Source organism: Talpa europaea (genome assembly GCF_964194135.1).
Source record: "Talpa europaea genome assembly, chromosome: 9".
NCBI lineage: Eukaryota > Metazoa > Chordata > Mammalia > Eulipotyphla > Talpidae > Talpa > Talpa europaea.
In genome coordinates, this window is record NC_140076.1 from 49,339,142 (window position 1) to 49,455,582 (window position 116,441).

The 116,441-nt window shown below is 35.6% G+C and overlaps 3 protein-coding genes across 3 annotated transcripts; 1 reads left to right on the forward strand and 2 right to left on the reverse strand.

The window, feature by feature from the left end:
- Positions 1 to 11,066: 11,066 nt before the first annotated feature.
- Positions 11,067 to 21,469, forward strand: ASB17 (ankyrin repeat and SOCS box containing 17; the record flags this gene model as incomplete). Its single annotated transcript, XM_084242341.1, has 3 exons — positions 11,067 to 11,467; positions 19,125 to 19,404; positions 21,263 to 21,469. The coding sequence occupies 3 exons, from the start codon at positions 11,067 to 11,069 to the stop codon at positions 21,467 to 21,469; spliced, it is 888 nt and encodes a 295-aa protein (XP_084098467.1).
- Positions 21,470 to 29,751: 8,282 nt separating this feature from the next.
- Positions 29,752 to 100,877, reverse strand: MSH4 (mutS homolog 4; the record flags this gene model as incomplete). The annotated part of the gene is made up of 19 exons (XM_084244308.1): positions 100,703 to 100,877; positions 89,717 to 89,877; positions 86,516 to 86,626; positions 83,886 to 84,001; positions 82,510 to 82,683; positions 78,429 to 78,601; positions 76,662 to 76,729; positions 63,842 to 63,916; positions 60,974 to 61,038; positions 59,481 to 59,650; positions 57,178 to 57,314; positions 56,126 to 56,229; positions 54,877 to 55,001; positions 52,802 to 53,002; positions 48,902 to 49,020; positions 47,180 to 47,308; positions 41,979 to 42,153; positions 40,631 to 40,719; positions 29,752 to 29,943 (listed from the first exon to the last, which is right to left on the reverse strand). Exons 1-19 carry the CDS (start codon positions 100,713 to 100,715, stop codon positions 29,752 to 29,754), a joined length of 2,397 nt encoding a protein of 798 aa, XP_084100434.1. The 5' UTR covers positions 100,716 to 100,877.
- A 5,440-nt stretch (positions 100,878 to 106,317) lies between these two features.
- Positions 106,318 to 110,370, reverse strand: RABGGTB (Rab geranylgeranyltransferase subunit beta). Its single transcript, XM_084241910.1, has 7 exons — positions 110,173 to 110,370; positions 109,496 to 109,601; positions 108,671 to 108,723; positions 108,478 to 108,588; positions 107,663 to 107,788; positions 106,995 to 107,144; positions 106,318 to 106,619 (listed from the first exon to the last, which is right to left on the reverse strand). The coding sequence occupies exons 1-7, from the start codon at positions 110,359 to 110,361 to the stop codon at positions 106,479 to 106,481; spliced, it is 876 nt and encodes a 291-aa protein (XP_084098036.1). The 5' UTR covers positions 110,362 to 110,370; the 3' UTR covers positions 106,318 to 106,478.
- Positions 110,371 to 116,441: the final 6,071 nt, after the last annotated feature.

The following is a 116,441-nucleotide window of genomic DNA, read 5'->3' on the forward strand; positions in this document are numbered from 1 at the left end:
TGGTAATGTATTGGAGCAGTAATAGGATACTCATACAAGAGCAAGTGGATCACTTTAAAACTATGTCATTCCAGGGCCTCCCCTGGTGGCACAGGCAGTTGAGCATGGCACTGTGAAGCTGTCCTCAGCCTCTGCAGCACCAGTTCAATCCTGGCCTGCGAGAATCCCACATGGCGAACCAGACCTCTCCTGTCTCACCCACTGCTCCCCTCAGCAGTGTATTTTGTCAGTCTGCCTGTTCTGTTCCCCGCTTTGGCTCTGGTGAATCCTCACACCCTCCCACGCATCTGGCCTGTACCCCAGTTCTTGTATAAATAAATAAATCTTTAAAAGAAAAAATTATGTCATTTCATGACTAAGAACTGTATACTTCTAGTAACTGATTCTAACAAGTATGTTCACTCTAACATCGTGATGGTAGTTAACACTGGGAACTACCTAAGTGTCAAACAATAAAGGAATTATGAAATATTATATATTTGAAATAAAAATACAAAAGAGCAGTATCAAATCAGCTGCTGGAAAAAATATTTACAGAAGTGGGAAAATTGTTATGATAAGGTCTTTTATTTTAAGCTAGTTTATAAACTACATTACTTCCTGTCTGTCTCACCCTATCAATAGCGACGCCATTGGCTAGGAATGCCTGAGCCACTCACCAGGGTCAGTGCTACCTGTGCTAAATGCCCACAAACAATTCCACAACCAAAGCCGATGCTATAGAAGCCCTTGTGGTTATTATAAGGAGTGCAAGATGCGCCTCAGCAACAACCACCAAGGAACTCTGGAAAAAAAGAGGTTTGTTACTCGCAAATCTTTTTTTTTTTTTAAATAATAAATTTTATTTTTATATTCCCCCATACAACTGCACATGCCCCATTCTGACCCCAATCCCTCCCCTCCCGGCCCCCACCCCCCAAAAAGTGTCTCTGGTTCATAGTTTTTTGTTGATTTTGATTTTCACTTTCTTATAGTTATTCATTTTCCTGATCCCTTATTTAAGTTTTCTAGATTCCTGCTATGAGCAAATCTTAAAGGAAACACAGCACATCCAAGGGCCAGATCGGGAGGTTACAGATAGAATGGAAAATATTTCGGACCTATTTCAACCTTTACTGGGGTCAAGAGTGGGATGCCTGCTCCCCTGGTGGCACAGGGGTTGAGCGCTGGGTTGCAAAGCTGCCTGTAGCCTCTACAGCGCCAGTTCGATCCCCGGCCCCCGGCGAGGGTCCCACATGGGGTGCAGACCTGCTGCCCGCTGCTCCCCTCAGCAGTGTATTTCGTCAGTCTGCCTGTTTCTCTTCCCCATTTTGGCTCTGGTGAATTCTCTCACCCTCCTGCGCTTCTGACTGTACCCAGTGCTTGTATAAATGAATAAATAAATCTTAAAAAAAAAAAAAAGAGCGGGATGCCTGAGGTTTTGTGGACTTACTATTTATTGGTAGATAACATAAGAGCAGAAATTAGGGCCTGAATGGGAAAAGCAAGGTCACCCAAGTGGTCAGTTATCTAGGTCAACCAAGGCTTTCTCAAAGGGCACGATCATGGGAAGGTATGGCCTGGTTCCTTTTTCTGGTCACTTGACTAGTAGCTGTGTCATCCAGCTAGTAATACATTTATTTGAGGTGGGTATCTTTGAAATGGACGCCTTACTATCAAAAGCTTATTAACAGGCACTTACATGACAATCCAAAAAAGCTATTGTCAAGTACTTATACTATATACATATGGTATAATAGCAATTTTTAAAAAGATATGTTTCTGATTATAATCAAGATATTTACAGTTATCTGTAGATGGCAAAATTACAGGTGATTTTCCTTTACATTTTGTTAATTTTATAACCACAAGTTATAAATGTATAAAATAATCATACATACCTACTTTTCAAAATGAGCCTATGCAATATAATTATATTCATAAGTATCCATCATAGTTATTATACAGTGTTAGACAGTCTCAAGGTATATGTAATTGTGTTTTCCTTCTTGAAAAACAAACCCAGCCTCTCTAGTAGTTGGAGACTTGTTAACATCAACTCTGTCTGCATAAGCAGAACCTTTCAGTGGCACTTGACTAGTTCTTCCAAATACCCCTGATTTTAATTTCCAATTTGGGGAAACATGTAAGTCATAAAAGTTACCTGACGTTTGCTACGTCACTACTTTAACATTATTACATCCAGTAAGTTATCTGTACTTTAATTATTTTAAAGGATATCTGATGAGATGGGGTATAGGATAGGCACAGACTAACGTACAGCAGCTTTGTAAGTGACTTATTCTGTTCTTTCTTCCTTGATACTCAAAGACCTTTCTTTTCACTTCATGTTTGTGTTTTAACAGGTCAGACTATCATCAGTTAAAGGAATATGTAAACATATGTATAATAAAAACATTATCATGAACTTAAGAGCAAAAGGAGAATAATGGAATAAAGAAAAAAAAATTCTGCCACATGTTCTTTTTGACCTACTGGATACTAAAATCCCTCTACATATGATGCAATGCTCAGACTGAAGAGATATATTTTAAAATAGAAGAGAACAGTAACCAATAATTCATATAGTGGGGTAACGCTTTTAAAGGCATTTTAACACTAAAAATCAATTGTGTTACTGACACAGGAGCACAGAGACTAATAAAAAGATGTTCTGAATCCCAAAACAATTCTTTGCAGCTGCTAATATTTCCAAGTTATTCAGTTTCATTGCAAAAAAAAAGATGTACATGGGTAATGTTGTCCATGCTTGTTACAGAAATGTCTTTTATAAATTATTAATAAATGTCTAACATTTTTTCTTTTATTATAGGGGCTGGAAGGAAGCAGAATATTAGAATGCTAAAAAGGTTGGAGATTTTTATAAAACTCTAGCAAATAACATTCTCCATTATACTTTAAAAGACTGAATTTTAAGGCATATAAATTATATATCAGCAATGGAAAAACTGCTCATTATACTATTTAGTGTCTATTACCACAAGATCTGTAAACTCTCATTTTTGATAATGAAAGAATGCAAAAGTAATGTAGACAACCTAGACAAATATATCCCCTAGATTTTTCTTTTTTAAATAGCTTTTCCTTGGCTCTTGGCTAAGAGTTAGATCCCAGTAATTTCATGTTTGAATTCTCTAAGATGTTGATTTATTATCGTAAATACTTCATCTAGACACAGCAGTAAGGGTGATATTAGTAATATAGTGGAATAGGGAATAGTAAAATACTCCTTTCCACATTGAGACACTAAATTAACAATATACATAGACCAATTTTTTAACCCTTTGTGAAAATTCAGAAACCAGTTAACAGCTTCTTATACCACATTCATGCATGAAATCAGCTGCACTAAAGCCAGTAGGAAAATTTATACCATTCAATCTACAAAGTCCCTTCCCCTGTTAGCTAAAAGAAGTGAAAGACTTGTACAATCAAAACTATAAAACAATATTGAAAGAAATTAAAGATGACACAAATAAATGGACAGAGACTCAATGTTGATAGATTGGAAGACCTATTATTATTAAACGAACATTCTGCCCAAAGCAACCTACGGATTAAATGCAATCCCTAAAAATGCTGCCTTTTTATAGAAATACAAAAAAAAAATCCTAAAATTCAAATGGCATCATCACAAATGAGCTTGAACACCCAAAACAATCTTAAGAAAAATGAAACTGAAGGTCTCACATTCCTGACTTTAATAAAACACTACATTTCTACATTAATCAAAATAGCAGGGTACTGACATAAAGACAAATAGCTGACCAATAGAACACATGAGAGAACCCAGAAACAAACCCACATATAATCTTCAACAAGGGTGCTATAATTGTACAATGGAAAATGGACAGTCTTTTCAATAAATAGCGTTTGGAAAACTGGGCATTACCCTGCAAAAAGAAAAGAAGAAGGAAATTATAAGACCCTGATCTTGTATCAGACACAAAAACAAACTCGAATGTAAAACCTGAAACTATGAAACTCTTAAATAAATCTTCAAAACATTGGTCTTGACAATGATTTCTTGGATTTGACGTTAATATCATGGACAAAAAAAGCAAAAAATGACAATTGAGACTAGAGCAAAATTGAAAGTTTCTGCACAGCAAAGAAAAACAATCAATGGAATAAAAAAGACACCATACTAAATGGAGAAAATATTTGCAAATCATAAATATGATAAAGCTCTAACATACAAAATATGTAAGATAGTCCAATGAAACAGTAATGAAAAACAACCTGATCTAAAAGTGGGGCAAAAAATTTAGAAATTCTAAAGAAAGCACACAAATAACCAACAGTTATATGAAAAGATGTTCGACATCAGTAATTATCAGGGAAATGTAAGACAAAAGCACAATAAGATGTCATCTCATGTCAAGATGACGATTATCAAAAACACAGAAAACAACAAATGCTAGCAAAGATATGGGAAAACCAGAAATCTTGTACAATACTGGGAATGTAAAATGATGTAGTCATTATGGAAAACAGACTGAAGGTTTCTCAAAAATTAAAAATAGAATTATGATGTGATCTAGCAATCCCACTTTTGGGAATTACTCTAAAAAAATCGAAAACAGGATCACAAAAAAATACTTAGATTCCAACAGTCATTGCTGCATTATTCACAATACCCTAGAGGTGGGAATAACCTAAGTACTATCTGCTGATAATGGATAAAGGAAATTTTGGCACATCTATACAATGGAATATTATTCAGTCTTTAAAAAGAAGGAAATCCTTCCATTTGTGACTAAATGGGTGGAACTTGAGGACATTATGCTAAATGATATATCAGTCATGACAGGACAAATGCTGCATAATTCTGTTTATATGCGATAGCTAAAGTAGTCAAACACCTACAAACAGAAAGTCAAACTGCTTGCCTGGGCCTGTAGTTGACAGTTGGAAAGGCATAGTTTGTTATCCAAGAAGAAAACGCTCTAGATATTTGCTATACAATAATGTGTATATAATTGACAACATTCAACTTTACTTTTAATAGTTTGCAAAGAAGGCAGTTCATTTTGCCTTATCATAATTAAAAATAAATAAGACAAAAATGGCAGAGGTGACATTCCATTGTTGAAGGGGGATGTTAAGAACCTTACTTATATTCTTACTGAGTGCAGGGCCATGTGATTTCCACATGTAAAGTGAAGTCTAGATTTTAATGTACTTTTGATGATACCTTCTATTAGATATGTACCTCTGAAAGAGACCTGAAATAGCTCAAGAGAAGAATGACAGGTCAGAATCCATTAGCACCCCTCAATTCCTCATAATTCCATAACATCTGTCATGGTGACACATTTCATTATAGATTAGAGGGATTAGACATTAGGCTTTGGCATTAAAAGTACTAAAAAATTCATATATGCAGGGCCTCCCTGGTGGCACAGGCGGTTGAGCACAGTGCTGTGAAGCTGTCCGTAGCCTCTGCTGTGCCAGTTCAATCCCCACTGGCCGCAGAGCGACACTCATGGTGCCACAAACCTCTCCTTTCTCGCCCGCTGCGCCCCTCAGCGTGTATTTCAGTCAGTCTGCCTGTTCTGTTACCCACTGTCTCTGGTGAATCCTTTTACCCTCCCACACATCTGGCCTGTACCCCGGTTCTTGTATAAATAAATAAATTTTTTTTAAATTCATATATGCATCGATACTCTTCTGTAATCATATTTCTAATATACTTAATATATAACATCTGTAAGTCTATTTTTTAGTTTTTATTGTAGTACTATTGTAGACAGTGAGTCTGCTTCCCCTTGCCATAACTAGCTAGCTTAGTTTGTAAACAGTTCCAAGGACAATTGGCCAGAGAGTTACGACTTTAAATAGCCTAGCTTAAAATTTTGAATTAAGCTCTTTCCTTTGGGGCACCACAGAAGATCTTGGTGTCACCATGGGCAGCAGTCCCATGCAGTGCTACTTGTACTATAGGAACAAGCTGTACTTGTTTGTCATCCAAGAAGAAAAGGCTCCAGACCTCGCTTCTGCTGAGGTCTTCCTGATGCCAAGATTCACATCTTTGACCTGGGTTGGAAGAAGGCAGTGGATGAGTTCCCATTCTGTGGCCACATGGTGTCAGACGAAAATGAGTATCACTGCTCCAAAGCCCTAAAGGTTTTTGTGGCTACAAGTACACTGTGTAAAGCTTTGGCAAGGATGGCTTTTACACTGGGGTGCAGTCTCCACGCCTCCATGTCAGCTGCATCAACAAGATGTCCTGACAGGCCCCAGACATGTATAAGGGGTACTTTTGGAAAGCCCCAGGGTACAGTGGCCAGGGTCCACATTGGATAAGACATTATGTCCCTCTGCACCAAGCTGGAGATAAAGGATCACGAAATTGAGGCAGCACTCGGAGCCAAGTTCATGTTCCCTAGTCACCAGAAAATCCATATCTCTAAGAAGCGAGGTTTTGCCAAGTTTAGTGTGGACAAATTTAAATACATAGTAGCTCATTCCAGATGGCTGTGGGGATCAAATATATCTTGAATCGCAGCCCCCTGGACAAATTGTAGGCCCTGCACTCATGAAAGCAAAAGAGCTGCCCCCTCCTTAGTCATGCAAATAAAAATCCACATTCTTATAAAAAAATTTTATAGTTAAAAATTTGAATGGATGCCAGTGTTCCCAGGGAGCTAGAATTATGAGTCTAAATGCTTTTAGAGGGTTCTCTTAATTCATGAAGAGTAAAAATTCAGTTTGCCATGTATTTTAAGATAGTTTAAAACTGACACAGAACTACTACACATTTAAAGCATCATGTAATATATACATGTACTTTTCATTCTGCTTTGAGAAATATACTCAGTTCCTACCCGTACTTAAAAGTCAGGAAATCCCTCTTATCTCAATTTTGATTTTACTTTTTATCTTCTTTTAAATAGTAAATCAATATCAAACATGAATTAATTATTAAGCCGGGCAAAAGGGCTAAAATAACCTTATTATAAATAAAATTTTGACAAAATTAATATTTTATATAATAATGTGGAAACTGTACCAGTGAATCAATCAAAAAGTCATTATTACCTGCTGACATTTATTTTACGGTTGCTGAGATCATATAAACACATCCCTCACCTATGACTTATCTATAAAACTAACTCATCTCTGGTAAAATTGCTGACCAAGTCAGTTTTATCCTTGGCAACTCCCCTTAGTCACTTCTCAGGTGTCCAGTGCTATGGCGCTGTATCCTTTGCACTTTCTCTCATCCTTAAGCCATTACTTTGGGATTTTTCCTCATATGCTTAACCATAAGCAAATGTAGTACACTGGGCCAGCCAAATAACAGGATTGGGCATCTAATAAAATTGATTTACTTAAAGGACTGATGAGTGATGATGGTTTCAAATTTAAAATGTAGGCCTGAAATTCCATAAGCTAAAGGAACAATTGAGTAGGAATTACAGGCAGCACAGGGGACTTTATTTGGGCCTTCACATAAGACACAGAGGTCAATAAGTAACATATGCCTAGGTTATTCTATTTTAGTACAGAAAATAACAGTAAGATGTTTATTTGAAACTCAAAATATCTCAACCTTTAGTATATAAGAAACATGTTCTTTAAATGAGAATATTTTTAAAACTACTAAACATTTTCAATGCCTTTAGATTTCTAATGATTTTAACTAAAGCCTTTTCTATGAGCATGAGATGCCTAAGCCACATCAAAGTCTAGAGGCTCTAAAGCACCAAGACAAAGGACATGGACTGTGAACTCACCTTTGGTTCAAATCACTGCTACTCACTAGCTGTAGACATCTGACAAACAGTTTAACCAGGGCTTCCCTGTGGCACAAGGGGTTAAGCACCGCACTATGAAGCAATCCGCAGCCTCTGCAGCACGAGTTAGATCCCTGGCCGGCCAGGGAGCAACCCACATGGTGCAGCAGACCTCTCCTGACTTCCCCACTGCTCCCCTCAACAGTGTACTTCAGTCGATCTGCCTGTTCTGTTTCCCATTCTCTCTGGTGAGTCCTCTCACCCACCACATCTCTGGCCTGTATCCCAGCTCTTGTATGCATAAATGGATAAATCATTAAAAAAAAAAAAAAACATTCTAACCAACCTACACCTGAGGTCCCTCAGCCATAAAACAGAGATAATGATGATGCATATAAAACAATTGTCCAACACAGTCTAAGTGCATAAGACTCAATAGAAGTTAGCTGCTATAATTATTAATCAGATTATTTACTAAATGTATTTTTGATGTTTAATATTAGTGGCTATAATTTTGAAGCATTTTGAAAAATGATTATAGCACCAATCTTGACTTAATATGTTCTGATTTTTATATTTAAAGTGAAATTGACTTTTTAAAAAGATATATTGTATTTATTTATGCATACAAGATCTAGAGTGTAGGCCAGAGGTGCAGTGGGTGAGAGCATTCACCAAAGACAGAGAGGGGAGCAGAACAGGCAGATTGGCTGAAATACACTGCTGAGGGAAGCAGTGGGCAAAACAGGAGAGGTCTGCTGTGCCATGTGGGTTAGAGCCCTGGCCAGGGAGAGATAGAACTCATCCTTCTGTGGCTGGTGATAGCGCTGAGACTTCAATCCCTGCACCACCAGGGAGGCCCCCAAAATGACTTTTTTTATCTCAAGACTCTGACATTCAAATCATAAAAGAAAAAAAATTACTCAAATTTATCCATGTGAGATATATTTTTATTACTTTAATAACACTTTGTTACAAAAGCAAAATTAAACTACCATCTGTTTATTTCTGTTTTTGAGCTATAACTGTAGAGTTTGATTCATGGCCCTTATTCGTACACTATTGATAGTTATAAAAAATGGAAAGGTAGCTCTCACTTTTTAGAGAATATGAGAGAGAGGCAGTAAAGCCCCCTTCTGCCTGGGTTCAAATTCTAGTTTTACTACTTACTGGATGGTTACCACCTTAGGCCTAATCACTTAAGCTCTCAATCACTTAAGTGTTGCAGCTTCCTTATCTGTGAAAAAGAGTTGTTCTAAGTAGTAAAGGAGCTAACATATACTTAAAACAGAACCTGGTAAATAGTAAAATAATAAAGATTTTCACAATCTGAAGGTAAACTCTTGGTAGAGCATAGTACATAGTAACTAGTATGTAGGAATTCATTACTCTACATGGTCATACAACGGTGAAGCAGGAAGTTGCTAAATCTGCTGCTTGGATTCTACTGCTTTTTGGAGTGGAAAGTTCCTGTGGTATGCTGCTCGCCCACAGTAGTAACTACGGCTACCTTGATCCCCTTTCCAAACAATAAAGTCTATGATAGATGGTGTGACAAGCTTCCACATACAAACTGTATAAAACCTTACCATTCGGGGCTGTATAAAACCTGCAATTCGGGGCTCAGAGTTTTTGGGAGCTACCCCACTGAGCCCAGAGGTGTGACAAATAAATCTCTCTTTCCACCTCGCTGAGTGCTGCCTGATTTCTCTGGGAAATTGCCATAACAATGGAGTCTATAATATACTGTTATATAAGTTAAAAACTAGTTATGATATTATCCCATTTGGGTTAAAATAACAAAGTATACAATTTCATATCTATATACATAAACATAAACATAGTTGAAAGGTTATACATTAAGCTGCTAATGTGATTATCTCATGAGAGATTTTCACTGGTCCATGATATTTCAATTTTTTAGTACCTTTACTTACAGCTTTATTTTTTTTTAAAGATTTATTTATTTATCCATACATACAAGTACCGGGGTACAGGCCAGATGCGCGGGAGGGTGAGAGGATTCACCAGAGACAGAGTGGGGAACAGAACAGACAGACTGATGAAATACACTGCTTTGGGGAGCAGCAGGCGAGACAGGAGTGGTCTGCTGCGCCATGTGGTTTGCTCCACGACCGGTGGGGATTGAACCTGCACTGCAGAGGCTGTGCACAGCTTCACAGCACTGCGCTCAACAGCCTGTGCCACCAGGGGAGGCCCTTTATGTACAGTTTTATAAAGAAATCAATAAAAGCAGTTCAATTTAGAAATGTATTTTTTGGGGTGGGGAAAATAAAAAGGAGAACATGACAACAAAACTCTTGGTTTTCAGACAGATGACAAGAGTCATTAGGTTTTCATGCTCTCCAGGGAAAAGAGAGTTTAGAGTTTATAAAATTAACTGCAGCATTAGTGGGAAGTATATGATAGTAAGCCCAAAGTTATAGTTTTCCTTTCTATCATTCATCCTATTGATCTGAATTGCAAAGGGAAAAAAAAATTTAAGTACCTTTAAAATTGCCCATATTTCTTAAATTTAACAGAAAGGATACTGAAGCATCAATTACTAAACAATGATAAAAAAACAACACATTTTATTTCACTGGGGCAAAGATGACATATCAAGGTTGAAATGCTTTTAATTCCCATAAAGTATATCTTTTGCCTAGTTTATAAAGGAATAATCTCAATGAAATTTTAAATCTCTATGAAATTTCAAAATTTTGTTTTATATGAAATGGCATCTTTTCTGAGCATTAATATGATATCTCATAGCATGCTAACTTATCTAAGCCTGTTTTCTCAGCTATAAAAATAGGGGAAATATCCTCTAAGAATTAAGTGAGAACATGCACTAGTCATGTAGAACAAGAAAGCAACAGTACTTAAAATTTTTACTCTAGCTATCATCATCTCTTTTTACATAAAAATCTAAAAATAATCTGATTATTGTTCTTTTTGCCTAGTGTATAAACTGCAACTTTTGCACTTGATAAATATATATACTAGCTTGATCTGAACTCTTTGAACAAAGTTAAAAATATTTAGCTCTCACATATATCATTATTGTCCAGTATGTTTCTCTCAGTGCCACCAGTTACATTTAGCATCCCAAATTTCTGGTTCATGCTGATGACAGATGCCCAACTATTGTGATGTCATCCAGTATGTTATGGCAATATTTCATGATTTTTTTTCTGGCTACAGTTTAAAGGGCACTTCCTGTTTGTGGAGTCAAGCCTACCATATTATCAAAATATGTAACTAAAGGATGACAGTATGACTTCCTGCGATTTTATTTCTATATCTTTGCCTTAAGTAGCAATGAGTAAATCTTCTAAGTTATGTCGTAAGACTTCTTGTCCAAGAAGAAACATATTCTGCAATCTTATTGACAAAATTGTTAAAAGACCATCCTTGCAGTTTTTGGGTCAATGGGGATATCACTGTTATGAACCTAGGATTTACAGAACATTGGCAAAAATCCTGAGGTATGTCGACTTGGATGGGTTTGACATACTACTCACAGATTATATCGCATTTGTGGAAAAATCAGGATACCGTTTTGAACTAAATTTTAATCTTGAATTTACTGAAATATGTGTGAATACAATTCTGTACTGGGTTTTTGCCAGAAAAGGTAATCCAGACTTTGTGGAATTGCTTCTGAAGAAGACAAAGGACTATGCTCAAGACCGAAGTTGTAACCTGGCACTGATATGGAGGTAATAATCTCATGTTTTTATCATACAAGGAGAAAAAAAAAATTACTACATTTTTTCTAAAATGAATATATAAAGTGACTACATGTGAATAAGGAACACTCACTTGCTTACTAACTGATTCACTCATTATTCAATAAATTTTTACCTGTATATATCATGTACCAATAAACTGTTAATAGTTCCGCTCTAGAAGGTGTACATGTTAGTGCTCCAGGTAACAACATACACTTCTCTAGACAAAGACATTGCTTTGTGCAATACTGTGAACTCTTCCTTTTGCGAATACTGAGAATATGTATCTCCAGCATACACATGAATTAACTTTCAAAGTATAAGTCAGAATACATATGTTCACATAGTAATACTTATTATGTAATACATAATAGTATACACATAGTAATACTTATTATTACAAGTACTTTCCTACTTGTATGTTAACCAATGACAAAGTTGACTACAAATGCTCCATAAATGCATTCAATGAAAGTCAAATACCTAATTCAGACTGTTATAGAATAAAATTTTCACACAGTTTGAACATGTCAATCTAGCTAATGAATATTAATGAGGGTCTTATGAAAATAAAATCGCCAATGTGACCTCTTTGCAGAGTCTAAAATATAGATTGTAAAGTTGCTTAGTTAGCAGTAACTCCAATTTACTCTTTGGTCTTAGGTATTAGTTTGATTAGAACCACGGTGCATTTGCTCCTCTGGATTTATCACCTTATTATGTTTGAGGCACTGTACTAGTTACAGTGATAGAATCATGTATGCAATAAAAACAAAACAAATAAGATAAGTTAAAGACTGAAACAATTTAGATTCTGCTTGAAGCAAAGTTGTTTTCTTGATTAAATATCACTTATTGGAGAACTACAGGATTGCTTTTCTTTTTTTTTTAATATCTTTTTTTAAAAAAAGATTTATTTATTATTTATACAAGCACTGGGTACAGTCAGAAGTGCAGGAGGGTAAGAGAATTCACCAGAGCCAGAGCGGGGAGCAGAGCAGGCAAGAAGGACCGAAGTACACTGCTGAGGGGAGCAGCGGGCGGCAGGAGAGGTCTGCGCGCCATGCGGGACCCTCCTCCGGTGGCCGGGGAGCAGCCCGGGATCCAACCGGTGCTTCAAAGGCTGCGGGCAGCTTCGCAACCCAGCGCTCAACCGCTGCGCCACCGGGGAGGCCCAGGATTGCTTTTCTTAACGATTACCCAAGTATATAAATTGATAGCATTGGTCTGCAATATCAATAAATAAACTCCCAATAGCAATTTCCATTGTTTTAAGGACCATCATAATGATATATCAGAAATCAGTAGTTTCTAACACTGTCATTAGCTGAGACAAATAATGCCTCTGTATATCCCTGGCAGACCCACAGTAAAGAAAAATGAAAGTCAAAAGGAGAAAGATAAATACTAGATGGTGTCCTTATATGTGGAACATAAAGAAACCAAACTAGGGGTCGGATAAAGACAAGCTTAAAAACTAACCCTTGGCGGTAATGGGCACACTGTGGCAAAAATGCCTGAAGAAGGGATCCTACACTATTATAGAAACAATGATGTAAAATAATAAAAAAAAAATTAAAACAAAAAACTAACCCTTGCAAGCTGATTATAGAACTGAAGCATTCTGAGGGGGAGTGAATGGAAAGCAGAAAGAACTAAGAGGGAAGGGAGCAAGATGGATTATGGTGGTGGATTACAGGTGATTTGGTGGTGGAGGCACTACAGTGATGATCCCTGAGAGGCAAGGAGATCCTCCTATACATCCAAAATGCCAACAATAAGTCAATGTTGCTCCAATGCAAAAAAAAAGAAAAAAAGAAAAAAAGAAAAAAGAAAAAGAAAAAGAAAAAGAATGTAGTGAGACAAAAGAAGGATAATTTTTTAAATTTAAAAAAGTACAAGAGAAAAACTGAAAGGAAGGAAAATGAAAGAAACAGAAGGACATGATAGGATGCCATCAACAACTCTCTTAAGTAGCAGTTTATTTTTTTAATTAATTTATTTATATATATTTTACATCATTGTTCCTTTTTAAACAATGTTTGCTTCTCCCCCCCCCCAGGCGTAATCCCTATAGAATTGCCTCCACCAACTCACCCATGCACCATCACCACAGTCCTCTAAGTGACAGTTGTAAAAATTTAAAAAAATTGACATAGATGCATTCAAAAGGTGAATTGTTACAGGACAATTCTACAAACCACATAGAATTTGGACCTCTCACATACAGCAAAGGAGGAGGAAGGAAGGGGGGCAAAACAGTGAAGGGATAAATACAAGGGAATAAGGTAATGGTTCATGGGTGATACGGCTGTGGGAGAACTATGAGGACTACAATGATGTAAAAAAAATAATTAATAAAATAAATAGAAGCAAAAAATAAAAAAAAAAAGATTTTGCACCTCTCAGCATGTAGAATTTTAGATTTGGATGGGACCTAGGAACTCACTAGCTAACTTTCACCCGAGAGCAACCTGCTGCAGAGCCTCCCTGGTTAGTGCTCAGCTGTTCTCTACTTCAACCTCTCTAGCAGTGATGAACTGTTTTCTGAGATAAACCACTTCTTTGCCAAGAGTCTCTTCTATTTACTAGCTAGATTTTAAATATTACATATATGTCAATGACCTCCCAATTCTGAGTTCCAGATTCCTCACTATGTTAGCCTGTCTGCTTAAGACATCCCCCACAAACATCTCAAACTTAACAGAAACAAACAATATTGATCTAATTCATTTCTCTGTCAACCTGCTTCTTCCCCTAAATGAATGAGGGAATGAATGAGTGAATACCCGACTTAACAGTTCCTATTGCTCAAGCCAGAAATCTAGGATTTATTCTGATTCTCCTCTTTCTTTCACCAACACTTCACAAATCCTTTGACTCTATCTCTAAATTAGTCAAACTACAGTCATATCCCCAATAAGTCATACTTAATCTTGTCCATTCCTAACCTAGGTGAAGCCCTCCATCATCTCTTGCCTAGATAACTGGAATAGCTTCCATTCTTTCCTCTAAAGCCCTATAATTAGAAATATAACCTTAAAGAGCCCTTCCCTGGTCACAACATCTATAGAAATCACTCAATCGTTATCATAGTACTCTTCTTCTTCCCTATTCAAATGTCACCTTTCAGGAACGCCCTCTCTAATCACCCTACTTAAAACTGGAAAATGCTCTCACGTAACCCACCAGGATTTTCATAGTTCTTACCCTGCTCTACTTTTCCTTTTTTCCATAGTATTTGGTATGCTTGCTTGCAATATTCATTCTGTATTGTCTGTTAAATCTCACTACAAAATGAACAAGAAAGCAGTCATTTTTGTTTTATTCACTTGCAAATCCCAAGCATCTAAAATGCTGCCTGGCATAAAGTATGCACTCAATAAATATTTTTTTAATAAATTACTACACAGTAGTTGAAGTAATGGTCAGGAATAAAATTGCCTGAGAAAAATTAGTCAAATGAAAAATTAGTCATCTAAGTTGACCCATAGATGTTGACCCATCTATGTTCAACATAGATGTTGAAGGCAGAGGATGTAGAACCAATGAAAGTGGATTAAGAAGGAAAAGTTAGAGATTCATAACTTAAAGAATATGTGCTAAGAATGTCAAGGGAATATATGGTTTTAAGGAAGTTAATTGTGTTAAATATCAGAGAATTTTTTTTATTTTTTCTGAATATTAATTTATTTTATTTTTATATTCCCCATACAATTACAACCCCCTTATTTTTTAAAAATAAATTTTATTTTTATATTCCCCATACAATTGCAACCCCCTTATTTTGACCCCATCCCTCCTTTCCCTGCCCCCCACCCCCCACAGTGTGTCTCTGGTTCATAGTTGTTTGTTGATTTTAATTTTTTCTTTCTTATTCTTTTTCCTGGTCCCTTATTTAGGTTTTCTGGATTCCTGCTATAAGTGAGACCATCCGGTATTTTTCTTTTTCTTTCTGGCTTATTTCGCTGAGCATGATCTCTTCCAGCACCATCCATGTTGCTGCAAATTGCATGAGTTTATCTTTTTTGATTGCTGAGTAATATTCCATGGTGTACATGTACCACATCTTCTTGATCCAGTCATCCCTTTTAGGGCATTTGGGTTGTTTCCAAAGCTTAGTTATTGTAAATAGTGCTGCTATAAACATAGGCGTACAGGTGCTCTTTGGAATTGATGTTTCTGTGTCCTTTGGGTAAATACCTAGGAGTGGAATTGCTGGATCATATGGGAGCTCCATCTTTAGTAGGTTGAAGAATCTCCACACAGCTTTCCATAGTGGTTGGACCAGTTTGAACTCCCACCAGCAGTGCAGGAGAGTTCCTTTTCAGAGAGAAAATTATTATAGAGAAACATCTATTGAATTTGGCAGTTAGAAACCAAAGGAGAAAGAGTAGGAAAAATTTAGAAATAATTAATATAGCTACAAAACTGAGTCATTCTGTGCTTGTCTATATGGAAATATTATGCCCAATTTCATAAGCACATATGACAGGTTTTCAGATACAGAGGGTTCAGTTCATTAACCTCACATTTAAAAGTGATTCTTGCTTTGCTTGCCTCACTTCATCCATATAAGTGCTGCTATAATTAACTGTCAGTACAGATTAAGCAAATTTTGGTTTACAGTAACATGCTCTTTAAACATGAGGATTAATCATATGTCATTTGGGTACAGATCTGACTTTTAAATCTCATCTTAAACCTCTTTGAATTTCAGTTATGTTTTCACCACTTTGGGTCCAAAATAGTTTTTAAAGGTAATATCAATGTTAATATCTAAAAACCAACTAAAAGCTCTAAATCTTAACAATAACCATTTGTGGTATTTTCTGTCTCCTGAATCCCCTGAATTTCCATACTTATAAGACTTTAAATCAAATATCATGAGAGTGAGCAAGATAAATAAATTAGATGGTCTTTGAAAAAATGTGAATGATTGCAGTTCACTAAAAATCTTAATAGGCCTCAAGGCTATAGAATAAACTCAAGGAGTATATATACATAATTTTTTTTTCAGAATAATAATTTTTAAAATGCAATTTTAATTGGGATGTCTACTATGGACCAAACATTGTTTTTAGAAATTTAGGGATATAATAATGAGCTGAAGGACAAAAATGTATTACATTTTGGAAGCTAAATTCTATAGTTCCTCTTGCTCACCAATTTATTTTGAAAATGAAAGATTAGTAATGTTAAGCAATTTTCCAGTGTGATAAAGGTTTAATGGAGGTGTGTACAAAGTGAGGTCAGTTAGTAAAGACTTTACAAAAAAAGATTTTTAGACAGGGTCTTTTAGGATGAGCAAGAAGTGTCCCAGAATTGAAAAGAAAAAGTTCATATACATATCAAAGAAACGTGACCAAGTTGATGTGTTTGTGTTTTGGGAAAGTGATACCAACAAGCAGGATATGGAATGCAGAAGTATGATAGGAACTCAATTGTGAATGTGTTGAAAGTATTTGCGAGAAAGATATGAGATGTCCAGGACAATATTGATCTGGAGATGGGTGTGTGTGTGTGGGGGTACTAAAAATGATACATATATATATATAATATCACTGGCAAACTTATGATAAAATCCATGTCTTTATTTCTAAAACGCTATCCTGCACTGCACCAAACTTTTTTTAAAAGTTTGCACTGCACACAATCTTAGCATTTCAGAGCTTGGTGAAGTTTTGGAGATAAAATTAGGTGTCAGTCGTTTTCAAACTGTACTTTTTGGAGTTCCTGACAATGAAATCACCACAAGGAGGTCTCTAGGACTTCCAAATATACTTCAACCAGTAAACTGCTCTAATACAAAACATTGTAGATGGCTAGTTCAGTTATAACAATTATCCAATATTCTCATCAATGAAACATTCTTCCCAATCTTCTACTGGCAAACAGCAACAAATCCTTCAAGTCTTAGCTCTAAGACAACCTACAGGAAATCACATTCTGGGAAGTTAAGTGTCCTTCCTTAGAGCTTTTACACTACCCTGTGAACGCTTCTAACCTCGTAATTATTACCTTGTATTTATTAAATTACTCGTCTATTTCCCTTACTAGATTATACTAAAGCATCTTGGGATTAAGGACTATGTCTTTCATGTCTGCATATCTTTTACTCCATACACTGTAGACAATCAAGTACTAAATTAGTTAATAAATGAGCAAATGAATACAGGAATGCATGAATAAGCTGATTTATTCACTATCACAGGAGAAAAAAAAACCTAGAACCTAGAACCCACCAACCTGCATCATTTATAACATCATACCATGCTGTCTGCCATGTTCATTAAGTATATGCAATCTTCAAGTTCCTGCTTTGAATAAATCTTTCTTTGCTCTGCATAGTTGAACAAAATCAACATTTACAATTTTTACAGTGTTCTGCAGAATTTAGTAGTATTTTATTAGACCAATCAAGAGAATCCCAGAGACAGGATCATGAACAAAATTTCCTTTTCTCTAGTTCTAAAAGCCATGTTTACTTGACCCAATCGAAATTTGATAATATAAAATCCCCTATGGCTGGCTCTAACTTGTCCTATCACTACTATAGCAAACATAAACGTTAAATGAAACAACTGCAAGGACTATAAAAAAGTAGAAAAAATAAAGTCATCATTTCTGTCATGAAAGAGGAGAAAATTCAAGTCCAGCCAAAAAGTTGTACCCTAGGAAAAACAAGATTTCAGAAAACTCCCAAAACTTCACTGATGAAAACAAAATTCTGCCCTTTAGAAAACTACTATGACTCTTATGATAATCTACATTGCTTAAATATACAAATACCAATTCCAGTTTTATTAAAATGAAAAACTGAACTAAAGTAGTTGCAGTTATTCCTTTTTAATCTAATCTTCAAAGTCAATTAAAGCTTGTATCTGATACAGTTAAGGGAAAAAAAGAGAGCAAAATGGTCACATAATTCTTCTCTAGGAATAAAGTAAAATATAAAAATCTTTTCCCCTTTTCCATATTAGATTTTCCAGAATTCAATTTTAGAACACTAGTTCTATTTTTTTTTAATTTTTTTTTAATAGAGGCATGTTTTATTTATTTATTTGTGTGTTTTGTTTATACATGCACTGGGTACAGTCAGAAGCACGGAAGGGTGAGAAAATTCACCAGAGCCAGAGCAGGGAGCAGAGCAGGCAGAAGGACCGAAGTACACTGCTGAGGGAAGCAGCGGGTGGCAGGAGAGGTCTGCGCGCCATGTGGGACCCTCCTCTGGTGGCCGGGGAGCAGCCGGGGATCGAACTGGCGCCGCAGAGGCCGCAGGCAGCTTCACAACCCAGCGCTCAACTGCTGCGCCACCGGGGAGGCCCTAGAACACTAGTTCTAAACACTATGAATTCTCCAGTGAGAAACAGTATTGTTACTACTAGAAGTAAACATGTTTGTTACATTGTAAAACTATTTGTATTTGTTTTTATAAGTGTGAAAGAGGATTTAAATGTGTAGTTACTGTGTACCTTTAGTTTGTCCTATATTCATAGAGTGGAAAACTGTTTTAAAGGTAAAGTTATATCAAAAGTTAAGACATTTAATATTCAAGATAATACTATTATCACTATGAAGACAAAATATTTACTATATTTCTTAATTCTATAACCATGATGTTTTTCATTTGCTTATTTCACAGAACTTTCACACCAGTATACTGTCCAAGCCCACTAAGTGGCATCACACCTCTACTATATGTAGCTCAGACGAGACAATCCAGCATCTTAAAAATACTCCTACAATATGGAATCTTAGAAAGAGAAAAAAAACCTATCAACATTGTGCTAACAATATTACTCTACCCTTCAAGAGTGAGAATAATGGTTGATCACGAATTGGTAGACATCGAGGAAGATGCCAAAACATGTTTAGTGCTATGTTCCAGAGTACTTTCTGTAATTTCAATCAGAGAAATAGAGGTAAGAAAAAATTGTCTGGGTTTGGGCTTAAATACTGGTCAATTTTAAGAAAAAATTTTTGAGGTAAGAACAGAGTTAATTTTTAACCCATGGATTATATCCAACGATAAATCAATCTTTGAGTATAGGCCAAATAAAATTTTAATCTCAAACATTAGTCCTTTCATAATTTTATGTTTTCTAAGCATGAAGAATTTTAAGTTAACTATGCAGTTTATTTTAGTAGTTATTAAGTAAATGTGTAAGTCTAATCACATAACCTGTATTTATTGCACAATACATTAAAATTTTAACACTTCTTCATACTGAATTGTTTGCGTTACAATTCTCTCCACAAATGAAAGTCACATACCAAGTAATAGATTTTGTCTCTTCAAATTTCTAAACAATTTTAAGTTTAAAAATATACAGGCTTAAAATAATTGTCTATTGAAAATATCCCTTAGAAATATGGAGGATTTCTCCCTGATAAGGTTTTTGGAATAAACCAGATTAAACAAAAAGATCAACCATATGAAGGTCATATGCACCCATGCAAAACTGAACTGAACTGTCTCAGCATCAAATTATGTCTACTACTAGCAAGAAATAAATCAATTGAAGGGAAAGAAACTTCTCTATAAATATAAACCAGTCAAATTACCCAGGAATCTAGCAATTCCTCCCTATCTTTAAAGGTATGACTTCAGAAATAAACTCCTAGGAGATACAACAGCTAAAAATCAACCATGCCCAGAAAACTGTAAAGACAGTAAATTGATCAAATGATTTGATAACCATTAAAAAAAATTTGCATCTTCAGCACAATGATTATAGAACATATTAATACCATTTACATGAATTCTTGAGCTACAATCATAACAGAAGAGTACTAGGATTGAAGCACTCAAAATCATGTAAATGACAAGGAATTTATAGATAGGTTCCAATTAATTGCAGTTTAATAAGCTACAGTACCACTGAGTATGGTGAAAAGTGACAAAAATTTCAAATGCCTTTTCTTTGCATTCCACACTGCCCAGTAATTTCCACTCTCATAGCACATATATTATATTGTAAATATATATTTAAATTTCTTTACATATGGGAAATGGTTCTGTGAACACAAAAGACTATTTGATGCACCCTAGCAATTATCCCCAATGCCATACTCAGTGTTGAGTATATACTAGATACCCTTTAAATAGCTTGTTACTGAATAATGAAAAATGATTTAAGTAAAATTTGTAGGATATATGTTCTCTACAAAATGGAAAAATATTTCTGTAAAACAGCACAGTCTTTAACTCCTGTCAACCTAATAACATTTGTTTTCTAGATTTAAATCTTTAATAAAAGGATAACAACTAAAAAAGTTATCTTTTCATGTGGACTGGCCTCCTGTCATATCTTCTTGTGCTCAGCAGTATGATATTTTGCTCTACAATGATTAGTCTGTTGGGAAACTATTAGGATTTATATTGTCTATAACCAATCCCTGACCAACTGAATCAGAATTTCTGGGGTAGAACCTCAGCATTATATTTTCTTTAAAGTCCCCTTGATAATTCCAGTGTATAGTCAAGTCTACAGCACTACTCTAAAAGGAGAAGCTGATAAAACACAAAATATATAATTTGTCTGAAATTAAAAACATATAGGTTCATAGTTGTAAAAAATATTTTGTGCTCTTAGACATAATGTTTGAACTTTGTCATTTTAAAATTAAAACAAAAATACTTGCCTCAGTGAAAATGCTTTGGAAAAAAATATTACAAGGTTTATATAAATTAAAGATGTGTTTTTCTGACTTCAAAATAAATATTAACTTCATCTAATTATTAATATTACAAAATTTGACTGTTTTCCTTTTCTTCAGATGCAGCTAAGTTTAGGAAGACGTCCAATTATTTCGAATTGGTTGGATTATATTCCTACAACAAGATACAAAGATCCATGTGAACTCTTACATCTTTGCAGAATAACCATCAGGGCTCAACTGCTGACCAACAATATGCTCCCAAATGGAATATTTTCACTTCTTATTCCTGTTCGTCTACAGAACTACTTGAATTTAGAAAACTAATGCACATCTTTTTCCTGATTTCATTAAGAATACTTACCATTGTATGGCTTAGAAGTTAATAAACTATTAACTTCCTGAAAATTTTATTGCATTGAATGCTCCATTAGAAAAAATATTTCACATATATTTTAAGTGAATCATTTTAATCAACATCTGGCTCTGCCCATTACCATTCTATAAGGTGGAACAAATCATACTCATTTAAAATGTTTTTAGGTTCATCCTTTTATCTGTTCTTAAAAGTTTTGTTTTTTTTTTAACTTTTTTTTTTTTTAATTATATAAGCATTGGGTACAGTCAGAAGTGCGGGAGGGTGAGAGAATTCACAAGAGCCAGAGTGGGGAACAGAACAGGCAGAATGAGGAAGAACACTGCTGTGGGGAGCAGCGGGCATGGCAGGAGAGGTCTGCACACATGTGGGACCCTCTCTGGCAGCCAGGGATAGAATCGGCACTGCAGAGGCTGCGGGGGAGCTTTGTAGCCCAGCGCTCAAATGCTGCACCACCAGGGGAGGCCCTTAGAAGTTTTTTTGGCTATAGAACATTCCTGTTACTTATGGCAATTTTGGACACATTAGTGTTATAAACTTTGAAGTGCTAATTATTGGTATGTTCTAAGCCAGATAAATACTATTTTATATTGTGTATTCATATTAACAAATACTGAGTTCTGCAAATAAAACATTGTACTTGGTAAGAGGGAATAATCAAGGAAATTAAGGTGTGGTCCCTTCCTTCAGAACAATCTGTATAGTGTATAGTTCTCTGGTTACAAATAATACAAGTGAAGAATTAGTCTACTGATGGGTGGGAGAGAGGAGTAAGATGACAGAAATAGATTATATTTAGGAATAACTAGCTTTCTGTCATAATAAGAAATTTTGGTATGTGACACCTCTAAATACTAGCCAGGTAGTATTTTTTTATTCAGATATAATTGATATATAAAATCATATTAGTTTTGAGTATACAACATGATTCAATATATGTATATATTACAAGATTATCACAAAAAGTTAACATCCATTACCACACAATTACAAACTTTTAAGATCTACTCTCTTAGCAACTTTCAAGTATATATTATTTACCATGATGCATATTACATCCTAGGACTGACTTACTGTGTAAGTGGTAGATTATACCTTTGATCATCTTTACCTATTTTGTTTGACCACCCCCAAATTATATGAAATTTGATACAAAGAAACAATTCTGATTCAACATTGCATCAAAATGAAAATATTATCCATTAAATCTACATGCTCTTTGTTTACAAAGAAATGTTACAGTTAAAAAATAAAATTCATTCTGCAACAAATTTTTTGCTCTTTTCATTTTGTATATCTAGGGAATCTACCATATCTAGGGTATCTACTGTTATCTAGGGTATTTGGTATCTAGGGTCAAACTGTTGCAACATAAAGATTGAGAATTGGGAGGCAATTCTCCATGGGTCTCTCATGTTTCTGACTGTCTTTTTAACAGAGGCACTGTCTTATTCTTGCCTACTTTTTAAAGATCGTTGTATAGTGTGCAACCTTGAAAGGCAGAGATAGTGTCTCTCTTTAAGTAGAGAGGAGATTTTCTCAATGTCTAGAATCTAAGGGTAATACCTTCCTCCAGAAAAAGTCAGCAGCTTTGCTTAGCTCATCATAAAGATTGGAGTTTCCCAAGCTTAAGGTTCCTCAGTTGTAACACAAATCCATTGTGTACATATCTACCTGAACCACCACATGTCTTAGGGGTGGGGTACATGAAACCAACACTAAAATGAAGCTCATGCTGCAGGCTGTACCGTTAGAGATAAAGTCCCTTGTTTTTCAGATCCAGGAATCTTTTGTCTTCTGACAGCAAACAAAGATGAAATTGTGGTAAGCTAACCTGCTAGTTTGCAAGCATGGTAAAAACTCAGAATCTTCATAGTTCTTGACAAAGATGGACACTTTCATTCCTGAGGTACTAATGGATTATAGGATTGAATAACAGAAATGTTGAGTTACACATTTAAACTAGATTTAATTATACCTAAGCATATTTTAAGCTCATAAGTACATAGGAAGTTCAAACTATACAAGATTTGGATGTTTCTTTTACTAGTAATATATGATAGCTATATAGTTTAATTGAAAATGTGTTCAAGCAAAAAAAAATACCTTTATTTTTGTATATATTTTGTGGTTTCAGGTCTTACATCTAAGTCTTTAATCCTTTTGTGAATGGTGTGATAGTAGTCTATTTCCATTCTTTTGCATACGGCTGCCCAATTTTCCCAACACCATTTGTTAGAGACTTTTTCTATATCCATTTCATGCTCTTGACTCCTTTGTCATAAATCAACTGTCCATATACGTGTGGGTTTATTTCTGGGCTCTCAGTTCTACCCCACTGATCTGGGTGTCTGTTTTTACTCTAAGACCATACTGATTTGACTACTAGGACTATGTACTATAATTTAAAATTGAGTGCGATACCTCCATTTTTTCATTCTTCTCAAGATTGCTTTGGCTATTCAGGGTGATTCCAAATACACTTTAGTATGTTGTTCCATTTCTTTGAAGAATACTTTAGAGTCTTGATAGGGATTGCACTAACACTTCATAATGCTTTGGGTAAAATGGCCTTTTTAACAATGTTAATTCTTCTAACCCATGAACACAAAATATTTCTCCATTACTTTGTAACTTCCATTTCATTTAACAATGTCATAGATTTAACCTCCTTTGCTAAATTTATTCCTAGGTATTTCTTTTTATGCAATTATCAATAGAACTGTACTCTTTGGGCCTCCCCGGTGGCGCAGCGGTTGAGCGCTGGGTTGCGAAGCTGCCCGCAGCCTCTGCAGTGCCGGTTCGATCCCCGGCTGCTCCCCGGCCACCAGAGGAGGGTCCCACATGGCGCGCAGACCTCTCCTGCTGCCCGCTGCTCCCCTCAGCAGTGTACTTCGGTCCTTCTGCCTGTTCTGCATCCTGCTCTGACTCTGGTGAATTCTCTCAGCCTCCCGCGCTTCTGACTGTACCCAGTGCTTGTATGAATAAATAAATAAATAATCTTAAAAAAAAAAAAAAAGAACTGTACACTTGATTTTTCTTCTCGTTTCTTTTCATGAAGTAACATGAACAGATATTTACATACTGATTTTTTTAGCCTGCTTAGTAATTGTTTCTAACAGCTTTTCAGTTGAGTCTTTAGGGTTTCGATGTACATTATTATCATTTCATCTGCAAATAATGATTGTTTTACTTCTTCTTTCCCAATTTGGATTCCTTTTATTTCTTATTTTTGCCTAATTGCTCTGGCTAGGACTTTCAATACAATGTTGAAAGATGACATCCTTACCTTGTATCTGATCTTGAAGGAAAAGCTTTCAGTTTTTCATCATTGAGTATGATGTTAGCTAGGGGTTTGTCACAGACAGCCTTTATTTTGTTGAGGTATATTCCTTGTATCCCCATTTTATTGATTTTTTTTTTTTACATTTTGAAAGGACAGATTTATTACTAAAGGAGAAAGAAAAAAGAGACAACTGAATGGATGCAAGTGGGCAGAGAGCTGCTGCTGCTGCTATGCAAAGGGAAAAAGGTCATGAAAAGAAACAACTGCATAGTCACAGGCAGGGAAGAAATTGTTTAATGAGAGTTTTATCACAAATGGGTATTGAATCTTATCAAATTCTTTCTATGCATTTATTGGCATAATCATATAATTTTTATCCATCCTTTCATTGATCTGGTATATCACATTAATTGATTTGCATATGTTGAACCATCCTTGCACCCCTGGAATGTATCTCAATTGGTCATAATGTATAATTTTGGCTATGTATTGTTTAATTATTTTGCATGTGGCTGTCTGTAGGTTCAATTTGCTAAGATTTTCTGAGGTTTATATATACATTTGTTCATCTAAGATTTTGATCTATAATTTCCTTTTTTTGTGATTTGTCTGCTATTGGAATCAGAGTAGCACTGCCTCATAAAATTCTTGGAAGTACTCCTTCTTAATGAAATTTTTTGGACTACCTTAGAAGGATAGGTATTAGGCCTTCTTCAAAGGTTTGGTGAACTCACTAGTGAAGCCATCTGATCCTGTGCTTTTGGTTTTTGGGTGGCTTTGGTTATAGTTTTGATTTCCTTGCTTGTGATCTGTTCAGGTTTTTCTATTCCTTTCTGATTCAATCTTGGAAGCCTGTATAATCCTAGGATTTATCCTAACTCTTTTTTGGAGCGAAACAAAATCATAACACTTCTCACTAAAAAAGTGAATGTGCTTACTCAGTCACTATTTTTAATGCTTTAAATGAATGTCTCCTCTCCCTTCTCCTCTTCTCACCACACCTCATGAATACATCTGTTCCATTCTCATTGTTTCTATCTCTAAGGATAAACTCTCTACTCAACTACTGAAAGAGTCTCTTAAACTATCTGGTTCCCTTGACTCTAGTTTCAACCACCCATCCCCAAAACATTTATTCTACCACCCCAGTGATCTTACTAAAATGGAAACATAATCATGTTAAACCTCCCTATCACATCAACCACCACCCCTGTCTCCATTTCAACAACAAACAAGCCTTAAAACTCTTTCATGCTCTATAGAAGATACTGATATAAAACACCAAGTTTCATCTTTTTGTCACCCTCTCATATGCACTCTATCCCCCAGCTACACTGTGACTCACATCTCTTTGCTTTTACATATGCTCATCCTTCTATGCAAATTGCTCTTCTTTTCCTGCACATCTAACATAACTTTACTATCCTTTAAACTCCCTGGAAATGCATACCTTTTTTGTGCCTCTTCATATCATGTTCCTCTAATATTGTACTAATCACATCCAACCATGATACAATTGGGTTTTCCTTTTTACCATACCTTAAAGGTCTACTTTAAGGACACACATCTTTTGTACTCCTAGCACCTGCATATTGCCTGTTCTATAGCAGATATTATTGCATAAGGGTTGGGTTTGTGGTTTTTTTTTTCCTTTTGTAGTTTTTTTTTCAAATATTTATTTATTTATTTATATTTATACAAGCACTGGGTACAGTCAGAAGCGCAGGAGGGCGAGAGAATTCACCAGAGCCAGAGCAGGGAGCAGAGCAGGCAGAAGGACCGAAGTACACTGCTGAGGGGAGCAGCGGGCGGCAGGACAGGTCTCCGCGCCATGCGGGACCCTCCTCCGGTGGCCGGGGAGCAGCCGGGGATCGAACTAGTGCTGCAGAGGCTGCAGGCAGCTTCGCAACCCAGCGCTCAACTGCTGCGCCACCGGGGAGGCCCTCCTTTTGTAGTTTTTTAAGAGTAAAACATATCCTAAAACTTTGGCATAAAGGGAAGATTTTTAAAATGTGCTACTAAAGACTAAAATTAAGCTTAAAAATAATTTAGGGAAAAGGAAAAAATCACTGCTAGTTAAAGAATTATCAGAATAGTTTTTAAAATTTTAGGTGCATTATTCATTACATACCTATTAGGATGGCTAAAAAAAAATTCTTCTAAAGCTGAAAATACCTAGTGCTGAAGAACATATAAGATAACGAACTTTCCTACATGGCTGTTAGGAAAGCACAAAAGCATATGACTCTGGAAAATAGTCTGGTGACTTTTGATGAAGTTAAATAAATAGTTACATTATGACAGTCATTCCATTTTTTTTAACTCTAGATAAATTAAAACTTGTCACAAAAATATCTACATAAATGTTTATAACAGCTTTATTCACAATCAGCAAAAAACAGAAATTTAAATGACCTTCAATTTGTGAGGCAGATAAACCACTGTACATATACACATATATAAACAATGGAATATAGTCAGAAACAAAAAGGCGCACTAACATGGATTAACCTAAAATGTATTATCATGAGTAAAACGAGTCAGCCTCAAAAAGTTAAATGCCTTATGATAGCATATGTTGAACCTCCTGGAAAAAAAACAATAGGAAAGGAATGCTTAACCATTCTCAGTGATTGCTGAATTAAAGTTAGGGATCAAGAAAGGATTGAACTACAGAGAGACAATACTAAGAGAATCTTTAGGGGGTGATGAAATTGTTCAGTATCCTGTGATAGTTGTTACATAAATCACCAAATATGCTAAAATATAAAACTATATACCAAAGAAAGAGTTATTTTTTCTGTAGATAAACTCTAAACTAATGTAGCCATGAGGATAAACTGCTTTTTACTTCTATCCCCACATACCTTACCCCTAGACTTTAAAAAGATTACTTTATTCAAGAATTTACCTTGCAAGGAGAAAGGTGGAACAAACTGAAAAAATGGCTTTGAGGTGGAAATTAAAGATGTTTATGAAAACATTATGGAATTTTATCTTAAAAGGGTGGATTATGAGATAATGATCTATAATTTTAGAGAAAGGCAAAGGCGAAGAGGTACTGACATATAGAGCAAATAGACCTTAAAGTTAAAGAATGGTTTGTCTCCCCCTTCTATTCACCTCTATTCTATAATACCATTACATAATAATTACATCTTCATTTGATTTTCTTTTGGGTATGTTTCTGCTAGACACAAAATGATTTAAGAAAAAAGTAATTTAATTTTAAGATAACATAAACCTATTTTTATTTCAGTGTCCTAAATCTGAAGTGAAAGGGATTAATCAGTGAGCTGCAGGTTTTACATCAAAAGTGCTAAATGATGAAAAATTTAAAAGTCTGGTAAAATTTAACATTGGGTTAAATCTAAAAGGAAGTTAATACATTTGAGATGATATTCAGTGTATTTGATGCTTTGCATCTGTCACCGCTTGCCTGTTTTTCTTCCACTGCTTGATTCCCTTCTGTCTTTTGTTGTTTTGTCCCTTTTCTTCCCTGACCTCCCAATCTACAATGTTCCTTTCCTCCTCAGAGCCTTTTAGAAATTGACCACAAGCCTAAATTATCTAACTGCTTTTAAAAATGACCACATAAAATATGATTCAGTTGCTGTGAATTAAAATGTGTTTAGTGGTCAAATTTAAATACTGTGGTATCTCTAAAACATGAAATAGGGATTATAAGTAGTCTAACAGGACACTTACTATACATCAAATGTAAATATTAACACTAATTCACACAGAATTTACCAAAATGTTATGTATATAATTCAAATTATATTTCAATATATATGAGTACTAATGTGTACTTAGAATGCTGAGAGTTAAAGTAAAAAAAAAAGAATAACATTAAATTTGGTAAAATAAAATATGCACATGCTAATCAAAAGTAGAGGCCCATGCAATCAGTAAAAAATAAATTTGGCCAAATACTACAGCTTAGAGAATGTACGCCTTGACTAGGAGTTATTTAGTTGTCTAAGAAAAGACTAATTTCCTTAACTTATCCCAGTGGGCTGAGATTATGTGTATAAATCATCTGCTGAGATGGAACTGTAGAAATAGGGTTAAGTTTGAGAAGACTTACACTTCAGAACTAGTGGTATTCCATTTTATTTTGTCCATTTAGAAAACAAGAATGATCTATGCATAAATTTGAAATGGTATGTAAACTATGTGCCCATTAAAATGTAATTCTATAAAAATTCCTTGAGAATAACTGAGGCAAATAAACAAATCAATATTACTTTTCTGTCTTTGTTAATTGCCTAAAGAAGATGGCCAAAAATGAATACTTGGAATAGAGAAGGTATTCCTCAGTAAAAAATGGAATACCCAAGGATTTGGAAAATTGAAAGCGTAGATAATGGTGACTCCCTTTTCCAGAAGCGCACTCTGTATCATAAAATATTTTCACTTATTAGAACCATACTGAATGTCAAAAAAAAAAGCCCTTATAATTCCCAATATTGTTTTAAAGAACTTCAGAGGCCTTTGGATAACTTCAGAGGCATTGGAATTTGGTGATATTAATTTCAGAAATTATCAAGGATATTATTGCTTTAGAATACAATATAGTAGAAAAACTTACAAAAGTTTCCAGCCTTGAGAAAAAGTTGTTAAAGCTTAAGAATATACATTTTAAACTATAACTCGTAAGTATAACACTTAATAACATAAATTTTCATAAATGAGAAAAAAGTGTCATGTTGACTTTTTCTAACATAACCATGAGTTAAACAGTGTTCACTATTTAATAGGCAAAAAATAATTGTCATAATATTTTTCTTATATAAAATATGTAAATGACAATTCTCTATATAACTGGTTACTATAATTTTCAATTACAAAAATTAGCAAATATTTTCTTTTACTTTCAAGAAAAATAAATTCTAAGTTCCTCATATTAAGATATATTATTTCATTGGTAAGAGATATGAATTATTATTCTTCAGTGCTTCCTGAAACTTGTTCAACCCTGAGAAAATCTGCTTCATACTTCTTCTTGAGATTATTTAAATATGTTCGTAAACTATCTGGATCCAATTGAGAGTTTCGAGCAATTTGAACAAGTTTAGTAGCTAGATGGTACTCAGCTCTCTGTCTTTCCATCTCAGGGGTACTCTTTTGGTTTTGCTGTCATTGAAAAAATATAGATAAAAATTAAGATATGAATACTTTGAATTTTATTCTAAAATTCTGACAATATTCTATCTCCTTTCATAGAAATATTGCTCATTGCTATGCAATAGTCATAATTTTAAAGGTCACCTAGGAGTATTACTCTGCTGTCTACTACTTTAAATCCCTAACAGATAAACTGGTAGACAGAATGAGTATAAATAAACTTCTTGTCCCTCAGGATAGTTTATTTGCTGGAGACCAAATGAAAATACTGCCTAAGGGGTAAATTACTTAAAATAAGCAACATAAATAACTTGAAGTGTGCCTTAATTATTAACAATTAACAAAGGCCTTTTGGAAGGCCTTTAGATATTCAGTCCTTCAATAGTGCTTCAGGAAGTACAGCTAGAAAATTCTTCATTATCCTCTTTGCCTGAACTAGAGCGGAATCAGCATTTTAATCTTAGCTGTTTATGGAAAGTCTTAGTAAGTTTTTCTTTACTAAGGGAAATAAAATTCCTTCAACTCTCTCACTAACAAGAAAATCTAGGTATTTTTCCACTTTCTCTATAGATAAAATGAATAAGATTCTATGAGGTAGAACATCTATTTTTATACTGATTAATCTATTTTTACATTAATTAATCAGCTATCAGTTTATTATTTCAATAACAATAAACATTAAATATTTATGTCTTCTATATTGCAGATTACAACTTGTGCTTATTTTTATAGGGGTACAAAATATGTCTATCTATCATGATAATGTAACTCAAGAAGTTCAGTCTTCTAGTGAAAAAAACATGTTTATAAGCGACTTGTTAATATAATTATAAAAAGTCTTATAAAAGAGATATAAAGTGCTCAGAGTAAAGAGGTAAAGAGAGTTCACTTTCAGATCAGGTCTTTAAAAAGATAGAGCATTTAGAATGGATCTTAACGAATAGAAAAAGTTTATATGAGAAGGCATTCTGGAACCAAGAAACATCTAGAGACAAGAGGTATGGTATACAATTGGGTCCAAATGATGAAATAAGTGAAAGGTAACTCAATGTGGCAAATATACAGGCTATAGTGAAAATGAGTACTGTCATCTAAGATTGGAGTAATAAAGAAAGAAATCATAAAACATTCATTAACAAACTTTTATATGTTTAAAAATCATCTGTAACAAGGATACCCATTATCCCCACTTTCATTTAATATATTATTAGAAGTCCTGTAGCACAATTTGGCAAGAAAAGGCATCCAAATTGGAAAGGAAAAAGTAAAACTTTCACTATTTGTCACATAAAATCATGTGACATAATCTTCTAGATCAAAAACCCTAAAGATTGTTAGAAGTAATAAACTCTGTAAAATTGCAGGGTACAAAATCAAAACATAAAAATCAACTGCATTTCCATGTACTAATAACAAACCATTAGAAAGATAAAATAAGAAAACAATACCATATACAATGGAAGCAAAAAGAATAAAATGCATAGGAATAAATTTAACTAAGAATGTGAATGACCCATATACTGAAAACTATATGACATTGTTGAAAGAAATTGAAAGAAGACACAAATAGAAATATTTTTTCATGTTCATGAATTGGAAGAATAGTGTTAAAAAATGTCCATATTTACACAAAGCAATATATATTCAATGCAATACCTATCAAAATTCTAATGGCATTTTTTACAGAAATGGAAATAATCCTAAAATGGAATAATACTAAAATTTATATGGAACCACTGAAAACTCCAAAGGGCCAAAGTAACCTTGAGGGGGAACAAATTTAGAGGTATTATGTTCTCTGGTTCCAAAATATACTACATAGTTACAGAAATCAAAACAATGTGGTGTTGGCATAAAAACAGACACAAAGATCAATGGAACAGAAGAGAGTCTAGAAATAAACCCACACATATGTGGTTAATTAATTTATACCAAAGGAGTCAAGCATACACCAGGAGAAAAAAAGTCTCTTCATTCAATGGTATTGAGAAAACTGGACAGCCACATGTAAAAAAATGAAATTAAATCATACCCAAAAATTAACTCAAAATGGTTAAAGACTAATGTAAAACCTGAAATCATAAAACTTCTGAAAGAAAATAGGCATAAGCTATTTGTCATCAGTCTGACTCCAAAGAAAAGGCAACAAAAGCAAAATTAAACAAGGTACACTACATCAAACTAAAATGCTTCTTCTGCATAGCAACAGAAACCATAAAAAAAATAAAAAGGAATCCTGTAGACTGGGAGAAGACATTTGCAGTCATATATCCAATAAGTGGTTAATATCCAAAATGCATAAAGAGCTCATAAAACTCAGTAACATAAAAAATCCAATTAGCACACTCCAACCAACAGAAAGAAAAACAACAACAATGAGAACAAACTACAGATCAAGTGGGACTCTTGAGTGGAAAGGAACTGTTGCAGGCACTGCACCTACAAACGAAAACTGTGGAGAACCGTGCAGGAATGACCATGGAGGTGAGCGAACAGCTCCCAGCGCCATTAGAGGAAGATAAGGACTCCAAGGACTCTGCAGAGAGACCTACAAATAGCCCAAGGCCAGCCGGTAAGCTTGTGCGGAAAAGCATGCACCCCCTAGAAAAGCATACAGGGATCATAGCTGCCAGGTCCCCGAGCCCCGACCTAGGTTCGTGGGGAGACATGTGGGAACCATCACTGAGGTGAATGACCCTCACTGAGTAATCAAAAACCAAGCGCTCAGGCACGGGAACGGGGTGCAAATAAGAAATAGAACAGCTAAACAGACCAATTACAAGCAGCAAAACTAAGGCAGTAATCAAAGCACTCCCCAAAAACAAAAGCCCAGGCCCAGATGGCTTCACAAATGAATTCTACCAAACGTTCAGCAGTGAACTAGTGCCTATCCTACACAAACTCTTTCAAAAAATTGAAAAAGAAGGAATATACTACCAAATACATTCTACAAAGCCAACATTACACTAATACCAAAACCAAACAAAGACAGCACAAAAACAGAAAATTACAAGCCAATCTCCCTAATGAACACTGATGCAAAAATCCTCAACAAAATCCTTGCCAACAGAATCCAACAACGCATCAAAGGGATAACACACTACGATCAAGTGTGATTCATCTCAAGGGCACAAGGATGGTTCAACATATAAAAATCGATCAGTGTAATTCAACACATCAACAAAAAGAAAAATAAAAACCATATCATCATATCAATATATGCTGAGAAAGTATTTGACAAAGTCCAACATCCATTTATGATGAAGGCCCTTGAAATTCTCGGGACAGAAGGAACATACCTTAACATGATGAAAGCCATATACGACAAACTCACCGCCAATATTATTCTCAATGGCAAAAAGCTGAAGGCCTTTCCTTTAAGATAAGGAACAAGACAAGGATGTCCTCTCTCACCACTGCTCTTCAATATAAAACTGGAGGTCCTGGCCAGGGCAATAAGACAAGAGAAAGACATACAAGGAATCCAGATAGGGAAAGAATTAAACCTATCACTATCTGCAGACAATATAATAATATATGTACAGAACCTTAAAAACCCCACAGAAAAACTACTCAAAATAATCAACCAGTTCAGTAAAGTAACAGGATACAAAATCAACACACAAAAATCAGTAGCCTTCCTATATACAATCAATCTGAAGAAGAAGAAATCAAGGGCCTCCCTGGTGGCACAGCCCTTGAACGCTGGATTGCGAAGTTGCCCGCAGCCTCTGCAGCGCCGGTTCAATCCCCAGTCGCCGGGTGAGGGTCCCACATGGCGCACAGACCTCTCCTGCCACCCGCTGCTTCCCCTCAGCAGTGTACTTCATCAGTCTGCCTGATCTGTTCCCTGCTCTGGCTCTGGTGAATTCTCTCACCCTCCCGTGCTTCTGATTGTACCCAGTGCTTGTATAAATAAATAAAGAAAGAAAGAAGAAATCAAGAAAACCATCCCTTTTATAATTGAAACAAACAAAAAAATCAAATAGTTAGAAATAAACAACTAAAGAGGTGAAAGACCTATACAAAGAAAATTATAAAACACCTCTAAAAGAAACAGAAGACACAAAGAAATCTAAAGTCATCCCCTGCTCATGGATCGAAGAATTAACATTATTAAAACGTCCATCCTAGGTGAAACACTACGTGATATGCACATCAAAGACATCTTTACAGACACATCACCCAAAGCAGTGATAGTGAAGACAAAGATAAACAGCTGGGACTACATCAAATTAAAGAGTTTCTGCACAGCAAAAGAGACAATAACAAAAACAAAGAGAAACCCCACCAACTGGGAGAACATTTTTGCACACGACACTAATGATAAAGGACTGATCACAAAAATCAGCAAAGAGCTGATGAGACTCAACAACAACAAAGAAAATAATCCAGTGAAAAAATGGGCAGAAGAGCTAAAAAGAAACTTCTCTGAAGAGGAAATGCAAATGGCCAACAGGCATATGAAAAAATGTTCAACATCACTTGTAATCAGGGAAATGAAAATCAAAACTACCATGAGACACCATCTTACACCAGTGAGAATGGCACATATTAAAAAAACTAGCAACAACAAATGTTGGCGAGGGTGTGGAGAAAAAGGAACTCTTCTGCACTGTTGGTGGGAGTGCAAACTGGTCCAACCACTATGGAGAGCTGTGTGGAGATTTCTGGACCTACTAAACATAGAGCTTCCATATGATCCAGCAATTCCACTCCTAGGTATTTACCCAAAGGACACAGAAACATCAATTCCAAAGAACACCTGCACCCCTATGTTTATAGCAGCTCTATTTACAATAGCTAAGCTTTGGAAACAGCCCAAATGCCCAAAACTAGATGACTGGATCAAGAAGATGTAGTACATATATACCATGGAATATTACTCAGCATTCAAAAAATATAAACACATGCAATTTGCAGCAACATGGATGGCGATGGAAAGGATCATGCTCAGCGAAATAAGCCAGAAAAAGAAAAATACCGGATGGTCTCACTCATAGGAGGAATCTAGAAAACTTAAATAAGGGACCAGGAAAATGAATAACTATAAGAAAGTTAAAATCAAAATCAACAAACAACTATGAACCAGAGACACTTTTTGGGGGGTGGGGGGCGGGAGGGGAGGGATTGGGGTCAGAATGGGGGGGGTTGCAATTGTATGGGGAATATAAAAATAAAATTTATTATTTAAAAAAAATAAAAAAATAAAATGTCCATCCTACCAAAAGCAATATAAAGATTTAATGCTATTCCAATAAAAACCTCAATGACATTCTTCAAAGAAATAGAACAAATACTGATGAAATTCATATGGAACCACAAAAAAACACAAATAGCCAAAGCCCTACTGATGAAAACATAGGAGAAAGGAGGTATCACACTTCCAAACTTCAAGCTATATTACAAAGCCATAATAATTAAAAGTTTGGTATTGGAACAGAAACAGACACACAGGCCAATGGAACCAAATAGTGAGCCCAGCAATAAAACCACACTGATATGGACAACTGATCTTTGAGAAAGGAGCCAAGAATATACAATGGAACATGAACAGTTTGTTCAATAAATGGTGCTGGGAAAACTGGACCACCATATGCAAAAAAATGAAGCTAGACCACTTGACCTTTCACTGTGCACAAAAATCAACTCAAAATGAATAAAAGAACTGGACATAAGACCTGAAACCATAAAATATACAGAAGACAATATAGGTAAAACACTACAAGACATACATCGTAATAACATATTTAAAATCTCATCACCCAAAGCAAAGAAAGTCAAGAAAAAGATAAACATCTGGGATTACATCAAACTGAAAAGCTTCTGCACAGCAAGAGACATTAACCAAAACAGAGAGACACCCCACTGATTGGGAAAAAAATCTTTGCATTCCATTCAACTGATAAGGGACTGATCACAAAGATATACAAAGAACTCACACAGCTCAACACAAACAAAATAAACAATCCAGTCAAGAAATGGGCAGAAGAACTTAAAAGACATTTCTCCAAAGAGGAAATGCAAATGGCTAACAGGTATATGAAAAAATGTTCCACATCCCTTATAATCAGGGAAATGCAAATTAAAACCACATTGAGATACCACCTTACACCAGTAAGAATGGCACATACTAAAAAAAAATACAGCAACAACAAATGTTGGCGAGGATGTGGTGAAAAAGGAACTCTCCTACATTGTTGGTGGGAGTGCAAACTGGTTCAACCATTATGGAAAGCTGTCTGGAGGTTCCTCAGTCTACTAAAGATGGAGCTACCATGCAACCTGACAATTCCACTACTAGGGAGCTACCCAAAGGATACAAAAACATTGATTCAAAAGAACACCTGTACACCTATGTTTATTGCAGTACTATTTAAATAGGTAAAACCCAAATGCCCAAAAATAGATGACTGGATCAAGAAGATGTGGCATATATACACAATGGAATATTATTCAGCAATCAAAAAAGATAAACTCATGCCATTTGCAGCAACGTGGATGGAACTAGAAGGAATTATGCTCAGTGAAATAAGCCAGAGAGAAAAAGAAAAATATCAGATGGTTTCACTTATAACAGGAATCTAAGGGAACTAAGTAAGACATCAGTGTAAACAAATAATAACAGTACAAAACACAACAAAGCAAAAACAGACTATTATAAATCAGAGACATCCTGCAGGGGAGAAGGAGGAAGAGGGATCAGAAGGAGGGAGGGAGGAGCACAGGGGAATGAGGAGATGGTGCACGGGTGCACTGGTGAAGGAAACTCTATGGGGACTACAGCTGAGAGGGTGGGAGGAAACAAATATTGTTTAAAAATGAAAAATGATGTAAAAATTAATAAAAAATTAAAAAAAGAAATTTGGTTAGATAAGCTGTTTTCAGTTTTTATTACTAATTCCTATTCAAAAGAAAGTCAGCTTTAAAATATAATTGAGATATAAATATAAAATATTGCTAAGAAAATTTAGAGATTTAGAATAAAATGTTTATTACTATGAAATTTGAAATACAGAGGTATTTTAATAAGTAATTTGACGTCAAATTATGCTGGACATAGGCCCTCTCATTTTAAACTTGTAGAGTTACATGTCAGTGTAACCACTGTCTCTTGTTTCAAATTCTACTACATTATAGTACTCTACATGTCAAAAAAAAAAAAACCAAACAAACAAAAAAAATCCAATTAAAATAATGGGCAAAAGATCTTAATAGACGTTTCCAAAAAAGACATACAGATGGCCAACAGGCATATGAAAAGATGTTCAGCATCACTAATCATCAGGGAAATGCAAATTAAAACCATAATGAAATTATCACCTCATATCTGTAAGAATGATTATTATCAAACAGACATGACACAACAAGTATTGGCAAGAATGTGAAGAAAAGGGACACTTGTATACTCTTGTTGGTAATGTAAATTGGTGTAGCCACTTTGGAAATAGTATGGAGGCTCCAAAAATATTAAAAATAGAATTCCTACATGACCTAGCAATTACAGGTCTTGGTATTTTCCCAAAGAAAACAAAAACAATAATTAAAAAAATATATGCACCACCTTGTTCATTCCCCATTATTTATAGTAGCAAGATAAGGAAATAACCTAAGTTTCCATTAATGGATGAATGGCTAAAGAAGATGGTACACACACATGTACATATACATATATACGCAACACACACACACATATATACACACATATACATCTATAAAGAAATACTATGTAATCATAAAAAGAATGAAATCTTTTCATTTGCAACAACATAGATGGACCTTAAGAGAATACTGCTAAACACAGTAAGTTAAAGACAAATATCATATGATTTAACTTATATGTAGAAACTAAGAAAATAAATGAACAAAGTGAAACTAAACTAACAGAAAAAAAAGCAGTAGTTTTTGGAGGGGAAGTGAAGTTGAAGGGGGTCAAAATACATAAACTCTCAGTTATAAAATAAAAAAGTTGGGGCCTCCCTGGTGGCACAGGGTTGATTAGTCTCAGTGCTATCAAGCTATCCCAGACACTGTGACATGAGTTCGATCCCTGGCCAGGGAGCTAAACCACATGGCACAGCAGACCTCTCCTGTCTTGCCCACTACTCACCTCAGCAGTACACTTCAGTAGATCTGCCTGCTCTGCTCCCAACTCTGTCTCTACGAATCTTCTCACCCCCCCATCTCTGGCCTGCACCCTAGTTCTTATATGCATATATAAATAAAAATAAATCTTTAAAATAATAAAATAAAAAAGTCATGGGGGTGGAATGAACAGCAGGGCAATTATAGACAATGACACTATAGAGCACATTTGAAAATTGCCAGGAGAGTACTTCTTAAAAGTTACCATTTACAGTGACAGACGATAGACTTATTGTAGTGATTATTGCCCAACATATACAAATATCAAATCATCATACTGTGCATCTGAAGCCAATGTAATCTTATGTGTCAATTATACCTTGATGTCTTCGAAAGAATCATCTGAAGAATACTTGATATAAATTATTGAGCCAAAGGAAACACTTGAAACTCTAGGATTGTATGCATTATCCTAGGCCATTCAAAAGTAGATAATCCTAAAACTTCACTTTGAAAAATGATCTCACAAGAAGATTTTTAACAAGAAGGCTAAGGAAGGAGCTTGACTTTTATTTAATATGACACAATTGGAAGTTTAAAGTTTCTGAGCAGGGAAACAACATGATCAGAGCTATCTGCTAGGACACAATCCAGTAAAAATATTGGGATAAATCAGAAAAGAGGGAGAACCTTCTGCATAGTCCTAATGAGAAGTTATTAAGGAAAATTCATAGATAACTCTAAAAGGTAACTGGGAGATTTTAAGTGAAGAGATGAGAAGATGTTTCAGAAGATAAAGTTAATTTTGAAAGTACTGAGGAATGTAAACATAGATTAAATTTCAAGAAGAAATATGTAGAAAAATACATAGATTTAGAGTAAAAAGGAAATAAAAATTTAATGGAGAAATGGAGAAAATTATCAAAAGTATAATTTTAAAAATGAAAAAGGGGCACAGTCTTATTAACAATTTTATTTAGTAAGTGGAGTAATAACAAGGCACAATCAAAGAGGTGGGGAAATGAAAACACCCAAGAAAGGACAATTCCATAGTAGCAAAGATAGGGAAGAATTAAAAAAGAAGAGGTAGTATCAAATGCCACAGAGAAACTAAAGGAGAAAAATGAAGAAAATGAATACAAGATTTTATGAATAGTCAGTACTTCAGAAGAAAGTTTTGATAAGAGCAATCACAACTTCCCCATTTCAAGTGGAAAATAAAATAAACAGTAGAGATTACTCTTGAGAATCTGGGAGCAAAAAGAAGAGAAATATAGCTTGAGAAGTAAGGTGAAAAAAATTTTCTTAAGGGGGAAAAAAAAAAACCTATTCATAGGAAAAAGAAAATCCAGTGGGGAAAACATTTAAGTCAACTTCTTAAATAGGTTGAAAGGCAACATTTTCCTCTAAGATAAGAAAGAGAAGAAATGGGTGAAAAATAGAAATTCCAAACTAGAATTTTGAAGGAAAAAAGGTTCAAGAACTCATTGAGATAACCCCAAAAGCATGGAAAGTGATTAATGTAGAAAATGAGGGGACTGAGGATTCAGGGAATGAAATGCTTTGAAAGTTACTATAAAGAAACCATTCAGATCAATAAAGAGAAGAAAAATTCTGTCTAGTAAAATATTCAACTAAAGTTATGGACTATATGAATTTCTCATGAATAAAAGTAGCCTATCTTGAATAAATTGTGAGCATCATTTGGAAAGTCAAATCCTAGAAGGTTTGGAGAGGTTGCCCATAAGTGGAATTTGTGAAATATGGTCTGAACAAGTAGATAATGAAAGAGTCTTCAAAAGTAGAGCACTGATAAAATTAATCACAAATGGGTTCAAATGGGGTAATTAAGCAAGTAAAGTCATAAAGACAGTCTAGGATCTCAAAAGACTGAAGGAATGCAAAAAAAGAAAGAAAGAAAAAGAAACCCAAACAAGCAAAAAAAAAAAAAAAAAAAAAAAAAAAAACCCTGAAGGCAGATAAGAATGAAGACACAGAAAATGTTAGTACTGAAGAAAATTTCATACTGCCCCTAGCTTAGTTTGCCAAATGCAATGGATTCTTAAAACAATATAAAGCATTCTGATGTTTAAAAAATTCCCAAGTTTTAGTTAATTCTGTGTTGGATCTTGCTGTTTCTTGGCAAATCACAATATTGGTGAACCTCTGCTGTGATAAAAATAATACTTTTATTAATACCTTTTATTAAGAAGATCTGTTGTGTGAAGTTGTAAGATTCATAATGAAAATGAAGTTTTGAAATCTATTAAAAATATAAAAAATGCTGTACATAATGATTCTTAGCCTTAACGCTGTGTCAATTTATTTTCTTATAAAGTTAGGGTAGCAATTGTAGGAACTGAATTGTTTAACCTTAATCTCCTATTTTATTAGTTATTTGTTGGGAAAGATTATAATCAACTAAACCAAAAATGTTTTTGGAAATAAAAATGATTTATTTATTTAGGAATTAGGTTTTTAATTTAAATCTTTTCATTATTAATATTATTATATATATAAATTCAAGGACATAATAAAGGTACAATACAAAGGTTCAATAAAAATTTTATTGAATTAAAAAAATAATTCTTATTGTTAAAAAGTTTCTTACCCAAATCTGTCCAGTTATTTGAGTTGTGATTTCTTTTGCATCCAAGATGATTGAAGGAGGAAGTGATGACACCTCTGCAGCTTTTAAACCTAAAATTACAAGCAGTGGGGTTTCAACATTATTATTTTTGGTAATATTATGTTTGTTTTAACCAGTATTCACCTTTTCTTCACAGATTTAAACTTCCCTTCTATAGGTATTTCTGAAATACATAATTTTGAAAATTAAATTTTCTAAAATTCTAGATAACAATTTACAAATTATTAGATTTATCCAAGACATATAAGACAAATTAGAATATCAATTACATCTTAACATATCTCTGAGATAGCAAGAAAATATGATAGGAAAATAGGTAATTAGAAAAAATAAAAAGCTAAGAACACTGGAATTCCAATTACAAAGACCACTGGCTGATTGGTCAAAGGATATATGGGTTTTGCAGAAGAGAATGTCTACTAACAGAATGTTATCTGTCTAGCAAATCAATGAGGGGGAAATTTCTAAGAAGATATAATGGTAGGTGACTACTCTCCATGCAAATTCACAGTACCACCAGAATTCTCATGTCCTCTGAGTTTAATTTTATTGTATGCCATATAGATTTTCACTGTGTGCTCATAGTTTTTTGTATTTATTGCTTTAGAGGCAATAGGAGCAAAACTAGTATTTACTGAGAAGCTACTAACCTATAAGCAATTTGTATTTGAGAATTCATTTAATCTTGACAAATCCACATGTATGGGAAATTAGTCCCATTTAATAGATGTAATCAAACATGCTTTGATTTTTCTCTCACAAGTCACACTTATAAATAAAATAACTACTAGGACTTTATATATGTATAAGTCAACTGAAAATTCTGTGTTATTTTATACATGTTACATAATTATTTACACAGTGATATTTTACACATGCTACATAATGATTTAATAGAAAATATCTAATCAAGTTTAAAAGTATATGGTTTGATAATAAATTCCGTATCAAAAACTTCTGATTTTCAAGTTTCCTGAATGTGAAGAAAACAGGTAGCACTAAAAAAAAAAATGTAAGAAATATACACTCTTTAATTAATTATTGAACTTAGAATTATTAGCTAAATTACATTTTTCTAAGAATGGAAACTAATACTTCTAGGGCTTTATAATGTTACAATTTTACTGTTATTAATATTAAGCTTAATATATGTACAATGTGGGTCTGACATAGAAAATACAGCCTTAGAACATAAAAACATTCCAAAGACGGGAAACTCCTTAATTGACAGCCAAGTAGAGGGAAAAATGTTTGTCATACCAAAATACACAATGTTTCAATATATAGATATAATTTCTACATGTAATACCATAATTTTTTTCTTCTGTGAGTCCCTTAGAAAGTTTGTAGGTATACAAGATTGTTTCTTTATTTCTTGAGGTGTTCTTTACATGCTGAACTTCAAAATGCATGTTTTCTACGTTAGGATACATGACATCTATATGGCATAGCTCCAGAAAATGAGTAGCAAAGAGTGTAAATGCCTAGAATATATAACAGCAAATATTAGTAGTTTTAAAATAAACTAGAAATTTCAATTTTAAGTATGTAAAGAAAATTTAAGTTTACAAGTAGTCTGGCAAAGATGTAAAAATAAAGCCAATGACTTTGAGGTTAATATGGTCAATTCAAAGTCCTGAAAATTTTCATTCAATAAAGGAAATGTGTTAGTTATATGCACATATACTTATGTATGTATATCTTACATTACAGAACATTTTTAAAAATTATCTGAAGATACTGAAAAGATGAAATTTACAGAAATAAAACTACCATTTGAAATAATTATTAGAGAAGTAATCCACAAACTAAATGGTAACACTTTCCTCAACTTTAAAAAAAAAAAACTTTATTTTTTTCTGTTTGAATTGTGCCTTTATTTTATTTTATTATTTTTTTTAATTTTACATATTTATTATATCATTTTTCATTTTTGCACCAGAACAGATATTCCTATTGTTTATTAAAATTCTCCTTTGCTGTGGCCATTCTTTTGTGTGTATACAAAGTGACACAAATTCTTGGCATTGTTTGCCCATTCAGAGAGATCTATTCACATTACCTCTTCCCCAAATTTCCTTGTCACCAATTTCCCATTCACATTCTTTACAAGTCTCTGACCATCCAGTCAGACCATGGGCCACAGCCCATGAGATGTTATATTAGTGCCTATCTGGGCATTTCTCCTCCTCCAATCAAAAAAAATTTGTGCACTGCTTAAAGTTCTGCCTACATGGACCATTTTCCTTCATCACTGGCCTTCAGGGATGGTCCAGAAAGGAGCTATGATGCTGCAGCTATCTACTTTTCAGCAGCATCTGAATATCATGCAAAACCATCTAAATAATGAGGCAAGTCTTCTCTTCCGTTATCATGTGATCATAGGGGACTCTCCATGAGGCTGCAGGCAGACTGAGAAGAAAAAAAAGTAGCAGAAGTGGGGACCATAATCATTTGAACCATTTCTTCATATAATTCCCTTATACCTTCAGGGCCTGCTCCAGGGCAATCAAATCTATACCACTTCCATTTGATAGAGTGCTGCAGTACATACCCAACTTTATGGCTGGTGAGTTAGTAACTCCCTGTTCATGATGGGCAGCTCAGGCTACATGTTAACTTGGTGGCCTATTCAGTCTCTATTCATGCACAGCAGCAAGTTAATAGCTACTTCTCAAAATGGAAGTAGTTATCCACAAAGAATGGAAGGCTTTTGTTCTAAAATTCCAATGGCTTGTGCTGCAATTCACTAACAGGGGCCTACCAAATGTTCCAAACATATCTCTATCTGCTGCTGACACTCACTTTCAAACACTATTGAATCTCCTTAATCATATGGCCTCTGTGAAAGAGCAGTTTTCATGGCTGAACCTGTTACAGAGCCTTCTCTTGTTCTGGGACCCCACTCAAAATTAGCAGCTTTCAGGTCACTTGGTAATAGTGTCAGAGTAGCCCAAATGAAGAATATGCTGCCTCTAAAATACAATTTTAGACTCTCAGTTGGGTTTTTTTTGGTTATAAGGAGAGCCAGGGTATAGGAAGTATATAACAACTTATCCTTAGAAAAATAACTCACCATGTCCCACACACTGCACTCCTAGATATTTCACTGAGGTATAAGGCCCTGGTACTTCTAGATTTATTTCCCTCCTTTGATACACAGATATCTTGCCAATAAGTCTAGCGTACAGAAGTTGCTATTCATTGCTCACTGGGTTGCTATTCATTGCTCAACTATCATAATGTTACCAATGCAATGTGGAAGAGAAAATTAATCAAGATCTTTGCAAACTAAATTATGGCATAGAATTGGACAGCTGGAGTTGGATGGTGAAGGTGTAATACTGACCTTGCCAACTGAAAACAAACTGCCTATGGTGGTCCTTATTGACAGGTATGGAGGAAAAAACATTCGTTAGATCAATTAGCTGTATACCATGTATCAGGGGATGTATTAATTTGTTCAAGCAATGAAACCACATCTGGCACAGCAGCTGCATCTACAGTCACCACCTGGTTAATATTGCGATAATCCACTGTCATTCTCCAGGATCCAGCTGTCTTCTGCACAGTAAAATAGTGAGTTGAATGAGGATGTAGTAGGATCACCATTCCTGAATCTTTCAAATCCCTGATGGTCTAACTAACTTCTAATCACACCAGGAAAGTAGTACTGCTTATGGTTTACTATTTTCCTAGGTAGAGCAATTCTAGTGGTCTTCTTAGAACTTTCATTTGGCCATTCCTACTATAATAGATCTTATTCCATGGGTCAGAGTATTCAGTGTGAGTATTCTGCCAGCTGCCAACTACATCTCTCCCAATTATGCATCCAGAAGTGGGGTTCAGCCTGCTCCAACCTGATGTCCCTCCATAATTATCCCACATACTTAATATCCAAGTTTCACACCTGTTCCCCAGATTTCTATCTTTGAAAATTAGAATACTCAAGTAGTTCTTTAGAAACACAGTGTACCATCTCATGGCCACATTTTGTACCTCACCTTTAGGGTCCTGCTGGAACTTGAATCTAATTATAAGTCTACAAGTAAAGAGTGGTAGTAGGGTTGGGTTCTGAAGAAAATCAGCATTATCTTACATGTAACTGTCTCAGAGGAGACCATTACAGTGTGTTCATTTAATGCAAAGTTAATTCCCCTGGAGTTGAGCAGCCGCTCCCACTGCGGGTGGTGAGGCCTGTTCCACTGGCAAAAAGTAAAAACAAATAACAAAAAGACCTCATCAGAATTTAGGAACTCAATGTCTCCATTTTCACAGGGGTTTCCCTACATGGCCCCCTTCCAACTCTCAGGATCACATTCTTTCCCATTAGTAACTAATTTGCTACTATATGGTTAGAGTTTTCAACTTACAAGTAATTCAGAAATTCACAGGATGAGATTCTGGGATTGATTTTTAGTATTCTCAGGTCTACAGAAGATAGTGGTCTCCTTCAGGTAACACAGAGAAGCTTCTATGCCAGAATTTATGCAGGAATTTGAATTCCTGAACTCATCTTTTTCTTTCCCCAGTCTGTTCAGCTCCAATAGGAACAATCTCATTATACTGTTAGCTTGCCAAAAAAGCTTGAAAATATCATATACAACAGTTACCCAGTTCCTTGTTTATAAGTGGTTCTGAATAACCAATACTGCTATTTTGCTTATTTCTGTTGACAGATGACACTACGGATTACTACAGATCTCTGTACTATTGCCACTAATATATTTAAATATAATCATATTAGAAAGTCAATTCAAGAAACCTCAGAAACAATTCAAAAAATATTTTTTAGCAATTCAAAATTCAAAAACTCATTAAAATTCTGTTCCTCTAAAATCAGCCTCAATACCAACATCTTTATTATTCAGGGTTCTCAAGAGAAACAGAACTAATAGGCTGCATATATGGTATGTGGGAGGAGGTGGGGAGAAAGAATTGAAAAGATTTATAAAGAATTGGAGTTTGACAAGTCCCCAAATGTGCAATCAGCAAGCAGGAGACGTGGCAGAAGCAATGGTATAATTCCATGCCAAATGCTGGCAGGCTAAAAAGCCAGGATGAATTGGTGTTTCAGTTAAAGTAGGAAAGTTAGAAGCAATGTTCCAGATTGAAATCTGTCAGGCAGAAGTTTCCTCTTATTCGCAGGAGGGTCAGGCCTTCAAATGATTGAATGGGGTATATCACAGTAAGAAGGGCAATCTGCTTTACTGGTTCTATGAATTGAAATACTAATCTCATTCATAGACAATCTCAAAATACACCCAAAACGGTGTTTGGCCAAATGTATGGAACCCATGGTCCATACATAATCAAGTTGACACAAAAAATTAACCATCAAAGATGGTTAACTAATTTAGCTAACTAGTTTTTTAAATCCTAGCAATCAATACATACAACTTACTCATAAGAGAAATTGACAGATTCAGAATTATAAAAATTAGTATCTATTAACATTACTTTTGATTCATAATATACCTTTCTTTAAGTAAAAATATTTTTCTCATCTTATAAAATAAAAATATTATGAACTCACATTTAAGAAAACAGACTGCACCTTAGGGTAATTTTAAGGTATTTTAGAAAAGAAAAAATGACACTTCCTTCGTATCTGATATATTTTGAGCGATCTAAGAAGATATTTCACAAACAAGCTTAATAATAGAGAAAATCAGCTTATTTTACAAAGTAGATTTACCAAAAACATATTTTCCCTCAAATTTTATTAATTTGTCATTTACACAACTATATAATTCTGGAGGTATATTTTCATACTTCCAAATGTGTACATTTCACTAACCAGCCACCAAAATACCTGTGAAAATGATCTTATTCCCTTTCTTCCTCTCTCTCTTTTCTCCCTCTAGCAATCAGTATATTTTTCACAGACTCTAGAATTATTTTTGCTAGAATTTGCCAATTTGTTTTCTGATTTTTATATTCTACAATTAAATGATAACATTCATTATCTGATGTAGTGAATGACTGATTTGCATATGCCAACCTTCATCACCATATAAAATCTATGTGATCATGATGAATGACTCTTAACATATTGTTGGATTTGATTTGCTAAGATTGTGAGAAAACAGATACCTTTAAAGGAATGAAATATTATGTAAAATAAATCTTCCATAAAATGACTTGAAAAGTTTACTGTTTTACTTCATGTTGTAATATCACAGCCAATGTTATTACACGTGGAGACAATTATTGAAATTCTTTCTTGTTTTGCTACTTAGTTTGATTAAATTATAGTCAAGTAACTACAGTTATAACATTTATATATCTTGATTTCCTTCTTTCCTTTTCTACAACATACTATCATAATAATAGTTCCTGCTTCCATCAGAAATGAAGTAACAAAAATATATGCTATGGCATGTTTTCATTCCCTAAAATATACATCTACTTGTAGGTATGCATAAAATCCAATCATGATAAATATATCAATGATACATTTTTAAAAGATTCAAAATCAATACACTTAACATACATAAAAAAGAATACCTTTAAACTTAGTAGATATTCACAGACAGCATAACAAATGCCAATACCTTCTTCTGTATCAGTACCTCTGCCAAGTTCATCAATTAATATCAATGATTTGTCATTAGCACTATGTAGAATATATGCTATCTGAAAAACATAATTTTAGTATCATTCATTGTCACCAAAAAGCTGTCACTACCATAGAAAAAAAATTGAGGAAAACCTAGTCTTTTTATTACTTCATCTAAAATACATTTTTATAGAGAAATCCTGCTGAGCAGAAACTAACATTATTTTTCCTTCCTAAATATCTCATGACTAAAAATTCTAATAGAATGTTGATATGTCTATAAATAAGACATATACATATGTGTGTGAGACATCAGAGTAAATAATCATTATCTGAAAAACTATTTTAGAGTAATAAAACAGAGCAATGAATTAAATATTTAAAGTACAGTCATTTACTTTTCCACAAATGAGTAATCAATTATTGTCATAAAATACTCAAAACTATCAAATTTACTTTAACACCTCTATATTCAGTAAAGATAGAAATAAAGATGTAAGAAAAAGTATTCCAGTCCACTGATTTCTGGTTAAACCAATTTAAATACATGCCCAACAAAGACCAAGACTTCAACTAAAAGAAATGATCCTTCTCCACTGTGTATTGCTAACCTCTTCCTCAAGAGAGAATTACATACTTACTACATCAATAGTGACCTTCACAGTCAATTTACCTTTCCATTGGACTAAAATTCTTGAGGGCTAGGACCATTTAAAAATATATCCCAGGGCCCCCCTGATGGCGCAAGGAGTTAAGACACAGCACTATGAAGCTATCCGCAGCCACTGCAAGAGTTCAATCCCCAACCAGGGAGGTGACCCACATGGTGTAGCAGACCTCTCCTTACTAGCCTGCTGCTCCTCTCATCAATGTATTTCAGTGGATCTGCCTGTTCTGCTCCCCACTCTGTCTCTGTTGAATCCTCTCACCCCCCATACCTCTGGCCTGTACCCCAGTTATCGTATACATACATAAATCTTTTAAAAATATATATATATCAAGCATCTAATACATGCTTCCATAGATATTCAACATATATTCAATATATTCAATAATAATTATATAAATGTCAGATACTATGGGACAAATAACTTTGGTTTTCCCTGTCTACTGAAAATTAGCCAACTGTTCAGTGATCCAATAATTCCTACCTACTAAACATAGCCTGAGAGCTATAATGAATTCCTGTAGCCCTTCAAGTCTACTGGACGTTTGCTCAGATCAGAAATAGGCGATACTACATACTTTGTTATAGGAAGTGAAAACTCCGTAAGAGAAAGGGGGATGATTTTTAAAAGTCTTCTACCACATTGATTTCTTATTTTAATATCGAGTCTAACTAGTAGAATAGATACTATGAAAAATGGTTCTAAGCAGGTCATCATTTTCTAAAAAGTCTTTTATGTATTCCATACAAAAACATGAAAGCACATTTTTATTATCCAATAATACTAGCTTTTTCTTTAAAAGTGTATTTTTCAATAAAACATTTGCTGCCATTTCTATATAAGACAGAAATTAGGAAGCTGTCTTTGACTGCCCTCTGGCTCTTGTAGAGGAGTATAAGCACATCTGTTGATTTTAGTGTAAAAAATATTCTTAGATAACAATTGACCATTAGTAGGAGAATTTAATATGCTTTTAACATTAAAAAAGTTTAGGTTGTGTACCTCTTTCATTTCCTTCATAAATGTTGATGAATTTGTTTCAATATCATCATCAGTACTGATTCTTGTAAAAATCTGTTCAGCAATTCTAAAGGAAGCATATTCTGCTGGAACATATGATCCTGTAGAATACAAAATCAAAGAAAATTGATATGCTTTTATAAAACGTAAGTATTAAAATTTTGCACTTTTCATTAACTCCAATTATTGACTAGCTTATTTTGGATTATGTGGTGGGAAAAGCACTGCATTTGGAGTTAGAAGACATGACCCCAGTTCTGTCTCTTGTTTTATAACCTTGGACAGTACTTAAACTCTATCTGTCTCATCTTTCTCATAAATAAAAGGGAAATATTTGTCCTACCTATTGTGCCAAGCTATATGTAAGTTCAAATAAAACAGTATATATTCAAATACATTACCTATTGTAAAATTGATAAAAATTTTTATAGATTTTAAAGAACATTTAAAATATGAAAATTTGAAGGAAATGCTTATGAAGCTCTAGTTAATAAAAATCACTGTAGAAATAGGGCCTCCCTGGTGGCGCAGCAGGTTAAGCACAGCGCTGTGAAGCTGTCCGCAGCCTCTGCAACGTGGGTTCGATTGTCAGCCAGCCAGGGAGATTCCCACATGGCATGGCAGACCTCTCCTGTGGCAACCATTGCTCCTCTCAGCAGTGCTTTTGGTCCGTCTGCCTGTTCTGCTCCCCACTCTGTCTCTGGTGAATCCTCTCACCCTCTCACATCTCTGCCCTGTACCCCAGCTATTGTATAAATAAAAAATAAATCCTTAAGAAAAAAATCACTGTAGAAATAAATACGTGCTAGGAAACAGTTATTAGAAATGTTCATAAATACCCAGGATCAGAATGGAAACAATTTTCTAAGAAGGTGAATTTTCATCCATTAGACTTCTTGTGCCTGAGAATTTTATCACAGTAAAACTAATCTAACTATTCATCTTTTGAAAATAAATTAATCTGGTTAGTGGACCTACTTCTATTAGGAATGGGATATAAAATCTAAAATTTTAAGAAGATAAGGTATACATACAGTTGACTGGGGAAAATATCAAGTATACAGAACTCTGTATAGACAATAGGAGTGAAGAAACAAAGTCAGATTATTCCAGAATATAAAACAAAGGCAAAGATCAAGAAAAGGATCTATTCTGAAGAATATGGACTAGCATTATAGAAGTTTCCTGGCTGATATTTTGCTTCTGGTCTGGCTCTCTAATAATTTATCATCCAGAGTGATCCATCTAAAAGTCAAATCCAATCATGTCATTTTCTTGCTTAAATTTCAATAGTTCCCTATAGATTTCTGGATAAAGTTCAATCTCTTCAGTTAAGTACTTAAGGTCCTTCATGATCTTACTCCTATCTATGTCTCCAGCTTTATATCCTACAACCTCTCATAGCCACTCTATTCTACAAAGCAAAGGAGCTATAAAACATCTGGACTACTTGTAGTTCTCTGGGCACATAATACTGCTTTTTGTTTCTGTGCTTTAGAAAATGTTCTTGCCTCTCCCTGGAAACTCTCCATCTTTCTCATACACGTCTCTTAAATTTGTAATATTTATTATATATTATCTCACTTAATATTTACAATTCTTAGAAGCAGATCTTTTAAGTCCTATTCTTTCTATTATTATCTGATTCTGAAATATTATGAATACTTTTAGGTATTTCAGAGGTTTAAGTTGGGGACAAGAGAAGTAGAATAATTATCTTCAAATATTTGAGGAGAGAATGGATCGTTCTAGAATGCACAGAAGAACTAAAACTAATGAGTAGATGCTATAAAAGTCAGATTTCAATTTGGTATAAAGAATGGTCTAACAATTAGAGTTAGTATGTTTTTTTAAAAGACAGAGTTCCTCAAAACCATTAAAATGGAAGTGGGATTATTATGGCACATGTGAATCAGACAGTATTCTTACAGAGAAGAAAGTTGTTTAGGATGTCCTTTTAATTCCATAAAATAAATAATTCAATTAAATATTTACTCTTCATGCTTTCATTCACCTCTGATTTTCTTTCCCACTAGTAAGAGTAAATTTGTGCTATATGGCCAAAATTATTATTACTATATTTCCCTTACAATCCATTATGTTAGACCAGGATTTCTCAACTATGACATTACTAACAACTTGGATTGGATAAATCTAATTTTTCTTTAATAGTCTGGAGGTCTTTTTTATTTCTCACACCTCTCATGCCCTGAATTCACAGGGAATGGGTTCCAGCAGCTCAAGCACCTTTCCATTGGTTCTCACAAAGTGTGCTTCCCTAAGGGAGCAGGCTGGTGCTTCAGTGGAATCCAAGTACCTTTCTCTTTGGCTTCCTTTTTTCCTGATCATTTTCTTTTTTCACATTTCAGGAAGCTATCTTAGCTCTTAAAGCACTTGATATGCTCTTGGCAAGTATCTTACCCTTTGTTCAATGCCAACTGCATGCTGGGTAACATTACAGTCTATTCCAGTTTTGCCATGGTAACATTTGTCAGGCATTCATTCTTGAACATTGCCCATTCCCTTAATGGCTACAATATCACCTTTCCTGTAGATCTGCATGTATGTGACCAAAGGAACATCTGCATGTTTTCTAAAAGGCCTAGAGAACACACAGGGGGTGCCTCTCTTTTCCTTCATGTTGGTCATTTTTGGCAACTTACTGGAAGATGGTGGTTCTAGATAAATCTTTCTTACAGTGTAAGGGGGGTACTATCCTGTGCACTGTAGGGTGCTTAGCAGCATTAATAAAGTCAATCTACACTCTCCCTCAGTGGTGACACACAAAAAGACATTGCCAAATTCTGAGGGACAAAGGGTACCATCATCCAAAGAGTACCATTGGTTGAGAACTACATTAGGGCCAATCATCTCGACAAATTCATATGGTCTTCAAGGAAACCAAGTTTCCAGAGATAAGAGGCAAATTGTGCCTCTACAACAGGAAATATATAACAATGTTAGGCCAGTGATAGCCTATTTTGTGTGTGTGTGCGTACAGGTGCGTGCATACAGATGTGTGTATGTCATATCAATTTCTTTTTTTTTGTTTGTTTGTTTGTTTATACATGCACTGGGTACAGTCAGAAGCGTGGGAGGGTGAGAGAATTCACCAGAGCCAGAGCGGGGAGCAGAACAGGCAGAAGGACCGAAGTACACTGCTGAGGGGAGCAGCGGGCGGCAGGAGAGGTCTGCGCGCCATGCGGGACCCTCCTCCGGTGGCCAGGGAGCAGCCGGGGATCGAACCGGCGCCGCAGAGGCCGCGGGCAGCTTCGCAACCCAGCGCTCAACCGCTGCGCCACCGGGGAGGCCCTGTCATATCAATTTCTGTGGCCAAGTTACTAGTAGTTCTAAAATTAAGCAAGGAAAATATATCTGTCCAATGTTAAAATTTTGGAAAAATCCAGGCCTCTCCTGGTGGCGCAGCAGTTGAACGCTGGGTTGTGACGCTGCCTGCAGCCTCTGCAGTGCCAGTTCAATCCCCAGCCACCAGTGAGGGTCCCACAAAAAAAAAAAAATTGGGGGGGGAAAAAATCTCACTTGCATCATTAAAGGCATATTTCACACCTTTCTCACAACTTTTTTTGATTCCTAATAATTATATGATTATTAATTTAGTAGTAGCTAATATTGCATTCATAGTTACAATAGGAAATTTCTACTTCTATTATATCCTACAAATTTTTAGTGCAACTGAATCCAATGACATTTAATAAATATCATTACTAAAAGTCATGGTCTACATAACAGACACTATTACACATTTAACAAGAAACTCTACTTCAAACTCCACTTGAGTTAGACAGCTGAAACTGAAAAATCAGCACAAAACCTTTTGAATGGGGAACATAACTGGTAACTACAAAGTAAAGCCATACTTACCAATCTGGGCCATGATCTGACAAAGAGCAATTTGTTTTAAATATGTGGATTTCCCACTCATATTTGGCCCAGTTATGATCAAAAAGTTACTCCCTTCCGTAATATAGGTATTGTTGGGAACAGGTTTTTCCACAGATATTTTTTCAAGAATGGGATGCCATCCCTGCTTGATTGCTAAAGTATCGGTAAATTCTGGCCGAACTAAGGAAAAAATGGTTTTGAAGGATTAATGTATTTAAAGAGTCTGTGGTAAATATACATTTTATACCAAACCCCTACCTAATCCTTCTAAGTTATAACTGATGTACTCCAATCACCATCTCAACTTTTATTCACTTTCAGGAAATCCTAAGATTTAACTCCCTCTCATTGTCAGGGACTGCAAAACAGTTTATAGCATTTTTACATTTATGTAGATTAAAAACAATTAATTAGCATTGATAATACTTTTAAAATAACTATTAATTGCCCAAACTATAGAATTACATGTTTTCTTAGTGCTTATCTTCAGCAATATTGCAAATTTGGCATACATAGCTTTTCAAATGAAGTATGAATAAAATGAAACCAAATATAAAAGTAATTTTCTAGCCAAACCCTTAGAAAATTTTGTCTAAAAGAAAATCTCAGAGGATAGAAAAGAGCAGACAACACAAAAGATATTGCTAATTTATAGAAACAAATAATGATAGGGTCTCTGTGGGTACATTTTGGGGTGAAAGAAGGAAGAAAAGGGTGTGAGGACAAATAAAAGCTACGATGCTTATTCCTCTAGATGAAACACAAGGAGGGCGTCCCTGGTGGTGCAGGGGTTAAAGTTTCAGCACTATCAAGCTATAGCCAGCCACTGTGGCATGAGTTTGATCCCTAGAGGGGGAGCTGACTCACATGGCACAGCAGACCTTTCCTGTCTTGCCCACTGCTTCCCTCAAGCAGTGTATTTCATTGGATCCACCTGTTCTGCTCCCCACTCTGTCTCTGGTGAATCCTCTCACCCACTTTCCACACCTCCAGCCTACACCCCAGTTCCTCTATGCATAAATACAAATAAATAATAAAAAATAAAATAGATGAAACACATGGATAAACCTGAAAGCATTCATTTGAAAAGTGAGACTGATTAAGGGGAAAAAAGCTTTTCTGTTGTTTTGTTTTTTTAAATTTAAGATCTTTTTTTAAAATATTTTATATAATTCTTACATCATTTTTCATTTTTGCACAATGTATGCATTTTCATTTTGGTTATATTCCCCATACAATTGCACCCCCCTTATTTTGACCCTAACCAAAAACCTAAATAAAGAATCAGGAAAAAGACGAACTATAATAAAGAAAAAAAGGTTTTTTAAATGAAATATGAAAATACTTTGTATACTTATTCCACACTACTAAAATAAGTGAACATAATTTTGGAAATGTTACTGATAATTTTAATTAGAAATTTCAATATTATTCATGATATTAAGTCTACAATTATTCAACCTTAATTATCATATATTAGTTCTTTACATTTGAATACTTGAGTATGTTTATTACTGATAGTTGTATTAAGAAATTTCAAGGGAATAACTTGAAGTATTCATTACATATTTAAAAACTACTTAAAATTTATATTCAAAAATTCTGTCTATAGGTTTGGGAAACAAAAACAATTTCCTGAACTTGTGATACTCATATCTAAGGACTAATTTAGAAAACACTCACTTTGGGTATTCATTTCTCTAATAAGTATTAGTCATACTACTTCCAACGAGTTTTCAGATTTCAGCTTTATAAATTTGGACTATCATTTTCACCAAGGAGGTATTTCTGTGCTCTTATTTTGAGAACTTTTAAAGTTTCTTGCAGATTTTTCTTTCTGAATTGTCAATTTCTTTTTAAGTAACTTTCTAACTTTTAAAAGAAATGTTAAGGCTCACTTCACTATCTCAATTTTGAGTCTAAGTTTAGAAACCAGCCAAGAGACTGTATTTCAGGTAAATAAAATGTAAAACATTCATGACTGTTGTATAAAATTGCTTGAACTGAATACAAATTTCACTATGCTACATATTTATTCCAAAAAAGTAACTCACCATAGTCAGAAAGAGTGCAGGCATGAGCAAATGACAGCAGCATATCCAGCATTGACACAGTGTCAGAGAGTTTGTATAAACAATGAATATGTTCATAAATCTCACTAAGCAGTTTGCACACTATCCTGAAAGTACATGTTTGTTTAGACAAGGGATGTTTTTTAAAGAAGGATATATAATGTAATTGTAAAACACTTTAAATTTATTGCCTGAGGTAAAACAGCATTCACAGTTGAGTTGTACACTACAGATAAAGTTCTTTATGCAACTATTTCATTTTAGAGATGAAGAAATGGAAGTTCATACTCAAGGTCACAGCTACTTAGTAGCAAAGAATCCATCTTCCAGTGTATTAATACCACTTTTTTGAAACTATTGCTTTTATTAAGTACTAATAACATGGATTTTAATAAAAATATTTCATAGAAATCATCTAAAGCCCTCACTATATTTCAACAGATACCATTTGCTAATAACTTTGTGGTTTTACAAGTGTTAAATTCAACACAATAATATTTCTATTATCTCTGTTTCACATTTCTAATATCTCTACCAACAACTTCCTCTCTTCCTTTCCCCTCACCTTTTCTCTCCTCCCTCTCTCTCTCTTCCTCTCCCTTTCCCTCTCCCTCTCGTAATGACATAATTTAAGTCTTTCTGTGGCAGTTTCATATTGTGATATGTTTTTCCCTTACAAGGAAAACATATGTTCCCCAAATTTACTATATATTATAATCTCTTTGGTCTATAACCTGAAATTGTTTTGAGAGCCCAACCTTTTTCTTCACCACCTCAACTCACCAATTCAGAATGTTTCATTTCTTATTTCTAGTTATACTGGCGCTATTTCATGAACAGCAAGAGACTGGCACTATTGTAACACTCTATAGAAATATTAGGCATGAGGGCTAAAGGTTTACATTATAGAAGAAGAATAAATAAATGAAGCCCAAAAGAAGCCCATGATGTGCCAAGTTCTACAACATGGGAATGTATACTACAGAAGTATTAGTTACAATGAGTTCTTTTAACAATTAGATTTTCCCTCAATTTTCTGTGAAGCCTTGTGATCCCAATCACAATGACAGGACTTTTAAGGTTAACTATTATTCCAAGAAATGTTCTTTCTTTGCTATAATCATAATCTTACAATTTTCTGTATCAGACAACAAATCAGTTATAAAATGTTTCATAGTGCCTCAAATTAAAACAATTTAATTCAATATTCAAAAATTTCAAGTGCTCTTACATGTAAGTCATGTGATATATTTCTCTCAAAGACTCTTGGCATCGTTCATTCATTTTAATTAAATCTGCTGATGTAAAGCTGTAAGAATTTTTCACTTTAGAAATCTGCTAGGAAATTTGAAAAAACAAATGTCAAGGTATGTGTACATGCTTATGAAATAAAACAAAGATTTTAAACAACAGAAATATAGGTATTCAGGTTAACCACTCAATTTTTGAGACACAGTATCACAAAGAAAATCCCAAATAATGTTAATAAAAGAGAAAAGAAGATCACTTGTAAAGATAAAGCAGGACTTTCCCAACCTCATCGATCAGACATGATTATTTTTACAGGTTTTAAAGTGGTCATGTAGAAATGCTAAAGTACTACCTCTTATAACCAATATGCATAACAGATATCAGTAGTCCTCAGTCTTATCTCTGACCCATCACCCTTATCTCACCTTACCACCCTTGCCCCTTATCTGAACCTTACTCAATCCCCATTACTAAGTCTCAACCCATTCTGTATTTCATCCATCACTCTTCTTGGTAATGCAGTATCTATTTAAAAGCCCTGAAAGTGAAATAATTTGTCAAAAGGTACCCCCTGGGAGCTGAGAAGGCAAAGATTAAAGTGGGTTCAAATTATCCAACCTGGGATGTTGTGGGGAGTTAATATGCATGTAGGAAAAGATATTTCCATAGTACAAAGGTCGATATTGGATTTTAAGGTAAGTAGATTTCTTTACTACAGGACTTTTCAATCTGTAATAGAAAGATGTGGATATGGTTCAGTACTTTCCAAATTTCTTTGATCAAATATACCTTTTATCTTTATATTAAGGTTCCAGAATTGTGTGAAGCACTGTCCTTAATATTTCTCAAAAAAAAAAAAGTTTCTAAAACACTTTTAATTAGATTAGCTATTAGATAGCAGGGGTAGGAGAAGCAATATACAAAATTATTCAGAAATTCGGAATATGAAATTCTAGGAGTTCCTGACAATATATAAATGCAACTCTGTAAAATCAGAAACAATAATTTTCTAAACAAAATTCCAGAATGGACCTTAATAAACTCTGAAGGAAGTTTATCACTGGGTAGGGCTGCACAATCTGTAGTCATCTGGATGAAAAATCCTCTAGCAGAGCTAAAACTTGTCCTTAAAGGAAGACTGTATTTTTCTGCAAGTTGCGATATCATTCCTAGTGACCAGAAATAAGAAAAACAAAAGCAAGACATTTTAATGAGAAAATAACTCTTCATCTGTTAAAAAAAATCCAATGATTTTTTTCTTGTTATTTTATACATATAATTATATAATACATACATATCATAGGAAAGTGTTACTACTCTTATTTTGTTTAAAAGTAACATATATTATAGAATTTTTGAAAAGTTAGAAAAACACAAGTTGTAATGTGATTAGTGAAGTAATACATGTGAAACACTTAACACAATGCCTGACACACAGAACATATAAATGTTATCTGATACAAAAAAAAAAAATGGCCATTTTCCTACCTCTCAGACACAAGTATTCTTTTTTTTTAATCATTTCTGTTCATTGTTTTAAATATATATATATACATTTTAATCAAGTACCATTATTTTACATCCTTGTCAATTTTTTCACAATATAGGATTTCTCCCTTAGAGAAGAAGCTATGCTCACCATAGCTCTCCCATCACCAAAGCACCATAATCCACCACCATATTTCATTTTGTGCCCACCTCCTCACCCTTACTTGCTCCCATCCCCCTTCCCTCCTGGATGCCTCAGATCCCTCTTTTAAACTCTAAAGATTTTTAATGTCTAAAATATGTAGTTGTTTTAAGAAAAAAACATTGTAGTACAAAGGCAGTCATTCAGGTAGGAAATTTGAAAGCAAAATAAATTGTAAAACTTAAAAATAAAAAGACCTTTTTATTCTCTGTATTAGTAATATTGGTTTTTGTCACTCATTCCACTTTTTTTTGGAAAGGAAGAGAGTAATCACATAAATTACTGCAATCACTAATTCACAATAAGAAATTCCCTTTACATATAATATATAAAACAAAATGTTCCAAAAAGGAAACAGATGATTCATCAAATAAAATTCTTTAAAAAATTTCCTATCAACTGCAAACTCACTACAAATAGCTGCAGATTTATATCTTTAATAGATGTCCATTAAAACTTGAACATTACTTGAAAAAAACTACAACTTCACTTCTCCAAAACTTTTCCTGCCTTTCTCAGTTGGCACTACCATTCTCAGGCTACAGATCTCAATTAGCACCAGTGACTGTATTTCCCATTACCATATTTACTCAATTATTAGCTCCTAGCAATTTTTCCTCCAACCTTAATATTTCTCTCTTCTCATACACATTTCTATCACTAAATAACGCTTTGTTAAACAGTTAACTTTAATTTTTAACTCTCTATTGCTCCATTCAAATTCATTTAACATATCTTGACCTTACTAATTTTTACTCCACAGAGCAAAAACAACTCAGTACTTCTTCATTCTCCTTGATAAACAATACAAACTCCTGGTCTTCAAAGACTAAATTCTGGTCCCCAGTCTATATTTATGATCTTACCTCTACTGACTCTGTAAGGGAATGTCCTATTCCATGCTAACAAATTTTCTGACTTACTCCTTTGAGGTTTCCTTGCCCCTTTGTGCTTCAATTTATATGTACCACTATCAATATGTAAACTCCTAGGCTGTTCTGTGCACAAAAAATATTTCCACCTTCTATACCTCCACACCAACTCATTCTCTGACCCTTCTAACCTGATACATTTTTCTTCATAAATCTTATATCCTCGTGAAGTTACATGTGACTGATATGTCAATATTGATATTTATGTATAGACATACACATGTGTGCATATGCATTTCTTTATAGTCTGTCTTGTCTACCATAATGTAAGTTCCATGAGGACAGAGACTTTGCCTTGCTCACTATATTTCCAGTACCCAGAACAGTCTCTACATTTAGTTGGAGCTCAATACATATTTGTTAAATGAATTACTGTACTGGCTCAAATGCCTCTTCCTAACAAAAATGATTCTCCCTCTAGTGAAATCTTTTAATATTGGTTGCTTGCATTTTTCATTTAATTTATTTAAGTTTCATTTAATTTATATTAATTTTCTTTTCACTTAATTTAAGTGTAGAAGGAAAAATAGATCTAATACTTTGAGATATTTATTTTTAAAAAGATAATGCATTAACTTTATCTGTTTTGGCAAAAAAAATTAAAATATGTATGGTTAGCTAGCATCAGCAAAAAAAAAAAATCAAAGTATGCCATCACAATGTTTGTTTTATTCCTAAAAAAACAGAAAAGTATGCACAAATAATTAAATTACCTGCTATGTCATCTACAATCTCTGTATATGTTCTTCTAGATATATCAAGAAATTCATTTATGTTAGACTTTACTGCATAGCACTTCTGAGTCCTCATGTTCAAGCATCCTTTCATGTACCTTGCATCATCATTAACTACTGTTTTAATCTTTTCAAGTATTATTCCAAACCTTAAAAAGAATATTATAGACAATAAGTAACCTATGCTATAGTTAGACAGCAAATAACATTTTCTTGAAATCACTAGTGAAAGTTATTGTGAAAATATATAATTAAGCAATGTATATAATTAAACTTAGATAAGGTAAAACTCTGACTATGCCAATTTTTAACTATTTTTGTCAGTCAAGAAAATATAAAACAACTAGAGATCACCAAGAACTATACATGCTAATAAACAGATCTCCCAAATTGAACATATTCCCATGAGGATAAAATATATCCTTGAAGAAATTATACCAAAATTCTGTCTTTTTACTCATACTATGTATTAATCACTGTGTTGGGTGCAGGAATTCAAAGGATTAACAAACTGTACTAGCCTTTGGCTGTGGCAAGGGAAACTAAACATAACTTGTGAGACAGTAGGACTAAACCTCACCATTATTAGTAATTAATTACAGTGACCATAAAAACCTTGATTCTGGAAACACCTATTATCCTAACTTGTTTTATTCTGTTCTATACTTTTTTTTTCATTTTATTTTATTTTTTTAAGATTTATTTTATTTATTTATACAAGCACTGGGTACAGTCAGAAGCGCGGGAGGGTGAGAGAATTCACCAGAGTCAGAGCAGAGAGCAGAGCAGGCAGACTGATGAAATACACTGCTGAGGGGAGCAGCAGGTGGCAAGAGAGGTCTGCGCACCATGTGGGACCCTCACCCGGTGGCCGGGGATCAAACTGGCGCTGCAGAGGCTGTGGACAGCTTCCCAACCCAGCGCTCAACCGCTGCGCCACTGGGGAGGCCCTATACTTTATTTTTTTATGCATTTGATTATTATTAACCTCAATGTGTGACCTCATACAAGATATGAACCTTAAATCAATAAAATAATAGGACTTAAGAAGTTTTTTGGTCAAGAATCAATTTGCCACTGCTAAAAATAATATTAAAATTAAAGTGAATTTAGATATTCTGTATTCACAGCTACTATTTTTTGTTACATTAGGCTCTTAATGATCTAACAAAAGAGAAGGATATGTTTTTATATCTGTCTTTCCACAGGGAATGACTAAAAAAGAAATACTAAAAGTATGTATTATTTCAATTTTTAATTTAATTTTAATAGTCCATTAACACAGATACTCAGTAAGTTATACTACTTATTGGTATTATAAGATGAGAAGCATAATTAGAACTTGAATAGTTTAAAAGTTCTCTTAACTGAGTACTTGTTCCACAGAACACAATTAGAGTACATTAAAATCAATTATGATCAGGAAGAAAGAAAATAATCTGATATTTTATTAACAAATAAAAGACAAATACCTCTGGTCTTCCAAGGAACTATAGTATGCTCTTAATAAAGGTGTATTGCAGTTCTTCAGCGCAACCTATTGTAGAATAAAGACAATTAAGGATAATAAAGGATGACATTTTTAAAACATAACATTATACATTCGTTTAATACTTTTACAGTTCACCAAGTACTTTACTGCTTCATCTTCTCATTTATATATTCATATCAAATATTTTAGGCATGTAGGTGATGACAGATGTATCTTTCCCTTTGTCCAGATACAGAGCTGACAGTTAACAAGTAGCATCCATTATTACACTATTAAGACTTTTATTTTTCTTAACTGCCAACTAATTGTTAACATCTAACTACTTTGGAGGTAGGTACTCAAGCAGCTATTGTACAGTTAGGGTATATTTAATTCCATCTTTGTGATAAATACAAATTAAAGAAGTGCTTTGTACATTTACAAATAGGGCAATTTTTCCATACTTACATGGCAGAAATTGGGATTCTATTTTGTATAATGGAAAATGAGTGGTAACTATTTGAATAAACAGAAAACACAGTTAACCTGACTTCTACTTCCTATTTTAATTTGCTAAGCAGCAATGGTAATGATAAATTTCTTTATTATGAATAAAAAAATAGTATTTACATGCTGATTAAAAAGGAAAATTCACAAAAGCATTTAAAAAAAGACATTTAAATCCCTCCTAACTCTATTACCCTTTCAGGATAAATAGTCTAAATATTATGGCCTATTCCCTGTTGCTTCTTCAAACCAAAATTTTTCTATCATTGCATGTTTCTTTTCTTCTCCACTTAACATTACATCATAAGCATCAGAAACTTCATAATAGTAAAAACTTTTTAATGATTCATAATATTCTATCCTGTGGAAAACAAATAGTCTCTTCTCCTGATTATTGGAGTTTTATGTTAGTTGTAATTTCTCACAAATATAAATAATGCTGCAATGACCACCACTGGGTATAAATCATAATCATCAATTCTTAATAATTCTTTTAGACAGTATTATGGAACCAAAAGATGCATGCTGTTAAAGATTTATTTATTTATACAAGCACTGGGTACAGTCAGAAGCGCGGGAGGGTGAGAGAATTCGCCAGGGCCAGAGCGGGGAGCAGAGCAGGCAGAGGGACCGAAGCACACTGCTGAGGGGAGCAGTTGTCGGCAGGAGAGGTCTGCGTGCCATGTGGGACCCTCCTCTGGTGGCCAGGGAGCAGCTGGGAATCGAAGAGGCGCTGCAGAGGCTGTGGGCAGCTTCGCAACCCAGCGCTCAACCTCTGCGCCACCGGGGAGGCCCCCTGTTAAAGATTCTTTTAAAGTACATTAAATTTGTAATCCGACCAGCTGCTTGTGAAGTTGCTTGTTTTACTTTTCTCTCATTAACAGAAAGTTGCATCTATTAAGAAAAAAGCTTTTCTTCTTTGATAGATAAGAACCATGGTTTTAATTTGCATGTCTCTAATCGTCAGATTGAACTTTTTGATTCTACTCATTAACCACTGTGATTTCAGATTTTTGGTCATTTTCCGTATTTTCATTAGCAAATTTTCTTTTTTCTTTTTTTTTTTTATAGAGGCATGTTTTATTTATTTTTATTTTGTTTGTTTGTTTATACATGCACTGGGTACAGTCAGAAGCGTGGGAGGGTGAGAGAATTCACCAGAGCCAGAGCAGGGAGCAGAGCAGGCAGAAGGACCATAGTACACCGCTGAGGGGAGCAGCGGGCGGCAGGAGAGGTCTGCGCGCCATGTGGAATCCTCCTCCGGTGGCCGGGGAGCAGCCGGGGATCGAACCGGCGCCACACAGGTCGCCGGCAGCTTCGCAACCCAGTGCTCAACCGCTGCGCCACCGGGGAGGCCCTCATTAGCAAATTTTCTAATGAAATTGCATGAGTTTTATGATGACAAATATTAACATTTTGTCTTCCTTTATTATAAATTTTTCCTAATTTTGTCTTTTGCTTTGCCTTTGATATTTCACAGCAAAACCCCCCAGTTTGGAAGCATCCCTGGTGGCGCAAGGGATTAAGCACTGCACTAAAAAGCAATCTGCAGCCTCTGCAGCATGAGTTCAATCCCCGACCAGGGAGCAGCTCACATGGCGAGGCAGACCTCTCCTGTCTCGCCCACTGCTCCCCTCAGCAGTGTATTTCAGTCAGTCTGCCTGTTCTGTTCCCCACTCTGTCTCTGGTGAATCCTCTCACCTCTCCCCCCCTGCATCTCTGGCCTCTACCCCAGCTCTTGTATGCATAAATAAATAAATCTTTAAAAAAAAAACAGTTTTGGGGAGTTACTTTTCATACTTCTTTCATTCTAAGAAAGATGATGACACTTTTAAAATCTTTTACCAAATTGTTTTCATTATATATGTTAGAATGAACTATTTCACAAAATTCTTCCACACTTTTCATTATTTTTTTCTTTTAAAAGAGCTGTTCTGTCACTTTAATTTAAAACACTGTTTTAGACAGTGTATTATTTAAAAATATTAATGAAAAAATAATTTTGTAAGTATCAGAGTAACAATTACTTCAGATAACAGTCATCAATAAATACCAAAATCAGTGGATGAAAGTTTGATGACCGAAAGATATTTACACAGTCTCTAAGTATCTCGCCACAGATTACTTATAACTTACCATGACAAAAACTGATCAAAGTTATTAGTCAAAAATGAAGAAATCAGGGCCTACCCTGATAATTAGGATAATACTATGTGTGTATGCTGTGTGGGTAAAGGGATAGAATATAGGAATTCATTATATTACCCTTGCAACTTTTTTCACGTTTGTAATTTTTTCAAAACAAAGTTAAAAAAACTGATGCTAGACATGTTTTTGCACAATATAGACACATTTAAATTACCTTTAAAGGATCCACAAGTTCCAATGTATGTTTTAGGTATATTAAATTTGTTATCTTTGATTCAGCTGCATTAACCTATTAAGATAAAAATCCAAATTTGGACACTTTAAGTATTTAATATAAGAATTGGTTTTTCTCTCAAACATTCTTTGGTTTGTTTTCTTCTCGAGCATCCTAAGCTGATCATATTCCACATATTTTAATGTCAATCTACTCAGGATGCCAGTATACATAATAGTTAGAAATTACTAACCCATTATTACAAGCTTAGGGCACTAGTCTCCTCAAAGTTGATAATAGGGAGAGTTTATTTTATTGTAACTAAGTTTCATTCCTTTTTTAGTGCTTCAGGCCAGTTAAATCTACAATAGTGATAAGAGATAAAGGTCAATCCTGAGCAACACCAAGAGACTAAGATTAATTGTAAAAGACATAAAGAGCAACCGCAGATAAGTATTTGAAGAGCTAAATCAAAACCTCCCAGTTAAAGAATACAAATACCCCTCGTTGGATGCTGTTTGTGCAATTTTTATAATTTTAATGGTATCAATTAAATTGTACCACCTCTGAAGCAAAGCACTGGTACCAAACCTAAGGAAATGAAGAATATTCTCATGTATATGGACTTATTTACCAAAATAGACATGAAGAGTTAAGATATTACAATTATAAAACACTTGAAGTTTTTTATTTTTTTGAAGCCTCCTGATATATCCTCATCGCACAATACCTGGACTATTCTGTGATCAAATAGGTCAATTTAGAAGAGATACAAAAATTAATATTGTTAGCCCCAAAACAAATTACCTCATGCTCTCACTTAATGGGTCACTGAAACAAACTGGAATATTAAAAACTAATTTACCAACCAGAAGACAAGTATCATCACTGTTACTAAAGAACATCACCCCAGAATTTCCAAACTACTCCTGAAGACCAAGAAGGAAGGAATAACTCTATCAAGTATCAAGTTTAAATGAAGTTAGAATAACTAAAATAATTAAGAAACTCTGCTATGGACAGAGAGATCAACGAACAGAATAGAGAGTCTAGAAAAAGGTCCAATCAAATCCAGGCACTTGATTTATGACAATGTGTGACTTCAAAGTAGTAGGGAAAGAATAATATTTTCCATAAACAGTAACATACATTATGAGGAAAAGTGAAATATAGTCCCTTCTACATATCACATATAAAAATCAATTCCAATGAACTGTAGCTCTAAATATAAAAAGTAAAATATAAAAGAGTAAAAAATATAAAAAGTAGATCTAAATATAAAAAGTAAAAAAAAGTAAATATAAAAAAATAAAATATATAAAGCATCTGGAATATAACAAAGAATATTTTCATATTCTTGGGGATATTCTAACCAACTTACAAAAATTTTAAATTGATTATCTGTTATCCACTAATCACAAGACCAAATCAATAGCCAAAGTTGTTTACATCTTCCCCATGATCTGGTTTTTGCAGGCACAGAAAAATCATATTACAATACTTCCAATCCAAACTCCAACATTTGTGTTTTGATTGTCTACTGAGTAGAGGGCATTTCCACCAGCAACTCCCTTGTACTGTAGTAAGAAAGACTTCTGCATTGTTTTCCCCTCACTCCTGACCAAACCTGGTACTTCCCCATATGACCCCACATGAATTGCTCCTTCCTCTCAGTAACTATAAATAATAATAACTCTTTTAATGGCATCAGTATATCAAGACATTGAGGTAAAGACTTTTCTTTTTTAAAGACTTATTTTAGTTTTATATTTAAGAGCAGGGGGATGTAGGGCAGAAGTGCAGGGGGTGAGAGGATTCATTAGAGACAGAGTAGGGAGAAGAACAGACAGATTTACTGCAATACACTGCTAAAGGGAACAGCGGGCAAGACAGGAGAGGTGAGAGGTCTGCTGTGCCATATGAGGGTTAGCTCCCTGGCTGGGGGTGGAACTCAGACCATAGGGGTGATAGTGCTGTAACTTAACCAGGGACGGTAAGTCACCTCCTAGGCCACTAGGCCACCAGGAAGGTCCTTGGGGTAAAGACTTCTTAAGTAGAATGCAACAAACACTGAGTTTACTATGTTTAAAATAAGAACTTTTATTCATCAAAAGCCACCATTGACCCAGTATATGTTCTCCAAAAGCAAACTTTGAAAGTGTGGTAAAATAGTTTACTTGAAGAGTAATTCAGGAAGCACAAACAAGGAAATGAGGAAGTAATAAGGGAAGAAGGCAGCAATCCAGGATGCGCCAGTGGTCCAGTTACCACTGTGACTAAATCCTATGGCAGACCTCTAGGGGGTGGTATAAACTATCTCCAGAGGTAACTCCAAGGTCAGGAAAATGAAGTATTTATTTCCTAACTACTATTCAATGTTAGTTAAGGCCTATTAACAAGGCAACAATTCCTAATTACCCTCTAGTCTCTCCTGAGGTGAGAGATGGTCCTCGGGCAGTGTTTCCGCTGCTTGCAAGTAAGAAGCCTTCCTCCTACCAGAAAAAGAATATCAGAGGTATATGGACATCACCTCCACAATACTGAGTGCAAAAGTCAAGCAAAAAAGGAGGAAAAGCTATTTTCAGCACAGAGGCCAACCCAGGGGCTCATACTAAAAGAAATTCTATAAATCAAAAAAGATAGCAGGGGAAAAAACTGGTATTAAGGTAAATAATGTCAACTTCTAAAACATGCCACCACTGCCTCCATCACCACCAATCTCAAAGGCTGGAAATGATTATTTTGTATTTGTTCACACAAAGTCCAAAGTGGTTCTGATTTTAGTAGAAGGACAACCTTTCACACTCATTCAGAGACCCAGGTTCCTTCTACTCGGTGACTTTATCGTTCCTCTCCCACATCCTCTGCACCTATCTAGAATGGGGCAGGAAGAGAGGTCTGAGGTGGCTTATCACTTCTACTCACAATCCACTGGACATAACTCAGTCACTTCTTTTAGATGGGAGTTTGAGAAACATAATTTAGTTATATAGGAAACAGATTTTTCAGAACATGTGGCAGTCCTGCTAGATGAGGTGGGGGGCTGCTGAAGGTTGAAGTCTGATAAAGAAGGAGAAGTTACAGAAAAATTTCTCAGAGCATGAAAAAACAAATGGATAAGGAAAATACAGAATGATTCCTGAGTAGCCTTACGGACCCTTGGAATACATGAGAGTCAAAGCTGGCAGTTTTTAGGGAGGAGGAAGGAAGGATGATCTGATTGACAATAAGGAACAAGAAGGATCTCAACTCTAAATTCCATCCACAGTAGGAGGAATATGAGAAGGAAAACAACCACCCCTTAAGAGGTCTGTAACACAGCCAAGTCATAAGTTTCTGTTGGAGGAAGATGGCAAAGAAAAAAGGAGGTTTTGCTGATAACTAACCTTGAGTGCCAGAGGGAAAAGTAAAAGGGTGTCATGGATGGACAGGGGTGAAATAAAGACAGAAAAGCTGATATAGAGAACTACAGGAGAACAGAATCCCAAAATGAGGCACACTTTGTGTGTACTAAACTTCTTGTGGATAGGACAGGATCAAGAGGAAATTACTCCTGATGGCTCAAAAACAATAGTGGTCCATATGAACATGGTTCACATAAACACTGAAAGCAAAAACTGGGAGGCAGACCTTGAAAGAAGCAAGTAAAATTCTAGGACTCCAACTCTTGCTGAAAGAAGCATCAAGTTTTGTAAAGAAATGATCTTATTCAGAGGACACATGAGCAATCACTCTTGCAAGTGGTGTAGAATATCTTTATCTCTTGCAGTCTCACCAGAGTCTGTGAAGGAGTGGTTCTTAATTAGGGAAAACTTTGCCTCTTTGGGTGACATTTAGCATTTTTGTTGCTACAAATGGGGGCAATGTATTGATATCCAGTGGACAGAAGTCAGAAATGCTGCTAATCATCCCACAATGCATAACTGCAAAATACTTAATCAGCCCCAAATGTTAATTAGTGCCAAGGTTGAGAAATCCTGCTTTAGTGTCTTACAGACATTCTCATAATCTCTTAAATCCCTATTTGTCTTTGTTTCCCTCTTCAATCTCCCTTACCCTTACCAGCGTTAAAAAAAACAAGCTATCAAGAATCCTGCATTGCATGAGACTAAATGCTGCCAATACCACATTAGCAGGGAAGCAGATCCTTGCTTGACTGGGTACTTTATAAGAGTATACAGCCCTGCTCTGGTGAATTCTCTCACCCTCCCGCGCTTCTGACTGTATCCAGTGCTTGTATAAATAAATAAATAAATAAAGCTTAAAAAAAAAAAAGAGTGTACAGCCCTGGATAACACCTTAACTGCAGCTTGCGAGAACCTAAGCAGAGACTCAAGTTAAGATATACATAGATTCCTGACCCATAGCAACTGTAAGACAATAAATATGTATAGTTTAAAGATGTGACATACTATGTGTAGTTTTAAGATGATAGTTATGGCCATTTGTTTAAAAAAATAGAATATCAATACAGTATATCACTTTACAGTTTGCTTCTTCAAAGTCAGCAAGAGAGTCTCTCCATGGAGAATGGGAGACAATTTTCTATTGGCCTTGTGCATTTCTGCCCATCTTATGAGTAGAAGCACAGTCTGCAGAGTCCTTTAAAGGATTTTGTACAATGAATTATAGCTTTGAAAGATATAATGCTTCCTTCCAGAGCAAAGGAAAAGTCTGCTTGTAGTCTTGGAAGATAAAGATGGCATCTCCCTCCAGAACAGCAGACAAGCATATTATTATCTATTATACAATACTCAGGATCCTTAAACTAGGCAACTCTCTCCTGCACTGCATGTGTGGATGTCACCTAGTCCTCTTCACATTGCATTGTAAGAAACTGAGCTTGTAGAGTCAGGGAAAAGAAAATGCTGATACTCTGGCTACTGCAATTGTTGTAAGTACCAAAGTGCTTTCTCTCTGACCAGGAATCTCATGTCTCCTGTCAACATCTGTGAAACTATGGCAAACTAGCTTATCAGCTTACAAATGGTATAGAATATCAGATCTCCTACAGTGCTCAATAATACTATGCTATAATTCTTCATTGTTTTACCCATCTCACATTGGATTAGAAGTTCCTTCTGATTAGAGATTTACTTCTAGTTGTATTCCTAGCACTTCTCACAATGCTTGATAAAATAAATCACTTGGTGAATGAATGAAAGAAGCCATGTATACTATAGATCTGTTTATGGCAGTCTGATAGCAACTGGAAAAAAGTCAGGACATTCTTAATGAAATATATTAAATAGCAATGTTATAATATTGTTAAAAAATAAAAAGACATTTTTTGTTAATTAAAATATGAAATTTAAGCTTTACTCTTAGTGAACATTTATGACTAGGAAATAGGCATTTTCTAAAATCAGTATTCTTAAGGGGAAAATATAAAAACTCCTCTTAGGCAAACAATTCCATACTAGACATTTTCAGAAAACATTCAGCTCATTCAGGAGTTTAAGCTAATCATCATTCAGCCAACAGAACATTTAGTGCATTCACAAGTTTTAGCAAATCATGCAATTTAACCAGCACAAGTCTAAACTAATTTAGTAAATATTGTGTTTAATTAAGAGATATATGCTTATATTAAATGAAGAAAGTGTCTCATTTAAAATATAGCTCCAGATGGTTAAGAAAACAGCAACTGAGAAACAGTATAAGGAACACTGGAATTTATGAATCATGTATGAAGTCAATATACTGCTTAAGTTCCTTAAAACTTAGTAAATCTCGTCTGAAAAATATTTTAAAAGTCTCTACAAAAGACAGATGGGCTGGTTACAAAAAAAAAAAAAAAAATTGCAGCTATGAGCGCTCCTCTCCAAACTAAAAAGGATGGAGAATAACACTGACCAATAAACCCCTTAGAGAGCTAGTTACAAACTGCCTTTTCTGGACAAGTAAAGATAATTTCAAGATTCTCTGCTTATATATAATTACATTAAACCTAGTCCAGAGGACTTTTCTAAAATCTGACCATCAATTTAACTCTCACAGCTAACTAGCTAATCACAGAAATTTCTCAGTGACTTAGTGGACTGAACTGATAGTCCCTTCTTAAAATAACCAGAAATGGTCTAATGTAAAAATATAGAGTAATAATCCCTACAGATAATAACACTAAAATATGAAGCTGGAGTCTGTATACTATACATAATACAATTTGACAACAAAGAGACTTCTCTCAGATATAACCTGATTACCTCTTTCCTATAATAAAATAAAGCCTTTTCTCATATACTGTTAAAGCATGAGTTTGACTCCCTGAAAAGATATAAGGTCTAAACACTGATTACCTCAAAATGTGATCTTATTTGGAAAGGGTTATTGCAGAGACAATTAGTTAAGATGATGTATACTGTAGTAGGGTGGGTTAATTTCATATGACTGTTGTCTAAAGGACAGCCATGTGAAGACACAGTTATACACAGGGAGATTGCCATGTGACAAGGAAGAGAGTGAAGTTATATAGCAGCAAGTTGATGAACACTAAGGATTAACAACAAACCATCAAAAGCTAGAAAAAGTCAAGAAAGGAGTCTCCGGGCCTCCCTGGTGGCACAACAGTTGAGCGCTGGACTGCGAAGCTGCCTGCAGCCTCTGCAGTGCCGGTTCGATCCCTGGCCTCCAGCGAGGGTCCCACATGGTGCGCAGACCTCTCCTGCCATGCCTGCTGCTCCCCTCAGCAGTGTACTTCATCAGTCTGCCTGTTCTTCTCCCCGCTCTGGCTCTGGTGAATTCTCTTACCCTCCCGCGCTTCCGACTGTACCCAGTGCTTGTATAAATAAATAAATCTAAAAAAAAAAAAAAAGAAGAAGAAAGAAGTCTCCTACAGTTTTCAAAAGGACTATGACCCTGGATTTCCCATTTCTAGCTTCCAGAACTGTGGCAATAAATTTCTTTTGTTTATAGTCACACTGTGTATAGTATTTTGCTTCAGCTGTCCTAGGAAACCAGTACACATACTAATTATTTGAAGAGAGTAGCCATTTCCTGTACCTATATAAATTGCATTTGTCTGTATAGAACACATAATTCTGTAAGTAAAATGGTTTAAAATATTTTCTATTCATTCAATAATATTTTAAGTAGTAGCATTTGACAAAAGATCATAAGACTAACCGTAATTCTTTGTGTTTATATTCATAATTGATTACAAATTTGATTATATTTGATGATTATATTTGTGTTTATATTCATAATTATTCATTTTGTAGTTTCTGATAGTCCTAAAACACTGTCTCCAAAACACTAAACACTGCTAAACAAATACAAATGAAAAAAGGTTAACGACACACACTAACCTGACATATACAAAAGTGAAGAACCCTCCAGAAATAATTTTATTTTAGTATAAATGCTTATTAATTACATAGAGAAAATAGCAATTTTACAGTGAAGAAGTCTGGTGAATACTGCCTCATGTAAATGAAGCAAACATCATCATAATGGGAAAAATAAACTGTGAGTCATCTGATAAGATGGAATGAGAACATGACCTCACCTCTGTGCTATTCTTGCAAAAGATACGTTACTTGAATCTAATAATGAGGTAACATCAGACAAAATCAAATTGTGGGAAAAAGCACATCTGCAATTTTCAAGTATCAAGGTCATAACTGACTAAATAAACATAAAATAAAGGTGATACTTGATTCTTACCTGAATCCTTTCACTATAAAGGACACTATTGACAAAACTGACAAAACTTGAATGGAGTCTGAGAATTAAATGATATTAATCCATTATTGTTAATTTCCTTACTTTAAAGGTTTGTTGTGGTTAAATAGGAGAACATCCTTGTTTGTAAGTAATACTAATGTATTTCAGTGAGACAGGAGCACCATGTCAACAACTTAACTCTTAAAAGTAAAACATCTCAGATATGCAGTCTCACTCAAAAAATTACTAGAGAAATGTGCTCCACAAAAAGGAGAGTGTCAGCCAAAAGAAAGACATGGGACACAAAACACAGGAGATCCAACACAGGAGAAACAACTATGATAAACCTGGGATAGTAGCTGTATACTAGAGAACTGGGGGCACAAATCCAGATTGGAACAAATCAAGAACCTATGGGAGAGATCTCTTTCAAGAGGCTGAACCTAACTGAATAAATCTAAGATGAATGAATATACTAAAAGGATATTAGACAATTGGGAGAAAGATCTATGCTTAAATTAGTCAAATATACACTTAACCAAAAAGAAAATCAGTTATTAATTCTGGGGGAGAAATACAAAAAGTTGTGTAGATTCAATAGCATGAATTGCCTTAATTTTGATGCAATTAAAGTTATCACCATACTGGCTGATGGAAGGGGGGGACATGTCCACGTTTAATGTTCATGGGAAAAAAAGATAGGAAAAAAAAGTATATACTCATCCTTCTTGTAGGGAATTAACATGTAAAAAGGATAGCTTCAAGAAATAAAAAGACAATCCAAAGAATGGTAGAAATATCTGTAAATCATGTATTCAGTAAGAGACTTATATCCAGGAAAAATGAAAACATCATGTACAAACTCAATAAAAATGGCAAAGGAATGAATAAACATTTCTCCAAGGAAACTATACAAATGGTTGATATGTAAATGAAAAGAAGCACACCATCTTTAGTCATCAGGGAAATATAAACAAAAACCATGGTATACCACTTTACGCCCACTAGGATGGCTAGAATCAAAAAGTCAGATAATTACAAGAGTTGACAGGATATAGAGAAATCAGACCCCTCACAGACTGCCAATGGGAATATAAAACAACTCCATCAGTTTGGAAAATAGCCTGGGAGGTCCTCAAACAATGAAACACAGAGTTATTATCAATTTCACTAAGTATATACCACAGTAAATGAAAATGTATCCACACAAAAATATGTAAGTGATATTCATAGCAACATTATTTATAATAATTAAAAAACTAAGATGGTCATCAACTAATGGACAAACAAAATGTTCTACATCTATAAAACAGGGTATTACTTATCAATAAAAAGTACCAAGTATTGATACATGGTACAATATGAACCTGAAAGCATTAGGCTAAGTGAAAAATTCCAGTCACAAAAGTTTATATATATATGATTCAGGTTTTTCTTTTTTTTTTAAGATTTTTTATTTATACAAGCACTGGGCATAGTCAGAAGCGCGGGACGGTGAGAGAATTCACCAGAGCCAGAGCGGGGAGCAGAGCAGGCAGAAGGCCCGAGGTACACTGCTGAGGGGAGCAGCGGGCGGCAGGAGAGGTCTGTGCGCCATGTGGGACCCTCCTCCGGTGGCCGGGGAGCAGCCAGGGATCAAACCGGTGCTGCAGAGGACGCAGGCAGCTTCGCAACCCAATGCTCATCCGCTGCGCCACCAGGGAGGCCCTGTATGATTCAGTTTTATGAAATATCCAGAACATGCAAATCTAGAAGGACAGAGTAGAACAGTGACTGGTAATAGCCAGAGGAAGAATATTAGGAAGAATGGAAAGAGAGTGTTAATAGGTACGGGACTGCCTGTGGGGTGATGAAAATGTTCTAAAATCCAAAGTAGTAATTATTATATAACTCTACTAATATACTAAAAAGGATTGATTTGTATATTCTAAATGGGTGACTTATACACTATGTGAATTATAGCTCCTAAAGCTATTATCTTAAAAAAGTTAACTATGGAATATATGCAAAAGAAAATGTATGGCAACAATGGCACAATAGTAGGGAAGGGAGAAATAGCAATGTTCTGTTGTAAAGTTCTTAATTTCTACTTTATTGATGTATAAGTGATATATTTAAAGTGTACATCATGATGATTTGATTCATAAATACATTGAAAAAGGATTCTCCCATTCAGTTAATTAATGCATCTATCACCTCACACACACACACACACAAACACCCACACACACATACATATACATATAATTTTTTGTTAGTGAGAAGATTTAAGTTCTAGTCTCAGCAAATTTTTTTAAGATTTATTTATTTATGCATACAAGAGCTGGGGTACAGGCCAGAGATGCGGGGGGTGAGAGGATTCACCAGAGACAGAGTGGGGAGCAGAACAGGCAGACTCACTGAAATACACTGCTGAGGGGAGCAGTGGAAGAGACAGGAGAGGTCTGCCAAGCCATGTGGGTTTCTCCCTGGCTGGTGGGGGATTGAACTCATGCTGCAGAGGCTGCAGATTGCTTCACAGTGCGGTGCTTAACCCCTTGCACCACCAGGAAGGCCCTCAGAAAATTTAAAGCATACAACAAGATTATCACCAATAGTCACTAAGTTTTACAATAGATCTTCAGAGTTTATTCATTTCATAAATAAAAACTTGTGCCCTTTACCAACCTCTCCCTATTACCACGACCCACTAGATGCTGCCAACCACTTCTACTTCTGGTTCTGAGTTACACTTTAAAAAAAAAAAATACTTGACATATAAGTAATACTATGCACTACTTGTCTTTTCCTGCTTGGTTTAGTTCACTGAGCATAATGCCATTTATATTGTTGCAAATGATGTGATTTCCTTCTTTCTCTTGGCTGCATAGTATTCAATGGGGTATTGTTTGTGTACGTGTTTGTGTGTGTACTACTTATTCTGTATTCATTCCTCTATTGATGGATACTAAAGTTGTCTGTGTAACTTTTCAGTTGTGAATAAAGCTACAATGAACATGACCCATTGCAGAAAATTTAGATACCCCCCCCCAAATCATGTCCTCATTTCCTATGGATATATTCCTGTAAATCGGATTGCTAGGTCACATGGGAGTTCCATTTTTAATTTTTTGTTAAACCTCCCTACTGTTTTCCTAGTGGCAACAATTTGTAAACCCAGTAACTGTGCACAAGGTTCCTTTCCCCCCACAACCTTGCCAGAACTTGTTATCTCTTGGCTTTTTGATGAAAATTATTGTAGCAGGTGTGCAGTAATAGCTTATTATGGGTTTGATTTGCATTTTCCTGAAGACTATTTATGTTGAGCACTTTTTCAGGTATCTGTTAGTCATTTGCCTGTCTTCTTTGGAAAAAAATCTACTCAGTTCCTCTGCCCATGTTTTAATCATTGTCAGGGATTTTTTTCCCCTATTGGGTTGTATGTGTTTTTTATGTATTTTTAATATTAACTCCTTTTCAGATATAAGAGTTGCAAATATTTTCTCCTATTCTATAGGCTGTCTTTTCATTTTGTCGATGGTTTTTTTCATTGTGGGGGAATTTTAGTTTTGATGCAGGTCCACTTGTTTAATTTTGCTTTTATTGTAGCTACTATAAGGTTATTATACCATATGTGAAGTGATATAATATTGTTTGAAGGTAGGCTGAATTCAAATAAAGGTGTAATCTACAGGGGCCTCCCTGGTGGCGCAGGTGGTTGAGCACAGCGCTGTGAAACTGTCTACAGCCTCTGCAGTGCAGGTTCAATCCCCGCCAGCCATGGAGAAACCCACATGGTGCAGCAGACCTCTCCTGTCTCGCCCTCTGCTCCCCTCAGCAGTGTATTTTGGTCGTCTGCCTGTTCTGCTTCCCATTCTGTGTCTGCTGAATCCTCTCACCCTCCCGCATGCCTATACCCGGTTCTTGTATGAATAAAAAAAATAAAAAGAGCAAGGATGGTTCTTTAAAAAAAAAAAAAAAAAGATGTAATCTACAACCCCAAAGTCAACCAGTTAAATAACAAAACAATGAATTTGTTCCAGATATCAGTTGCTTTAGGTTACCTTCCATTTGTATACATTGAATTATAAGGTATTTTAAATTTTTAGGAACCTTTCAACTCTGTGCCTACCCAAAAGCCAAAGAGTTTCTGTCTACTGATATTTTTATTATAAATAAACCTTAACAGTGTTATCCCTACAATATGGAAAGACTTTCCAAACACAAATCAACCATCAAGGATTTGTAAAGTAACCAAATCTTAAATCAGTTTTGCTGATATACAAAATCTCTTTACTTTTTAAGCATCCGAGCAAAAATATGCACATTTATCATTAAATACTCAATTCACCCTAAGCAGAAAAATGAAAAACATCTTTACTTTCTTAAGTGTCTATTAACACTAAGTATTTAAATTTGCAAAATACCCAAAGACATTTCATTCATAAAGGTTAAATATATATGAAGCACCTGTAATCTTTGGATCTAACATAATTTTATCTGTTTATTAAGCAAAAGTAATTATAGCCTAATTTTTAAAATTATACATAAGTTCTTTAGGTAAATATTTTATTAGAGAAAATATGCCAATTCCTCAACTAAAAAACTTTTGATTTTACTATAGCATATAGGATAATAAATACAGTGAGGGTGAAAAAAGGTTATTTACAAAATGAAAATACTCCAGATTTTAATAAGGAAATTCTTTTCCAAAACATTTTTTAATCTATTTACTTATTTTTTTCTTACACTGTTTGCTTTCTTTTCTCAAGTGTAGTCCCCATATAATTTCCACCACCAATTCACCGTGCACCATCACCATAGTCCCTTGTGCTCTTCCTGCCTTCATTTTGATCCCTTTCCCTCCCTGGAAGAATGTCTCTGATTTACAGTTGTCTGTTTATTTTTTTGTTTGTTTTGTTGTGGTTTTTTGTTGTTATTCTTTTTTTCTTGATTCCCTCTATTCCTCTTATAAGTGAAACCATCTGGTATTTTTCTTTTTACTTTTGACTTATTTCACTGGGCATAATCCCTTCAAGTCCCAGCCATGTTGCTGAGAACGGCATTAGTTTATCTCAAAAACATTTTTGGAGACAACTAATTGTTATACCACGGTAAGAAAAGTTTTATCACATAATGTATTATAATATAATATATAAAGCATACATGAACATACCGTGTCTTGCTTTGGAATTTGGACTAAAACAGAAAGGAGTTGCTCTGTATCAAGAAATCTTGATATAACTGAAACAAAAATTTGAGCATTTTAATTTTGTGTAACAGTTTAAAATATGAGCTACATAAACATTATCCTCAACAAACAAAATATAGTAGTTCTACCTGCAAATATTACTTGTTTTAATTGTCTTTGTTTATCTTACATGTACTAGGAATAAACTAACACATCCCAATGGTCTCAATTTTGATTATTCGTCATCTTTATCCAAAATTTGACACTGCAGAAGGGAAAAATGAATATACTCAACAACATTGGAAATGCAGAACGTGCGATTTTATATACTTCCTGTATTTTGAAGAAATTATATTCATTAAAAAGTATCTGAGGGCCTCCCCGGTGGCGCAGTGGTTGAACGCTGGGTTGCGAAGCTGCCCGGGGCCTCTGCGGTGCAGGTTCGATCCCCGGCTGCTCCCCAGCCATTGGAAGAGGGTCTCACATGGCGCGCAGACCTCTCCTGCCGCCCGCTGCTCCCCTCAGCAGTGTACTTCGGTCCTTCTGCCTGCTCTGCTCCCTGCTCTGGCTCTGGTGAATTCTCTTACCCTCCCGTGCTTCTGACTATACCCAGTGCATGTATAAACAAAAACAAACAAACAAACAAATAAATAAATAAAACAAAAACATGCGTCTATTAAAAAAAAAAAAGAAAAAAAAAGTATCTGGGGGCCTCCCTGGTGGCACAAGGGGCTAAGGTCAACACTATGAAGCAATCTACAGCTACTGTAGCATGAGTTCGATCCCTGGCCAGCCAGGGAGCTACCCACACGGTGCAGCAGACCTCTCCTGTCTCACCCAATGCTCCCCTTGGCAGTGTATTCCAGTCACTCCACCTGCTCTGCTTCCCACTCTCTCTGGTGAATCCTCTCACCCCCTGCACCTCTGGTCTGTAACACAGTTCTTGTATGCATAAATAAATAAATAAATCTTTTAAAAAAAACAAACCTTTAAAAAAAATAAAAAGTATCTGGTATTAGGCCTCTCTACTGGCCAAGGGTTTAAGTCTCAGTGCTATCACCAATGTGGCTGAGTTCCATGCCCAGCCAGAGAGCTAACCCACATATGGCACAGCAGACTTTTCCTGTCGTGCCCACTGCTCCCCTCAGCAGTGTATTTCAGTAAATCTGCCTGTTCTGTTCCCCACTCTGTCTCTGGTGAACCCTCTCACCCTCCATATCTCTAGCCTACACCCTAGTTCTTCTACATACACACACAAAAAAAAGTATTTGGAACTGGACTGAGAAAAACCTGGTCAGATTGTAAATGCTGTCAAGATTTCCATGTACCACTTACACTCAGATTACCAGAACACCAAGTGGGGTAGTGGAGTTGGGGACTGCAGATATGGAAGATAGAGCAAGTTGTTAGAAAACTGGGATTGATGTGGGAAGTATAAACTGTCCTGCCAACATGCCATTGAACTAACACACAAATACTTTGGGAAATTCTCTTATTTCATGTTACAGGTTGAATTGTATTCCCCCAAAAGATACTTTTAATAACCTAAACTCCAGGACCTGTGAATGTGATTTTATTTGGGAGCAGGATCTTTGCAGACGTAATCAAGTTAAGATAAAGTCATAAGGGTTAATCATCCTTCAATGACCACTGTTCTTATTAACAAGACAATGTATTTTGTTTTCTTAACTTGATTAAATAAAATTGATTAAATGTATTTTATTTAATTAAAATGAGACAATATTCATTTACCTGACTGAAGTCCAAAAAAGAGTTCCTCATCTTGAAGTAATTCTTGAACACAATCTAATCTCATGTGAATGGTTTCAATATCAACAAGAGGTTCCAATATATTAGAGCGAAGTCTTCTACTACCTCCAGGAGTCTTAGTATAATTTAGAACACCAAAGAGAGTATGATTACTCCTTTGAAAACACAAAATAGCAAAATTTCATTGAGCATACAAAGGAAAAGCCAAGAAAATTACAATCTAATTTTCTAAATTAAGCTATAATCTAGAGTAGTGAGTCTCAAACGTTAACAAGTACATACAAATCACATGGAGATTCTGATTCTGAAGGTCTGGGATGAAGTCTAAAAATCTACATTTCAAATAAGTTAACAAATATTCTGTCAAATCAATAAACCATGCTCTTAACAAGGACTGACAGTATCTTCTTGTTAGTGACTTTTTTCATAGAAAAAATGAATATAAAATGTTGAAGTCTGTGGCATTTCATCAATAATACCAAGATAATAATATATCCTTAAGGGGTGAAAGAACTTTTATAGTGATAAAATGAGTATTTAATATTTAATACAATTGATTTGTTCAATGTAAGCAGTTAAAGGATTCTTAGTAAAAGAGAAAGGAAGAAAATAGTTTCAGAAACAGAAATTCAAAAAACAAAACAAAACCAAAAAAAAAGGAATGTATGGAGAATGATCAGGAAAACTGCTTTAGTTAGATTAAGAAACACCTGTCTTGGGGAGAGAGGGGAAAAAGGGTGGGGAAAGGAAACATTTGTCTGTGTATTTGGAAATTAAGAAGGCAACCATGAAATCATAATGATGGTATGGGAATGATAACAAGGATGACATCGAGAATAACTAACATATTTTGAACATTTAGCATGTACCAGGCATTGTTCAAAGCACTTTGCATATATTAACTTACTTCTAACAACCATGGTATGAGGTTGGTGATATTATTAATATTAACCACATTTTACAAGGGAAGGAACTAAAACACAAAGAAATTAAGTAACTTGCCCATGGTTTCAAAAGAAGTAGCAGGGGGCCTCCCTGGTGGACTAGGGGTTAAGTCTCAGCACTACCTTGCTATCACAGCTGATACCTGAGTTCCATACCTGGCCAGGGAGCTAACCCACATATGGCACAACAGACCTCTCTTGTCTCCCCTGCCACTACCCTGACTAGTGTATTTCAGTAGATTTGCCTGTTCTGATTCCCAGTCTTTCTCTGGTGAATCCTCTCACCTCCCCCTCCTCTGGCCTGCACCCCAGCTCTTCTATGCATAAAACAAATATGTAGATAAATAAAAAGTAGCAGAATAACAATTTAAGTCCACAAAGTTTGTCTACTCAGAAACAGAAAAAACATCAAGGCTGGTGAAGCTTTTTGCCACGTAAGGGTAAAAATTAAGAGAGATTAAAGAAGCTGATAGAAGCAAGGACATAAAAGTGCATGTAGTCCATTGCAGAGTCTCGATTCCATTCTAACTGTAATGGGAGCCAATGGAAAATTTTAAGAAGGAGCGTTCCAAGATCTGATTTCTGGTTTAAAGGGACCACACTCTAGTCAGTAGCTTGAAAAGAGACTAATATCTAGGATAGCAAAACAGCAGAGGAATAAATTAGGGGGCACTATAGTAGACCAGTCTAAAATGATACAGATATGGATTAGGGTTTGAATGAACAATTCCAAAGTTGATCCCTCCAGAAACAGCAATTTTCCCTTCACTAACAAGCAATTCTCAGAATACCAGCTACGTATCCTAGAGTTTTACTCAATTCTGACATTTTCTACCCCAAATTAGTGTCAAATTCCACACATGAAGGAATTAGTCCCAAAAAACTATCCCTCCTTCTCCCTCTCCCACCACCTCCCCCCACACACACTCTCTTCAGATATCTACCACAAGCCCAGGTTATTACCTGTGGTTCTAATCAATCAATCACAGCTTAGAAGTGCCCAAGCTCCTCCTTGGAACTCACACACCAGTCTCAAGCCCAGGTTATACTTGTACTTCTGATGCATGGGGTATAAACCAGAGGTTCCCAAAAATAAACCCACTATGTTCAATTAATTTGCTAAAGAACTCAAAGAAACATTTCATTTACTATATTACAGGTATTACAAAAGTATATAGCTCAGCAAGATGGAAGAGACACATAGGGCGTGGTATGGGGAAAGGATGCAAAGCATCTATGCTTTCTCAAAGGCACTCTCCTCGAATGCCCACATGTTCACCAACCCAGAAGCTCTCAGAAGTCTGTTCTTTCATTTTGATGGAAATTTTCATTTTTATGCATATTTCATTACATAAGCACAACTGATTAAATCATTGCCCATTTGTGACTGAACTATATCTTCACCTGCTCTCCCCTCCCTGGAGCGAGGGAGGCAGAGTCATGATACTGAAAGTTCCAACCTTCTAATCACATGATTTGGTTCCATGGTAAATAGTCCCCACCCTTAGTGCTTTCCAAGAGTCACTTTGTTAACATCATTGCAGATACTTCTCCAAAGAAGGCATATAGATGGCCACAAAGCACATGAAAAAATGCTTCATCATCACTTATCATCAGGGAAGTGCAAATCAAAACTGTAATACCACCTCAAAACCGTAAGAATGACCATATCAAAAAGATCAAAATTACAGGTACTGACAAGGGTGAGAGGAAAAAGGAATCCTTGCTGTTGGTGAGAATGTAGATTAGTCCAGCCTCTAAGGAAAACAGGATGAAGATTTTGCAATATTAAAAATGGATCTGCCATATAATCCAGCAATCCCACTCCTATGTATTACCCAATGAATATAAATACACTAATTTATTTTTTTAAATATTAAATTTTATTTTTATATTCCCCCATACAATTGCAAACGCCCCATTCTGACCCCAATCCTTCCCCTCCCGCCCCCCCACCCCCCAAAAAGTGTCTCTGGTTCATAGTTTTTTGTTGATTTTGATTTTCACTTTCTTATATTCATTTTCCTGGTCCCTTATTTAAGTTTTCTAGATTCCTGCTATGAGTGAGACCATCTGGTATTTTTCTTTTTCTTTTTGGCTTATTTCGCTGAGCATGATCCCTTCCAGCGCCATCCATGTTGCTGCAAATTGCATGTATTTATCTTTTTTGAATGCTGAGTAATATTCCATGGTATATATGTACCACATCTTCTTGATCCAGTCATCTAGTTTTGGGCATTTGGGTTGTTTCCAAAGCTTAGCTATTGTAAACAGTGCTGCTATAAACATAGGGGTGCAGGTGCTCTTTGGAATTGATGTTTCTGTGTCCTTTGGGTAAATACCTAGGAGTGGAATTGCTGGATCATATGGAAGCTCTATGTTCAGTAGGTCCAGAAATCTCCACACAGCTCTCCATAGTGGTTGGACCAGTTTGCACTCCCACCAACAGTGCAGAAGAGTTCCTTTTTCTCCACACCCTCACCAACATTTGTTGTTGCTAGTTTTTTTAATATGTGCCATTCTCACTGGTGTGAGATGGTATCTCATGGTAGTTTTGATTTGCATTTCCCTGATTACAAGTGATGTTGAACATTTTTTCATATGTCTGTTGGCCATTTGCATTTCCTCTTCAGAGAAGTTTCTTTTTAGCTCTTCTGCCCATTTTTTGACTGGATTATTTTCTTTGTTGTTGCTGAGTCTCATCAGCTCTTTGCAGATTTTTGTGATCAGTCCTTTATCATTAGTGTTGGGTGCAAAAATGTTCTCCCAGTTGGTGGGGTTTCTCTTTGTTTTTGTTATTGTCTCTTTTGCTGTGCAGAAGCTCTTTAATTTGATGTAGTCCCAGCTGTTTATCTTTGTCTTCACTATCACTGCTTTGGGTGATGTGTCTGTAAAGATGTCTTTGATGTGCAAATCCCGTAGTCAAATACACTAATTTAAAGAGATACATTTACTCCTATGTTCACTGCAGCACTATTTACAATAGCCAAGTTGTAGAAATAACACATGTATATAAAAAACATATTTGTTTACCAAACAATTTAAAGAAATAAAAAGATATTCACAAAAAATACATAATATACTATTATGCTTTGCAAAAAAAAATTGGTTGCTCTTACCTACAATCTTGATTATTAATTAGTAATTCAAGGTTTTGGGCTGTTGATGAATCTATCATGGCTGTCTGTTCACTACCTTGGAAACAGATCTTCAGGGATTTTGGTGCATAAACTGAATTTTGAATAAATTCAACATACTTCACTAAAGCTGCAACAGCTGCAAGGCAGTAATATCTGCAAGGTGAACAATTTTTTTAGAATAAAAAAATTATTGTTAAAAAGGAAATAGTCACTTCACCTAAATAATAGATTATAAATATGTGCTTAAATTCAAAGGAAAGAAGCACACAAAGCACTCCGTATTTTTGAAAACTGGCTATATAACCTCTAATCAATTGGGAAATTGATTAAAAATAGACAACTTTCTGCAGTCTAATACTAAATCCCAATAAATCACATATTATGGAGACAACATTCAATGATAATTTGTCTCTATTTTTAATATGCCTTTCTAAGTACTCAGATAATACTGAAAGAGAGCCTGAAAGTTGTTTTTTTTTTTAATTTTCTTATATCATTGTTCATTTCTGTACAATATTTGATTTCTCTTGGAGACTGAGGGCTTTAAAGATAGAGTTAGGAGGAAAGTATGTTTTGACCTTGGTGAAGGTAAACATGATCAAATAAGTAAACCAGTGGTCCAAGTTGTTTAAAGAAAGTATCTATTTAGCATGTTCTTTAGAACTATCCTTTCCAAAAATATCATTTCCTGTCTTACCCTGAATCCTTTAAAAGTAAAGGTAAAAGGACCTCCCTGGTGGCGCAAGGGGTTAAAGCACCACACTATGAAGCAATCCACAGCCTCTACAATACGAGTTCTATCCCTGGCCGGCCAGGGAGCAACCCACATGGTGCAGTAGACCTCTCCTGTCTCGCCCGCTGCTCCCCTCAGGAGTGTATTTCAGTCAATCCGCCTGTTCTGTTCTCCATTCTGTCTTTGGTGAGTCCTCTCACTCCCTGCATCTCTGGCCTGTACCCCAGATCTTGTATGCATAAATAAATAAATCTTTAAAAAAAAAAAGTAAAGGTAAAAAGTAATGGTAATACAGCTTTACCTGTGTTTCACCTGTGCCCTCACTTTCTCACTTTCTAGTTTACTGAAGCTATTTGAGCTTTTCCTTTCCAAGTAAAGTGAGCAGCAACCATTAGGACAATAGATTATGACTAAATTGAAGAAATTCTATATATATTGCATAAGTAAGATTTGCCTTGTAAAAAAATTTTAGCTATTTTGCTATTTCAATAATTACTGTGTCTATTATAAATCAGGCATTTTCCAAAAGGTAGCGATACAACAGAAAACAAAATAATCAAAATATCTTGCCCGAATGGAACTCACACACGAGATTTATTACTTTCCTTAAGTCATAACTTACTTGGACTGAACCTCCATTAGGACAGTGCTGAATTCAGTTATGCATAACTGTTCAATATACTCTAATCCTTTTGTTTCATTAAAGTATTTCCTTTGGATAGTAGTGAAATTAACATTCTGAAAGAAATTTTAATTTCAAAATAAATTTTAAATTTCATGTATTACCCAAATTTCTTTCTTAAATATACATTACTAAATGGGTAGGTGGCTTAAGTATTACATAAAGTTTATGTTTTAATATTCCCCAAAATTAAAAAAAAAGATTTTCTTGTTATTTACTGAAAGATTATTTGTCTTGCTAAGTTAGTTATAGTAGTCTATAGTTCTAATCAGGCCATACATGAAATTTAAATGAATGTTAAGTACAATAATAAAAATAAACATGAGGATTTCTGCCTTCTGGTAATTTTAGTTCACAGCAACATCATCACATAAGTTTTACATTCAGCCTTACATACTCTAATAATTTGTACATTAGTTGAAAATGAAAACACCAATTTCAGTTATTAAATCCATGAAATGCTATCTACGTGATGTGAATTTCATTTATTTAGAATAAAGGAAATAACAGAACTTTTAAAAAAGAGACAGGGGAAAAGCATGCAGTACAGAGTAAAACATTTACCTATTTTGAAAGGGTATGTAATAGATAAGGAGAGTAATGATGAATTATGAGTTGTAAGTCAAAAAAAAATCATGAGTCAGAAGGGATTTTTCACGTGCCAAGATTGTCTTAACAATATCATTATAATAACCCTATGCAGTAAGTCTTACTAACTCCAATTTTCCTGCAAATAAAATTCTGAAAAGTGAAGTAACTTTTCCAATATCATAGAAGTTAATATATGTGGCCTGGCTGAGATTTGACTTTAGACTTCTTTAACTACAAAATCTATGATCCCGCCAACTCATAATGATTTTAACTTAATGAAGGTCTCTTTATGATAAGTGTGGCAATAATGATAATGTTGATTTTTCCCTCTGCTACTAATACTTTTATCCTAAGTATGTAAATGTAATTTGATGCCTTAATGTAACCTAACCAATGAATACATTTCTCATTATCCTAATATCAGTTCTCTCGGAATTATACCTGTTATTATAGTATTTCACTAGTGGGGAAAAAACCCTGAAACCCAACAAGATTAAGTAACCTAACTTGCACAAGGTCACTTAGAATCAGGATTTGAATCTCTATTGTAAAACTGCCTTAAATCTCAAGTGTAGTAAATACACGTTGTTTTGCTTTGCTGCATTTATCCATGCCACACTGTATGTGGTTCTGGTAGGAATGTCAATTACAGTACTCTGCTACCAGCAATGTCAGCAAATGACCTGATATTAATCAATCATAGCTCCTCTACCCTAGAAACAGTGATTAGTATAACAAGTGGAAACATGAACAAGCAGGAACAGTTAGGATCCTTCCCTCAAATTCATATTTGGATACTAGAAGAAAGCCTTATCTTTGAGTTGACTAAGCTGAGATGACATCAGTCCACAGGCAACAGCAATCATCTTTTAAACCTCATAGAGGTAATCTATCTACAGCATGAAAAAAAAAATTAGTGAAGGGAATGTGAGTAGGAATAGGGTCTATCTAACTACTTGGCTTTGAAGTTACATAGCCTCTAAAATGTCCCTTTTTATTTAAGCTAGTTTAATTTCTCTTATTTGTAATCAAAAAATTTAGAATGTCTAATCAGACCAAAATAACAAAAGTTGTAGAGGTATATGTAAATAGGGGTGATGAAAAGAATTTTGAATTAATTCATCTAATAGAGATATTGCACAATTTCTGGCAATGAGTCAGGCAGTTGAGCTACAAAGGACATCTAAGAGCACCAAACAGATCTCCCATTAATACAAATGCTGAATATAATAAAAACAATAAAGAACTCATTAGACCCTCAATCTTAGCTTGGCTCCAAATGTGTGAAAGATAAGTCTATAAACCTAACAAAATATAGTATATTCTAAAAATAATTTGCACTCCTTGGGAATTAATCCAACAGCATGACTGCCTATTTGGTTTGGAATCACAATCCTTACTCCACAAATCAGGGAGATTTGTTAGAGGAAAGGGATATACTACATGGTAGAAAGGTCCTTACTGAGAAGGGTATTGGTTGTATTAGGTTTCAGAGGACTTATCTGCCACATTCCAATTGAAAGAGACTATAGTAGTGGGGTAACTACAAGGGAACTGAAAGAATTATGTAATAAAGTTCAAATTCTCTAAAAGAAAAAGTACTTACTAAAGGTTTTTATCCCCCTAGAAGAACAAGAACTTCAGTTGCAACTAGGTTCACAACACAGCTAGTTTCCAGGGAGCTATACCTAAGGAAATCTGTAATTTCTCTAAGGATCTTCCTATTGTATAATGATAAGTCTCCTCATTACCTAAAACATTTTTCCTTTTGTTTAAAATAGACCAAAGGTACCAAATTAAATAAGTGGGTTCTTTGTCATTTTTATTGTATATGTTAACAGTCCCTTAGATTAAGACTTGTATCTAGTGAGTATTTTAGGGTGCTGAATTCTCAAACTATTATTCTTTATTATAATATTACAAAATGAGTCTTTCAATAAAGATCTTGAATATTACTATTAAGAATAAAAATTACTTACCTTGAAATTTTCTGTGATCATTGTAAACAACTTGGTTGAATTCCCCACAACACATGCAGTATTTGACATTATTATTTCCAAAGGTGATAAAATTTTGAGTTTAGTAATAACCTAAAATTGTTTGAATAATTTCTTAAATATAAGCTTAAGATTCTCTGAAACAAAGTTTCATATTTCTATGAGAGATAACTTAAAATTAATTCATATGTATACAAAATTCAACTATCCCAATTAAATATTTTAATTAAAAATAATTCTAATAACTATATATTAAAGTATATCATAAAATTATCATAAACATAGGCTATGTTTTTCTCATAAGTTTGCAGTAATTCTAAGCATAAGAATTAATTTGTATTATCAAATATGTCTTTCTAAAATAAGAAAGAATTTAAAATAAATTCTTCTGGTCAACATTTTATCCATCTTCAGAAAGAACATAAACACATTCCTAACATAACTATGGTGCTATAATTAGTATGGTCACACTGATATAGCTCAGTAATTGAAAAGTAAAGAAATACAGATGGGAAAAATCTGCTTTATGACTAAATGCACAACATAAGAGAATTTCTTAGAACTATAAAGACATTTATTCTTAATCAATATGCCTAAACTTTTTTTTTTCTATTTTTTTTTAATTACATAAAGAATGTGATATACGGGGGCCTCCCTGGTGGCACAAGGGGTTAAACACTGCACTATGAAGAAACCCACAGCCTCTGCAGCACGAGTTTGATCCCCGGTCAGCTAGGAAGAGACCCACATGGCACAACAGACCTCGCCTGTCTCGCCCGCTGCTGCCCTCAGCAGTTTATTTCAGTCATTCTACCTGTTCTGTTCCCCACTCTGTCTCTGATGAGTTCTCTCACCCCCCACATCTCTGGACTGTACCCCAGCTCTTATATGCATAAATAAATAAATCTTTAAAAAAAAATGTGATGTACAGGCCTCCCTTGTGGTCTAGGAGTTAAGTCTCATCACTATCACCAATACGGCTTAAGTTTGATCCCCAGCCAAGGAGCTAACCACATATGGCGCAGCAGACCTTTTCTGTCTCGCCCCCTGCTCCCCTCGGCAGTATACTTCAGTAGATGTGCCTGTTCTGTTCCCCACTCTGTCTCTGGTGAATCCTCTCACCACCCACACCTATGGCCTACACCCCAGTTCTTCTATGCAAAAAAAAAAAAAAATCAAAGGACCCAGAGACAAACTTATTATGCAGTACTAATATTATTTAGGGTAACTATGCCAAAAATTTATTGAGAAAAAGAAAACTTACATGCTAGGGACTACAGAGGGGAATTAGATAAATAATTGGAAAACCATCAAACTAAAAAGCTGCTGCACAGCAAAAGAAGCCATAAATAAAATGAAAAGACACCCTACCGAATGGGAGAAAATATTTGTACACCTTATTTCTGACAAAGGACTGATATCAAACATATACAAAGAACTCATAAAATTCCACAAATGAAATAACCCAATCAAAAAATGGACAGAAAAACTAAACAGATACTTTTTCTACGAAGACATACAAATGGAAAACAGGCACATGAAAAAATGTTCACCATCATTTATAATTAGGGAAATGCAAATCAAGACCACATTGAGACACCATCTCACATCTAAGAGAATGACCCATATCAAAAAGAACAGAAACAACAAGTGCTGGTGAAGATGTGGAGAAAAAGGAATGCTTCTACACTGCTGGTGGGAATGCAAACTGGTCTAGCTTTTATGGAAAGTAGTGTGGAGGTGTCTCAAAACATAAAAAATGGAACACCCATCCACCCAGTACTTCCACTCCTAGGTCTCCACCCAAAAAATTCAAAATCACTAATTCAAAAAGCAATTTGCACTCCCATGTTTATTGCAGCACTATTTACTACAGCTAAATTATGGAAACAACCTAATTGCCCCAAAACAAATGAGTGAATCAAGATACAGTATAAATATAAAATGGACTATTACTCAGCAATCAAAAAGGATAAATTCATGCTATTTGCAGCATTATGGATGAATCTGGAAGAGATAATAAGTCAGAAGGAGAAAGATAAATACCATACGGTATCACTAAATACGGAATATAAAGTAACTAAACTAAGAGTCAGATAAAGACAAGCTTAAAAACTAACCTTTGACAGCTGACTGAATTGAAGCACCAAGATGTGGAGGGGATGTGAAAGGGGTAAGAACAAAGAGGGAGGGAAGCACAATAGACCATGGTGATGGTCTTTGGGTTAATTTGGTAGTGAGAGCACTATGGTAGTCTATCACTGTACCTGATGAGGGTATCTAAAATTTACCTCAATTAAAAATAAATTAGTTAATTTAAAAAATTAAGGAATAAGAAAAATACACCATATATTATAGAATACTGTATTAAATATTAGTAATTGGGCCAAATAACCTTTAGAATATAGAAATTAGAAGTAGACTCTTCTACCTGATAAATCACACAAATTCCCATGAAAACAGGCCAGTGGCCCAAACTGACAAGTTATAGGAATGAAGGTAAGAGACTAAATTATGACAGAGCTAAGAAACCAGTTTCCCTTAACACTGAAAAATAACATTCAAATACAATTCAGAAGACCCTCTGAAGTTAGCATTATCACAGGTATTATTTTGTTAATGAGTCTAAGAATCATTAATTTAGGGCATCCCTGATGGGGCAGCGGGTTAAGTGCAGCACTGTAAAGCTGTCCACAGCCTCTGCAGCACCGGTTTGATTCCCGGCCAGCCAGGGAGAAACCCACATGGCGCGGCAGACCTCTCCTGTGTCGCCCACTGCTCCCCTCAGCAGTGTCTTCAGTCTGTCTGCCTGTTCTACTCCCCGCTCTGTCCTTGGTGAATCCTCTCACCCTCCCGCGCCTCTGGCCTGTACCCCAGTTCTTGTATAAATAAATAAATCTTTTTAAAAAAAAGAATCATTAAAGATATTAATTCTCAAAACTAATAGTATAATAATTTGGAATGTTCAAGTAATAGTGTAAAGCACATTATTTTTAGGACAAAATACACTGAAAATGTAAAATCAGATGTAACACAATTTCATTTTAATTTAGAATAACCTATGCTGATGCAAACATGGGTAACTTTATTCTACCAAAAAGTAAATTAATTAGGAAAGCACGGACTTGAAAATCAACATAATGCCTACTGGATTAACCATTTTCTAGGATTATAAATACATACCTTTGCATATGTTGTGTTGTCTGCAAACTGAGATAATATAATTTGTGGACTTTTTAAATCAATACTTGCCATTCCTATTTCACCTCTGGCAAGTCCTCTTCCTTCTACAACAGCTACAATAACTGATGGAGAGTGTGCAGAAACTGCAGATGAGGATGTAGCTATTAAAAAAAAAATTTAGAAAAAAGTATGAATATTAATAATTTTAGTTCATTTTATATAAGTGCACAGAATCAAACCTAGAACACAGTTATAATATCAAGGAAATATTTTTTCTCATCAAAAATAACTTCAAAAATGGATAAAAGACTTGGATATAATACTTCAAGCCATAAAATACATTGAAGAAAACATAGGCACCACATTCTATGACATAAGCTCTAGCAATCTTTGCAGATTTATCCCTAGCAGCAAAGAAAACAAAAAAGAATATGAACAATTGTGACTACACCAAACTAAAAAGCTTCTGCAGAGAGAGAGAGAGACCATAACCAAAACAAAGAGACCATACTGAATGAGAGAAAATATCTGTACACCATTCATCTAACAAAGGACTTATATTAAAGATCTACAAAAAGTTTGTACAACTCAACAAAAAGAAAACAAATAACCTAATAAAAAAAAGTGCACAGAAGAGCTAAATAGGCACTTCTCCAAAGAAGATAAACAAATGGCTGACATATGAAATGTTCATCATCATTTAACATCAGGGAAAAACAAATCAAAACCACAATGAGATACCACCTCATACCAGTAAATGACCTATGTTAAAAAAGGCCAGAGTTCTCCCTGGCAAGGGGTTAAGCACTGCACTATGAAGCAATCCACAGCCTCTGCAGCATGAGTTCAATCCCCGGCCGGCCAGGGAGCAACAAACATGACGAGGCAGACCTCTCCTGTCTCACCTACTGTTCCCCTCAGCAGTGTATTTCAGTCAGTCTGCCTGTTCTGTCCCCCACTCTGTCTCTGGTGAATCCTCTCACCCCCCCCCCATCTCTGGCCTGTACCCCAGCTCTTATATGCATGAATAAATAAATCTTTGAAAAAAAAAATGACCAGAAACAGCAGGTGCCAATGAGGGTATGGCGAAAAAGAACCCTCTTACACTGTTGATGGGAATGTACACTGGTCTAGCCCCTATGGAAAACTGTGTGGAGGCTCCTTAAAAGACTGAAAATGGCTCTGCCATTTGACCCCAGCAGCAAATCTACTCTTAGGCATATACCCAAAGAACACAAAAACACTAATTCAGAAGGAAACCTGCAGTCCTATATTTACTGCACCATTATTTACAATAGCCAAGATATGGAAATAACCTAAATGTCCAAGAACAGATTGGTGGAATGGTTTACTTGCTACTCAAGTAAGATCAAAAAAGATAAATTCAAGCCATTTGCAGCAACATGGATAGAGCTGAAAGGGATTATGCTAACTGAAATATCCAGAAAAATAAAGATAAATACTGGATGGCCTCACTTATATATGGAATACAGACAAAGAATCAGACAAACACTACAAGCTGACCACAGATCTGAGGCATCAGAGGGAAAGGGGAAAGGGTTGGGAGCGGGTGGGGAGAGCACAATGGACTACGATGGAGGATGATGGTGTTCTGGTAGTAGGAGAACTATGGTGACCGCACCTGAGGGGAGAAATCCTATACTGTCAAAATATTAACAAGGATTTAAAATAATAGTATTTCACTACGCATTTTTTAAATTTCTTTAACCTTCACAATAAAAATACAGTAACTTTTCATACCCAGATCAAACAAAAATGTTCAAAACTTATCTTCACATTTAGAAATAATGAATACAGTCTTTTATTTTGCATTTTATTGGAGTGATGTAATGAAAGGAAGATGGAATTTGTTGTCAGAAAATCTAAATAAGGGTAAGGTTTTCTGACCCTACCCTATCATTTAAAAGTTATACAGGGCCTCCCTCGTGGCTAAGGGGTTAAGTCTCAGAACTATCACTTAGATGGCCCACCTGCCCACCTCGAGAGTTAACAACAGCCTGAATTTGATCTCCAGCCAGGGAGCTAACCCACATGGCACAGCAGACCTCTCATCTCACCTGCTGCCCTTAGCAGTGTATTTCAGTAAATCCACCTGCTCTGCTCCACAATGTCTCTGGTGAATCCTCTCCCCACTTCCACCTCAGCCTTACACCCCAGCTTTTCTATGCAAAAGTAAATAAAATCTTTTTTAAAAAATAAAAGCTATATAAATGCGAGTAAATTATTTCATGATCATTTAAAAACCACAAAATAAATGTAGTAACTTTTCTGCCTAAATCAAAAGCCGGTTGAAAGGCTCAAATGGGATTATAAATGAGATACCTTTTAAAAATAGAAAACATGGGCCTCTCCTGGTGGCCCAGGTGGTTGAGCGCAGCTCTGTGAAGCTGTCTGCAGCCTCTGCAGGGCTGGTTTGATCCCAGCCGGCAAGGGTCCCACATGGCGCTGCAGACCTCTCCTGTTGCGCCCACTGCTCCCCTCAGCAGTGTATTTCATCAGTCTGCCTGTTCTGCTCCCTGCTGTCTCTGGTGAATCCTCTCACCCTCCCACAAATCTGGCCTGTATCCCGGTTCTTGTATAAATAAATAATCTTTAAAAAATAAAAATATAAAACATTGTACAATTATAAAATCCAATTATGATACATTTGGATAAAGTTGGATATTTTATTAATGTGCCAAGAATGTTCTAAGCTCTTTACTTAGATTAGCTTATTTAATTTTCACAACAATTCTGTTAAAAAGACATTATAAGGAGACCAAGTCATAGACAGAACTAATAGTAAGAAATTACACCCAGGCAGCCTCACTTCAGAGTTAGTATTCTTAATCACTATATATATATTACTTATTTTAAAATCTATACTTTTCAAACAATGAATATTTAAGTAAATTGTTTAACCTTTCTGAAGTTGCCACTGCTTCATCTCTAAACTAAAAATACCAAGTCTTATTAACAAAGTTGTTGTAGAATTAAATGCAATAACACAGAGGTGATTTGTAAGGTATATGAATTACTTCAATACAGAGCATTATTCATGGATGAAAAAAAGTCAGACTAAAAATAACTAAAATTATATTTTCAAAGAAGCAAAATTATCTTTTATTACCTATCAATTTTTTAATCCCCTTTCCATCCCTACTTTCCCTCCCGGCTCTAGATTCTTTTCTTCCATCTAATACCTATTCTTCTATTATAATACCTAAGAAATTACTTACACATTTATGCTACCTGAGTCAGTAGTCAACTTAAGAGTTCATTTAAATATCTATTATGTCTACATGCCCCAAAGCAAAGAAAAAGTGAAGGAAAAGATAAACAGCTGGGACTGCATCAAACTACAAAGCATCTATACAGCAAAAGAGACAATAACTAAAACAAAGAGATATCCTACTGACTGGGAGAAAATTTTTGCACACAATACAACTGACTGATAAGGGACTGATCACAAAGGTCTACAAAGAGCTCACAAGACTCACTAAAAACAAAATAAACAATCAGTTAAAAAATTGGCAGCAAAGCTAAAAAGACACTTCTCCAAACAGGAAATGCAAATGACCAATAGGTATATGAAAAATGTTCAACATCACTTATAATCAGGGAAATGCAAATCAAAACCACAAAGAGATACCACCTTACACCAGTGAAAACAGCACATATGAAAGAAAAAACAGGCAACAGGGCCTGGTATGCCATAGGGGTTAAATCTCAGAGCTATCACCCACATGACCAGAGTAAGATCCCCAGCCAGGGAGCTAACCCACATGGCACAGCAGACCTCTCCTGTCTTACTCACTGCTCCCCTCAGCAGTGTTTTTTAAGTAAATAAACCTGTTCTGCTCCCCATGCTGTCTCTGGTGAATCCTCTATCCCACCCCCCATACCTCTGGCCTATACCCCAGTTCTTCTATGCAAAACTAAATAAAATCTTTAAAAAAACAAAACAGGCAACAACAAATGTTGGCGATGATGTAGAGAAAAAGGAACTTTCCTACATTACTGGTGGGAATGCAAACTGGTTCAACCACTAAGGAAAGATGTGTGTAGGTTCCGCAAACTACTAAAAATGGAGATACCATATGATCCAGCAATTCCACTCCTAGGAATCTACCCAAACAGAAAAACACTAATTCAAAATGATACCTGCACCCCTATGTTTACTGCAGCACTATTTACAATAGGTAAGATATGGAAACCCAAATGCCCAAAAATAGATGACTAGATCTAGAAGATGTGGTATGTACCCAATGAAATACTACTTAGCAATCAAAAAAGATAAACTCATGCCATTTGCAGCAACATGGATGGAGCTAGAAAGGATTATGCTCAGTGAAATAAGCCAGAAGGAAAAAGAAAAATATCATATGTTTTCACTTCTAGGCAGAATAGAGGGGAACCAAATAAGGGATCAGGGAAAAAATAACAATAACAATAAAAATAAATAAATTAATTAGTAGGCAACTAAATATCAGAAATATTCTGGGAAGGAGGAAGAGGTAGAAGAATCAAAACAGGGGAGAGGAGAACACAAGGGACTATGGTAATGGTTCATGGGTAAATTGGTGGTGGGAATTTTACAGGGAATACACCTGAAAGGAGAAACCATACAAGCATACATTGTACAAAAATAAGCAATGATGTAAAATATATATATTAATAATAAAGAAAGAAATATTGTGTCTAGACCTTGGAACCCTTTTGTTATGAACACCATTTTATACATAGTGACTGCATTTATATCAGCTCTATAGAAATGAGCTTAAATTATGCAATAGACTATGACCTTATTTTTAACTAGAAAATAAATATCAAGTTCCAGTGGAAATTCAGTATACTCAGAAGACATGTCCCTTAAGCTTCTAAAAGAACATTTACATTGATAGCTCATAAATAATACTATGATGAGCATCCCAGTACATGAAAATATTTTCTGGGTTTCTTATTATTTCTTTAAAACAAATCCTTAGAAGTCAAATTACTAGAACAAATGAAAATCACCATTTTATAATGATCTCTTCTATACTGCCAAATTTCTTTTCAGAATTGTACCAGTTTTTAATGTCATCAGCAGTAAATGAGAAAAACCAATTTTATTTGGTTATTTTATTGTATCCTTATCATTACTATTTATTGTATCCTTATCATTACTAACTTCCTCTCTCCAAGGTGGGCTTGGCTAACACCACTCCTGAGTGCCCAATGTGCCAACAGCAGAGGTCAGCATTTAATGCCCCATACAGTACCACTCTCCAAGAGGACAGCTGATACTAGGTTGAATACACTGGATTTCTTCCATCATGGAAGGGAAAATTTTATCTTCAGTGGAATAAACACATATTCTAGATATGATTTTGTCTTTCTGGCCCACAATACTTCCACCAACATGTTCATCTGTGAACTCATAGCCTACCTTATCCACCATTCAGTCATTCCACACAGTATTACACCTAATCAAGGAATTCATTTCACATCAATGGGCTCATCCCCATTGAATCAACAGGTCATATATACTCCATCACCCAGAAATGTCTAATTAATCAAAAGACAAGTGGCTTACTGAAGATTCAGTTATGGTGCCAAGTAGAAAACACCTCCCTGAAAATGGGGTTGTGTCTTACAGGACAGTTTATACTTTGATTCAGAGGCCATAATGCGATGCTATACTCCTCATTGCCAGAATACACATATCCAAAAATCAGGGGTGGAAGTAGAAGTGGCTACTTTCACTTATCATACCTACTAAGCTACCTAAAGATATATGCATCCACCCTCACAATTTTGCTCTCTCTATTACCTGGAAATCTTGGTCTTCACAGGTTAGTGCTTCTGCCAGATGACACAACAATGTTACCTCTATATTGGAAGATGAGACTGCCACCTGGTCTTTCTGGACTTCTTATTTATGCTACTGAACAACAGGCAAGGGGCAGGGGGGTAGGTAGCACCTATGAATGGAGCAGTAGATCCTGGTTACCAAGGGAAATCACCATATTGTATTATGCGATGAAGGCAAAGAGAACCATATCTGGAATTCAGGGGATTCTCTGGGGCACCTTTTAGTATTTTCAATATTAAAGGTTAATGGAGAACTACCACAACCAGAAAAAACAGGATTACTAAGAACTTAGACCCTCCAGCAATGAATGTTTGGATTACTTACTCCATGCTTATTGCTTAAGGTAAGAGAAACATAAAATGAGTAATGGAGAAAGCCATAGGTATCAACTGCCATCATCAACTCATGATGAATTACACAAACAAGAACTGTAGTAGTTTTGGGTATTTTCTCTATGCTTTGGGTGTGTGTGTGTGTGTGTGTGTGTGTTTATTTGTACAAACTAGCCATTATCTTCTCTATCATTTCAATTTTTAAAAATTTATACACAACTTATTAGACAATAACTTTGTGGTTACTCTTTGGGTGACAGAAGATTCAATGGGGCCATGATTGAATATGAAATAATCAACAAACAATGATTTGAGACAGTAAGTCTTCTCATTTTGGTAAAGAATGACAACTCTAGTTGCGAGGCTAGATGGATTCTGTTAGGTAGAAAGACAGAACTGGAGCCTCCCCAGCGGCATAGGGAGTTGAGTGCCACACTGTGAAGCTGTCAGCCTCTGCAGTGCAGGTTCAATCCCGGCCGGCAAGGGAGATACCCACATGGAGCAGCAGACCTCTCCTGTCTCTCCTGCTGCTCCCCTCAGCAGTGTTTTCAGTCCATCTGCCTGTTCTGCTCCCTGCTCTGTCTCTGGTGAATTCTCTCACCCCCCACACCTCTGGCCTGTACCCCAGCTCTTGTATAAAAATAAATAAATCTTTTAAAAAAAAGTTGTTTTTTTTTTAAAAAGAAAGAACTGTTTTGCTGTTATAAAGAAGTCCAAATGTAAGTAGATGGATACATATGGAAGTTGAGCAGCCATGAGTTAGACCCGTTATCAATTTAATGTCATTCACCTCCAAATTCACCCTTTAATTATAAGCTCTGCAATTATGAACAGAATTCCTATAATGATTCTCCTCTAAAGTGTACATAATGTCTTTTTCAGAAGACACTGATGGACCCTGTAGAATGAAGGACTCTCCTGCAGTTTTCACTGCAGCATGGTGGATCAGCAGTGTAAGTATGAGGACATCTGGTGGAGATATGCCCCAGCCGCATACAGTAAGCACTGTCCCTTGGAAATCTCACAGTCCCAGCCCTTCTGGGAGCCCTCTTGAAACAGATGTCCTACTTTCTAAGCCTCCAGTCTATATAGTACCCTGATTCTACTCTTTCACCTTTCCTCAAGTTTGTCTCCTACATTTCTCTTGATGCCACTGTCCCCCCAAAAGGAAGACTGTGTGCTCCAGACCTCCTGCCCACACCAGAGCCCAGTCCCTCTGTACAGTCACAATGCCAGTCACTAGTTATAGTTCACTTTTCCTGTCTGCTTTCTCTCAACCTTTCTTGGAAAGCAGAAAAACTCTGGCCTTATAAATCTATAAGCTGTGTCATTCAGTATGTTCAATTCCACTTCTCTAATGAGATCAATACCCTAATCTTGAATATGGGTTCCAGAAGGGACCCTCTTCTAATTATGAACTCTTGGGCACAGCCCTCAATCCTAGGGTGCCTTATGAGGTTTTCTTATACCCTACAGTTACTCTTTTATAATAATTTCATGAGACTTTATATTACATCTCCCCTGTTTAAGTCACTGTGGTTCTATCTTCAGAATAGATCTGGACTATTACAGTCTCTTTCCGCATAAAGTTTATAGTCTAGCAGAGAAGAAAGACAATTCAAATAGCAATATCATTAGTAAAATGTAAAGTACAATAGGGACACTTAGCAGAAAGGTTTAATCCACACTTACAGTATCACAGAAGTCTTTCTGCAAGGAATAACATGTAGGCATAAACAAGGTATAAATAATAGTTGACTATATACTAGATATCAAGATTTACTTTCTTCACAGTATGATACCAGCTTAAACAGACAGAACTCTGTGAGTTTGTGTGTGAATGTGTGTGCGCGCACACATGCATGTACAAATGTGAATGTGACTCTGGTATATGACAAAGATGAAATTGTAAGTCAGTGGAGAATGGAAGGATATTCAAGAAATAGAAATTATCTCTATGGAAAAAATGAAGTTGACTTGTTGCCTCTTATAAACAAAAATCAATGCCAGGTATATTAAATACTTAAAAGTCAAAATATAGAACAATGTAAAAAATTAATAAAAGGAGAGAAAAAAAACTTTGAAACTCTTGGAAAGTAGCAAATATTGTTCTGACCAGGTACAAGAATGAAATTTCTGGGCCTCCCTGGTGTCGCAGGGGTAAAAGTCTCAGTTCTATCAAGCTATCCCAGCCACTGCAGCAAAAGTTCAATCCCCGGTCAGGGAGCTAACCCACAAATGGTGCAGAAGACCTCTCCTGTCTTACCTGCTGCTCCCCTCAGCGATTTGTAGATCCTCCTGTTCTGCTCCCCACTCTGTCTCTGGTGAATCCTCTCTCCCACCTCCCTTCTGGTCTACACTACAGTTCTTATATGCATAAATAAAAATAAATCTTTTTAAAAAGGAAATTCCAAATTAATACACAGAAGTAACAATTATAAAAGAAATCATCAATACATTTGACTATTAAAATGAAGAACTCTGACTTCTGCCTTTGGTAATGGACAAAATTATTTGAATAACTTCTCTTGCTGAAAATAGCAAACTTCAGGACAAAATACACACAAACATACGATAATACATATAAAAATCTTAAAAGCATTAAAGAGTTTCATGAATACCTGTATACGTGTCAGGACAAATGGAATTTATACTTTAAATATGTGCAGTTTATTAGGTTAACTATAACTTAAGAAAGCTGTTAGAAAAATATATCATGGGGTCATATTGACACTTTCAATTTAACTTTTAAAAAAAAGTAGTATAATGTAGAAATGTATTGAAGAATTTTCTCTAGAGAACATTTGCCTATCCAAAAGTTTGAGAATAAAAAAATGAATACACACACACACACACACACACATATATATATAGAGAGAGATTATGTAAACACTAACCAATAGAAAAGATGTGTGGCAATATATTAAGAGATAAAATAAATCAAAAGGTATACCCAGAGAAGAATCATTTCATAGTAAGATATAACAATGCTAAATTTTTATAATCCACTAAAATAGCTTCAAAATATACGAAATAAGGGAAATTGTAAGTCCACAATGATAATGGGGAAATTTTAACACACCTCCTCAAAAGTCAGTACTGATATGGATTTAAACATAATTAAACTAATGACCTAAGACATATACACACACACAATTGTAAAAAACATTCTCTTAAGATATAGAGCATTCACTAAAAAAGTATAAAATTAAGGATGTTTGTTCATCAAAGGACATCATATAAAAAAACAAGCTATAGGGCCTCCCTGTGGCGCAAGGGGTTAAGTGGCGACCTGTGAAGCTATCCGCAGCCACTGCAGCACAGCACAGTAGATTCCCAGCCAGGGAGCTACCCATATGGTGCAGCAGACCTCTCCTGGCTTGCTCACTGCTCCCCTCAGCAGTGTATTTCAGTTGGTCTGCCTGTTCTGTTCCCCACTCTGTCTCTGGTGAATCCTCTCACCCCCCACACCTCTGGCCTGTACCCCGGCTCTTGTATGCATAAATAAATAAATCTTTGGAAAAAAAAAAAGACAAGCTATAAAACTAGAGAAGATATATACAGTACACATAATCATCAATATTTAGCATTTAAATGTACAAAGAATTCCTACAAACACTTCTCCAAACTGACGGTTTGGAGGAAGAGGTAACAAGGTAAGTAAGAAGTTGATAATGATTTTTTTTCCAAAATTTTAGTAAGTAAAGGAAAAGATTCCTAAGTTACTGATAAGAAACAGAAAGCTACTTTGTTGTTCTATTTCACCTTTACAAGTGGATGTAAAAAAAAAAAAGAATGTCTACAAATCCAGAAAACAGTCATTTCACAAAAATACACGAAACCGGCCAAAAAGCATACAAAAATAGGAGCAACCTCATTAGAAACCAGGAAAAGGCAAATTCAAACTATATGACATCGAACAGTACCAAATGTTAGAGAGGATATATATCAAAAAGAACTTTTATACATCATTAGTCAGAGTGTATACTGGTACAATCACTTTAAAAAAATAATGTCTTTATCATGTAAACGTATACATTCACATATCCTGTAACCAAGAAATCCACTGTTTGTATTTTAGAGAATTCTTAACATAAAAAACTATTTCACCCATTTTCTCAAGAAAACCTGGTAGATTTATATAAAAACTAAAACAGGCATTAAAATAACTCAGTAGTGGGCCTCCCCCCTGGCGCAGCAGTTGAGCGCTGGGTTGCGAAGCTGCCCGCGGCCTCTGCAGCGCCGGTTCGATCCCCGGCTGCTCCCCGGCCCCCGGAGGAGGGTCCCACATGGCACGCAGACCTCTCCTGCCGCCCGCTGCTCCCCTCAGCAGTGTACTTCGCCTCTGCCTGCTCTGCTCCTCGCTCTGGCTCTGGTGAATTCTCTCACCCTCCCGCGCTTCTGACTGTACCCAGTGCATGCATAAACAAGCAAACAAACAAATAAATAAATAAAGCATGCCTCTATAAAAAAAAAAAATTAAAAAAAAAATAACTCAGTAGTGCATCAAGACTAACTTCTAGAATGAAATAAATATTGTATATAAAAAGGAGTACTTTTTCTTTCTGTGCTGTTTTGTCAGAATGGTTAAAACAATGTAGACCCATATTTATTAAAAAAAAAAACAGTATCAGAAACAATGTAGCCTTTTTAATTAGTTGAAATTATGGGTATGGGTAAACTGATGTATTTAATCACTAAATCCTCCATATAAATTATAACTCACTTCAAATGAATTAAAGTACCCTAATTTACAAAACATTAAGTTGCAAATGGTCACCTAAGTGAACATTTTACCTGAATATCCCATTTGTGGTGTCCAAGTTTTATACGCTGATCTCTGGGCATTTCTAGCAGACAATGGAGTTTTTAGGATCTGGGGGTAATTACTATCTCGTACAGAAGATGAGCTTGTGCCAAGAGTAAAATCTGATGCAAATGTGTTTTCTGCATAAGATCTTTTGTTTCCAAAGTATGAACCTAAATTCAAAAAATTAGTGTTAATTCTTAAAGAATCAGAATTATGCAATGTTGCATAATTTATACCATGTCCACTTGCTATACACATCTGTTTAATTTTAAAAATAGAACAAAGTATGGCAAATTTAATGACATTAATAAATTATCTTGTACTAAAATATAAGGGAAAGTGCTTGTTTATATGGCTTTTCCTCCTACAAGTTCAAGACTACTCTTGCCTACAATCACCTTTTCATTTTCAAATACACCAGATGTGTAACTTTGCATACTAATTATATGTAGTATTTATGAGGCCTCTTTTCCTTTTGACTTCTTCATTGAAACTCTCCCTATGCCAATGGTATTGTTATAGGACAGGGAGAGGGGCAGCCCAAACCCCGCAAACCTGCCTATTCTAAATGGGTTCTGCCATCCGCCGCATCAACACAAAACACATGAGACTAATGGGAAGGATCTTTAATAAAACTAGGAAACAATACAGGTAAGGCAAAGAGTCTAGTTTCTAAAAGAAGCACCCAAAGTTACCCGTCCCCTCGTGGGTAAAAGTCCATCCATATGGGATCGGCCCAGAACAAGGCCCCAAAGCCTGCTACAAGTCTAAAGCATCTTCCAGTGGGGACCCACAGCAAAGGGTCACAAACAACCGGACAAGCCCGGAAGGAAAAGAGCAAAATCAACATCAAAAAGCTGCCATTGTCACCTCCCCACAGGTCTCACCCACATCTGTGTCACCCAGTCCACGACCAAAAGACAAGCGCAGTTTCTTTACGTGTCTCTAGGCTCCATGCGCCTCCTCCAGGTCTCCTGGCTCCATCCTGCTTCCTTCCTTAGTCTCTTCTCCAGCTTCTCCTCCTGCTCAGCTCCACCCTCCCTTGGGTGGGGCAGGGAACCTCCCCCTTTCCTGGGGACCACCCTGTTGCAGTATAAAAAGTTTAAGACTCACGTAGACTCAGTTCCTTGTTTAGTTTATTACCTACTGATTATTAACTATTTTGCAGCGTTGTCATAAAACTTGAAAGACTGTACAGGTTGACATAGTGTCTTAGCACACAGAAGTTCTTTTATTTATATATATAAATAAAATATACACATATATACATATAGTGGGGCTCTTTTCTCCTATTCCTCATTTTTCACGACAACTATCTTCATTCCCCTTAAACCACTTGCTTTTAGTTTCCTTTGCTAGATCCTGTTTTGTCTGTCTGCTCTTGGTTTCCCAGGGTTTCATATTTTTTCAATTTTCTCTCACAAATTAACATTATACGTTTTCTCTTCACATCCCAACTTTTATCTTTCTATTAATATGTATTTCCTAACAATTCTCAAACCTTCATGTACAGCCCTAACTACTCATACTATAAAGCACAGATCAGCACACTTTTAAATTAAGGGCCAGATGGTAAATATTTTAGGTTTTGTAGGCCATATAGTCTCTCAAAATTACTCAACTCTGACAACATTCAAATAAGTAACCATAAATATGGCAAATGATTGAGCATGGCTGTTTCAATAAAATTTTACTTCCAGGTACTAAAATCTGAATTTTATATAAATTTCACATGTCACAAAATAGAATTATTTTATTTTTTCAACCTTTCATAAATGCAAAACCCATTCTTAGACCTATACGTGCGTAGTTCAATATAGCAGCTTCTCACTACATCAGTCTATTTAAGTTAAATCATCAACATCACAGAACATTCTATTAGATAGTATAGCTCTAACTTTTGTTCCTGCATCTTTTGTATGTAAATCTCTATTTACCCAGAACTTTTAAATATTCAAAAGTGAATTCATTATCTTTCCTTCAAAATTTATTCCTTATTACTACCTGTCATGACCAACTACACCATCTTTTATGTTACCCAATTTATAAAGTTAGCACTAATTTCTAATTTCTTTTATTCAATCGTAAAACCCAGTAAATGACAAAGTCTTGTTTTATTTTTGCCACTAAAATTTCTCATCTCCACTCCTACTAGTCTATTTTAAGCCATAACTTCTTCAGATCTTTTTCAAGTCTCCTAATTCTTCTCTTTGACTTGAGTATTATGCTTCTCTATCCAGTCTCACATTAATCACCAGTGATCTTTCTGAAAAAGAAATTTCATGAAGTCGCCCTTCCTTATAATTCCTCAGTGTCTCTACTATCAGAAAAAGTCTGACTTCTTTGTATGGGTCCCCACAGAAATCACACTGAAACTGATAATTTGAGGAGTTTAATAAAATGTACAAAGAATATGTACAAAATATGATAGGATATAAGGATATCATCATAAAGAAGTGTGTAGAACACACAAAATGTGTCATTACCATACCTAAGCTTGAAGGAGCTAAGTAAGTGATTACCAAAAACTGGAGACAGAAACTAACTGTTCACGCATTAGTTCAACACTACTTCCCCTTCTTGAAACATGTCTTAGTTTTCATTCAATTTTCTTGAACTCAGTTTTGTATATCTTTATATTCTCCCATCTGCCCTCAGATATACTGGAAACTTTCAAAAGTGTATTTCTCCTAAGTTTCTCTTCTTAGATTTCGATCCATATATTTAAATCACCTCAATATGAAAATGAGAACATCCCAGAGGTTCCTCACCTTCAACATGTCCAAAAGAGAAATCATCATTTTTCCTCTAAAAGTGTTTTTCCTACAAAGTTCCCTTTATCAGGAAATAGCTTTACTGTCTATGCAGTCACCAAAGTCTGATGGACAAAACATACTTGCCTCTCAGAGCAAATTCCCACACATACTCCAAGTTTATATCATATCATTCTCCTAGTTTTTGCCAAACAAAACACAGTCTACAAGCACAACATGTGTACCATACATGTTGTTCTGTACTTTCACACCTTTTTATTTCTTAGAACTGCTTTCCAGCTTCTCCTCTCTCCCCCTTCCGGTTAATGAACATTCTTTGTCCTACTTAACCTTTTAATTCCAAGTTAAGTTGCACTTCCCCTAAAATTTCTTTGCCCACTTTTGTTCCCCTACTTTACTGAATACTTCAAGAACTTGTAAGTTATCTTTTAAAACAGTTCTTTGGGTCTCCCTAATGGCACAGCAGGTTGAGCACAGTTCTGGGAAGCTGTCTGCAGCCTCTGCAGCATGGGTTCGATTCCCAGGCAGCCAAGGAGATACCCACATGGCATGGCGGATCTCTCCTGTCTTGCCCCCTGCTCCCCTCAGCAGTGTATTTCAGTGGATCTGCCTGTTCTGCTCCCCGCTGTGTCTCTGGTGAATCCTCTCACCCTCCCGTGCAGCTGGCCTGTACCCCAGCTCTCATATAAATAAATAAATAAATAAATAAATAAATAAATAATAAAATCTTAAAAAAATTAAAACAGTTCTTTGAAATATCGTTATCACGACTAATTATTTTCTAAATGATTTTATTAACTTTTAATTCTGTCTTTTCTACTGAACCCTAAGTTCACAGGAGCACGGAATATCAGTATCCTGCTCTCCCAACCTAACAGGTGCACCTATTTAGATGTCCATTCACCCTAACTCAGAGCCGATCACCCACCATCAGAAACTTGTAATAGAATCAATACCCAATTTCCAAAACCCCCGGTTCTCCAACCACCCCACAAATGAAATTTCTCTGCGGTACTAACCAATGCTCCCTGAACCCCCGGGAGCTGCGGCCCTGGGGCATCCCCCCCACCCCCCGGACTCCACCCATCGCCCCTTGCCTCGAGCGAGCCCGGCACTGGGCGGGCGGCCGGGGACGCTGCTGCTGCTGCTGCGGTCGGCGGCCGCGCCCGACGTGTCGAGAGTGATGGGCGCCGCGGCCTGGGCCGCCAGACGGCGCTGAGGGGTCTCCTGAAGTCCGAAATTATAACTGGGGCCCTGTGACCACGCCCCTAGCGATGGGGAAGCCGCCGGGGCGCCAGGCGAGGTTGCCGTGCCGTCAGGCCGCAACATCCTCACAAACCCCGCCGCCTCCAGTACTGAGACTCCCGACCGTCGCGTCGCGGAGCGGAGGCAAGTCACGAGAAAAATCGCGGGAGAACTGTGCGCAGGCGCACGGAACTGCAGCGCGCAGGCGCACGAGGGCCAGTTTGCCACACCTGCTCACGTTTCCCCCAGTTCAGATGTGGGCATGTAATCGCTGCCAATTCCAGTCCCACCACTTATGCAGGATTTGGTTATGAGTCGGTATAGCCTTTTCAAACTGCAGGTACCTGCTTAAAAGAATCCCCTAAGGCCCATCAATGATTATAGATTTGGATAAATTTATTTATCACAAAGGGCTTAGTGCTCCTTTTTACCACATACCCCCAAACACTTGCATCTTATTTTAAAGGTTTTATTTATTTATGCATATACAAGAGCTGGGTTGTAGGCCAGAGGTCAGGGGGGTGGAGGGTGAGAATTCACTAGAGACAGATTGGGGGCCAGAACAGGCAGATCTACTGAAATACACTGCTTGAGGGATGCAGTGGGTGAGACTGGTCTGCTGTACCATGTGGGTCAGCTCTCTGGGGGTGGGGAGAAAGGGGCTGGAGGGAGATCAAATTCATGCAGCAGTGGCTGCCCATAGCTCTCCTAGCACTGAGACGTTGTCCACTGTGTTTGCAGTGTCTAAAAATGCAAAAACATTTTTTATGTATTAGCACAACCCATCCAACATTATCCTTACTAGAACTGTTAACTTCCCATTTTAAAAATATCCACAGGGCTGTTAGTCACTGCTGCGATGGCTAGTACAGTAAGAATTTGGGACAGAATGGGTGAGGTATCTTGGGAGTTTTAAGAACACTTCTCAATTTACTGTGGTTTCACACATGAATAAGCTAAAGAAAGACAGATTTCAGTTTTGTAGATGACCTCAAGGAAATTGGCTCTTCTTAAATATGGGAATGCCAACTTCATAAATGCTAGGACTGAGAAAACACTGGATATTATTAGTTGTGTTTAAGACACTACTGAATTCATACTTAATAGCTTACTCAGTAAGGTATTCACACACCCCCATGTGCTTGGGACTCCCTGGCGGTACAGGGGATTGAGTCTCAGCACCACGAAGCTATCCACAGCCACTGTAGCACAAGTTCCATCACAGCCAGGGAGCAGATCCACATGGCACAGCAGACTGTTCCAGTCTCGCCCATTGCATTACTTATTGGGGTAACTTATTAGTATAGTCCCATACTAAAATCCTATTCTAATGTGAATTGCCATTTATCTAAAATTATTTTGTGATGGATTCCGAGTAACCATAAACCTATGCAATATTCCCAAATTTCAACAGCCATTCATTTTTGTGTGCCTTTAATTCACATGTGAGGTTTATCCATTTATCAGGTAATAGTATCATTAACAGATTAATTTACATCAGCATTATATAACATAAAATAGCATTCCACAAATCTAAATAGAGCATTCCAGAAGAAAAGCTTTAAGCTGAAGATACAATAAAGGTCTTTATTTTACAATATATCTATAATTATAATTTATTAAAATTAATAAAATCATATACATAATATTAACAGAGTAGTCATTTAGATCTGATAAGCACTTTTCAAAAAGCAAGTGTTAAAACAGCAAAACTATATAGTAAGCAACTTTTGCACCAGTTTATCTAGACCACTAGTTCAGGCTGAACATTCACTCTTCGAAGAACTTCTTCCGGCATGCAGAAAATAGGGCTAACAGGCTTAATCTGTTCTTCTCCCAAAAGTGACAATCCAGCAATTCCAAATAAAGTATGAAAAGGATCCACCTATTTTAAAAGAAGAGAATTTATAGAGTAAAATAAATGAAAACCTTTCAAGTTATGCTTCTGAATAATGATTAACTATACTGCAGCTAGGCATACTGATTCCTTCACATGAAAGTATGCTTATAAGTTTTTTGAAATAAAGTCGATGGCTTCAAACTGTGATTTTCAACACCTTTACCATACGACTTTTTTTGTTAATAAATTTCTGTAAACTTGCTTCATAGCCTTCATGTATATTCTCAAAAAGTGTATTTTCTCAAAAAAATAGCAAAACTGCACCTTTTTTTGAAACACTTGGAAGATCATCCCTTTACAATAGGAAAACACCTAGCACTATAAAAATGCAAATATCCAAAACATCAGAAATATACTTGCCATATCTCCTGGCCTATCTGCAAATCCTCCTGTTTCTTCATCTTGACATGCTAAGATGAAAGTACGTAGTTTCTCTCTATCAATCCAGTGAAGCCTTCCAATTATCTTCAGAGAAGCCAACACCCACCATGAATAGCACACATCTGGTAACTAGCAGACAAAAAACCACAGTAAGTTGCCATAATTTGTTTTCTAGTCCAAATACCAGGGAAGCGAGGGGAAATGCTAACTAATTTTGAAATTCATAAATACAAGTGCTTAGAATTAAAGACACTCTCTGGCAGAGAGACTCCAATTCACAGAAACCAATGGTAAATGTTTCGGTATTCAGTGACAACCATCCATCTACTTCTGTTTCTATATGCCATGAATGCCTATCAGTTCCGTGTATCCTAGAAACTTGGCTCATGAAATCCAAGGTGATGTTTCATTTCCTTAGGCAAAGTATCACAGTGTATTTATAATGTACATTTTAAAAGAGTGTCTCTTAAATGGACTCCAATATATAAAGCACTTCAATCCTAATCATTCCACGTTTTTGCCAAAGGCATTTAGGAAATACATTTCTACTAGTGAAAATGAAAACAAAGTAAAAAGCTCATTCTATCAATTTGTAAGAGCAATACTAGGAAATCTAAAACAAATTACCATTCACTTAAGGTATGTACCTTCTCTGGCCTTCCATTGAGCCCACCAGATGGTAACTGTCGTTCACAAAGCCACCAACCAAGTAAGTCAGAATTTACTTGATGCAACTGGTTAGTAATAGCCAGAAATCCTGTGCAACAATAGATCTAAAATTACAGACATAAAGTACATGTGTATAATAATTTTAATAGTGACAAAAACTACTCAAATTACAAATACTCAATTTCACATCTAAAAAATTTGCTTTCTGGCAAATCAAACATTTAGTATTGCAAATAATAGATCATGTAACTGAAAAAAGTACTAGGACCCAATTCTGCACTGAAATTCTTAGCAAAAAAAATATTTATGGCTAAAAGCAAACTTTATTGGCCAACTATTAACAAAAACAATATTCTTTGGCAAAAGTAAATGGCTATTCAAAATAGGTAGGAAAGACTTTTGATTTGTTTAGTTAAAAGTGTCTTGGTGGTTACACACCTACCATATAGCCCTTTGCGTCAGGGGGTCCACAGCCTAGGACAGATATCTAAATTTAAGTTTTAAAAATGCCTTTCCTTTTTTAAGAGATTTATTTTATTTTTATTTATTTATGCATACAAGAACTGGAGTGTAGCTCAGAGGTGGGGATGGAGGGTGTATGAGAGGATTTGCCAGAGTGAGGAACAAAACAGAAAAATGCCTTCATTAATCATCAATTAAGCTACTCTTATCTAACATTCCACATTCAAATTATCATTTTAACAGACATGGCATTCTTATTAACACATCTCTCCAATTTATTACAGGATTATCCCTTAAAAATCAACACATTTAATCTGCTCTAATCAATTACCTGCCCAGCATGGGATTCAGAACCTGGTCTGCAACCAAATCCACCATCAAAGTTCATACATGATAAAACAAATTCAATTGCCTTTTCCACATTGATAGCATCTAGTTTCCCCTATAAAAAGAAAAAAAAAAGCCAATAAAATTGTGGCGCCTTCACATGGTTTAATCATTCCAATACAATATTCAAAACTTACCAACAGAGCCAAAGTTGCCACAGCACAAAAAGAAAATCTTGTATCAATTTCTCCTGAAACAGATCAAACAAAAACATGTCACAGGATTCTGACTATATTGTATGACTACTACATTAAGTTTTGAAGAGTTCAAGCCTAACATTTATTTGCTTTTAGGTCACCAAGAAAAAAGCTACATCTGAATGAAATGCCTTTACTTCTTTTAACAAATTTATACAAAAACACTGTCAAGAAAATAAGAGCAAACTGTTTAAAGTGACTAGAAAGGGCAAAGTAGGTAACAACCAAAAGATCAATTTCTAATGACCATAACTTACCCTATTATATAAAAGTAGATTTTCACATCCCATGAAGCAGCTGGTCTCTCCGGCCTGCACTGTATTAAGCCCTAAAGCAGAGATTATCTACATTTATCAAGTAGTGTATTATTCCCTCCCTCCACTCAAATATTCAGTAAGTTTGTAAAGTTTTTTTATTTTCCCCTAGCCAGCATTTCTGTAAAAACTTTACAAAGTCACCAAATATTGGGAAAAAAATTTCACCTACCTTAAATCTTTTAGACTGGCCCCTCTGTTCCAGTGCTCCTGTATGCTGCTATAACTAGCACAGTGCATGCTGGAACTTCCAGCAAACCATTAACTCCAGTTAGACCAGCTGCTTAGTGGGACCTGAAAAAATGAACAACTTAAATCTCCTTATAAAATTATTAGCAAAGTTCCCAAACCATTGTACTTTTTTTTGCAACGAAGTTTGTTACTACCAAAACACCAAAACGTAGTATTTTAACACTGTTATTGAGTAGCATAGATTTAAACTTGACATTACCCCAAATGTCTCCAGCAAAAGAACCATCTTCTTTCTGTAGACTCTGAACATATTCCACAACTTTGTTTACATCAATAACATTAATACTATCATACAGAGTAAGGATCTGTAACAAAAACAAATCATATTAAGTAAATGCCACTTCAAAAAGAACTTTGTCCTAATAGTTTGCCCAGCATATTCTCATCTATGTGTATTATGAATATTTCTCAGAGATTTTCTTGAGTAAAAAATTTAAATTATCCTCAAATCCAATGTTTAGCCATAATGCATTATTTTTAAATAAAGCATTTATTTTCTGCATTCAAATTGAAGCTTAGCATAGCATGATCTAAAATATACCAACTTATGTTTACAGGAGAGGAACAATTAACCCAGTATTTGTGTCTTCACTAATGTCAAAATGTAATCATTTCACTCCACCTAGAGATTCAGATATTTACATATCCTGAAGACAAACAATATATTATCCAAGGTCTCAGTGTAATTTCGTAATTTCCATCAACGTTGGAATCAGCTAATACATGCCAAAACATCATTGACCTTGCAGCAAGTTCATTTAAAAAGGACTTTTTAACAGATGATAATTTTGTCACCTTCCTAATACCTAGATTTCGGTATCCCTGCTGTCACTTTAAGAGATTACACTAAGACTATTGCCTTTAATCAGTATTTACCTGGACGGCACTAAGTGTGTACAAAAGATGAGGATCATGTCCGATACTAGCACTTACTCCACCACACTCGTGTTGACATGACTTAATGAATGTTAGAATTTCTTCTCTATTCATGCGATGAAGTTGTCCCATGAGATCCATTACAGTCAGACCCCAATAGACGCCACTCATTCTCAAATACTCAGACATACAGTATTCCTAAAACATACAATTACTTTAATGTGTCAATGTGAACTGATACAGGGTTAAAGAGAACAAACACATAAAGTGAACTAGCAACTCCCCCCCCCCACAAATTTCACTTGATTCTAAAACATCAGAAGCGACCTTATACTTCTGCCTCCCAAGTTTAGGTGGCTAAATAGCAGAAGTCCAAAGCACATCTTCACCTATGACAAACACTACACAAAGGGCTTTAATCTCTCCCAAGAGCCCCAACAGAAGTCCAAAGGAAAAAACCTACCTTTTTCATCAGCAAGTTGGTGTGTGTGGACTTTTAAGTAACCACATTAGTATTACATATGCACTATTTTAATATATGGACTCTATGAAACTTGTCCATTATTAAATGGTAAAACTTTAAAGTCAAAATAACCAAAGCATAAAAGGTTAGGAAAAAAGATAACAGTACCTAATTAAGGACAAATGAATACAAACTCCATAAACAAATTTTTTGCATTTTAACAGGTTTTGAATCAAGTATCTCAGCATTTTGCTACAGACCCAATTCAGTGATTTAAGAATCAGTAGGTGGGCAGTAGACTAGTTACAAGGTTATGGTAAATGAAACACTTAAAAATTCATCAATACTAGGCACTATCAAAGACAGTTGATCATTCAAGTATTTTGGATACTATGGCGTAAATGACATACTTTCAGTTTGGTTATTGTTCCTATGATTGTTCCAGAGAAGAAAACAATTCTTCAAAATTTAAAACTTAAGGTAAATCTTTCTCAAGGTCTCAGCGTAATTCTAGAGCTTAAGTGTTATCACACATCAGCTTTAAGTTCAGGTAATACATGCCAACACATCATGGACCTTGAAAACATTATCTCAGTAACCTTATCTTGGAGATAAAAGTCTGTTTTGTCTATCAAGGTCAGTAAGAAGTACAGGTAGGAACCATAGTTAACTGTGATGGATCTTCAACCTTAGGATCCCCAAAAGTAGCAATACTCTTGCTACATTTCAGACATACTTTTCAGACTTTGGCATACCAGAGCTAACATTTTTAGGACGCATGGGCCATAAATACTGAGTGCTTATACTACAGCCTCACTTCTTTAAAATTTTCAACATAAAACTCATACATACATAATCATCTTTCTTTGAGCCATAGGATGCAATATAATCTGCGTGCTTTTCCAGTAACAGTGAGTCAGGTGCATCTGACTTGATAATAACATCCTTCTGTGGTGTACCCTTTTAAAAAATAAAAAGCAGTGTTTTCATAATGTTTACCTTCTAATGCTCTGCCCAAAGAATGTATTCAACACATATCTAAACTTATTTTTCTTTTCATTTTGCAGTACAAAAAAACTTTCATTTTAAAAACTGCCATATATCTGACAGAAATAACTCAAACACTTAAGCTCTTGTAGCTAAGATTCAGGTTATTTTTCAGGTCTCAGAGTAATTCTAGAGCTATGGTTGAAATAATCAACTTTAGATTCAGAATACATGCCAACTCATCATTGACCCAAAAAATTATTACCTTCATCTATCATCTTTCACTTACAATGAAATACAATACGGTCGAGTACAAAGCTTACCAATTAAGAACTTACCATTTACATGTGACAGAAAGCAGATTAATCATTATGGTAAATAAGCTAACCAGTCATTTATAATTCTTTGTAATTCCATTTTATCAAGCACCTTCTATGTGTGTTACTAGCTTTATCCACCTTTAATCTTACTTTCAACAGAAAACACACACCCTCGGGTGCTAAAGGTACTGCTTCTAGTTGCAAGCATTTCCTCCCCCTGCCCCCACTCCATCTAGATTTTCGGTGCCTGGACCGCAAAAGTTTAAGCAGCGCATTTCCCTCGGATCCGACCAAAAATACGCAGTATCTTCAACAAAACAAAACCACTAGTAATTCTAAATATTCCAAACGATTTTTTTTAAAAGATTGCCCTGGCTTTTTTTTTTTTTTAAGATTTATTTACTTATGCATACAAGAGCTGGGGTACAGGCCAGAGATGCAGGGGGGAATGAGAGGATCCACCGGAGACAGAGTGGGAAACAGAACAGGCAGATTGACTGAAACACACTGCTGAGAGAGCAGCGGATGAGACAGGAGAGGTCTGCCGTGCCATGTGGGTAGTTCCCTGGCGGGCCGAGGACTCGAACTCGTGCAGCAGAGGATGCGGCTTGCTTCGTAGTGCAGCGCTTAAACCCTTGCGCCACCATGGAGGCCCTTCCCTGGCTTTTTAAAGGGATTAAAAAATCCGGCCGCTGAATCCAGAGGCCCGCCCGAAGCCGGAGCAAAATTGGCAGCGGTAATTGTGCCCGCGAGGTCAGCAAAAACGCTGACTAATTCTTCACCCTCTCTGAGCCCACAAGAAACCCATCAAAGCCCGTGTCTTAACCCAACTAGTCTCCAGTACTTGGCATCCAAGCCTTCGGGGCCTGAGCAGCTCAGCGATCACCCTGCCCGGCCTCCCCCCGACCCTTCCGGACAGGAGCGCGGAGAACACAGCTGCACTCACCATGTCTGAAATCGAAAAGGGAGAGTGACGTGCTCCAGGGTAGGCTTAGGCAGCACGCGCCTGCGCAGAAGCGCTCTTCAGGCCCCCTCCACGCCCCGACATAGCTGACCAAGCTCCTGCCTGACGCGCGGGGCCGTTTCGTGGCGGCCCTAGGACCCCGCGCTCTGTCTGCGCCCGCCTCAGGGGCCCGTTTTCTACCCCCATTTACTTGTGTTAAAAGCAGTTTTAAGTCGTACTTTAATATGTATTCCTGTTAAGAAATTGTTTGTTCTTAAGGTTCTCGGATCTCTGGAGCTCTGAGATGACGTAATTAGTAGAGTTCTTATACTAAGTGTTTAAAAAGTGTCTTTTGAGTGAATGGGAAGGAAATGTTCACTTTCCCTTCCTGTTTATTTTCATTCCGGGTTCGGCTCCCACCTTCCTTCGCCTACTCCCACCACTTTCAGAAAGGCTCCTGGCTAAAATTTAGAAATTACTTTCAAAAAAGAAACAGCCAGCTGCCTTTTACGAGCATTTTCAGAAATATCACGGAATGAAGATTTACTAGGTGTCATTACAGCTATTTTGATTTGTGCACTTATTTCACTCTTAACATTGAACAACTGTTACAGGGCAACCCCGATTTAAAACGGACATCCTTTTTCCCTTAACACAACTATTAGAAAATAAGGCACGCCAAAAAAAAAAAAAAATGGCATGCTATTCTCTTTTAATTGATTTATTCTGTAACAATTTGGAGGTTTCCTTATATGGCAATGTAAGCTATCAGTGATTGAGTGTTGAATCTACTCTGATGATAGAGTTAATTTCCCTGTAATTCTGTTTATATTCCCATTTATACTTTGAAGTCACTTATTAGTTAAAGGCAATTAAGCCTAGAATTACCTGTTTATACTGAGCTGAACTTTTTTATGATCAAGTGATACCTCTAACTCTTACAGAACACTCCAATCACCTTCTTCTCAATGTATTTGCCAGTGTTTTAGTTGTTTTCCTATAATAGCACAAATAAGATTCTTTTATTATCTTCTAAGCAAATGTTTCTAACATCTCTTGATTTACCCTTCCAAGGTAAAACCATAAATTCAGAAAAATAAAAATTTCCAATCTATTTTACACTTATTGTATCTTTAACATTTTCTGAGGAAGGGGGGGCCTGGAAAATCATAAAAATCTGGGTTTTTTTTCACCTTATAAAAAGATACTAAAAATTACTAAGTTTGTTTCATGTGTCCCATATTTCTTAATTACCAGCTCTATTGTGAGAGCTTCATAGAAAAAGTTGGTAAGTAAATCAGGTCAACTTAGCCTTTCTTAGCTAAATTTGTGTAGGTAAAATTTTATTAATATGTCCAAAAATTTATACTTTAGGAGAAGACCCTGGAGATTTATCAATGCTCTTGTTTTCCTTAGGGGAAATAATGCTTAAATGCTTCTGAAATAGTTATGCACTATGCTGCAGAAATTTTTATTCACTTCCATTCTGATATTAAATATAGTAAATAACTGCAAGTTTCAGTCTTAGTCATTGGAATGAAATGAATGTGGCCTCCAAAAATTCATATATTGAAATCCTAATGCCCAATGTAATGAATGGTATTGGGAAGTGAGGCCTTTGTAAGGTAACTACCTTAGAAGGGTGGAGTTAGTGATCTTATGAAAGGGTCTGCATGGAACATTTTATTTCTGTCATGTGAGAATGTGAGAAGTTAGCAGTCTACAACATAGAAGAGGGCCAGTACTTTTGGCTTCTTAGTCCCCAGAACAAGTATGCTTAATGTTTATGCCATTCAATCTATGTTATTATTACATCAGCCCAAACTAAGACAGTCATCCTATAGTATACTTTTTTCTCTGATGCTAGTTGAAAACTGCTATAAGCTACAGGCCAAAGTCTGTGCATACAGGAAGAGGCAGTCTCAGAGCCTGCTGGAAAGGATTAGAGACTTTGAACTGTAGCTAGATAGTTGAAAGAATAGTCTCTTCTTGGGTGCAGACTTCTAAATGGACATATCTATTTCTTTTCTCTTATTATTTTGGGTTTTTTTAAAGATTTTTTTATGCATACAAGAACTGGGGTACCGGCCAGAGTTGTGGGGGGTGAGAGGATCCACCAGAGACAGAGTGGGGACAGACTGACTGAAATACACTGCCAAGGGAAGCAGCGGGTGAGACAGGAGAGGTCTGCTGCACCATGTGGGTAGCTCCCTGGCAGGGGATCAAACTCATGCTGCAGTGGCTGAGGATAGCTTCATAGGTTGTGTCTTAACCCCTTGCGCCACCAGGGAGCCCTCACTTATTATTTTGGATAGGAAGGGGAAGGGAGGGGAGGGGGACCGGAGGCAATGGGAGCAGAGGAAAACAAAGTAGACATATCTTAGACAAACTTGACACAGTGCAAGTGGACTGATTTAGGATTTCTAGGACTACATAGTCTGGAAGTTGAGTTTCTAGAAAGCAGTTCATGGGTCCATGATCCAGCAAAACAATTACAGATACTCAATGAAGTAATGATAAAAACTTAATCATGGTTATGGTTATGTTTGGAATATTTTTATACAGTTGTAATATTCTATTTCTATGGCCATATGAGGGAGCCCTTTTTAATTCTTAAGCTATCTCTAGCTTTCAATTTATTGGGCTACTTTTATAAACTGGAATTTCATTTCATTTTTATTTTTTTAATAATGAAGTAATATTGTTTTACACTTCTGTTAGTATTTTGATTATTTAGGAGTTCTCCCCTTAGGTGTGATCAATGTAGCTCTCCCACCACCAAAACAACCATAAATCCTCTCCCACAGTCCCTTGCACTTTTCCTTCTCACCTCCCCCCCACCGCCCCTTCTCTCTCTTCTCTTGGATGCATCAGATCAGTATTCAAGCGTTGATTTTAGTTTGTCTTTGCTTGATGCTTTGTTTGGTTTTTCTATATTCCACATATAAGTGCTACCATTTGGTATTTATCTTTCTCCTCGCTTATTTCACTTATCATAATCCCTTCCAGATCTATCCATGTTGATGCAAAAGGCATGATTTATCTTTTTTGATTGGTGAATGTTGAGTCGCCTGGGATCAGTACTTGTGACTAGTGTCCGAAATGAAGGTAGTCTTATGGAGTGGAGTCTGATGCTAACTGTTCTGAGTTAACGTCAGAGTAGTATTGAGCTGGAGGAATTCTACTGAACTGGTGTCACAGTCAGAAAATCAGAAGTGGTGACAGAAATACCACGTAACATATTTTAGAAGTAACTGATGTTTACAATTATAAAGAAATAGCAAATTCATGAAAATTTTTCTTACATTATTTTGTATTTTCTGAGATATCTAATAGTATAATCTAATGAAAAATGGGCAGGTAACCATGCAGCTCAAAATCAAAACCTTTTTTCCATTATACTAAATAAATCCAGTATACATTATTACATGAAATAATAAAGCTTCCTGGAAAGAATACAGCTACACTAATTAGCTCTAAACAGACAATTTTATTTATATTTCTATTCATAATGTATGCACAAGAAATAAGATTGTGTAAAACAGACCAAAAGCTA

Bases quoted from the DNA above. Each gene is read 5' to 3' on its own strand.
- RABGGTB (XM_084241910.1), bottom strand. From the start codon at position 110,361: ATGTCTGAGTATTTGAGAATGAGTGGCGTCTATTGGGGTCTGACTGTA. The intron at 109,602-110,172 runs GTAAATACTGAT...TTTTTGTTACAG, and splicing joins ACACACTTAGTGCCGTCCAG to ATCCTTACTCTGTATGATAG. The intron at 108,589-108,670 runs GTAAGTTTTGAA...TTCTTTTTATAG, and splicing joins TGGCAACTTTGGCTCTGTTG to GGGAAACTAGATGCTATCAA.